This window comes from Malaya genurostris, chromosome 2 (genome assembly GCF_030247185.1).
Source record: "Malaya genurostris strain Urasoe2022 chromosome 2, Malgen_1.1, whole genome shotgun sequence".
Classification (NCBI taxonomy): Eukaryota; Metazoa; Arthropoda; class Insecta; order Diptera; family Culicidae; genus Malaya; species Malaya genurostris.
This window is the reverse complement of record NC_080571.1, coordinates 245,076,947-245,221,125: the sequence shown is the minus strand read 5'-3', so window position 1 is coordinate 245,221,125 and position 144,179 is coordinate 245,076,947. Positions and strand designations below refer to the sequence as shown.

The 144,179-nt window shown below is 36.3% G+C and overlaps 2 protein-coding genes across 2 annotated transcripts; both read left to right on the top strand.

The window, feature by feature from the left end:
* The first annotated feature begins 84,683 nt into the window (after positions 1-84,683).
* Positions 84,684-99,117, top strand: LOC131429169 (uncharacterized). The gene is made up of 5 exons (XM_058593216.1): positions 84,684-84,834; positions 84,892-85,206; positions 85,314-85,500; positions 98,768-99,025; positions 99,075-99,117. Exons 1-5 carry the CDS (start codon positions 84,684-84,686, stop codon positions 99,115-99,117), a joined length of 954 nt encoding a protein of 317 aa, XP_058449199.1.
* Positions 99,118-99,125: 8 nt separating this feature from the next.
* LOC131429168 (uncharacterized) lies at positions 99,126-141,655 on the top strand. Its single transcript, XM_058593215.1, has 10 exons — positions 99,126-99,455; positions 99,513-99,620; positions 99,681-100,081; positions 111,802-111,899; positions 111,957-112,271; positions 112,379-112,565; positions 117,495-118,182; positions 118,241-118,348; positions 118,409-118,751; positions 141,483-141,655. Exons 1-10 carry the CDS (start codon positions 99,156-99,158, stop codon positions 141,653-141,655), a joined length of 2,721 nt encoding a protein of 906 aa, XP_058449198.1. The 5' UTR covers positions 99,126-99,155.
* Positions 141,656-144,179: the final 2,524 nt, after the last annotated feature.

The following is a 144,179-nucleotide window of genomic DNA, read 5'->3' as shown; positions in this document are numbered from 1 at the left end:
TACAACAGTGGTGTATATATGTGAAAGAGAAGAGCTCTCGTTGAAGTTGTCAGTGCGAGGGGAGAAATTTTACTTGCTCTTCGTTACACAGAGGAGATGGACATCTCTGTATCACAGCATACAGCATACTGTTCGTTTGTTTACTTGTTTGTGCGATTGAAATTCTGTGTTTTCAAAATGTCGCGTACTGAAATGGATTTGAAAACTAAGCTTCTGGATACATGGCTAAGTGAGAAGGGTATGATTATGCGAAAATAGGCGAAGCGGTTTAGATTTCATCATGCCAGTGTTGAAACCATCATTAATAAGTTTGGGGATACTATTCTTTGGATGAGCTACCAGGAAGAATCAGGAAACCCGGTTCTTCCAACCCGAAACTGGACCAGAAAGTGGAATCGCTAATCATAAAGAACAAATCAATGTCAATAAGTGATTTGGCCAAAAAAGCAGGAACAAGGGTCGGAATGATCCAGTGTTTCAAGAGGCGAAATCACCTGAAGACCTACAGGAAGCAGAAAATGCGGGTAGAAGTATTCGCGTATTTTGCAGTGTCCGGATGCATGCGATGGACGACGAGACTTATGTAAAAGAGGACTCCAAAACCCTTCCAGGTCCACAATACTTTACTGTCGTCGTTGTGTAGGGTGTGAGCGATGCGGAGAGGTAGATTCAAGTGGAGAAATTCGGTCGAAAGGTACTGGTATGGCAAGCAGTATGTTCCTGTGGTTTGAAGACAACAATTTTTTACACTACCGGAACTATAAATGCAAAAATCTATCGATTTGAGTGTCTCTAGAAGAGATTGATGCCATCTGATAAACATATCTAATATACATCAAGTCATTGAACAAAAAACATCGTATTTTTTCATCATTTAAAAATTTTCGAATTTTGTACTAGAAAGTGATGATTTGGGGAAAGCATTAGTTGTGGTTCTAAAACGTAGTAAACTGTTAATACTTATCACTACAGACAACAAATTGAACCATAACTTAATCGAAAAATAATCAGCCAGAAAGCCAGAAGACACGGCAAAGTAATGTTGTTCCACGGCAATGCCCCTGCACACAGTGCAAAACCGGTTCAGGATACAATAAAAGCAAAGCTTCTCTCTAACCGTCGTATTCGCCAGACTTGACCATATCCGACTACAATTGGTGTCAAACGAAACTAAATCAGTGAAAACCAATAGATAGGAAATAAGAAACAAAACACTGTAACAAAGATGAAATATTTTATTACAGAATCACTTGAAACGTGAATCATACAGAGAAGTATATAGGAAGGAAAATAAATATGAATTTAAATGAAATGACTACCATTTGCTTTTATCAAATAGCCTTTGACTTAGCACCATTTTATTTCCCAAATTGCCAGAAAAATGGTCAAGCTATGTTAAAAACAAAAAAAATATTATTTTTTATTAACTCATTTAAAATAAGCGTATCATTTTAACAAAAACACACTTGCTTCATACTTCATACTTTTTAGATACATTGAAGAGCTTCGGTTTCATATTTAAAAAAATATATTCAATATTAAAAATACAGAGCAAATTCGTAAATGTGATATTATTTAAAAATTAGTTAACCTCCATTACAATGCATAGAACCTCCATAGCTCCGTCAAATGGCAGTGAAAGAGTTTAACATTTGGAAACAGTTTCTTACAGTTCCGGCCTTCCGAATGCTCATGCGTGCACAAATGCGACAGCTAGAGCGCACCGAAAATGTGTGTGTCGCATATTTATCCTGTGTTAATTGTCATAGAATATCAAATTTGCAGAAGTTCAGTCATTATAACTCGAATTATACACTTCAGATTTACCGTATAACTTGAAAATTACATAATGAATATTTTAAATCAATGTTTAATCAACAGATCAATCTCTAAAACTTACACAGTTTCTATGAAACAAAATGATAATTTTTTCTCATCTTTATAGTGAACTGATTTGAATCAAATGTCGATTTGGCTTAAAGATAACAGAAACAAGCTCATCTACAACCCAAAAGTGGAATCAGAACAAGTTGGCTCAAGTGGAACAATCTCCCGGGTGGCGGTTCAATACATAGTTCGCTGGTTTTAGCAGCCAGTTGTCATATGTTTGAGCCCCAACCTGGAAGGATCCATAGTGTCAGTAGGATCGTAGTACATGCAATTATCCTGTACGATAACAATCGGATGCGAAGTGTGTTGAAACAGAAATAACAAATTCCACAAAAGGAATGTAATACCACGACTTTGCTTTGACACGTTCACCTGGTTACTGTCATTACTGATTTGTGCCATACATTTGACAACAGTAGCACTCAAAACTGGGGTTTTGCTTCAAGCGAAAACGCAATAAAACTGTAAGGAAAGAAAACCCAGCCTATTTTTTGAAACAAGAATTCATTTGTTCCGAACATTAACCAATTAATTTGAAAAAGAATTTTGAGCGAAAAATTATTTAATTTTCAAATTCTAAGACAATATTGCGAACGAACCAGTGAATCTTCTGACACAAATTACTTCAGTATTATTATAGAAAAAATTCAAGATGTATTTGATAACAGATTTCAGCAACTCAAAATAAAAAAGCCGATCTAACATTTATAGTGCATCCTTTTAATTTAAATAGTAACAACATCCACTTTGAATCATTTGAAATAATTAGTTTATTAAAAAAAACCTTTTTTAATCTACCTACACGGAACCACCCGCGATCCCATTTCAACCAGAATATTAGTTGATTTTCTGAATTCGATTGGTTAAAATTTGGTACAACTAATCGATTGTTGTTTTAACTAAACTGTCATTTTTGTTTTTCGATTAGCAGAAACGATGGTTGAAACAACTAATTTAACTGTTTGAAAAAAAATGCTGTCAATTAGTGAGGACACATACCTTTCAATTTCAACAAATATTTTAGTTGAAAGAACTGGTGTTGTTATTGAAACAAAATTCTGTTAGTGGAAAAATAAATCGGTTTTATTTGTTTTGGACATGAGAATTGAAAGTGAAAAAAAATGAGTATTGAAAGATGATGCCTTCAAACGGTTGAACTAAAGTTATGCACTGATAATTTTAGTCAATTTATATGAGCTTGGGTGCATCAACCGTGGGAATTGGAATTTTGCGACGGCAATTCAAACGCGCCATTCAATCGCAGCGCCTCTGTGTGTTTGAAACCCTTCGCTCCTGTTACTTTTATAAATTAAATTCATGTTAAAAAGCGTTTTATTGCTAATGCATGAACATCATCATCGGTATCAAACAGCTGGAAGTAAAACAGTCTGCAGGAAGTAAATCAATGATAGAATTTGAAGCATAAAATTTTTGCGCATACCTGAAAGATTACGAGATGATCATTCATTAACATTTTCTAATTTGTCACCAAATCTTTTTCATCTTGAACAAGGTTAACTTTATCACAACACCGCTGTTAGATAAACACTTGTTATCATAAATTTCTCAAATCGAATGAACACAATTTCACAAAACGCTTTAACCATCGATGTTGTTTTCATTGACATTTTGAAGCGACGCGAACAGATTTCAACTAGAAAAGTTGTTGATTTTGCATTGCGATTATTGTTTTGCTTTCAACTGTCTCCAGTATTTGACAGCATTCAAAACAACATATTTTTCAACTACTTGAATATATGCAAATCAAAAACCATTTTGGTTGAATCAAAAAGAAATTAGTTAAATCAACTATCGCAAAAATCAAAAACTGCGATATCGCAATTTTATGATCGAAGGGTTCTCCGTGTAGTGATGTAATGATGCCTTTCTCATATTACTTATATCTTCAGAAACATCACTATAAGATTCTGTCAAGTTTCTTTTTAGAAACTTGAATAAAATTAAAATCTTTCTTTGGGTGCAAACTTCCATAACCATTTCAATTTGTAAACAGTTATGTTAAGTTAATAAAGATTTAAATATGGCAACCCTCCACGCAATACACAATTGAACAATTTACGCTGTGTACGTTTTCTTCTTCTTCCGTACCTGCACGTACCGATGCGTACCGGTTTTGCATCGTTTTGAATGACAGTTTATTTTATACTTATTGCCCAATAATTTCGGAACCGGAAGTCGGATCTGGATGAAATTACACAGTATCTTTTAAGAAACTAAGAGCTTCAATTCGAATCATGACTTGTGAAAATCGGTTTACCCGTTGCTGAGAAATCGAAGTGAGTTCCGTTTTTGGAGCTTTTCTTCACTATTATCGGTGCGTTCAGAAGTGGAAACCGGGCACTAGAAGCTCCGAAGTAGATTTTTATATCCACCAACTAACAAGGTTTGTTTACTAGAAGAATTTATCAGTAAATTTTATTAAAATGTGCACTTCGTTTCGCCATTGTTTGTGAAAAAATTATCATGAAATTGAAAATGTTTACTAATCTCACTGTAATACCTTCCATTTGCATCTTAGTTTGTGAAAATCGGTTGAGAAATTTCCGAGGAAATTGAATGCGCATTTTCTCATAGATTTGCACAATTGTCTTGTAATTCCGAATTCGGAAGTCGGATAAAGATAAAACTCAATATCGATCTATGGGTCTATAAGACCTTTCGTTTAATCTAAGTTTGTGAAAATCGGTCACGCTATCTCTGAGAAAAGTGATTGACATTTTTTTTTCTTTTTTTTGTGCATATCACCCTGCAATTCTGGAACCGGAAGTCGGATCGTGATATAATTCAATAGCGATCTATGCCATCTCTGAGAAAATCGAGAGACATTGGGCCGTATGAATAAAATGTAGTAAAGTCTGTTGTTTGTAGTATCTTCTCAAAAACAAAGTCCACAGAGTATAACGTGGTTTGGTATGAATAAAAAACAAGTTCGAACATGTAGTTAATGATACTTCCGAATTTAAGCATTTACTGCATACCGTATCGATACAGAGCCGGAAAAGCTGGCATAAGCATGCACAAAGCAAGAAACGTACTTACATCTGTAAAAATGCCACTTTTTTAAATTTCTGTACTTCACTTTATCAGAAAACACACGAGTAGCAACCTCTAGAGCTACCTACCGAAAACTTGTAGTAAATACTACAGTTTGTAGCATGTTTTGACAGCAACGTGATCCACACGTAGCATTTACTACCGAAATTCAAGCATGCTACGTTTTATTCATACGGCCCATTATTTATCACTTACATACACACACACACACACACAAACACAGACATTTGGTCAATTCGTCGAGCTGAGTCGAACGGTATACGACATTCGGCCCTCCGAGCCTCGGTTCAAAAGTCGGGTTTCACAGTGTTTTTACATTATTAATTTAGGTACGATTTACTATTGTTAAGAAAATTTTGCGTGACTCTTCAAAAAGTTGTTCAATTTTGGCTATTTCGACTTAAAAGGTTCCCGACCCCTGAAAAATAACTTTTTGACCATCTATTGACAACTGGAAACCATCACCATCCCGTTTTTTTTTTAATCGCAAACCCATGTGCATCTGGGTTTAGTAAGTCTTTCTCCGTTTTTAATTGATTCCAAAAACAACACACCAAGTAGCAACGCAACGACCACCTGATCGTTGATCGACATTTTATCATAATGCGATATTTCGTGAAAAGTTCTCTGCCCCATAAAACTGCCATAAACTGTGAAGAAAAACTACCATTAAAACAATCGTCCCTTTATTTTTGTCTGTAATCAGTTTCATCTGTGCAAATAGTGTCATCACAATACAGACATGCTCAAAACGTCTTTTACAGTCAATCATAATAACTGTCAAAATATTGACTGTCGACAGTCAAACTTGACTGTTACAGTCATTTAACTGTGAAGAATGATACGAACGATTATCTATATTCGGAAGCATGTCAGTTTTATTAGTATTCACGTCCTCCAGTTATGTCGTTGACACAACCCATCCGCTTTTTTTTCAAATACGAAAGAAAAGTGTTTTATTTTGATTAGGTTTTGTCCCAAGATAGATAATATATTATATTATATTACTTATCAAATTAATTCAACGGGAAACGTTTTTCTATTGTTTTCTAAATTTTTTTAATGAACACTTTTCACTCAAATCAAAAATTATGTATTTTGTAAATCAACACAATTTTTTTAAATCAATTTTTTCAGCGACAAATTCTACATGTTCAGAAAACTTCATTCAAATTTGGGGCGGTGCAACCAGACAATCAATGCAATCTGAATCATTACAAAAGAATATGAGAAGCATTTTCGATTTTTCAGTTTTTGGATCACCTAATCCATTTATCATCAGCAAATAATTAGGTTGTCAACATGAACAATAATTTTTATTTTTGATCGTCTCCAATCCAGTGCAAATGAGGTGAGTACGATCTCTTTCCCAGTAACCGTGAGTAAACGTAGCGGTGATAATTATATGCGCCCGAGTGGAAGCGAAACGGAAAAGAAAGTAGTCCTTCTCTAGCATTTTACAGAAAAGTACTTCTCTCTATTAATTAATCACGGGAAATCACGTAATGCTCTGGCTACGTGATTTCTGTCACCGTGACGGGACTAAAATGAGTTATGATGTTCGCCTGGTAGTTAGCAGCCACCCGTCCCTGTCGTGCTGATTAAGTCATCTGGCATGGAATGTGGTTTTCGACTTCCAGCGGAAATTAAAAATTGCATGTTGCTGGAATGATATGACTTGTGAAATTGCTCATAATACGGGGAAATTATGCGTCGGAAGGTGAATAATGTCAGTTTGTAAGAGTTTGCTACAGACCTCGGTAGCCCTTAAGTGAAACTGAATATATAAATGATGCTTATCGATAAAAATAGAGTGTAGGAATCTAAGAGGAATTCTAGAATTCATTAGGAATTCATTAGGAACTGCTCTGATAAGCTCGACTTTCTACTTTATTTGTAGGTTATTTCGACTTTCATTACTCCATCATTTATGTGCCACTTATCAGCTCATTGATCCATAACCAGCGGATCCAACAATAACAGCAGAAAAGGTCACTTTCGGCATATGTTGCATTTTTACCTTCAAAAAGCAAAAATAAACGTGATGGATGCTAGTAAAAAGGTACGTGATGTTTACGGCAAAGACTCAATTCGTGAACGCCAGTGTCATCGTAGGGCAATAAATTTCGTTCCAACGATTTTGTGGTTAAACATGAAGCACGCACTGGTCGACCGTGTTGGGGAACTTCGTAGACCAAATCAAATAATTTAAAATCGTTAAAATCGTTAGAAAAAGTTCGATTTTTGGGCTCCGCGGAAGAGAATTTACTTGACTAAAACCCATAAATATCAGCGAAAACGTAACGAATACTTTCAAAATTTTTAAGGCAATTTAGAACTTTCACAATAACATGTAGAAAGAAGGATGAACCGCATCAAACCACATTAAAGGCTGATTCATTTCAGGGGAAGGGAATTCAGTCTGTTTAGTGTTATTACAAAGGTAAAGTTCATTTTCAGTTACAATCACAATGAATCGCAAAGGTGAACTTCGTAAGCTATTTAAGCCAAATAGTACCATTTTATCCGAAATTTTGGTTAATTTGGAATAACGATAAATACTTTCCATTTCAAAATGCTTCACAAAAACAAACTGCTCTGCACTGATGAGTCAAAGACGAAACGTAGAAATAATGAAAACGGTTATGTGCCCTAGCACAAAATTTGGCTAACCCCTAAATGACCAAACCTGCATCGGCCAAAAATAGTCGAAAACACGTTTTCGTTCGGCACGTCAGAAAATACATAGCACTCCGTTGCAAAACAAAACTGTGTTCTGTAAATAGCAGAAACTTTGCGTCTGCTTAGCGGTTCAAATTGAACTGACGAGTTTAGCACTAAGCAGTTTAATTTGAACTGCTCTGCACTTATGAGTCAAAGACGAAACATAAAAATAATTTAAGAAAAATCGTTATTGACTGTTCTAACAACTTTAGCATGTGTTTATTTCTCTGAATAGCCGGTACAGAGAATACTTGAAAATTTTAAAATGTTATGTGTTAATAATGTGTCCAATTTGAAAAAATTTGGGTAAAAGGTACGGGTAAAAATTTGGGTTCTCTATGATCATGATATAACTAGAAACCGTCATCCAGGTCAAGTGACTGAAAACTGTTCCCAGCATAAACGAAATTCTGATCGAGAAAAACTTTTTTCTTAATCCACCTAGTGGTGTAATGATGCCTTCATCGTATTACTAATATTTTCAAAAATATCACTAGAAGATTTACACTACTTCCGGTACTTCCGATATCGGGAACAGGGAGCCGTTTTAGCCGATGTCGGTTTGTTTAGTATGTGACTAATAAAGTCTACAAATCGAATCAGTTTTGAACCAAATCTAGAAGAATTTTACTTTTTTTTGCATCGTCGCTCTAAATGACGGTGTACAATTAAAGCATGATGAAATTCAATAGACAAAGTTCGTAAAAATCGGTCAAGTCATCTGTGAGAAAAATGAATGACATTATTTGACACAAACTCACACATATACATTGCTCAGCTCGATGAACTGTGTCGAATGATATAGAACACTCTGGGCCAATTTTCAGTAGTCAATTTTTCAAGTGATTGCATAAATTTTCTATATGAAAAAGGCATTAAGTATACTTTTATAGAATAGAATCGTTATCATGAATTTGTGATTATTCTAACAAGATTATCAGGGAGGGTTCTATATTGACATTTCTTGCAATTATTTTAGCGCATTTCTTTTCTTTTTTTAGAATTTCTTCTGAAAAGATTGAAAGATCTTTATCGGCTTGATCGTAATATAAGATAGCAAAGAGAAATGATTTGCCATCACATTACATTCAACGTTATCTCTAAACAAAAAGTAGCTGTCATTTTCAGATTCGATTTAATTATTATTACGTTCCTTCGCACTTTAATTTCTTATTCATTTTATGTACAGATTTTCAAAACACAATTTTTATATCCCGATAAAGACTTAAGGTCTGACGACAAAGGGTTGCGTGTTGAGTTTTAAATCGACCACGTGGCTCGCTCAATTCCCTTTGCGCATCGTTTTTCTCTTGTACTCTCTTGTATATGAGCAAACTGTACCGGGTTGCCAGCATACATTTTATTATTTTAAGGAGAGGTTTTATCACATTAATCTATCCGATGATTTTATTTCTCCGATAATTGTATTTCTCTCTCTCCTTTTTCTGTATGCTTTTAGGAAACCAAAGCGAAAAAAATGGCGGATGCATTAAAACTGACTTTGTTTCACAGAAAAATACAAGACTTTATTTTTATCGCGATAACATATATGTTTTTATGTACTAATCGCATCTAAACTAAGATATTCGATGAACAAGTAGAGGTATGCATTTCCAAGCGTTCCAATTTTCTGCAGTTTTTCAGTCAGAAAAAAATACAACACGACCGCTAAACTCATTGAATCATTCTGAAAATTTCACAGAATATTCTCAACTAAATTTCGAAGACATTGTCAGGTGGGTTTTTCTACATTCTGCACCGTTTCCAAGAAAATTTAATTTGTAACGGGAAAATAGCAAAAAACCTACCACTTTACGGTACTGTCCTTAGCCCTTAAAGATTTTTCTCCTTAAAGCCATCGTCCAAATACCATGCGCGCGGGTGGTTTTAGGAAATTTTCGATCGAAATTTTGAAAAATATGCCAAAGTCATAAACAAACAAACCTTTGAAAAACTTGGCTGAAAATTCGGTGTTATCAAAAATAGCTCTGAAAAGTGAGTGTTTTTGTGAACTTTCACAATTATTACACACGTTAAAACTGAGGCAGATTTTCTTCAGTTCATTTCTAATTCTGTGGAAAACTTAGAAAACTTTACAAAACGAACATTATTCCGTTTATAAATTGAATTATCATCGTTGTGAAATAATTTGTATTTCAATTAGTACTTCCAAATCGTCAAAATACAACGAAATCGGTTATATGAAATTCGTTGATTTTCCATGAAAAGCGTGGAAAAATGGAAAGAAAAGTGGAAAGCGTCCAAAAATGTATCTGAATGTAATTCTTGCAACCAGAAAAAGGTTTTTGCCCTGCAAAACGATAAAAGTTTTTCAAGGGTCTGTATTCCTTTGGTTTTGGAATATTTTTCAAAATTTCCTTCGAAAATTTCCTGAACCCACCCGCACGCATGGTGCTTGGACGATGGCTTTAACAATACATCTTCAAATGTTGCAACCCTGCACGCTATACGAAATTGAACAAAGCACGTTGTTTGTTTCGTTCGAAGATCGGCGGTGTTTTCTTCTTCTGTACTAGCACATAGCGGTTTTGCATCGTCATTTTGTATGGCGGTTTGGAAGTTTTGACACTCATCGCTCTATAATTGCGGAACACAGTGAACAGTATCTATTAAGAAAATCAGGGCTTAAATTTTAATCATGAGTTGTGAAAATCGGTTTAACCGCTGCTGATAAATCAAAGTTAGTTCCGTTTTTGGAGCTTTTCTTCACTACTATCGGTGCTTTCGGAAGCGAAAACCGGAGACTAGTAGTCCCAAAGTAGTTTTATATATTCACTAGTAAACAAGATTTGCTAACAATATGTTTTCTAAAAATGTCAACAGTATGTTTGCATCCCGTTTCGCCATCGCTTGTGAAAAAATACTCGAGACATAATTTAATTTTTCACGTATCGCACTGTAATACCGGAATCTGAATAAACTTTCTGGGGACTTTCAAAAGAATTTCAAGACCTTAATTTATGAAAATCGGTTAGCAAATTTCCGAGAAAATTGAGTGAACATTTTCTCAAAGATTTGTATATATTACTTTGTAATTCCGCAACCGGAAGTCGGATAAAAATGAAATTCAATTGCAAGCTATGGATCCTTAAAATCTTTCGTTTGATTCTGAGTTTGAGAAAATTGGTTCAGCCATTTCTGAGAAAATTGAGTGACATTATTTGTCACATACACACATACATACTTACATACACACACATACATTTTGTGACCTCGACTAACTGAGTCGAATGGTACACGACACTCGGCTCTTCGTTAAAAAGGTCGATATATTTCCAAAACTCACTGTAAAGACACTATAATATGTAACTTTTCAACTTGAAGAAATAGGTTTTTGCAATCTTCTACAACATTTTAGATAAACTTTAGTCCAATAACTTTGCCGAATATATAAACTCTCACTCTCTCTTATACTTTAGAAGAAAATTTACATGACTTTTTGTGTCTTTACAGTAATATTTGGAGCATGGTCTGTTACTAAACCGTTATAGCAAAATAAAAAAAATCAAAATCATATTACCACCACTAATTATAATTGCAGCAAGGGGAACCTGAATCGATTATTTACATGATTCAAGATTCTGAGAAACAACCCTACGTTTGAACAAATAACGTTTTACTTATGTCGTTTTTGCATGAAGCTGAAACTAACGTAGTTCCTACCCTAATTGCTGTCAAATACAAACATTTGACAGCATTTAAGGTTGAAACTGGGCTGCGCTCAGCTTCAAGTTTCTTTATTTGAGTTGAATTTTTTACAGGCAAGTATTTTATTTTAGATCAGTGAAAAGCCGGTCACTGGGAGCAAGATTTGGACTATGCGGGGGATGAGGAAACAATTCGAAGTGTAATTCGTTCATTTCAACCATTGAGCTGTAAATTGGTGCATTGTCTTGGTGACACAGTGGCTTTTTCTTTGATATTTGTGATCGTTTTCCGATATTTTTGTGTTCAATGAATTTAAGAGGGGGTAGGGTCTAAATGATGAAAAAAATCATCATTTTTGCCAATTTTTTTCAGAACTATCGTTCAACAAAATAAATTCAAATATTTTGTATAATAAAAAGCATGATTCGAACAACATTTAGTTTTTTTTTTTCGTGGAAACATATTGAGAAATAAATCGGTGAAGAGGCATTTTTGAGGACACTTCTTAAAAATCATGATTTGCGGTAAAAAAAATTGGTTCAATAGTTTTTGAATTACGATGGACACGGACGTTCAAAACCTGCTTTCGAGAAAAACGCGTTTAAAGTTTATTGTCCATAAAATCGAAGGAAACAATTTACTACTCAAGGGAGAAAGTAGTCTCTAACATTCTCAAAAAGTCATATTTTTTTCTTTTGTATCTGTTTTAATGAAACATTTCGAGAATATTTTGTCCAGTTTTTAAGTCATTCGAAGCAGAAATCTTGGGCCTGTGTGCGCAGCTCTTATTTCTTCGTAGTTTGAGATCGGCAACGATAAAGGCCCATAACTTGCTGAGTTTTGTTCCGATAGGCTTCAAAATTTCACAGAATATTCTTGAAATGTTTTACTATCAGAAAATAGAAAGGAAATAAAAAATGATTTTTCAAAAGTGTTAAACCCTACCCGCCCCTTAATAACGCTGTGTAGTATTCGATATTGATTGTTTTTCCTTTCTCGAGACAATCGATAGATTTTATACCAGGTGCATCTCAAAATACTGAATCCATAACCGTCCCAGCTGACTGTTGTGCCTTTGGATGTTCAGGACGTATTTCGCCTGATCCACGATTCATCCATTGTCACATATCAACGCCAAAAACTTCGTTTATTACTTGTTAACATGACCAAACATTACTTTGAATCATCAACACGTGGTTGATTTTGGTCGATTGTAAGCACTCGCGGTATCCACTTTCAAAAGAGCTTTCTCATGGCAAAATGTTCATTTTTAATTGTAAGTACACTACCTTCTGATATATTTACGACATTCGCTTTTTTGTGCAGTTTCAATTTACGATTATATATTACAAACAATACATTTCGATGGAGCAGAGTCCGGATAACACTTTTAAAGTCATTACTGAGTTTGTTCAGTATTCTTTTTTATCAAGAAGCAATGATAAATTAACACACAAGATAGTTTTGTATCAATTATTTCGGAAACGACAAAAGTAGCTTCACTTGAATGACTGTCACTTTTTTCTGACTAATCAAAATGTAATGGATTTTCTTACATAGCACGTTTGTGTAGGGCAGATATTACACAGAAAGAAATAATGAAATTTACACGACATGTAAATCAATAGTGACATGGAATAGACATGGATTGAATCGAAATTTTGATTGAAAACTTTCATCGATGCAAAACTAAATCGGATTGCATTGAATTTTCAATGAATATAACCGCATCTTTAAATTAACACTTAGTTTGCGATTAAATTATATTGAAACCTACAGAATTGTAAAGTAACTTTATGTTTAATTACCTGCTCCAAATATGTGCATGAAAATAGATGTAAATTGACCAAATATTTTTATCTGTGTAGTTGAACGACTTTTTGAGTGAGAATTTTTTAAATTTTGACATCGCTCTATGGTGCAAACATTATCCCGAATACGGTAGGGATAATGCGAAACTAAGTTAATGCTTGCTCCTTATTTCTAATATCACAAACGAATTTCCTTATTATTTTGTTATGAAAACTTTTCCGTATAAGTGAAATAAATTAAGTTTTCGATAAACTTCCTAATGATTTTCAATGCTCTAATGCGTTTAATAAGGCAAGAAGTATATATGTTTACTCTTATGTAAAACAGTAGAAGCCCAAGGGTCCAATGGTAGATCGCTACGACGCATCCAGTGATCAGAATTACAGCTCGATAAGACGTATTAGAATGAGCATATCGGGAAAACGTCGTCAAACTTCGCAAATAGCATTGATTATAGAATATCAGTTTATCCGTTCAGTTCCATGCGTCTGACGACTTGGAAAAGTTTCACATTACCCTCACCCGCTCGATCGTCCCGTGCACTACCGAAGTTCAACCAGTAGCAGCCAACCATATTGGCAAGAAGCTGCTGCAGTGAAATTTTCCACTCACAGTCCCCTCCTCATATCCACTGTCGGCACGGTGTAGTTGGGCGAAATGGGATTCACTTGAAAAGTTGTTGTCGGTCGTAATGGAAAGATTGAACCCGTGCGTTTGAAGCGGGCTTGGCATAAGGAAGAAATCGAAAAACACGATATGAAATGACAAACTTGTGGGCAGGTGGTCTGAGGAAACGATTCGATAATGGCAGAAAGCATCAAGAATCGATAGATGGTGCATTTTAGGCATTGCTTCGCCACTGAACAGAGCTCCCTTTCTACAGTTGTGGAAAGTTTTAAATAGTTTTCAATAAGAAAGTTGACGACAAAGCAGCACACGACAAGGGTCGGTCGCCGTGTGGAAGTTTAACAAGTTTGACAATGAGTTGAGCATTCCGGCGTGAAACGATTGCCCATTTCCGAAATCCATTACCCGTTAGATGAGAGCAACACTCGAAATTCTTGGGGCAGTCAAGCTTCTGGTATAAATCGATTTTAGCTTTTTGACGAAACTTTTCATTCAATTCGATTATAATTCAGTTACCACGCAAAGCTTGAACGATACGCAACAAAAAAAATTGAAATTTGCAGGTGACGCAAATCTACATATGACACAATTCATTGAAAAAATCGAAATTTGTGTAATGATTAGATATTACATTAATTGCATAACAAACATACTCAATCAATTAGAATTCAAATACAAGTAGTTACAGATTTTTTTTTCGATTCGAAATTCAAGCTTTTGAATTATGCATCTGCTATGAATTCCAAATCAAATTTCCCAGCACTACAACTGTTTAACAATGTTGAATGCAAATTGAATTGATCAAACTTAGAGATCCAATCTTATGCAAAAGTCATAAAGTGAGAAAAATAAAGCCAGCTTAAGGAAAAGATGAGGCTTTATATCAATAGTTCACTTCAGCCAAGATTTGCAATTCGGATAACTTTTTCAAGTGTTAACATTCAATCCAGTTTAATTTCGAACCTGTACAATGGCAATGGTTGGAAGAAAATTTTGTTCAGAACCCCACAATGCTGGCAATGTTTTACTTTCAAACTATCAAATTAAAAACATAACATAGTATAAAATGAACCATTCCAAAAATTAGCAACCCAGTGGAGGACGGGTATAGCATGAGGGGTAAATCGGTGCCTCTCACTCAGCCCACCTGGGTTCGATTCCCAACCTCGCACCTAGGCTCAGAATTTTTTTCTGATACGAACAAGCCAATGATTTTAAGGTTACATCTATTAACGAAACAAAAAATAGCAGCCAAAACTGCAAAATTTAAATTTGTTTCACAGAAATGGAGAGACCATTTCGACTCAAAAGAGATTTTAGAAAAAAAACATTCTTTCCGAGAACACCGAATTTCTATATTACTGGGTTTTAAAGGTATATCATAATCTATTTTCCTTCGTGAACTTGCGAGCTCACTAGCGTTGTCCGGTAGATGAGTTCATAACTAATATTTTATTCATGTTATTCTCTTTACTGATGAAGTCCCGAACATAAACAAGTTTGCGACACATTTGTCGTTTTCAGCTAGTAGGTTTGATTACAAGTAACCGGTTTTTACCTATTTTTTACCTATTTTTATATATATAAAAAATAGGTATAGAATTCGCTCAAACTTTCGAAAATTTTTCCGAGGCCCGAAGGGCCGAATGACATATACCAATCGATTCAGCTCGACGAACTGAGCAAATGTCTGTGTGTGTGTGTGTATGTGTTTGTGTCCGTATGTGTGTTGTCAACTAAGAGGTCGAGATCTCAGAGATGGCTGGACCGATTTTCATCAAACTAGTCGCAAATGAAAGGTCTCCCCGTCACCCAAAACGCTATTGAATGGTTTTGAGATCGGATGTTTACTTTTTGAGTTATACAAAGTTTTATGTCAAAATTTTCAGTTTTTTGACAGTATCTGTCACAATTGACCTTGAAAACAGAATATGTTTTCAGACTTAGATTCCGCACGGTAATACCTATCCAACAAGCCATAGATTGTTAAAATCCGTCCATTTTTAACGGAGATATCGAAATTTTTCTGTAAGCGACTTTTCCCCCTATTCCAGCAGTAGGAGTTTTGAGCGCTGTATGACAAAGAAATGCTTGGGAGCAACGGAAAACACGATTTTTTATACTGTTACATACAATTGTTTCTAAGAACCAAAAGGATTGTGTACAGCATTCTTTTTCATGACATTTTGCCTCGGACCGATTTTGGCACGGCTCGTTTTTGGCAACATAATCGTTCGAATATGACATATATAAACCAGATGATGGCAGAATTTTTTTTAATTATTTTGTTTTAAACTACTTACAGCAATAAATGCTGGAACAACATAACATCCATATACCATTCGAATCAGTTCGTCGAGATCAGCAAATGCGTGTGTGACAAATAACTTCAATTAATTTTCTCGGAAAATTTCTTTTCTACAAATTCAGATTCATACGAAAAGTCGTATGCTCCCAAACAAAGTTCCTGCATTATGTTTGGTTCCGACCTCTGGTTTCGGAACTACAGGATGATATGTAAAACGAAATCAAAATTGTGTAACTCATTTTTCTTGAAGATGGCTGAACCGATCTAAGATGCAAATGAAATCTAAGAATCATCTAAGATTCAAATGAAAAGTTTCAAAGTTCTATAAAACATCTTGCTTTTCAGTCAGATCCAACTTCCGGTTTCGGGGATTGTATAAAAATGTCTATTCCACATAATTTAATCAGGTTTATCGGGTTAGCAGATTTGGATAGTCGATAAAAAAATTAACTTTTTTCAGTTTTAGTGGTATTCAGTTGTCGATCAGAAGGCACCTAAAAATTTAATTCGTGCTATGATCTCTCAAAGATGTCTTAACTGATTTTCAAATGTTTTGAAACAAATGTAAAGTGTACAGCTACTCAGGTGAATTTATCTGACTTCGGCCATACCGCTTTTAGAATTCCGGTTCCAGTATAAAATCGTTTCTCAAAGCTCAATCGTTTTCTCAAAAAAAGCCTAATCAAATTTCAGAAACAAAAATTTTAATTAAAACAAACTTATATACAAAAATTAATTATTTTATCCAATTATGACTTCCGGTTCTCGAATTACATGATGATGAATTTTTAAAATTCAAACCGATAAAGAAGATGACAATCCCGAAAAGCTTTAAAGTTGAACTCAAAACTGTTGTAATTTATTCGTCATATGGCCATACGAATCGGTTTGGGTTATGCTGGTTCCTGAATACCGGCTCTGGAAGTAGCTTAAATTACCGTAAACTCTAGAGTGGAACTTACATATCATGGCATGTTTAATCGATTATCACACTTCTAGATTCAAATTCGATCCGATTTGCAGTTTCGACATTACAGAGTAATGAGTGATTAAAATCTCAAATTGTCGCTTAAAACGAGGGTCATTAAAATAATGTCATGAAAACTTAAACACCGAAGAATATTCATGCAAAAAACACATGCGGATTGATAAAAATAGGTATCATCACACTGCTAGGTGGATTAAACACGTTTTACTAATAATAATGACTGTTTTCAATTTTTATTGCCTTACTCTATAGAAAGGTAATAGAATTTCTGAAGACACCGACTTTTGATCCGAGATCCGAAGGTCTATAGTGTTATATACCATTCAACTCAGCTCGACCAGATCGGTACATATTTGTGTGTGTGTGTGTGCACCTTTCAAAGTTTTGTTTACCGCTCCATTTTCTTGGAGATGACTGAACCGATTTCAACAAGCTTAGCTTCTTTTGAAAGCCCCTATTTAATTATTAATCAAATTCGATGATCAAGTTGCTGTCATTTCTGGTTCCGGAGTTAGAATGGTGTAAGTGTGGTAACTGAACCGATTTTAGCAAGACTGGTTTATTTGAAATCTACTATTGAATCAAGTTCCCAGATCAAATGGCTGCCACTTCTGGTCCCGGAGATATAATGGTATAAGTGACATAACCGACAAAACGCGTTGTTATACCTTTATGCATTTCTCTATGTAACGGCAATAGAATTAATGGAAAACCAACTTTTAACCGGAGCTCCGGAGACCCCTAGTATTATATACTATATACCATTCGACTCAGCTCAACGAGATTGAAGATTCGAAGATTTATTCTATAGGCTCAATTTTCACGAAAATGCCTTAACCGATTATAACAGACTTAGGCTCGTTTGAAAGCTACTATTGGGTTGTAAATCAAGATCGAATATCCATTGGTTGTCACTTCCGAAGATATAATGGTATAAATGACGTAACCGACAAAACACGTTTTTTCTAATCGCACTATTTTCATGAAGTAACTTACTATCAAGAAATGTACTCAAATGTATTATTGCTGATACTTTTGGTTTCGAGATAATTATCGAATATACGACGTAAGCGCTGAGCCACGCTTATCTGAACTAACCGGAACAATTCGATTAGAATGACAAGCGAAAGGTACAATTACACCACTAAACACTGTCCCAGAAAGTATGAACGCAACCAAAAACCGCTGCCATTTCGCAATGGTTCAGAATCTGTCAATTTTTATGACTGCGTTCTGTTGTTTACACTCTTACTCTAACCACTTGTGCAGTTGTTTATTCGTTTTCATTAGTTTGTTTCGAAATGCGTGGACTTTCAGCAGAACAACGTCGAAAAATTGTGTACAAATGGTGCACAGAACGCAGACTGTCACTGAGAAAGATAGCAAAAATGGAAGGAGTAAGTGAAAAAGCCGTGCGAAATGCAATCAGGAAGTTCGGTGAGGATAACACCTTTGAGGATAAACCGAAAACGGGTCGAAAAAAAGGTCCTGCTAACCCTTAGTTGGATAAACGTATACTGAAGGCGTTCGAGCAAAAGAAAGAGGTTTCAGTTCGGGATGTGGCAAAAAAGTGGGCACTTCGAAGTCAAATGTTCTATGTGCTAAAGAACGTTTGAATCTTCGTACCTATAAAAAGCAGAAACAACCAGAACGTAGTCCGGAACAAGAAGCATCGATCAAGCCGAGGCACAGTGGTTCAAATCAATAAAAACGTGGACATAAATCAGTAGCTGCCAAACCGTTCTTTTAATGCATATAGTTGCTTTGAAGAAATTATTTACAAATATATACCGCGTAATTTGATCCTATAATTAATTGTTCATGGCCTACTTTGACAAAAAGGTAACCATAACTTTTTTTCTGAAGAGATAGAAATTTTTTTTCTTCTACAAAGTTTTAGAACTATTAAAAATAATTTACTTTGTCAAATATACCAAAAGTCTAGGTCGCACCGTTTCGGATATACAAAGCGTTTTTATGGCAACCCCCTTAAAATCAGTTTTTTATTCATAAATTGTTTCGAGTTATTTTGTTATGCATACTTTGTTTGGAATAATTGTAGAATTTATAAAATCGCATATTTTTGTTGAAGATAGTGCATAGGTTTGTTCTTTCCTGGCAAAGTTATGCAACATTTTACCTAGGATAAAACCTTGCACCGAAGCGAAATATGCAACTTTATGCAGCTGATTTTTACAAAATTTGTAGGCAAAGATGTGCCCAATATCATAAAAAGGCTGTTGAAAAAAGGCTTTGTGAGAAATACCCCATGGATTATTACTATATATGCTACGCACGTAAGCAAATATATGAAAGATATTTCTATACTATTTCCGACTACCAGTCTGGACGCGCGTAAACACGCATAAACAAGTTCATGCTTGCACGCGCAACTTAAGCAAATTGTTGCGATTTTTATTTTGTTACTTTTTACAAATGACAATATTAGAATAAATCTAAGTGGAACTAGATGCAATTTTAGGCCTTTTCAAATTTTGTTTTAATTATTGAAAATCCGAAAAATATCAAAACTTCAACACATATTTAAAAAATGGAAAAATGTTTTCTAGACAAAATATGATAAAGTATTGTTATAGTACAAACCTTTACGAAGAGATTTCATGTTTAAACGTGTAAATAAATTGACTTATCGCGAAGCAACACGATTTTTAATACGAGATGTTGATCGGGCGACGCTCACTGCAAAAGTGAGGTACAGAAATAGCAGACGCGTGACGCCCTCTGTTTCTTAACCATTCATGGTTTCAGCATGGCCATAGTGAAAATGAGTCACACGAAGAGTACTCAAGATATTCTCATTGGAAAATAAATTGGATAAGCTACATGTTCTCCTATAAGTATTATTAAAGTTTGCTGCATTAAGTTGCATATTTCGCTTCGGTACAAGGTTTCCTAGGTAAAAAAAGGTGAAATTATGCATAAATTTTCCAGAAAAGAATAAACTTATGCATTAGCTTCTACAATTATGAAATATTATATTTTCTACAATTATTCCAAACGAAGTATGCATAAAAAATAATACGAAACAAGTTATGACCAGAAAACTAGTTTTAAGGGGGTTGCCATAATTCAGTAATTAAAACTAACTTTGAAAAGACCTAAAAAAAAAGTTCCACCGAGTTCCACTTAGATTTGTTTTCATGATATTGGGCACATCTTTGCCTACAAATTTTGTAAAAATCAGCTGCATAAAGTTGCATATTTCGCTTCGGTGCAAGGTTTTATCCTAGGTAAAAAAAAAGGTAAAATGTTGCATAACTTTGCCAGGAAAGAACAAACCTATGCACTATCTTCAACAAAAATATGCGATTTTATAAATTCTACAATTATTCCAAACAAAGTATGCATAACAAAATAACTCGAAACAATTTATGAATAAAAAACTGATTTTAAGGGGGTTGCCATAAAAACGCTTTGTATATCCGAAACGGTGCGACCTAGACTTTTGGTATATTTGTCAAAGTAAATTATTTTTAATAGTTCTAAAACTTTGTAGAAGAAAAAAAAATTCTATCTCTTCAGAAAAAAAAGTTATGGTTACATTTTTTGTCAAAATAGGCCATGAACAATTAATGATATGATCAAATTACGCGGTATATATTTGTAAATAATTTCTTCAAAGCAACTATATGCATTAAAAGAACGGTTTGGCAGCTACTGATTTATGTCCACGTTTTTATTGATTCGAACCACTGTGCGAGGGTTCGAAAGTTGTACAATATTATTCTTGCTGGAAATTTGAACTGCATTATCATGGACGACAAAACCCACGTGAAACTCAATTACAAATCCTTGCCGGGACCACAATATTATACGGTGCAATAAGGGCAAGTGTTAAATCAGTCCGAGACATAGATTGAGTCAAAAAATTTCGTAGAAAGCTATGATCTGGCAAGCAATTAGTAGCTGCGGTAAGATTTCGAAACCCTTCATCACCACTGCTTCAACGAACAGCGAAATATACATCAAGGAAAGTTTACAAAAACGACTTCTACCTGTGATTCGAAGTCACAAGGATCCTGTTGTCTTCTGGCCAGATCTTGCTTCTTGTCACTACTCGAAATCAACGGTAGAATGGTATACTACCAAAAATGTCACTTTCGTCCCAAAAGACATGAATCCACCAAATTGCCCACAACTTTGACCGATTGAGGAATTTTTGGCACACCAGGCACACCTTAGGAAACATGTCTCCATTCAATAGTTCGAAAAAGATTGGAAAAAAAGTGTCAAAACTTGTCGCCAAGAAGTCTGTACGGAATTTAATGAGGAACGTTCGCAAGAAGGTGCGCCAGTTAGTCTACTATGGCTAAGTAGCAAATGTTGAGAATAATATTCTGTTGTTGTAGTCTAATATTATCCGTATATTGACTAAAATTTGGATATCTAACACTTGTGAATTATTTACAGCGAAATCAAAGTGCGTCCATACTTTCTGGGACAGTCTTTACATAAATTAAGAAAGAGGACGTTCGGTACAACTTAAGTGTCTCAAATAGAGAAAACTTTACGTCTGCTTAGCGGTTCAGCACTCAGCAGTTAAACATGAACTGCTATGAACTGATGAGTCGAAGACGAAACATAAAATAAAAAAACCTCACTTTCCTCTGAATATTGAAAAAAAAAAAACAAGAAAGTTTTATTTGGCGCAAAATAATTTTTTATAACCAAATTTAGAAGAATTTCTCCCGATTTCTTCGTCGTCGCTCAAAATGATAGCATGAAATTTTGAACACACTTTACCATGTAGTTCCGGAGCCGGAAGTAGGATCCGGATGAAATTCAGCAGTAGCACATAGAGCCAAACATTTGAAATTTCATTCGGTCATCACTTTAAAAATGAAGTTTTTGAACTGGTGCATCTGGAAGCACGAACTGGTATAACTTTCAAATAGGAAAAATTTTGAGGCAAATGTAGAAGAAATTTTCACCTCTTTGCTTTATTTTTTTTTGTTGCTCTAAATGACGGAGGTTTTAGACTACTATTTCCGGCACTTCCGAAACCGGGCACTAGTAACCAATATTTTCTAAATCAATTTTTATGGCCAATAACTAACAAGGCATATGTACTGCATGGAATGAGAAATTCCGATCCTAAAATAGAAAAAGTCGATTTTTTACTGTGAAAACTTTTTTAATTCTTCAACATAATCTCCATCTAGAGCGATACACTTTACCCATGGTCCTCCAACAAGGGCATCTGCCCTTTGAAAAAAAAATAGATTTGTCAAAGCCTTCAAAATAGGCTTCCGTTTCTGCAATGACCTTAGCATTCGACAAAAATCTAAGTTTGTGAATCCAGTTCCAGGATTCAGTTCTACTATAGATAAATAAATGATGATGAAAAAGAGAAAACAGCTGTAAACATTAGATAAACTCCGCAAATCGGTACTTTCAGGAACCGTTAAAATTTTCGCAAATGATTATGCGAAATTTTCTTCTACTATCTAAATCTACAACGAGAACTACATTTGTTTTATTTTGTATAATTCTATGGTTGGATATGTTTTTCGTCATTAAGTCGTACTTTGGTAGAGATACACCGCTACAATTCTGGCAGCGAAGTAAAATTCACACAATCTACTAAAACGAAGGATTATCTATATTCGAAAGTTTGAAAAAGCTTGTCAGGTTTCTTCGTATTCACGTCCTCCAGTTATGTCTGTGACATTACCCAACCGCCTTTTAAAAATCAGCCTAGAGTCAAATTGCTTGATTGTTTCCCATTTCTGGTATTGCTCCCAGTTGAAGGTGAACTAATTTACAGCTTGTTTTATTTTTATATTAAGTTTAATCATCAATCATCAATTTAATTTGAATAAATAATACTTCAGCGAACGACCGAAAAAATGGAAACTGAAGCAAACTGAACGAATGAAATAATAACATCTGATTGAAACGGGTTGGTTGAAAATTTGGAATGTTTGAACCCCTTTTTTCGGCGTTATTTTTATAGAGCCTTGGAATAATGAAAGTGACCAATAGAAATGTCGCTTCAAAAATGGTGCACCCTAGTCAATTTTCGGAGCGTCCTCATACAATTAATTAAGTTAACTTTTAGTTCCAGGAAAGTAAGAACTGTCCTTCGGCGTAGCAAATGATGCAATTAAATAATATCCCATTACAACATGGTCGAACTGCGAGAAGCTTCTCGGCGGAAGTGGCAATGTTCTGGTGCTGATGTGATTATGGTGAAACGTCGTAAAATATGTCATCATTTTATGGTACTTTTATCGCTTCTTTCAATGTAGCAAGAAAGCAATAAAAACACGCCCTATATCAACTCTAATGTGTCGCCCGAAGTGGAAGTGAGCAGATCAGTCTTAGGATTTAATTTTAGCAAACGAGACTTTTTATGGAGCAAACAATTTGTAAAGTAGATCTGCTCTCGAACAAACAAAAATATGTTTTACTTTGGTATAAATTATCAGTCAGTTGATGAGAAAAAAAAGTAAGATAAAATCGTTATGTGGGAAACTGGTTCGACAGAATTCAGAGCTATTTCAGCTTCACAACCTTAATTACAGTAGTTAATTAATATTCGACACCTTGTCCAGAACAGGAAATCAGAAACAACAGTCAGTCGTTTAGTGTATTCATCCAATCCTTCAGAAAAGGTGCGTTTGCGTTCCTTTAGTAGTTGAAGTTGAACAGTAGCTGAACTGTTTACTGTACCCAAGTCATTAGCAACAATATTCAGTAGGTCACTGACAACTCCACGAGAGTGGAATATAACGCTATTCATAATGATAAATCCATTCAGTTAAATATCACATCACACCTTGTAAAAAGCTTTGTAGCATAGCCACATGTCACCGATAACAGTCAAATGACACTCTCCGTAACAATAGGAACCCAGTTGCAACAGAGAACCCACCGCTTCCGGTACTAGACCGCGATTTGCCTTGCCGGTTGGCCATTTTAATCGCACCCTCGCTTCCGTTAATGACTTGTTTACGGTGCGGAATCCGATCCCCAAACCGATCGGCTAATTATCTCGTCACCGAATAATTAAATCGCAAAATAAATTGCACGGTCAGTATTGCACGATGGCTGAGGGGTTGCTATAGTGATTTATACCAGGCGAAAACTGACTGCCCATACACCGACGGTTATGCAACATGCTTTATTTACGCTCGTTGTGTGACCCCTTTCAATCTAGGTATGGTTAATTTATGGTTAAGCACTTGCTGCGGTTAACCGCCGGTTGTGCCGGTTGATGACATAAGGAGATACAATTTTAAACCATGGTGATGAAAATTTTTAAATCTCAACGTGATAGAATCGATTTGCAATCGAAACGAATCAGTTGTGATCTGGGTTTTTAAAAGATTTAAAACAGTCGCTTTTGATTTAGGAAGACACTAGCTTCAGTTAAGCGAGTTTAGCGGAGGAGCTTGAAACTTGCAGCTTGCCTCAATTAAATTAATCAAATATACGAAATAATTTGATAATTTGATAATAATTAATCGATTTGGTTTGTTTTTTGTTGTACAAAGAACACATGCATAGTTTCAGAAAAATTCCAACATTTTCATGCAAAATTTGATGTTAAAATACATGATAAAATTTCATGGCGGTTTTCTAAAAAGAGTATGGCTATTGTTGGAAATATGAACGGTCAGTTAGTATAAACCTAACAAACAACCATGCGTTCCCGATCAGATGCACATAACAAAATCATAATACAAGTATATCAACAGTTAATATGTATAACAGTTTGTGTTATTTTGAGATATTTCACAAATGAAAACAGTTGAAAGCTAAAACTTATGATAACAATATAATAACAAAATCAGTTATGATGTTTTATTTTCATTTGCGAGACTCATGATGAAGTTCAATTATTGGAAAAATTAGTTCTTCCATTGCTTTATATCGAGATATAATGATCAGAGTTTCAAAAAAACTAAAAGAAGAAACCAGATCACTAAATAAATTATTCATTTAATAAAAAAATCATTCAAAAATTTTGTATTGAAACGATGCTAAAAGTTAGTTATGATATAGTTTTTCTGTGTTAAATTTGCTATCTAATTTATTACAACTATTGTTATAAATTTCTGCTTTCGGACTTCTGTAGTTATTTCAAATTCAATAATAATTGTGATACAAACGTTTCAAATTCTGTTACGATTTTGTTCCCGCTAGAGTCTTTTTTGTTATGATTTTTGTTATTTTAACAGCTTACCAGCCAAAAATATTTCAAAATTTATTACACAATATTTCTGAAATAAATTACTCCAGTTGTTAAAATTCTGTTATTACCATCTGATCGGGTTTACATTAAATCCCTATTTCAAGGAAACGCGTGGTAGCTTGTTCTATATTTTGTTTGGAACGCGGTCGACCCCTTTGCTTGCTTAGAATTAAATTACAGGGGAGAGAAGTTTGTTAGTTAATTTTCTTTATTCAAGAGACTTTCAACCGGAGGCTTGTTCGTCTCTACATAGGAAAAAGTATTATTCAACGCCCCTGCCGATTAAAATGCACTTTTTCTTTTTTCAAGCATTCAAGACTTTTATAACACAAAATTTTTTTCAAGAAAATTATTTTTTCGTTAGATTTTTCTGCTATAAAATATTATTGCATAGTTTTTTAACGAGTATTCAAATAAAATGTAGCATTGAGTGGATCGAAATTGTTTGTTCCCATTTGTCATTAGTTGATTACGCATATAACTTGCACTTCACGCTAGCTTCTGAGTAAATTTATGGAATGTACTAATTTAACGTTACGTGTAGGATTAATTCCACAGACCTACAGTTTGTGCAACTCGAGCGCAGAATCTAAAATACGAAAATACGAAAATACGAAAATACGAAAATACGAAAATACGAAAATACGAAAATACGAAAATACGAAAATACGAAAATACGAAAATACGAAAATACGAAAATACGAAAATACGAAAATACGAAAATACGAAAATGCCGACAAGGCTTATAAGGCCACGATAGTTTTTTACGATTCTATGATTGGCAATTGTACAAACCGTAAACGTAAACGACTGACTGTTAAAAAGACACTTCACTTCAGGACAGTTTCGAAATTGACTTTTAAATTATACGAATGATTTTGAAGAATCAACGAAAACGTGGTAAATTACTTATAAAATATAGAACTTGAGCCGATGGTTGGTCAACCATTAGAAATTCTTACATAGACGACACAGGGAAAATAAATGTCAAATCGTGTTAAATTCAATCATTCGGAATATTTCGATACGAAAGAATTTGCATAACAATTGGAATTACGTCCGCCGAAAGTAATCTCATGCTTACTCAACAATGAAACCACCTTACGCGAGCTTTCTAGCTAACCGAAAACCTTGTCAGATAAATGGAATACAACTACAACATTTTGATGATGAATTAGAGTACCATCCACGGAGATAACGATCCTATTCTCACTAAAGTGCTTACACAAGATATTGCAATCTGGAATTTATTTATTTTTACTGCCGGCAAATAAGTTAATTGAATTCAACCAGCCACTGAGCTGCTTGGAACCTCGAGCATGCTCGAAAATAGTTGGAAACCCGAGGACTAAACTTACAGAAACGGGGCTTACCCGTAATCCATTCAGTTGTTGGAGTGTATGCACGTTGGAAGATAAATAAAACGAAAATTTACCGACTTGGTGCATCCCAGCTGTGCTCGTAAACCATCTCATGGAAGTTCATACATTGATGAGACATGCTGTTAAGCTTAATTTCATCTACTAGCCAGTGTGTTTGTGGCATGATGAATTCATATCTTCAGACTAGCATTCATCGTTTGTCACAGAGCACTCCGGTCGACTGCACGTTTTATTTCATGCTTTCCGTCATTAATGTTGACGGCAATAAAGTAAGCTATTTTATTCTCAATTGTTTTCAAGCAAGCTTGCCATTGGATTAGGAAACATCCAACGAGAGTATCATCAAATGCCAAACAAAATGAATTTAGCGGTCGAAGAGCAATTCCAACAAATACCGATTGTTGGTTCTCAATCAAGGTATTTTCCGTTTCTGTTGCTCGCCTGCCAAGCTTTAACATCCTCCTACTGGTGAAGGCTACTGCAGAACCGGATAATGAAAGCAAAATGGCGGTAGCCGTTGAGAGCACTCCATCGAAAGCGGCGGAAATAACTCGTTTTCTACGTGCTTTTAATTAATGGCATTTTTGTTTCACTCGCAATACATCAGTGCCAGTGTAGTATAGTGAGAGAAAAAGATATTCTCCTTACAGCCAAATTCTAGTGAAATGATTCAATTTCATGGTGTAAAAAATATATATAGTTAAAAGCAAAAGAAAATAAGATTATCCGGTTTAGTTTAGCTAAGAGTGTAATTGTGTATATATCAAAAAACATGAATTAGATATCCATCATGTCTAATTGCATTTGCAACATTTGTGCAATGCTGGGTTCAACATTTCACATACAAAAATAATCACTATAAGTTATTGAACAATCATCTGCAACAAACTTACAATAATAACACAATTAATATCGTTCCCAGCACCCGGAAAACGCATTCAAGACACTCCCGAACACAATGCCATTAAACATTAAACAACAATTGTCAGGTTCACTCTTGGGAGCATACAAATTTATGATAATGGTGGATGTACCGAATTGGGTGAAACACATTGCCTTCTCAAATGCAAAAACTCTCTAATGAATTTGCAGCAAAATAAACTCGTGTCTTTCGTTACAAATTGACCATACAAAGGTATTTGTCACCTAGGTTACAGGTCGGAGACAGGGTTGACAAAAGAGGAGGGGGAAGGAATCTCCCCGGGCCCCGAATTTCTTAGTGGGGCCCGGAAATACGAAGATTCAATATAGTTTTTCATTCAAACAAAACAAAATACCAAAAATCGAAACAAATTTTGCTTTCGAATTATAAGTAAGTATATATGTACAGGGTCCGCCATCTAACATTTTTTTTGAACTAGCGCTTATTTCGACATTGGTAACCTCAATGTCACTTCTGATTTGACAGAAACTTAGTTTTATCCTTCCGCTGAACGAAAATGGTTGTGTATACGCTTGAGGAACGCGTGAAAATAGTGCAGTTTTACTTTGAAAATCAGCTTGAAGAAGACGCCGATTTTTGCCAAAAAATCATCTTCTCGGATGAGGCACATTTTCATTTCGGCGGGTATGTTAATAAACAAAATTGTCACATCTGGGGGACGGAAAACCCGCACGCTATCATGGAGAAGCCGGTGCATCCTCAGAGAGTGACGATTTGGTGCGGATTATGGTCTGGCGGCATCATTGGGTCATTTTTCTTCGCTACCGCGCCATGCTTAGCGATTCGTTCTTCACGTTACTTAAAAAGGAAGACTTGGGCACCATTTGGTTCCAACAAGACGGCACTCCGTGCCACACTACCAACGGTAGGATCGATCTTCTGTCGTTTGGCCGCCTCGGAGCTGTGATTTGACGCCGTTAGACTTTTATCTTTGGGGGGCTGTCAAAGATAAGTGTTATGTGGACAAGCCAGAGACAATTCAAGCCTTGAAGGACAACCATAGCTGAAATAAAGCTGCATACAATCGAAAATGTACTAAAAAACTGGACCGACCGTATGGCGTACCGCAAGGCCAGCCGAGGCAGCCATTTGAATGAAATTATGTTTCACAATTAACCGGAAGGATTGTTCTTTAATATGAAAAAATAAATTTTGAAATCGGATGAACCGTTTGTGTTTTATTGCATGATTAAAAAAAAGTTACATGGCGGACCCTGTATGTCTGTGTGTATGCGACAATTAATGTAACTCACTTTTCTCAGATATAGCTGAGCCGATTTTCACAAACTCAGATTAAAATCGAAGGTTTTATGGTCCCATAGAGTGCTACTGAATTTTATCCCGGTCTGATTTCCGGTTCCGAACTAACTAAGATACAAATGAAAGGTCTTGAAATCATCAAAAAGTCCTCGAAAAGTTGATCCAGATCAGAATCCGGTATTACAATGCGATAAATGAAAAATTTTATATTTCATGAATATATTCTCCCTAGTGATGGCGAAAAGAGGTTCAAATTTTTATAAAACTTAGTTGTCAGAACTTGTTTGTTAATGGATATATAAACCCACTTTGGGACTACTAGTCCCCGGTTTCCGATTTCGAAAGCACCTATTATAGTGAAGAACAGCTCCAAAAACGAAACTCACTTCGATTTCTCAGCAACCATTAAACCGACAATTAGACCGATAACCGACAAATCGTGATTTAAATTAAATTGTCTCTCATTGTCTTAAAAGATATTGTGCAATTTAATCCAGATCCGACTTCCGGTTCCGAAATTATAGAGCGATAAGTGTCAAAATTTTCAAACTGTCATACAAAATTATGCAAAACCGGTACGCATCGGTACATGCTGGTACGGAAGAAGAAAACACCACAGCGTACTTTACACAATTTTGTATAGCTTTTGGTCAATTGGTTTCTCGTCAGTTTTCGTTAATGATCAACATTTCGAAGGTTATACCTTCCTCTTCAGGGCAACTATAATTTCATACATTACTTGGTAACAGAAATTTTCACAAAATACAATGTACAGAATGTACTCACAACGACTACAAATATTTTTCGTCAAGAATGGTGTAACATTTGAAATATTAGGTTGAAAAACGGCTACTCTACACTGAAATCACTAAACGAAGCAAACACAATTTGTTTAGGCATTTTAATTTAAATTATTTATCTTACCAAATAAACTACGGAAGTATGGAAGAAAGTAGAGCAAAAATTAAAAAGAAAAAGATGAATAGTAATAGACAGCAAAAACGGAGGAAACAAGAAGAAAGCGAGATTGATAGTGTGTGTGTGTGTGTGTGTGTGTGTGTGTGTGTGTGTGTGTGTGTGTGTGTGTGTGTGTGTGTAAGTGCATATATATATATATATATATATATATATATATATATATATATATATATATATATATATATGTATATATATATATATATATATATATATATATATATATATATATATATATATATATGTGTATGTGTGTGTGTGTGTGTGTGTGTGTGTGTGTGTGTGTGTGTGTGTGTGTGTGTGTGTGTGTGTGTGTGTGTGTGTGTGTGTGTGTCTGTGTGTGTCTGTGTGTGTGTCTGTGTGTGTCTGTGTGTGTGTGTGTGTGTGTGTGTGTCTGTGTGTCTGTGAGAGTGTGTGTGTATGTGTGTGGGGGGGATGCCAGAGAGAGAGAGAAATAAATAAATTAATAATAAAGGTTATAGCAGGATAAGCATGTGAAATCTGCCCCCCCCAGGGAATTCATATTGTTATACCACATTCGAAAGGTCATAGACTGGAAACAATTTTCTCAAAGGTTCAACCCTTTAACTGCCATATTGACGGAGCTAGGGTGGTTATGGTGATATTTATTTTATTTGATTTTTGAAGAAACCGCTTATCCGATGAATTTGAAAAAAAATCAGGTTTATTTAAGAGATTATGGGGAAGGTTTACAATTTTTTTCAAAATTTTTGAAGATGTATGTAAATAATTGATGTATGTAAATACTTGATGTATGTAAATACTTGAACATTTTGAAACATATTTTATCCTTCTTCCAATTTTTGCACCACCCCAGATTTTTTAGTGACGAATAAAAAAATTTTAGACATGTTAAAGTGGTATGTTTTCATATTTTTAAAAAATGTGGACGACCACAATATTTGATTTTTCTAAAAAATAAATAACAGTCGACCAAGCGTCCCCATAAAGTTCTGTTAAAAGGAAACGCATGGTGCTTTGTTCTAGTTCTAGATATGTTATCGAGGGATGTCTATAGCTATCTGGAAAAATGTGTGATAAAGATAAAGTAGGAGTTTTGTGTTTGAAAACGTCAATCGAATCTTTAGTATGGTTTTCATGGTTTGAAACAATAACATATATAAAAAATAGTGATGCGTTATTTTTCGTTTTTGAGTTATAACCTCTTGCATAATTTCAAGTCATGCATTTTTTGACTATGTCCATTTAAAAACTTGATTTGCTGAATCGATTTCTTTAATTTTTGAGTACAGTGAAGTCTTTTTTTATGCGAATTTACGTACCGCATAAAAAAAAACCGCATAAAAAAAAACCGTATAACTCTGAAAATTCGCATAAAAAAAACCGCATAACTCTGAAAATTTGCATAAAAAAAAACCGCATAACTCTGAAACTTCGCATAAAAAAAGACCGCAGAAGGGCAAACCGCATAACTCTGAAAATTCGCATAAAAAAAAACCGCGTAACTCTGAAACTTCGCATAAAAAAAACCGCATAACTCTGAAAATTCGCATAAAAAAAGTCGCGTAAAAAAAAACCGCATAAAAAAAGACCGCATAAAAAAAGGCCTCAGTGTATATTGTGTAGAATGATGCGTATTTTCCAGAATATATTTGAGAATACATAATGACGTCTCATGTACCAATCAACTCAGTAAGTGATTATTCACTCTCAGAGGAACGCCTCCAGGTTTTTACTGGTTTAACATGGCCAAATATTATTGAGCTTCGTGATATGCTGGTGTCAATGAGAAAGATTTGGTCGTATTTTTGTTCAAATCGCGAATGGGAAGTTCTAATAAGTCAATATCATCAATCCTTGGATTGGAACGAGAGCAGCAGAATTTGAGAAGGATGTTCTGCCAAGCAATTTTGAATTTAAAGCTTTATCACGAGATGACCTAATCAGGCCTTCCGAATGCTCATGCGTGCGAAAATGCGACAGCGAGAGCGCACCGAAAATGTGTGTGTCGCATATTTATCCTGTGAGCGTGAGCACCGACTCAAAGAGCAAACCAAAAGCAAGTAAGAGACGCGTAGCGGGCACATAGAAACGGGATGTGCTGCTTGAAATTTCAGAGCATCGCATTTTCTTCTGCGCGCGACTCGTGCGCTTTGGTCTCAAGAGACAGCGCACGAGATTTTTTATGAGCGCAGCTTGTGTGCTATGTGAGCCACAGTAAAAGCTGCTGTTATTATTATTTGTTCGTGCCTAGAGCGGTTCGTGCGACTTGTGTCCTATCCTAAAGGAAGAGATGAAGAGGATGAAAATAACGTACAAACCACTCGTAGATCGCATGAAGCGAGCGCGCCGCGCTATCTCATGCGACGAAAGCGCTTGAGCCTCGCTCTTGGCAGAATGCGATGAGACTTTACAACGAAGCGTGCATCAGTTTCTGGTGCGGTACGTAAATGTGCCAAAGAGTTCTCTTGAGAGCGGCAAAAGTACGTCGCATGCGCGTGGTTGTCTTATGAGAATGAGAATTTATTTGTCTCAGCGCAAAATAAAGAGCGCGCGTGCATAAGGCCTGGACCTAATTGACACACATATCACAAAAAAGCTATTCGAGCCCGTTGTATCTCATTTTTCGAAGCTTAAAAATGCTATGTCGAGTACACTCCAAATTCAACTGGATATTTGGGAATCCAGCGCCGTTGCTCTGAATGCGCTGTTCGAAATAGAACTGTTGGTTGATGTTCCAACGTGGCCGCCATTATTTACTACTTATCTCATGTTCGGTTTTTATCAAGAATAGTGAGACCGGCGGAAAGATTGTCATAAATGCTTAAATCAGAACATCTACAAACGACGATCAATGCAAGAAGTGACGATAATAAGTCTATAGAATAAACGAAAATAATTAGAGACAAAATGTGTGCTTTCAAATAGCTATGTATTTTTATAACATTTTTTATCCCATTTCCTATTTAAATGAAATATACAGTCAATAATTCTAAGTAAACGATTCCAACCTTCATCAATGGCCACTTCTGTTTGACACCAATATAAAAAAGAAAAATTCAATTCGCTGTTGTTTCAACTCGATATGCATTTAGTGAAATGTACAGAGTATGCAAAAGGAAACCGCGTTGTACGAGACCCATCACCCCCCACAGTGCAAAAACGATTTGACCATTTCAAGAAACACTATCAAATTATTGAATTGTATACAGTCACTTTTGAAACTGTAACAAAATTTTCATTCTTTCTTTCATTATTGTTTCATTGCATCCATCAGCAACACGTAAAAACTGACACCCGCTCTAGTTCTTGACTGCCGTAACCGAATTTCATATGTGTGATACTCGCGAAGTTCATATATTACTACCATTCATATATGAACCACATACCAGTAAATTCTTGCTTTGTAGCTTTCTAGGTTGTACCCGAAGTATGATCGTGTATGTATTATGCAAAGGTTGAAACTCATTTCCTCCTTTTCGTTACTTTGATTCCTAAGCCCTGCGCCTGAGTTGCATGAACTACTACTACAAAGCACCATGCGTTTCCTTTTTACAGAACTTGATGGGGACGTTTGGTCGACTGTTATTTATTTTTTTAGAAAAAATCAAATATTATGGTCGTCCACATTTTTTAAAAATATGAAAACATACCACTTTAACATGTCCAAAAATTTGTTATTTATTGCTAAAAAATCTGAGGTGGTGCAAATTTTGGAAGAGGGATAAAATATGTTTCAAAACTTTCAAGTATTTTTTAATGAAAGAAATACATCTTCAGAAATTTCGAAAAAAAATTGTAAAACTTCCCCATAATGTCTTAAATATACCTGATTTTGTTTCAAATTTTTCTGATAAGCGGTTACTTCAGAAATCAAATAAAATAAAAATTAATAGAACCACCCTAGCTCCGTCAATGTGGCAGTTAAAGGGTTGAAACTTAGAGAAAATTGTTTCCAGTCTATGACCTTTCGAATGTGGTATAACAATATGAATTCCCTTTGGGGGCAGATTTCACATGCTTATCCTGCTATAGCCTTTACTGGGAAATACGAGCATGTCATATTATTAATTTTATTTACCCATAACTGGTTAAAAAGTATCTCAATAATTTACCTTGATTCTGAGTTTGTGCACTTTTAATGGATCCTGGATGCATTCTTCTAAGAATCCAAATAAAGTGTACAAATTCAGAGTTTAGGCAAATTTTTGAGATACTTTTTAACCAGATATGGGTAGAACAGATTCACAAGAAATGTATTTGCTGTTATTTTCCTGTAAACTTTGCCAAATTCTAGATAAATTTTCTATTAACTTTCTGAATACTACAGAAGTATTTATTTGTAGGTGCATCTAGATTTCCGTGTAGTATCTATATCATGAATTTCGTCCCAGCACTCTTAAGTTGAGTTCCTAAATCAGAGCTCTGGATACGAATTCCGAACTTAAATTAGGGGAATACATTTAGTTCCAAAATCTAGGTAAGGGACCAGTTCCAAAGTCTAAAATTAGGCCTCAATTTCAGACGCGGGGGAAAATCGGAAATCGAACTTCGGAAATCCACGTAAATAATAATTCAGTAGTGTTGTTGTATTGTTATTGATTATTCGTCGAACAAATTCAAATCAAAGAGAGAGCGTCAAAATTTCTAAAGAGAACATAACATCGATTCCTTAGAAATCGCAAAACCGATTTGAACAAACTTATATTCAAATAAATTGGACTGGGGCAATCATTGTTATTAGGTAGTAAATCGAGAACAAAGAGCCCCTGAATAAATACTCGTCCATTTTTTCAGAATATGTTGATTCATGAGAGTAATTGTAACTGATGTATATTGAAATCACCATTCATTACTTCAAATGATGACAATTTACTGCACAGATCATTCACGAGTAGCTCCTTCTCAGTGGTAGTAAGTGGCTCCCTTGTATCGACTCGTGGAGAACAGAAACAGTCACGTTAAGATTATTCCAATTTGGTGGTCATATCATTTACTTTGGCGGTTTCAGGTTCCGGAAATAGTGTTCAAAAACTACAAATTGAAACTTTCGTGATGCTCTTGTGTACCGATGTATTATCTACTTTCTGTCGATAATGATTTTTTTTACTTTTTACCTGTTTTTATAAATAGGTATAAAATAGGTATAGAATTCGCTCAAACTTTAGAAGGAAGGAAGGCCGAGTGTCATATGCCAATCGATTTAGCTCGAAGAACTCAGCAAATGCCCGTGTGCTGGGCCGTACCCAGGATTAAGTTTCGGGAGGGGCCGAAAGATAAAAAATAATGTTACTGAAGATTGCTTATGTACCTAATTTTCGGGGTGCCTTTTACGGGTGGTTTTAACAGACACTCTAAACTTTTCCACTGGAACTGTTACTGTATTACATTTCTTTACGTTTACTTTCTTGTTATTCCTGTAACACATGTCTGAAATTTTCCTAATAATTATATATCTGTTTTTGATTTCGGGAGGAGCCAGGGCACCTCGGGCCCCCCTCTGGGTACGTGACTGCCCGTGTGTGTGTCTGTATGTGTTTTGTTAATAAATAGCTCGAGATCTCAGAGCTGACTGGACCGATTTAGACTAAATTATTCGGAAATGAAATATCTCTTCTTCACCCTGAACGCTATTGAATGGTTTTGAGATCGGATGTGTCATACGAAATTTTATATCAAAACTTTCAGTTTTTTGACAATATCTGTCACAATTGATCTTGAAAACAGAATATGTTTTTAGACTTTGATTTTGCATAGTGATATCTGTCCAACAAGCCATAGATTGTTAACGGAGATATCGATATTTTTGTGTAAGCGACTTTTCGCCTTATTCCAGTTGTAGGAGTCTTACGCGCTTGATGATAAAACGAAGTTTCGGACCCACGTGAAACACGATTTTCAATACGGTTTTATGCAATTGGTTCTTAGCACATAAAAAAAACTATGCACAGAATCCTTTCTCATAACGTTTCAATTTTAGCACGGTTCGTTTTTTGGCAACATGATCGTTTGAACAAGACATATGTATTGGAAAGATGGCAGTATTTTCAAAACTATTCGATATGTATATTGATTTATAATGCTTGCCTCAATAATTCCTGGAAGCACACAACTTTTTACACTCTTATACCATTCGAAGACGTTCGTCGAAATAAGAAAATTTGTGTGTGAAAAATGATTTCATGAATATTTTAGAAGACGGCTTTACTGATTTTTACTCATGATTACTTAGACTGATATAAACAGTTTTATGCTTCCATTTAAAATTTCTAAATTTCATTTGGATCCGACTTCTGATTCCGGAACTGCAGGAATATGTAATGAAATTGAAGTAATGTCACTCATTTTGCTGGTAGATGACTGAACCGATTTTGTCCATCTAACATTCAAATAAAAGGTCTTGGGGTCCCATAAAAACTTCTTGTTTGTTTGCTGGGCTCTGAATATCGTTTCTGAAAGTATCATAAATAATGATAAAAATATTAAAAAGAAACTCACTACTACTTCTCATAGAATGCTTAATCGATTGTCACACGTTTAGATTGAAAGGATTAAATTTAAGTTTTCATACAATTTCTATATTCTATTCGTCTTGCAGTTCCAAAATTTTGATAATTTAATCATTAAAAAAAATTCATAAAAACTAAACATAACAAAGAATATTCACGCCAAAACACATGCTGATTGATAAAAAAAAGTATCTTCTCACTGCTAAAGCCTGTCCCAGAAGGTATGTACGCAACAAAAAACCGCTGCTATTTCGCAATGGTTCAGAATCTGTCAATTTTCATGGCTGCGTCCTGTTGTTTACACTCTTCTCTAACCACTTGTGTAGTTGTTTATTCGTTTTCATTAGTTTGTTTCGAAATGCGTGGACTTTCAGCAGAACAACGTTGAAAAATTGTGTACAAATGGTGCACAGAACGGGGATTGTCACTGAGAAAGATAGCAAAAATGGAAGAAGTAAGTGAAAAAGCCGTGCGAAATGCAATCAGGAAGTTCGGTGAGGATAACACCTTTGCGGATAAACCAAAAACGGGTCGAAAAAAGGTCCTGCTAACCCTCAGTTGGATAAACGTATACTGAAGGCTTTCGAGCAAAAGAAGGAGGTTTCAGTTCGGGATGTGGCTAAAAAAGTGGGCACTTCGAAGTCAAATGTTCTTCGTGCTAAAGAACGTTTGAATCTTCGAACCTATAAGAAGCAGAAACAACCAAAACGTAGTCCGAAACAAGAAGCATCGATCAGGCCGAGGGTTTGAAAGCTGTACAATACGATTCTTGCTGGAAATTTGAACTGCATAATCATGGACGACGAAACCTACGTGAAACTCGATTACAAATTCTTGCCGGGACCACAATATTATACGGTGCAAGAAGGGCAAGTGTTAAACCAGTCCGAGACATCGATTGAAGTCGAAAAATTTGGTAAGAAAGCTATGGTCTGGCAAGCAATTTGTAGCTGCGGTAAAATTTCGAAACCCTTCATCACCACTGCTTCAATGAACAGAGAAATATACATCAAGAAATGTTTACAAAAACGACTTCCACCCATGATTCGAAGCCACAAGGATCCTGTTGTCTTCTGGGTGGATCTTGCTTCTTGCCACTACTCGAAATCAACGGTAGAATGGTATACTACCAAAAATGTCACTTTCATCCCAAAAGACATGAATCCACCAAATTGCCCACAACTTCAACCAATTGAGGAGTTTTGGGCATTAACGAAGGCATATCTTAGGGAATGTCTCGGCAGCCGAAACCATCCAACAGTTCGAAAATGATTGGAAAAAAATATCGAAACTTGTCGCCAAAAAGTCTGTACGGAATTTAATGAGGGACGTTCGCAAGAAGGGGCGCCAGCTAGTCTTCAATGGCTAAATAGCAAATGTTGAGAATAATATTCAGTTGTTTTAGTCTAATATTATTAGTATATCGAAAAAAATTTGAATATCTAACACTTGTGAATTATTTACACCGAATCAAAATGCGTTCATACTTTCTGGGACAGTCTTTAGATGGATTAAGAACGTTTTCACTCGTTCAATTGAACATCGGGACTGATATGTTCCTGACTACTTTAAAACCGGCGTCGCGGGTACGAGAAAGGCAAGCAAGCGTGATGAGTTTTCCTTATTGTTTAAAAAAAATGAGAAAAACAATTTTTTGAGTTATTTACGGTTACCTCACATTGTTGGAAATTCAATCTTAAATTGCTGATCATATTTCTAATGGCATGGAGAAAGAATTATGTTGTTGCATACAATAAACTATTAAAGACTTGATAAAAACAAGAAAGCTTATTTGGAAATAAACTAACGTAAACTTTTTAGTTTGTAAACAGTTATGAGGCAAATTTAGAAGATTTTTTCCGGATTTTGCATCGTCTCTCTAAATGCCGTTTTTCAATTTTGAACACTTCATCACACTAAATGTGTGTGTGTGTGTGTGTGTGTGTGTGTGTGTGTGTGTGTGTGTGTGTGTGTGTGTGTGTGTGTGTGTGTGTGTGTGTGTGTGTGTGTGTGTGTGTGTGTGTGTTTGTTCCGAATGGAAGATAAAGAGCAGATTCCGCAGCGCAGATGTTTTCTGATATATTCTCTAAATGGAAACAGTTTTGTTAACAAAAAACCACAAAACGATTCAATTATTACACAATCAGTAAAAATATCACAGTAGAGCAGGAAGTCTTCGTTGAACATTGCATGTCTTGTTGTCGGTTTATTCATGACTAGTTGTTACATCTGTAGCATTGGTTCCTTTTAAAGTTTCAAATTATTTCACAATCACTATTTTTTCTAAAGAGAACACATTTCCTTACACCGTCATACCAGCTAGTTTAATTTAATTGGCTGTTTATGCATCGTTCACATATTTAAAATTACCGTAACCAGAGAGAATTCGATTTGCAACATGATATCAGCATCATTATGGATGTGTACCCGCTAGTAGCGCCATAAGCAAATGAGCAAAATATGCCAACACACATGCATATACGGGCTGCCTAGTTCGATCGCATGAGTTGCGGTTGATTGCATTATAACTATGAGGCATTTCCGTTCACGTAAATTTATCGATTTCACGAGTTCAAATCGAAGCTATTGTTATGAGTTTTTTCCACACCAGATTTCTATCCACTTATTCATACGATTGTTTTTTGTTTATTGTTGATTATTGGGGTAGAGTAACTTTGCTATCAAGGAGGACTCTTTGAGCTCTATGAGGTAGTTAAATATAAAGCCAAGACACAAATAGTTAATTAGTTTCCTTTTGGTACTGACTGTATGAGAACTTTTAACAATTTAAAAAGAGATTAATGCCATTCATAAATATCATGAACAGAAGAGGTTCAAGGTAACTTCCTTGTGGCACAACAAAACTAATAGTCAACAAGTAGTGTCGTTAATTTTTAGCAAGCTTTCTTGGCTAGCGAGATAGGACTTCATTCAGTCGTGATATATGTCACCCATTTCTGGAAATATTCACACGATATGGTGATGGAAACTGATCGTTTCATGATCAAGTCCCTGGCTGTCAAAACGTGACACAAGTTATGGTAATTGCCATCGACTCTCCCCTAGCGCTCCAATTTCACCCTCCCTCGCTGAAGTCAGTAAACCGCACTCCACCCAAGAGGCGTACTAATAATACAACTTTGTATTTCAATTTAACTAAAGTTCATTCCGCAACCTTTAATCGTGTCCGAGCTGCTTGTCTTAAACAGTCCACCAGATCAAAGCCCACGAATGCAGCAGGAGTTTGACTTCCGAGGAAGCCAATCCTCGGTGTCGGTTATTTATTCATGCAATCATGCTCAGGTGTACGACGGTGGCTGTGTAGACTCCGGTGCTCGGTGGGAACCGAATAATTACTCTTCCGGGCATTCGGATTCGTCAAGCTTAAAAAACCGGGGGGAAACTTTTTTCCGCATCAGTAGCCTTGGAGATGATCACTGTTGGATGATTAAAATTGTCCTGACCTAGTTATGATTTATTTACCTAAGCCTCGCACAAGTGCTGGCTGTTTCAAAAAGTTATCTTGATCAACTGCGATTTTAATTAGGCAATCAAGCAATGATTCAATCGTAACAGTAAGACGTGCGATGAGAGGAAGATGACTTAGATTCAGAAGTCTACACAAATGGACATTTTTGCCAACCAACGTCATCTTTTTAATGAGAATCGTTTTTGCTGGCTAACATCGGTTTGCAGTTGTGCTAAATTTCTTTCCTTTGGAAGTATATTTCCCATGTTAACAATACTTATAAGCACACTCAGGTTAGTTTATGAAGCAAAGTGACGGAAAAGGGAGACCCAACAATTTTCGGTGCCATTGAACTAGTAAATATGAGGGGGAATTTTTCAAAGGAAACAAATTTAAACTTTTTATTGCATGGTTCAGGGACCCAGGTCCATTGAGGTACAGTATTGATTGGTTTCACAGACTGCTTCGTACTGTATAGACTTCTGTACAGTAACATATGGATTACATCACGGTCTGTAAGTTTGCAATTTTTCTATAATGAGGTGACGAAAATTTTTGATGTTAGGGGTCTTTGGTTAGTTTTAATCGCCTTGTACATTGGTACACCTAGTCATTTACGTTTCTTCTCCGACTCATCAACGCGTTGGCTGTTCGCAATGAACTGCTGGAGCAGCTTAATATGAACCACTAAGCAGACGCTTAACTACACAGTTGAGTGATAGCTCAAGTCGAAGCCGTATCATTTTAAACTCATACCCAAGCAGGGCTGCATTCCAAAAATATGGCCAGTAACTTACATAACTTGTCAAATTGCGGAAATTAAATCGGAAAAAAGTAATGGTTTGGCAAGAAATTTGTGAGTGTGGAATGCATTTTGGGATAACAGGTGTGATGACAGAGGATGTTTACGTTTCGGAATACTTGCAGCAGCGTCTACTCTTCATGGTCCGAAAACATTTTATTTCAGTACTGACATCAGTGCGTTACGCAAAAGGCATGGTTACCTGCTACAAAGCCAATGAAGTCGAACTCGTGTTCAAGAAAATGCATCTTCCAACATATCCCCAGACCAGACCAACTCAAACTTTTCAAGCCATGACAAGGAAATATTTGCGGAAACATGTCAAGACTGCGGATTCCTGGAAAAACTGGAAAAAAGTATCCAAAATAGTTGGTAAATACTTTCTGCTGAAGCTACAATTTAATGGTTCTCGCAAAATTGTTGTAGAATATAAAAGAGCAACTTCAGAAATGATTAGCAAACCTTCAGACTTCACATAATCCGATTCGGATGAAACTTAACATATGTCAAACATCTGTTTAACACGGATCCAGAAATCAATTGGATGCAAGACTCATTAATGAACAGTGCACTTTCTTCAAATCTTAATTAAGTTGTTGAAAATGAATTAGGTACTCTAGAAAAATACTCACTGAAAAATAATTGAGCACTCCTTTAAAATTTTTATTGAATTTGTAACTTAATGTCCAAGTTCGCTGCAAAATTTGATAAGTGTAAATTGAAAAATGAAGAAGGTGCAGCTAAAACGCTTTTGGTTTCAAAAATTATTTTTTCAGCTGTAAGTGGAATGAAAAAACTGCAGAACAAAAGGTTTGCACGTTTTTAAAAACGTGTGCTAAGTTTCGTTCAAATTGAAGAAAGTCGATCCTGATTTTGCCACTTTTTTCTGTTGGTTTTTGAAATATCCACTGAATGAAATAGCACTTCAATAAAAAAAAATACGGAAACAAATTGAACAAAACTATCACGAAAATTAAACATAATTTTTACAAAGTAACGATATTTTCATAAAAATCAGACACAGAACTAAACGAAACAAAAAAAGGAAATAGTTGGGTAAATGTTATACCAGCATTCAAAAGATAGTTCCAGAGTTATGGCAAGATATTCAAAGAATAGTAGAAATCGCAACACATACAAAAAATAATTATTCAATAATAATAATAATAATAAACTAGGTTAAAATTTTAAAAACTTGACAAAAATATGCCAAAAACGAAATTGTCACAATTGTGTTTTGTTCACACACGTAAACAACTTTAGTGCAGGACTCAGGGTGGTGTTGGCTCAATCGAATTCCGATGACCTATTTCGCATACAGAGAAAATCGTGTTCCGAGGTCACCGTTCCATCGACCAGCTCCGCCTAAACGAAATGTGTGCATCAAATGGATTCAAACATTACAGAAATACTTCCGATACCTTGCATTTGGCAAGCAATCGGCGCGTATTCGAATATCCTCTATTTGAGTGAAAATAAGCTCAAGTAAGACTAATTCGTAACCAAATTGTTACGCAAATATGCAAAAATAAGAGCAAAATGTTTCAAATTATGGATGAAAAAGTGTAACCGAAAATGGTATTGAAATGTGTTTGACGATCATCGAAGATTTCCAAAACCTATGAGATAAATACACCAAAACTGACTTATCAACTATTCACCTGACTGACACATCGTCATCCAAGAGATTGTTATGCATAATCATCTGACCTGCTGTAGTTTTTTACCAATCCGATGCTCATATTGACATCAAGTTTATCCAAGTAATTACTTTTGTCTCTGAAATGACATCCATAATGACGACCTACATTCACTTTATTGGATTTTCACCGCGAAGTGATACAGATAATTAGGCTCACAATCACTTCACTTGGTTTTCACCGTACCGGTAATAAGGGTAAATGCTTCATCTGGAGAAGATGGTCGGAATTCGATCATACACCAGAAAAAAAGCCCCGGTAATGCAGTTTTACAGGGTCCGCCAAGTAACTTTTTTTTAACATGCAAAAAAACACAAACGGTTCATCCGATTTCAAAATTTATTTTTTCATATTAAAGTACAATCCTTTCGGTTAATTGTGGAATATAATTTCATTCAAATGGCTGCCTCGGCTGGCCTTACAGTACGCCATACGATCGGTCCAGTTTTTTAGTACATTTTCAATTGTAGGCAGCTTTATTTCAGCTATGGATGCACGAATGTTGTCCTTCAAGGCTTGAATTGTCTCTGGCTTGTCCATATAACACTTATCTTTGACGGACCCTCAAAGATAATAGTCTAACGGCGTCAAATCACTTCACCGAGGCGGCCAAACGACATCCGAATTTCGACTGATAATTCGATCTTCGAAGACTGTGCGTAGAAGATCGATCGTATCGATGGCTGTGTGGCACGGAGCGCCGTCTTGTTGTAACCAAATGGTGTCCAAGTCTTCCTCTTCAAGTAAGAAGAGGAAGAACCAATCGCTAATCATGGCGCGGTAGCGCTCGCCATTGACCGTGGCGGTGGCTCCTGCTCCTGCTCCTCACTTTTGAAGAAAAATGGCCCCATGATGCCGCCAGACCAAAATCCGCACCGAACCGTCACTCTCTGAGGATGCATCGGAGGATGTGCCTCATCCGAGAAGATGATTTTTTGGGAAAATACAAGCCAGGTTCGAAACTGACTCGATTTTCAGTTCAACAACGTTGAAACTAGGTTCGAAACTGACTTCAAACAAACGGTTTGACAGCAGTTAGAGCGGAAACTGGGTTAGGTTTGGAATCAAGCGAAAACGACATAAGAAACGTTTGAATATATGATACCTGATTTATTACACCAATGTCCTAACTTTTAATCCATGAACTTGTACCCATACAGCAAAAATATTCCATGTATTGTCTAGGAGAACCATGTGCAAATAAAGACTGACTAGAGGTAAACCAACATAACGATATGTCGTTCATGTTTCAATAAGTTTTAAAAGTTCATCGAGCTGTACCACAACCAGAGTTCTAGGAACGGGATTTATAGTGTTTGCAAGATTCATCAGCGCGTGATTGGGTGCCAGCCAATCAGTGATAGGATTGAAGATCAAGGGCCGTTTCTTGAACTATAGCATCATCAACGTGCACTGCTCGCATGAGACGAGACCCGATGACGAGAAAGAAGCATTTTATGCGCAGCTGGAACGAATTTACGACAGATGACAACGGTGGGATGTAAAACTCGTCATCAGTAACTTGAATACTCAGGTAGGCCGGGAGGCAATGTACAGGCCAGTGATCGGGCCGGAGAGCTTGCACGCGGTAACAAATGACAACGGTCAACGGTGCGTAAACTTTGCAGCCTCCCGCGGAATGGTAGTTCCAAGAACCTTCTTTCCCCGCAAAGATATCCACAAAGCCATCTGGAGATCCCCTGATCAACATACGGAAAATCAAATCGACCACGTTTTCATCGACGGGCGATTCTTATCCGACGTCATCAATGTCCGCGCTTACCGCAGTGGCAACATTGGTTCTCACCACTACCTTGTCGCGGTTTGTATGCGCTCAAAACTATCGACGGCGCACAACACTCGTCGCACAGGAACGCCGGTACTCAATCTCGAGCAGCTAGGTAGCGTTCGTACTGCTGAGGACTACGCGCAACAACTGGAGCTAGTGCTACCAACGGAAGAGCAGCTTGGTGCGGCGACTTTTGAAAACGGCTGAAGGAACATAAGGTCCGCCGTTAGTAGCACTGCTTCAACCGTACTAGGTACGAGGTTATCGAATCGAGGAAATGACTAGTTTGACGGCGAATGTCAGCAGTTGGTCGAAGAGAATAATGCAGCAAGGGCGAGGATGCTGCAACACCGCACGAGATCGAATGAGGAACGATACAGACAGGCGTGGAACAGACAGAACACGGTTTTCCAGAGGAAAAAGCGCCAGCAGCAAGACCAAGATCGCGAAGCGATGGAACAGCTGTACCGCGCAAATGACACACGGAAGTTCTATGAGAAGGTGAAGTGTTCACGTAGAGGCTACACGCCACAATCCGAAATGTGCAGAGATATCAGTGGTAACCTTATCACGAACGAACGTGAGGTGATCTACAGGTGGAAGCAGTGCTATGACGAGCATATAAACGGCGAAGCATAAGATACAGAGAACGGTACAGGAATCAATCTGGGTGCACGCTCAGCCGACGATAGATTCCCAGCCCCTGATCTGTCGGAGATAAGTGAGGAGATCGGCAAGCTGAGGAACAACAAAGCCGCGGGCAATGACCAGTTACCAGGCGAGCTGCTCAAACATGGAGGAGAGGCACTGGCTAGAGCGCTGTACTGCATGATTTCTAGGATTTGGGAGAAGGAGATTCTACCGCAGGAATGGATGGATGGAGTGGTATGTCTCGTCTACAAAAAGGGCAATAAGCTAGATTGTTGCAATTACCGTGCAATCATATTGCTCAACGCCGCCTACAAGGTTCTCTCCCAAATCGTTTGCCGTCGTCTATCACCAATAGCTAAGGAATTCGTAGGGCCGTACCAAGCGGGATTTACTGGAGCCCGCGCCACTACGGATCACATATTCGCGATAAGACAAGTACTCCAGAAGTGTCGTGAATACAACGTACCCACGCATCACCTATTCATTGACTTCAAAGCGGCATACGACACAATCGATCGAGAACAGCTATGGCAGATAATGCACGAATACGGTTTCCCGGATAAACTGACGCGATTGGTCAAAGCAACGACGGATAGAGTGATGTGCTACGTCCGAGTATCTGGGACACTCTCGAATCCCTTCGAATCTCGGAGAGGGCCACGTCAAGGTGATGGACTTTCTTGTATCTTGTTCAATATTGCCCTGGAAGCCCTGGAAAGCTGAAGCTAGGCGTATCAGACTGCCCATAAATACGTCGAAACCAAAATACATGAGAGGAAGAGGCTCTAGAGAAGAAACACTACGCCTCCCACCACGAATATTGATAGACGGTGACGATATCGAGGTGGTTGACGAGTTCGTGTATTTGGGCTCACTGGTGACCGCCGATAATGACACCAGCAGAGAAATTCAGAGACGTATTTTGGCAGGGAATCGTACGTACTTTGGACTCAGAAAAACCATTCGATCGAGAAAAGTACGCCACCGCAAGAAATTGACCATCTACAAAACGCTCATTAGACCGGTTGTTTTCTATGGCCACGAGACCTGGACTATGTTGGCAGAGGACCAACGCGCCCACAGTTTTTTCGAAAGAAAGGTACTGAGGACCATCTATGGCGGAGTGCAGATGGAAGACGGAACGTGGAGACGGCGTATGAATCACGAATTGCAACAGCTGCAAGGAGAACCACCAATCGTACGGACCGCTAAAATCGGACGTCTACGATGGGCTGGGCATGTCATAAGGATGTCGGACGACAGCCCAGTGAAAATGGTTCTTGAATCTAATCCGACTGGTACAAGAAGAAGAGGAGCGCAGTGACTAAGCTGGATCGATCAAGTGAAGGGTGATCTCAGAAGCATCCGTGCCTCGATTTTATTAATGCAATTACAGTATAGAGATATAAAGCAGTAAACATCTGTAAAATGCTTAGCTATTCTCATCACGAATCCGAAGCAGCGAGAAGCTTTCGCCACAATGTAGTCGGTGTTTTGCTCGAATGTTAACTGTTCGTCAAGAAAAACGTCAAGGTCCTTGATACACGTCGAACTACCAATCATGAATCCCCCAATATAGTATTCGAATTTTAAAGGCACTTTTTTTCTCTTAAACGTAATGATAGAGCGTTTCGTGCTGATGAAACGTCACATTCCATGAGCTGCGAGTAACATGGTAGATCTTAAGGTTATCTGAAATAGATATCCGCGGTCCTTCCAGAGAAAAACTAACGTCGTTAAAGTACAGCAAGAAGATCAACGGGCCGAGATGACTCTCCTGCGGAATTCTAGATGTTGCAAAAAATTCGACCGAAACACAATTGTCAATTTTAACCACAAGATGACGATTCCTGAGATATCCATCCATCGAAGGATGTTTGTGTCAAAATCAATTCGATTCAATTTTGCTTTTCTGATGTGTTGCAAACCTTTCCGAACTGGCAAATTTCTTGAATAGACGAACCAATACGATTCCCGAATTGCATTGACGAATGGCAAACCAAATTCTTTTCTTTGCTCTAAATTGAGTATCAGGAGGCATTTCGAACAATATTCGGACTACTTCCATTGAAGAAAAGCTCCAGCACTGCCAGTTTTCAACAACTTCTCTATAATATATCAGCACAAATTGTGTTGACAGAATTAGAACACTACTGTATTGTTGAAAAAAAAAAGAGCGAAGCACAAAAACAATCAATTGAAGCACTCCGAAATCGCTTTTTTCCTTTCAAAAAAGCTAGGTTATCATTAATCAGTGCCCTGCGCAAAATAAAATACGAACAACTAACATCCATCATCATGCGTCGAAAGGAAGGGGAAGTTATTGGCAGCGTCAATGCTTTTTCCGATTTTGTTGAAAAACGATTTTAAGGTCAACCAGTACAAGAACAGCGTACTGAGATGTCATCCGCAGAATTCACATTGAGTTGAAGTGAGAATGAAATGTTCTGCTAGTAGGAACAGTCGTCATTAAATTGTTTCAATGTTTCACAGTGTACTGACATGTACGATATTGACTCAGTAAAACATGACCTGTTCTATTCGATTGATCTCTACCCACTTAAAACTTCAAACCAGCTCTGAAAGCATTTACAGACACCAAAAGCAGACCAAACTTACCGTGTAAAGCAAGTTTTTGAAGCAACACTGCTTTCCCGATGCATTTAGCCTTACTTCTTCTACCCGCAGGTATAAAACCAAGGTTAAGTTGAACTACGAACGAATGAATAATGCAGAAGTAGCTTCCTTGGATTGCATTTCGAATTCGCAATCGCTTTCGATATGCCGGCAGGCCAACTAAGCTCGCTCTTTTTTTCATTTTTTTTTTGAATCGATAGAGTTAAGAAACAGTTTCAAAAGCACCTGCCAACGCCCGGATGCTGCTCCACAAATCCAGCTAATGGGATGGAAATGTTTTCGGATTCCTTTTTCATTTCTTTTCAAACAGTCGGCATTGCTGCGGATAACTGCTCTGGACTGGAGCACAGACGGATCGAATTATGGGCCCCGAACGGATGGTCGACCTGAACCTAGTAGTTTCAGGCTCTGATGCCAACCACAATTGAATAAAAGTTTGCGTGACTTCCCATATTTAAATTTTTCCAAGTTTTTCATCCCGCCTGGGGAAATGAAATGACCGCCTAGTTGTACAGCACTTTCGAACAACCTAATTAATAGGAAGCAATCATAAATTGTGCAATCAGCGAGAGTTCGCTGAGTTTCACTTCCAACCAAGGAAATCGGAATCACTCTAAAGACTCGGGGCTTTTTCACGATCGACAGTAACAAATGCACTATTTCCCTTGATCACGGAACTATCAAAGCAGCAAGCAAGCACCTTTCATATTTCACTCGGCCAACAAACACCAACACAGTGGAGATTTCTACGATCTCGTTCGTTTGCTCGTTATCACAAAACTTTCCTCATTTAAAATTTCAATTTCATTGTAAAAACATAATTCCGTTTTCTCCTACCGACTGGAAGATTCTCCAATAGGTCCATTGAACGAGCTGGCAAAGCTTACTCTGATACTGCCACTCTTCCGTCCACGCAGTGGGGGGGGGGGCTCACTTTCTGAAACGTTGTCTGCATATTTGTAGCCGGTGAAAACTCAAATCAGAGTCCTGCTAGTATTGAAGAGAAATTTTCTGTTTTTTCCTAACAACCAACCGATACTTGGATAAACGATGTTAATCTTTGCTGAAAGGTATGAGAAATGTTTGTAAAATTCATCGTTTGTTTCGTATAGAGCCAAGTAAATTTTCGGTTGGTTTTTAGTGCCGCCACATCACGTAGCCGTCAAGGCCACCGCAAGATTAAACACGCCTCTGGTTTCAGGAAAAGTTGACAACGTGTCGAAAATATTTTCTAACCTCCGCCGCTAGTTTTGTTTGCATGTACCGATGTTCATCAATGGTTCGGAGGCTGTGTTCATGACAAGGGGATATTCGACTTTCCATTTCAGCAGATTACTAAAGCTGCGAACAATTTCGCTAATAATTTCAGCATTTGGTTGAAATCGAACCGTGAAGTAGTTATTCAATCCGTTGTCGAAACTAGCCGTTATTTTTTATAGTTCGGTAGTTATTTATTACTACTGAAAAATATCTTGCAAATAAATGCAAGTTTCTGTAGTAAAAATTATTTCAGTGTAATTTCCTTTTAAAATTTTAAGACAAAATATATACAAAACCTATTCTTAATCCACAGTGGTCCTTTCTCTTACCATTTAAATAGTCTCATCAAACATTTGCAAGATTCTATCCTATGCCATTAGTATTAGGAGCTTATCAAAAAACCTAATAGTAGCTTTCAAACAAAACTAAGTCGTTCGAAATCGATTCTTGAATGACATCTTCTAGAAAAGCATCGATAGAATGCATCTAGCACTGCGGCTTCCAAACTTTTCTGGTCGATTGCCCATTTTGAATATAATATTCGTTCTACTGCCCACCAAGTAGAAAAAAATTATTAAAATTCTCCGGCAATCGAATCATCATTTTACAGTTAACTCAAGATTAAAATAGAAAATAGATAGAAATGGTACAAAAAATTATTTTGTTCCCAATCCCAACGCGGTGGAAATTAATTGTTAATTCATGATCCTATCGATCAAGCATTGGGATAACGAAATAGAAGTCAATAGAGACAAAAAAAATCAGGAATCAGAACTTATTGGCTCAAGTGGCACAAGGAAATGTAAAATAAGTTTTTGTGTGCAAAATTCTACCACAGGGGATCGACTAAAATGTGAACCACACCGGCCGTGAACAGTCAGATCAAATTCCAAGTTCCTTTGCTACCGGGAAGTCTTCTGAGTTGTGTATCATCACACCCACAGTAGTTCAGTTGGCAGAACGATTTCCCAGAACGATTCGATTTGTAACTGTTTCTGAGAGCTTGTAACGTTGGTTTTAGGATTTCGTTTTCTTCTTTTTTTTTTATTTCATCAGTCCTAATTTCAGTCTGTCTTTTCTTTGGGTAATAGATAAAAGTTCTGCCTACGGTGGCAGTTCAATGCATAGGACACTGGTCTTACAAACCAGTTGTCGTATGTTCGAGGCCCGATCTGGAAGGATTCGTAGTGTCAGTAGGATCGTAACATCCATGTTACCAGCCATGCAATGGTTCTGTACACTCTGAATCGGCTGCGAAGTCTGTTGAAACAGAAAGTCAAATTCCACCACAGGAATGTAATACCAAGGCTTTGTTAAGGTGTGTTTTCTTGTGGCGTATGTACGACAAAACTATGGTTTTTTTTTCAGGTGCTCGTCCAAAAGCAATTTTTCGAGTCATTTATGGTTTTGGTTTTACTTGTGAAAAAGACGAAAACAAAAAACAAACAGTTTATTTGCAACCTACAAGGTTCCACGTAGAAAACAAAGAAAAAAATTAAGTTTTAGGAATAAAGATATGAATGATTGTGTGTATTTGTTTTTGTTAGTATTTGGTTCTATGATTGTTAGGAAAACTCGCAAGTCCTCTAACTCAATTAATAACTAAGGAATACCTAAATCTGTATTCTGGTCCTGAACACTGGATCTGATTATCGAACAAGGATTCTGGATCAGAAAACTGAATCTGAACATGGATTCTGGACTGAGATTCTATACCCGGATGGATGAACTTGAAGCAGAATTCAGTACTTTGATTCGGAACATGGATGTGAATTGTAGACCTGGACCGAGATTGTGAACCTGAGCTCCTGACAGAGACCTTAACCTAGATTCTGAACCTAAACCCAAATTCGAAACATAGACTTGAACTTTGATCTTTTGACAGAGTTTCTGAAACTCAACTTAGAACCTAGACTGGGAACGAGAGTTCTGTGCCCGGATTCTTGACCAGTATTTTGCCCTTGGACTGTGAATTTGGACTGGATTCTAGGATTCCTCAATTCTAAACTTGAAATTGACTTATCAACAGAGATTCTAAACATAGACCAGGATTCTGAGCCGCAAAGCCCGACAAATTTTCTGGATCCTAATACTGAATCTGGACATGGATTTTGAACCAGAATTCTCCGACGAACGACCGCGACTAGGTTAAAGCCGGGTATAAATAAACAATATAAAAAACAGAATTCTGACATAAAAAATATGAATCTGAACATTTAGGCGTTTTTGGTTTGTACGTGAAGTACATATTTAGTTTCGATTTCTTCGCCTTTCGCCTTTCGCCTTTGGCTCATCAGTGCTTAAAGCAGTTCAAATTTAACCGCCATCTCCGCCTAACAGTTCAATTTGAACCGCTAAGCAGACGCAAAGTCCACACTATTTATGTGACCCTTTAAGGATATGACACTAAGTGCCATATCCTATCTGACGTCTCTGATGAAAACGAGTGACGACTGACTACTGGTCGTCGCAGAATTTGAACATTTAGACTTTGTTTCAGTATTTCAATAGTACACCATTTTTCAATGATTCGAATTGACCTATGCCATAATGATCTTACCCTTGATTCCTCTAACACGGCCGCCGGTCAGTGTTCGTGTCAAACGTGAAAGATTAGGCTAATCGAGGTTAACTTAAAGGAAAAGCATTATATTATCAAGATATCCAGCTTTAATGACTGTCCCAGAAAGTTTGGACGCACTTTGTTTTCGCTGTAAATAATTCACAAGTGTTAGATATTCAAATTTTATTCGATATACTGGTAATACAACAACTACAACTACAACAACAGAATATTATTCTCAACATTTACTACTTAGCCATTGTAGACTAGCTGGCGCACTTTCTTGCGAACGTTCCTCATTAAATTCCGTACAGACTTCTTGGCGACAAGTTTTGACACTTTATTCCAATCTTTTTCGAACTGTTGAATGGTTTCGGCTTCTGCGACATTTTCCCTAAGATGTCCCTCCGTTAATGCCCAAACTTCCTCAATTGGTCGAAGTTGTGGACAATTCATGTCTTTTGGGACGAAAATGACATTTTTGGTAGTATACCATTCTACCGTTGATTTCGAGTAGTGCCAAGAAGCAAGATCTAGCCAGAAGACAACAGAATCCTTGTGGCTTCGAATCATGGGTAGAAGTCGTTTTTGTAAACATTCCATGATGTATATTTCGCTGTTCATTGAAGCAGTGGTGATGAAGGGTTTCGAAATCTTACCGCAGCTACAAATTGCTTGCCAGACCATAGCTTTCTTACCAAATTTTTCGACTTGAATCGATGTCTCGGACTGGTTTAACACTTGCCGTCCTCGCACCGTGTAATATTGTGGTCCCGGTAAGGATTTGTAATCAAGTTTCACGAAGGTTTCGTCGTCCATGATTATGCAGTTCAAATTTCCAGCAAGAATCGTATTGTACAACTTTCGAATCCTCGGCCTGATCGATGTTTCTTATTTCGGACTACGTTTTGGGTGTTTCTGCCTCTTATAGGTTCGAAGATTCAAACGTTCTTTAGCACGAAGAACATTTGACTTCGAAGTGCCCACTTTTTTGGCAACATCCCGAACTGAAACCTCCTTCTTCTGCTCGAACACCTTCAGTATACGTTTATCCAACTGAGGGTTAGCAGGACCTTTGTTTCGACCCGTTTTCCTTTTATCCTCAACGGTGTTATCCTCACCGAACTTCCTGATTGCATTTCGCACGGCTTTTTCACTTACTCCTTCCATTTTTGCTATCTTTCTCAGTGACAGTCCGCGTTCTGTGCATCATTCGTACACAATTTTTCAACGTTGTTCTGCTGAAAGTCCACGCATTTCGAAACAAACTAATGAAAACGAATAAACAACTGCACAAGTGGTTAGAGAAGAGTGTAAACATCAGGACGCAGTCAAAAAAATGGACAGGTTCCGAACCATTGCGAGATGACAGCGGTTTTTGGTTGCGTCCATACTTTCTGGGACGGTCTTTAGGTGGATTAAGACTAGATTTTTGATTCTACTGTTTAGAGGCCCGTTATATTGCAATCCCCCCGAGCCCGAATTTTCTCTCGGTTGCCCTGTTAACAATTATCTACAACTGAGGACTAATGAATTTCTGGTAATAGTTAAGATAAGTATATTTATCGAGTCTAAGGAAATGGATTGCCAGTAGGTTTTTCTAGAAAAACATTTCTATAGAGAAAGTCAAACAAAATATAAATATTATACTATTTAACTAATCATTATACTAATTGATATCATTTTATTTTGAGTGCTGAATAATTCCATATAATTTTCCACCTATCGAATTTTGAATTCGGTCGTGGTTTTTATTTTTGGTCCTACGCATCGATTCGAATCTATATAACTCAGGTTTTCATTACTATGATTTCCAATAACCGAGGTGACAGTTTAGGATAAGCTATCAGTTTTCATAAGAATTTCGCGCTTTAATTTGTGTGTTTGCAATCGAGAGACAGGTAGGGTCGAACAATTTGCATTTTCTAATGGTAAATTGTTTTAAGAATATTTTATCAAATTTTCAAGTCAATCGAAGCAAAACTCTGGAACTTGTGGGCCTTTATATTGTAGCCCACCCTTACCGATCTCTAAATAAGCACGCAGTTTAAAGCGCCACTTCCACTTGGGAAGACTGCACGCCGCGATGTGTTTGCCCAGATGAGACTCTCCTAAGGGCGAGTTCCCGAAGAAGGTCGACTCAAAGATAATTCAAGATCGGTCAAGATAGGCATATCAAGAACCAGTCTCCAAAAGACGGGTAGATGACCCTATTATCAACCAGCAGCAATCGTCAATACCTAATCACCTTCCGAGAAATAGCGGTAAGAGATTTACCCGTACCCAAAGTCATCATCATGGGCAACGCAGCTACTCGCCCCCAGATGGCGTAAACCTCATCGAAGCTGAACTTTGAACAAGTTCAAATCCCACGAAGTGGAAGACGGCTAACAACGCAAACTTGACGAAGCGACACAAACGTACGAGAATGGACTAAATGATTTCCTAGCTACATCGGTAATATAAACATACATCTTGGGAAAGCAAACAACATTTATTTAAGTGAAGCCTCCTTCTTGCGAAGCTTGTCCGGAACATTTAGGCTCTCTTTGAACGGTTTTACCATACTGGACACAGTCGAATTATTGATTCACACGTTTCACAATCTGCCTATGGAACCTGTGGCCTGGATTTTTCACAACCGCGCTCACGATTGTTGTCGAGGCAGTTCTTGCTTGATGACCACACGATGGATTAAAATAAATATTAGACTCTAAACTTGTTTAACCTCAAATTTTATCAACTTTTACCCATACAAGTTTTATACAGAAGAAAACTATTGCAAATTTGTCTAAATGAGAGATTGATATGTTCAATTATTTCAGAGAAATTACCAAAACCAAAAACCATGAATAAATTGATGTTGTTATCACTTCTTACCACAGGAAAGCTAATACCGAAGAAAATAAATGTACTCATAACCAAAAAAACATATCCGAAAAACTTAGCATTGAAATCGCCATTTTAGTACTCAAACTCAAAAAGTGACTTGTAAATAAATAGGAACTCACTTGAATATGAAAACTATTATTCTACATTCACCGCAAACAAAATAACAGCATGACTGTTCACAATGAAAATTCAATGAGAATCATTTCTAAATAGGATAGAGAATTCAAACATAAAAGTACCAGTAGAGACCAGTACCGTGAACTACCTCTACCAATTCGCGTACAATTTTTTTCCAGTTACTATTTTATCAACTGAAATACTCTGAGAGGCACATAGATTTAAAACCAGTCTAAAGTACAAAAAAAAGCGTTATAGCATTAGACACCGGTTATGAACCAAACAACAGGAACCCGATGGCACACCATCCTCGGTAGCTAGAAAGTCATCGCCTCCGCCTCTGGAGAAAGCTAGGTGTTGCCTGCTGACGGGGGCTGCTGAATCTCCCCCGGGTGGGATAAAGAATGAGATTCCGTGCCAAAGCGAACCTAGAGCAGTGAATTTTGCACCTGGACGGGTATGCACAGCCCGGATGAGGTATAAGAAATACTATTATTCTGAGTAGCCTGTAAGCCAAAATCTTTTTTATGACCGGGAGCTGGCCGGCACTGTGAACCAACAGAAGGAGAAACTCGGGCTTCCGTGCGATAGCAAGACTAGGAGTGCGGGATAAAAAAAAGTATGATACGGGACTGTCAGCAGGGAGAATCCGGGAAAATTCAATGCTTGGCACCCAATCCTGGTAGATTGTTCGTTGAAAGTTGGTTTTATCGTGCAGTTCTAAATTTAACAGGGAATGAAACCGACACAATGAACGATTCTAGTGGCAGGAATTATAGTTGGTAGATGGAGAGACCGCAAATAAATATGTTTGGCAGAAATGAATCAGCATAAAATCCTAGTCACCGAATCGATCAGACTTTTGTCGTAATCTCAGAATATTGTTATGTGTACTGTTTTGAGATAACATTATTAAATTATTGAATCAACTTCAGATCGTACTTCACATTCACATTTCGAATAAAGAACTGCTGTATGTTTCAAAAAAAAAAATGATTTGCGAAGAAACCGATGAGCTCCGGACTGTGCGTCAATATCAAACAAATTATTTGTCAAACTGTTCAGAGGTATTACGAGTATGAGACACTGATGTACTTCTGAGAAGTTTGGTAATAAACCTACGACTTCAGTTTAAGTTTTACGAAAAGTACTTCAGTTGTCGTCAGGATTACAATGAAGGTATGTTAAACTTTCCCCTGATTCTGTTTTCTTTGAGCTCAAAATGAAACTGAGTCTTAAATTTGAAGGTTTGAAGGTCTTTGACTCATCACAGTGCGTAGCAGTTTAGTTGAACTGCTAGTGCGATCTGACGGCTCAACATAAACTGCTAGGCAGACGTAAAGTTAATAATTGTGTGATGTCTAAACTGATGTCTCGGATGAACGGGTATGTACACCTAGCATAAATTTAGGTGTAAACAAACAAAAAAAAAACATTTTCTTTCCTACCAAGCCGAAACTTGTTTTGTACGAGACGTCAGTTTAAACATTACACAATTATTTTGCAAGTATTATTAACTTTACGTCTGCCTAGCAGTTTATGTTGAGCCGTCAGGTCGCGCTAACAGTTCAACTAAACTGCTACGCACTAATGAGTCAAAGACGAAATGTACATTTAAAGTCAATAAAATACTGCAAATGTCTCCACTTAAAAATCTGTGATGAGTCAAAGACGAAATGTAAAATTAAACTCAATAAAATACTGCAAATGTCTTCACTTAAAAATCTAAGACTCAGTTTCTTTGCCTAGCGGTTTATGTTGAACCGTCAGGTCGCGCTAGCAGTTCAACATAAACTGCTACGCACTGCTGAGTCAAAGGCGAAACATAAAATAAATGACAAAATGGGTATGTGCCCCTAACCTAGATTTAGGTTTGAGCAAAAATAAATTGTTTTTCTTTCCCCTATAGCTATATTGTCATTGTAAGTTGCATGTAAAAAAATAAAGGGTTATATGCAAGACACGACCGAGCACAATTACGTTAAAAATGAAACGTTTCTAGGGTTCCCAATAATAAATACAAATTAAAGATGATAATGATGATGATACACTAAACTAAAAATTTATTTAATTGACAAATTACAAGCTTGCTCTAGTTTAAGCGCTTAGATTGTTAGCGAATGATAAAATGGACAATTAGATTCATTCATGATAATTGATTCTATCAAAGACATCATGTTAACTAGATATCCAGCTCTCACATTTTCCGAACAAATAATTGACAACATCCTTTTTTACGAGCATGGTGCCCTCAGGCGAGTCCGCAGCGAATCTCGTTCATAGAAGAAGGGGAGAAAAATGTCTAACTCGTGCGCGCTAAATTAGCTTTGGAACTAATTTACACTACTAAACCAAGGAGGCCACTTTAAGATCAGTTTCAGAATTTAATTTTGAATCTATTGAAGCGTTTTATTCCTGATGGGACAACAACTTCTTCAAATTGATACTATATAACGATTCGCATTGAATTGCATTGTTTTTGTTGCACTTAGTCTGGATTTTGTCTACGTCGCTCTTAGAAGCAGTATTAGACCAGAATATTATGCTTCGTAAGACTATAACATTTTCTAACCATTCAATTAGGTTACACGATTATTGTTTGGTTCAATAATAGTATCTGAGGGCTTATGCTGAGATAATTTATTGTGTTTAACCACATTTAATGAAAAAGAAGTATATATGATTATCATCATAACACAACTTTATAATGAATCCATTTGTGCGCCCCCAGTTCGCTTTCACATGTCATCCAAGTCAGTCGATAAAACAAAACCGCTTACGTTAGGGACGAAAGTAACCAAGTACAGTATTGTGTAGTGAACAATAACGACCTCGAGAATGAGTGAACCAAACGAACAAAAGGTACCGCCGACACGAAAAAATACAATTGTTGTTGACTTTACACAGTGAAAAATTCGACCTTCGATACGAGAATTTGAAGGTTTGCTTAAGGAGCAAATGCTTCTTCACATTAAACGTGTGCATTCACTTTAATGCAATAAGACAAATAATGTTGTTTACATCCAGTTCCATAAAGAGTTAGATGCAATTCAATTCGCAAAAAACAATAATAATGTGCATTATGTGGAGCACGAGAACATTAAGTACAACATTCCAGTATATATGGAAGATAGTGCTATGGAAGTGCGTGTGCATGATTTTTCCTCAAGCGTCATCGATCCTTATATTCGCAAAACTATGTCCCAATACGGAGAGATTCTCTCTATCGAAAAAGAAACGTGGAAGAATTTTTTCCCCGGTATTCTAAATGGCGTACGTTTGTTACGCATGCGCTTGAGGAGGCCTATACCTTCTTATGTGACATTCGGTCAGGATACAAGAATCCCGTGCAAATCATTTGTTACCTACGACAATCAGATGGCCACATGTCAATATTGCCAAAAAGCTGTTCACTACGGCAAGCCATGTGATAAACTGAACAAGGAGACAACTACACCAAAAGACAACGGTGCTTCCTCCACACCAACCCCAAGCAACCCCAGTACACCTGTGACAGTCACCAACAACAATGAAGCATCCCCTTCAACGAATCCATCAGTATCCTCTATAGAACAAAGTACACCAGCTGCAGTTAACAACTTACTATCCAACCAACCAGCAATTGCAACCAGTGTACAACAAGGTGCATCTACAGCAACTAACAACGAAAAGAAGACGGAAATCGACAACAATACCATCGATGCGGCAATGGATGACGAGATGAACCACGAACGAAGTGCCCCTCAATCCTCGCAGGAGGTAAATGGAAGGTCCTCTCCCCCTAGAAAAGGGTGACAACGAGATCCAACTCAAAAAAAAATTTATTTAAAAAATCGGCTCAATCGGTCACGTAAAGCTTGTCTATCGTTTAAATAATTTGCGCCCCACAGTTTTGTTCGTATGGGAATGGAGATTTTAGTATGCAACCGATCCGTTGACAAATTAAAACATTTTTAAGTATACAATATTGAAGCTTTCGAATCAATTAAATGAGGAAAATCCATCAACAAATCATCGAGATTTCTAAATTGGCCTGATAGAAACGTATTCGGACATATATTTATAGATTCTCTTTTGTGCGATAGTTCATACTTCGCAAATCGGACGAGAGGATTACATCATTCACACGCTGCTACTGTGATTGGCTAGTAAAAAACATAGGTCAATTTTAACCACATTTTCAATGGCATGCAATTGAAATACCTAAACGACGTTACCTCATAAGTTCAAGTTAAATGTTTCCGAAACGATTGGTAGTTGAGTTAAATAAATCCATCAACAAATTACTGAGTTATAATCGTTCAAAATTATGACAGAAAAGGGCTACGCGATTAGTTTTGCATTTTTAAATTCACACCCAGCCTCGTATACCGAAGTGTAAGCAAAAGCGACAATCCAACGAGTGAACGCATATACAATCTTGTCATTACCTCACTGGACGAGATACTGATTTCATTCACAGTCCAGCATCAACTTAAACCAAGAAATGATTTGCAGCATATATTTATGTCGTTTTCGCTTGAGAAAACTGAAACTGACCTAGGGTTGCATACATATTTAAATTAAAAGTTTCCGAATCGATTGATTGTTAAATTATGATAGAACGCGGCAACTTTTTAAACTTTTAATTGACACCCGGCACCGTATATCGAAGAGTAAGGCATTTTTAATGCCAAAAAAGCAGTATTGCTTCCGATTGTTGGTATTGACTTGGAGCTTTTAAAGAAGAATTATCATTGGCTGTAATAATACCTGTTTTAGTAGCTTCCGTTCCAAATTGTCATAATTTAATGATAAAATAGACATAAACTACATTGCCAAGATTGGTTAAATACATGTTTCTGTTGTCTAGCATTGTACAGTGAAGAAAAATGGACCAACCATTTTTTTGGAAGCATGATACAGCTGACCACAAAGCACTTTTTTTGGTGTAAAATGGTCAGTACAATCGATTCCACGCATTTACATGGACGTGGAATTTTTACCCTAAGATCGTTTTTGTACTGTATTCAAGCTTAACTATATAATATAGAACAGAATTACTTGCAGAAGAGCGAATAGAGTGTTTCCGATGTCAAAAAATCCAGCATTTCGATTCTTATTGATTTAATGAGAGCAGCAAACTCGTTGTACCGTTTTACCTCATTTCTTTTCTAATTATAATATTCACTATAAACAACAATCCAAAAGCAGATCCAATACGATCTATCAATAAGGGTGCAAATTAAGTGCAAAACATCTGTGATCCATTCAAAAACAATGAGAGTGACAGTAGTAGTCTGTTTAACTAGTTTTACCCCACTTTATTTCATAAATCGTATCATTGGTTAAATGTTCTTCCGCGTTCCGAAAGGAGGCTGATTACGGTTGATGAAAATCGATTGATATTACGAAGAAAGACCTAAAATAATATTACAAAAAGATTCACTGTCCGCACTAATCTTGTTATACTGTTTCAGACCAATTTTTTTTTTTTCATAGGTCGTATTTCTGGTAACATTTTCTTTCGCATACCGAAAGGAGGTTGTTTGCGGTTAATTGAAATCGATTGGTACTACGAAGAAAGCCCTAAAAAGTAGATAATCCTATGGTAATTTTTCAAAATTTATTGAACTTATACAGGGTCCGGCACTCGAAGTGTAACCAACTTCAGACCTTCGAGCCTGGCGTCAAGGTAAATGCGACATATTATCGGGAAAGTATTCTGGAGGTTGCTTTGAAGCCGTGGGCAGACAAACATTTCGGTGGCAGACCATGGACGTTTCACCAGGACTCGGGTCCGTCTCACAAAGCTCGAGTGAACCAAGAATGGCTGAAAAACAACGTTCCGAACTTCATCACGTCCACACAATGGCTCTCGAATTCACCAGATGGGAATCCAATGGATTATTCTCTTTGGGCCATTTTGGAGAGCAAAGTCCGAACTAAAAGATACACCAGTCTCGAGGCGAGTGGGCCAAAATACCTGCAAGCAGGCATGTCCAAACACTGCACTGCACTGCGTGCTTCATATAACCACCGCCACCGCGTGTATTGAGAATGCCATTGCGTGCCAGTGCACAAAGAGAAACACGAAACGCAATATCCGAAGCCACGGTGCTCGTGGCGCTGTTTTGTTTTCGGCACTGGTGTTTCAAGCTTCGGCATACACCGAAACTGCGTGTTTTCGGTTTCGTTAAACACCGGAGCCGAGTGTTTTCAATTTCGCGAAGGCACCGAAGAGCACCCATGCGTTGGTTATATTGTCAATCAATTGAATTCAATCAGAAGCGTATTGATGAAAAAAGAATTAATCATTCAAACGCATTTTTCGTCATACCGTGGCGCTATAGGTGCTTATAGTACAAGCAACGTATGTGGCAAAATCGGAAACACTCGGCTTCGGTGTTTGCCGAAGTCAGGAACACTCGACTTCAGTGCTGCCCGAAAATCCAAGCACCGGTGTTTGACAATTACACGACCACCGCTACGAGTGCTTTTTCTACTGCGTTCGGTGTGTGTTTTTCAACACGGGCACGAAGCGTAGCATTCAATACTCCTGGTGGTGTGCTCACGAGTGAAGGTGAGTACCGTGCAGAACGGATCCGTGTTTTTGCCATGCCTGCCTGCAAGTCACATTCGGGCAGCTAGCGATTCGTTTTTTTACCGTCTCAAGGCCATAGTCAAGGCAAAAGGTGGTCATATCGAGCAAAAGTGAATTGATACTGAATTTTGTATTATTTTTACACATTTTGTACTTTGAATTAAGTAAAAGTAATTTTCCAAACTGAATTTATGGCCTTTTTAATTGGTTACACTTCGAGTGCCGGACCCTGTACTTAGTAGATTAAGAAGGGACTAGCATTAGAAATGGGAATCGGTATGGCCAAAGTCGGTTGGTTCAGTAAATTACTAATATAGCCGACAAATTAAATCCATTTTGAGCGAAATCTAGAAGAACTTTTTGCAAACAATAAACAAATTAAATAAAAGAGAATATCAAGGATGGTTAACACCAGTGCGGTAAAATTTCATCTTCAATCGAATAATATAAGACGAAAATGAAATTTATGGCCGCTGACAGTCAGCATATCCCTACTAATTCATTTGACTTTTGCTGCCATTTTCAAGTGAAGCTCCCGGAATTCATCGTCAGTTGATTAATCGTACCTAGTCATTTGAAGTTTTGCTTGCTCAGTTTCGAGTGCCAAGTAGTCTACCTGCTTCAATGTCTTCGCTCTTGGTAGTAAGCAAATTCGAACGAATAGAATTATAAATGGAGTAAAGTATTAAAAATGAAAACTAAAGGAGTAAACAATTATTTTTTTGTATTTTGTGATTGATATTTCCATTTATTGAACCAATTCGAATGTTTACATGAACTTCATTAGAAGGCCGCTCTCACACTATTGAAAGAGATATTTTGTTACTTCAAGAGATCAACTGACGGTGGTTAAACTGAGCCTCGATTAAAGAGAAACGAGTGATGAATTGAATGCTGCCCGTTCGGGCCGTCAGCAAACATTGTGTGTGTCAAAGAGTGAAGTTTACTGCATTAGAGAGATCGTCAATGTGTTCCACATTCAGTTTCAGTTGAATTGAATGAAGTTTTACAGCACTGGTTAACACTACAAATGGTCCTATCTGCTAATGACGGTTTATCTATATTAACAATTCTTGAAATTATTTTATCGTAAGAGCAATTCCAGGAATTAGTAGCATTAGCATTAGCATTAGCATTAGAGACCGCCCGTGTGTTGCTACTCCGTTATTGATCTGGACCAATTGAGATTGCAAAATGATTTTTTGAAGCAACATGTTTGGAAATAACACATTGTTTCACACTGTGCAAACTATATTGATGCATGCATGCTGATCAATACCGACGCCGGCCACGTCCGAATGCAGATCTACTTGGGAGGGGAAGGATTGTTAGTTCGATGCATGTTGCTACTAGGAACCGAGGAATCCTCTGCATTCCCACATGCATCACAGGAGAGGATACTTTGTTAGTAAATGTTTTAATAATGTTATCATGTGTTTATTGCTCTGGGTAGCCGGCTACCAAGAATGTTTTAAAGTGTTATCATTTTAAGTGTTACTTTGTGCTGGCAATATAATGCACGAAACAGTCAATCTCCGAAATTGACAAAACTCCGGACAGACGGCTGTCGAGTATGCAGTCACTCGTTTATGCATCTACCTTTCGCGAATTTTTTAGAAATAAGTGTAACATGTAGACATCGCACATTTAGACGAGCGCCCATTCCAAACGCGATCCTGAACCACGTCGAGTCTGCTTTCCCAAACGAATATTTCAAACGCTAAATATTACCTATTGTTCGAACATAATTCACGTGCTTTATGTTAGGTTATGAATCCCTAGGACAGAGCCTGAAAACTGGCCTGTCCAGAAAGAAATGCATCTTCCTACTTTTTACCTGTGATGAATTTGAAGAATCGGCCAATGTTTCAGGAATGAAAGGGAGTATTAAAATATTCAACGCAATTTGAATTACAACTCATATGAAAGATTCAATCTGTAGAACTTGTTTTATGAATTTTTGATTTTTTAAATTTTCTAACTGTTTCGGTAGATTTTGTATCTTTTACCGAAAAATTATCTTCTTGTTTGCCTACGTCAGTAAATTCGTTAAAAACGCGAACCGTAGAATAACAAAGCTAAAAATAAAAACGGAGAGTAACAAAGAAGATTAGAAAATACCAAATGAGGTGATGGGGGCATATCCGACAACGCATTAGTTCTCATCCCCTTCGAGTATCAACACGTTTGCGTCCATCACGACTACGTGCTTGTTGTCCGGAATATGCATGATTGGACAACACACGGCAGAATAAATGTCGTTTTAATCTAAGCTATAACAAGTGGAAAATATTGACTACAAATAAAAAATAATTCCACAAAAAAAACTGCTGGAAATAGCACAAAGACAAATTGATATTACTGGCAGCACTGTTTGAGAGAGATCTGGCATGACAGCCCTTTAGGGATACATTTCGTAGCCCTTTAGAAATATATCACTAGAAAAAATACTCCCTTGTATGGCGGCAGTCATTCCTGTGTGGTAAAATATATCCTTCCAACCACGCCAGTCGCACTCTCAACTTTATTCAGCACGACTTCACCATCACTGAAAATCAACAATTAAACTACTTATTTCACTAGAACTTTCCACAATCACTGAAAAAAACACTTTTTATTAGAGCAACACAGAAGCACACCATCGTTGTAACTCGGAAACCGTTAATTGTACAAAAATGGCGTTCAAGAAGAAGTTGAAGTGAATCGATTGAACACTCTAAAAAAAATATATACTGAAACAAATTTTTTTTCTCAAAAATTAAAAATAATCCAAAAAAGTGAAATAAAATATAAACATGATTTTATTTTTTTTTATTTTTATTTTAAAGTTGTTATTAAAACCTACAGATTGATGGCTATCCCATCCGTGCCTTTTGAAAAATGAAGAAGATACAGCTAAAACAGTTTACGGGTCTCGTTGTAATTCGGAAACCGTTCATCGTACAAAAATGGCGTCCAAGAAGAAGTTGTAGGGATAGGGCATTCTAAAAAAATATACCCTGAAAAAAAAATTTGAGTTTTTCTCTCAATAATTTCAAAATGATTAAAAAAAATTAAAATTAAAAATCAGGGTTTCTATATGTTTTTGATTATTTTTATTTTAAAGCTCTTATTAAAACCTACAGATTGATGGCTATCCCATCCGTGCCTTTTGAAAAATAAAGAAGCTGCAGCTAAAACAATTTACAGATATATATTCGAAATTTCAAGTTCTTGTTGAAAGTTAATCATTTAAACAGTAGAATATTATTCTACAGGTTAAAGGCAACAAATTTGTTCATGATATCCTTTTCTTCTAAAAGTAGCTGTTCCTGAAAATTTTATGAGTACTACGTCATTCGAATACAGTCTTGTGACGATTGTGGTTTCTGAAATCGGAACGAAAGAACGAGAACTAGAAATTTCGAATATATCTTCATTTTTCAAAAGCACGGATGGAATAGCCATCAATCTGTAGGTTTTAATAACAGCTTTAAAATAAAAATTATCAAAATAAATCGAAACCTTGATTTTTTTAAAATTTTTTTGATTCATTTTGAAATTATTCTGAAAAAAACCATTATTTTTTCAGTGTATATTTTTTTAGAGTGCCCAATCGATTCCCTACAACTTCATCCTGAACGCCGTTTATGTACAATTAACGGTTTCCGAGTTACAACGATTTGAACAAGGCAATTTTTGTGAAATTCAAAAATACATACGCCCTTTTTAAAAATCAGTCGTGAGTCGGATTGACCTCTCCATCGGTTCAAAACTTATGGTTTGCCATACTGAAGTCATGTGCAAAGTTTCATCCAAATCGGAGAAGATCGAGTCTGATGATCCGCTAAGAATTTCTGGAATTGCTCGTAATTCTTTATGTTTTATAAAACTAATTCTGATAAGATGATTTTTTTTATTGTCTCGAATGGCACGTTCCCCTTGATATTTGGAGATTTGTGCTTTGTCATCAATCTGTTTTAAGCATCATTTTCCCGATATATAAGAGGGAAGGATTGAAAGGAAATGGTAAGGGTTGGACTAGGAGGATCGGAAAAATTGACGACACAAAAACACATAAAAGCAGAAGTAAATTCTGCACCCCTAAGGGATGCTGAACAATCAGCTGAGGATCACATTTAGTGGAAGCAGAAGTAAATGCTGAACCTCTACGAGGTCCCGAACAGTCTGCTGTAAAACCTATTTAGGTTTGTTACTATGTGCGTTCTTTCTGATGAATGATGCACAGTTAATAAAACCTCCAACCCCCGAGAGGATCTAGAGATTTTACAAAAGCGACACCACTCTGCACTCCCGGAAGAATGCAGAACGATTCGCAGTACGTACGAGCAGAAGCAAATTCGGCACCCCCTAAAGGATGCCAAACAATCTGCTAAACCCTATTTAAGGTGAATACAGAAAGGATTCATTCACTCCAGGAAGAACGATGAACCCCGCTGATTAAAGCTCCTTATCACATTGGGTGAGAAACGAGAGAATATACTTTTGCTGGCATGTTTGGATGCAGCCCAAGAACGAATCTTGTGCTTTATCCAACTAGTTGAAAGTGGTAAAGCTGGTTCAGGACCAACGAAATCATTCGTTGCACCAGCTCTAGCCAACTCATCAGCCCATTCATTTCCAGTAATATTAGAATGGCCGGGTACCCATAAGAAGTAAACAGCATTTGAGATGCTAAGGTCTTCAATTTGAGTTCGACATACGATCACCAGATTCGACCATGAATCATTCGAACTGAGTGCTTTTCAAGTGCTATTGTTTTCCACACGGGATCGCGTAGATTTCTGCTTCGAACGCAGTACACTATCTACCAAGTGAATGAGACTGCTCTAGCCTCATTTCACGATAGTAGACACCAGCACCAGCACAACCATTCAACAGAGAACCGTCCGTATAACAAACTATGTGTTCATCAAGTTGTCGTTCCAGACAACCAGACAATCATTCCTCACGAAGAGGATAGCTCACATTGAATGTTTTGAAAGGAAAACTGCATGTCAGAGTTAGGTCACTAGGAGCGAGTAAATACTCATCCCATGTAACCATTTGAGACCACAGGCAAGGGTGGCTAGTAGCATTGTCTATAGGGTTAATGTTCCAAAGCCATGTAACCTTAAGACGATATGCACAAGATAATGCCTATTGTTTTAGGAACACATGTAGTGGTTTAATGCACAGTAGAGCCTCTAGAGCAGCAGTAAGAGTTGTCGTGAATGCTCCTGTCATCGTCATTAGGACCATCCTTTGGAGATGATTTAGCTTTGACTGAACTATCGCAACTTCTTTTTTCTGCCACCATACAAGACATCCGTATGCTAAAATTGGTCTAACAATAGTTGTGTAGATCCAATGAATGTATCTGGGTTTGAGTCCCCATGATTTTCCAAAAGCTCGTCTGCACATTTTCTATACATAATTTTGATCCTCCGATACAGATTTACATATTCCTCTTCTAAGAAATAAAGATTTAAATGTGGCAACCCTGCACGCTATACGATATTGATGAAAGCACGCTGCGAAAGACACTAAGGCATTGGTGTTTTCTTCTTCCACACCAACACGTACCGATGCGTACCGGTTTTACATCGTCATTTTTTATGACAGTTTGATTTCTTAACCGGAAGTCGGATCAGTATGAAATTGCACAGTATCTTTTAAGACCGTTGCTGAGAAATCGAAGTGAATTCCGTTTTTGAAACTTTTCTTGAATATTATCGGTACTTTCGGGATCGGAAACCGGGGGCTAGTAGTATCAAAATAGGTTTATATACCCACTAATCGCCACAAGATCAGCAAACTAAATGAATTTACCAGCAAGTTTTATAAAAGTAGCATCCCGTTTCACTTGTGAAAAAATACTCATGAAATTGAAAAATTTTCATATATCGCGCTGTAATACCGGAACCAGAAGTAGGACCTGGATTTTTTGGGTTTTTTGATGAATTTCAAGATCTTTTATTTGCATCTTAGTTTGTGTAAATCGGTTAAGACATTTCCGAGAAACTTCAGTGTGCATTTTCTCATAGATTTGCACATATTACCTTGTAATTCCGGAACTGGAAGTTGGATCGTGACCATCGGATAAGACATTCCATTTGAATTAGAGTTTGTGAAAATCAGTTCAGCCATCTCTGATAAAAGACATCCATACATACACACACATCCAAACATACACACACAGACATTTTGTGATATCGACGAACTGATTTGAACGGTATATGACACTCGGCTCTCCGGGCTTCCGTTCAAAAGTCGGTTTTGCACAATGATTGCATAACCTTTCTGTATTAGAAAGGCAAAAATCGGTTGAATAGCTTTTAACATATCACGTTCTGCCGTCCCGGTCGTTATGTAGCCGCACTTATAAGTTCCATTTTACCAGCATATTAAACTATTTCATGCATAATCCAAACCATTACCGTTTGACAATTGCTAGCAGAGTGAGTTTATGGTACTCGTTTATGTGGGCATTTTCTGATAAATAATTCCCACTTTTCCCGAACAAAACCGCATCAGAAAAATGAACAAACTGTAAGAATCAGTGTATTCAAATTCGGACTGAAATCGACGACATTTCAATTGTTTTTAGCAAACCACACAGTTAGAAAGCAACCCGTAAAATTCCATTAAATCAGATTCAACAAAAGCATACATCAGAAATAACAGAAATAAATGTGCGATTTGAAAATAACACGGCTAGAAATTAAATGAAATAAAAAATAAAAATGACAGTTAACAACGAGTATTTGAACCAATAATAATATGATCACAGAGCGTCCCCTGTATCCATTGAGCCACAGAAGCACATATCAGATAGTCAGATAAGTGAAAATTACCTGTAAATCTCAATCAGTCATGCCGGAAAATAGCATCGATAGACAGCAAAATGAATTTACGTTTGGAAAACTGATAAGAAACAAACTTAATATTCATAAGTGAACAAACTTTTTAAAATCGACCAACAAACTCATGTGGCATGTGGCGGTACAGCGTCCATTGTTGTCCATTGTTGGAACCAAAATAGAAAACAGCTCAGCAACTCAGCCACCATTTTCGATCGTGGCCAAAAAAAAGTGTTGAATCGTTAAATGGATTGAGTTATTTCATTTGGTAAACGATTTAGTACCGCATCAGTTTCGTCCTCGCAGAGCAGACTTGTACGTTTCGGTTCGAACCAAAACGAAATACAAGCCAGCTTTGGCGGCATTGAAAAACTGCAAGTTCGGGAAGTTTTTGCCTATTTCGACGATTGAACTGGAGCACACCTACAATAGCATGCTTCTTGAAAACGAAACAGCAAGAGCATTCTATTCAGACCTGCTGTTTGGAACCGGACCTCGAATGCTTTGTTGCGAATCCAGTTCAAACAGCCGCGATTTGTCAAGGTTGTTTTTTTTTGTTCGTTCGTTTTGAAACACTCGATACCTTTTACGGTTAGGCCAGTGGGTGAAAGCCTGTTATTCAAGCTTTACGGATTTCATGCCCACGCTTCAGACTACCTTTGCTAGTGGGAAAAGATGTTTGCTACAAATTCCATGAAATATTGCCATTTTCATTTAGGCACAACACATTCGTTCATTTTAGAAACCCCTTAACTTTACGATTTTGAAGGCTACCGAAAGCTAGCTTACATTTTTTGATGAATTATATGAGAAGGAATGTAGGCGTTTGGACTTTTCGGGTGAGTATTTTTATACTGCTGCTCATCGTGAGTGTGGAAATCCAATACTTAAAAATAATCATTAATATTAATCTTTGAACAATTTAATGACTTTTGGTAACCCAGTAATGTAATTAGCCTAGATTTATTTCTACTGGCTTGAAAAATCGACTAGTAAATATTGAACCGGAAAGCAAAGTGTCATATACCATTCAACTCGGTTCGTCGAGCTGATCAATGTCTGTGTGTGTATGTTTCAAATTATCTCACTGATTTTGACAAACTAAGATTCAAATACAAGGTCTCGTGGTCGCATACGGTATTTCTGAATTTCATCCGGATCCGACTGCCGGCTCCAAAGTTATAGGGTAAAGTCTGTTGTATATTGTACACCGTCACTTGAAGCGGCGCACAGTGATGTCAAGGTGGCAGAAATCCAAAAAATAAATTTATTTTTTTCCTGCACTATATTTTTTTTCTGAATTCTCAGATAAGCGAAGGATTACAGTTTAAAGTATAAAGGTTTTTGAATAAGAAATAATCTCTCCATATCCTCTCAAAGATAGGGTAGTACAAACTTTCTTTCCATCCTTCCATATAAAATATATGGCGCAATGAAGATGTTTTGCGATAAGAGTTCTATATAGGTAGGGAAAGGGGTGCCACTGTTCAATAGTATTTGATTTTATAGCATTTTTTCTCTACTTTTCTAAAACCACTATGCGATCCTGCACATCTCTGCACTTTGAAGGTTATTTTCGTCTATATGATAAACAAAATCAGGACATTTATAACATACATAACATAGAACACCTATATAAATGTCGTAATACAAATCTATTTATATTATCAGGCGTTGGAATAAATTAGTAGCGTTTTTTCTGCTAAGTTTCATGATTTTTAGTTAGAGTATCATTGCAGTACTGTTTTTCAAAGTATAGTCCATCGTTATGTACCACTTTCTGTCATCTTTCTGGTAAGACTCGGATACCACGTTTGAAAAATTCCTTTTTCTCAGATTCGACAATTGAATCGATCCAATTTTTGGTGGTGTCGTAGTTTTTGAAACTAAGCTGAATTTTGTGAAAAACAAAAAAAACTTTTTTGATTGTTACTCTCCCATATTTAATCATAGTGCAATAAACTACAGGGTCCGGCACTCGAAGTGTAACCAATTAAAAAGGCCATAAATTCAGTTTGGAAAATTACTTTTACTTAATTCAAAGTACAAAATGTGTAAAAATAATACAAAATTCAGTATCAATTCACTTTTGCTCGATATGACCACCTTTTGCCTTGACTTGATGACTTGAGAGAGCGAAGGAGTTGCTTCGTTTGGCCGAAAGCGGTCATTTTCCGAACATTGTATTTTCTGACGTGAAAATTTTTCCAATTGAGCAATTCGTAAACTCTCAAAACTATAGAGTTTACTAGACCGACCGTTCATACGAGAATTTGAGTCATCGATTGGCCACCAGGAGGCAGCACTCGCAACAGATAATGGTTTGGGCCGCTGTAACCGCAGATGGGGGCTCTCCAATCGTTTTCATCGAGCCTGGCGTCAAGGTAAATGCGACATATTATCGGGAAAGTATTCTGGAGGTTGCTTTGAAGCCGTGGCCAGACAAACATTTCGGTGGCAGACCAGGGACGTTTCGGCAGGACTCGGCACCGTCTCACAAAGCTCGAGTGAACCAAGAATGGCTGAAAAACAACGTTCCGAACTTCATCACGTCCACAGAATGGCTCTCGAATTCACCAGATGCGACGTTTTCCATTTTTTCTCATATTTTATAAAAAAGTACAAGCAGTCAAATGCAATCAAAAAAAAATTTCGGATTGCCCCATTTTTAGAAACCGTTGTTTAAAAATAGCGTATTTTATTGTTAAAATTTTACATAACTCTTGAACCACCATTGACAATATATATATATATATATATATATATATACATATATATATATATATATATATATATATATATATATATATATATATATATATATATATATATATATATATATATATATATATATATATATATATATATATATATATATATATATATATATATATATATATATATATATATATATATATATATATATATCTTTGCCAGCATGAAACAGAAAGCCTTACTGCTGAAAACATTAATTTGCGTAGTAGCGAACAAGGGAAACTCTATATACACTATTACACAAATCTCCAATGAACGTAGGAACAAGCTCTGTTTAACTTTTAGGATCTTGGGACGTGTCAAATGAACGAATATGTTTTCACCGTAATTTATAGCATATCATAGTAATAAAACAATCTTTCGGTTAGTGACCGGTTCACTTCCGTTCGCAGGAGAATTGAAAAAACATATATGGAAAATCTACATTTTATCATGACGTTGTCAGATGCGTCACCTTTGAATCAAATAAAGGCTAACGTGAGAAGCGGTATTTAAACCACAGTTTATAATATCTCTTCATTTACCGACGCGCTAAACTTTGATCGCAACCTTTCAGTTTTTGAACCACGCAACATAATACTTCGCTCATCCGAATGCTTTCTATTCATACGCAGTTTAGCCCACTAAAGCACTGAAAACTAATCTACTAGCAAAGTCACGTTTGTGAATTGTAATCCTGCCTAATCATCATTGCTTTTGTGCTAGTCATAATCTGCATTCTCTCGTCATAAGCCCCTACGTGAAAGCGTCGGACTCGATGCAGCCCCCCAAAGTTGTTAACGGCAACGAATTGCAAGAGATTTGGATTTTCCGAAAGCATAAACGAACCGATTAGCAAACTGCAGGAGTGAGCCCTAAAGTGTCTGCAAATTGTGTTACATCCAAATGGGATGTCAGATTTTATCTGCACACTGCGATATTAGATTTGACTTCGGAACGTGTCGCACGAAGACGGCAGCAGATTGGTAGCGACCTAAATTCGATTTCTTCTAACCCAGCGCCACCCACCGCAGCCGATGTTCAACATCGGGGCAGTACCGCTTTAAAAGCATACACGAAGCTTTAATCCTTGGCAGCGAGCGAAGAAGTGGGAAGAGAACAAGTTGCGAAAATGAAAACATTAGCCTTGGAGCGTTGATAATAAAGATCAACTATTCAGTGTTTTCTTCTTTTTTTTCTCTTTCTCTGTTGGTTGCTGTCAGCACTCTTTCTGCGCCTCCTATAAAGCTTCTTCTAATTGAATACAAGAGCCAATGCAGAGCAACTTTGATAATCCCTGATTAAAAGCTTCTCACTTACAACTTTTTATCCCCGTCATTAGACCGCTTTTCACCTGCAGTCGTTTCGTGGAACGACTTGCGTGTGATAAACCACTTCAATTAGCGTTGCCTGACTCTTTTTCTCATGGCATGACAAGTCACAGCTGCCGCAGGGAAAGCAAAGTAGATCGACATCGAGCAAAGAATCCGGTGTGGATAGCGTGTGTGGGTGTGGGTGTGAAAGTATCGTTGTTGCGCATTTCTAACAAACGCATCTGTGACTTTCATCTTGAAGCTCAACCACATCGTAGACCACTGTTAACTCAATCGCCTGGTTTGCTCTTGGGCAAAAATCTAGGGGGTGATGAAACCATTTCAACCACATTCGCATTGTAAATAGTTTTTTTTTAAACTCACGTAACTTCGTATCGTCATACAGGCCATACCACCCTGATTACGGTCGAACAAATGCAAGCGAGATTCGAGTGAAGCAGCGATGGGTTGAGACTATGTATGAATAATTCTGTGCAATGGAAGTGCAAAAAGTATGGCAGTCTTCTACATCCATTTCGCCGAAGTGTAGTGTTGTTTTAGACTGAATAGCAGGAAGTTTGAGTGGCACAGCCGTAGATGATATTTCAAAACCGTCCGACCAAAATAAAAAAGGGCTAAAAACATGAAACGATTAGATGTATTACTCAACCAAAGCAAAAAAAAAAAAAAAAACATTGTATTCGCAAAGAAAAATGACCCAATTATAGAGTTTCAATAAAGGCTTGGCTTGTTGCCAATTTTTATTATATAAAGGAAACTCTTCTCATTTTGGCATGCCATCTTCGGAATATCTTCAGTTTTTGTTTAGAAATCATTAAATAAGATGAGATCTTTTCATTGAATGGTTGCTAAAACAAAGAGGCTTCAGATTTCTATAAAGAAGAAGCTTATCACATTGAGCAATATGTTAAAATGGTGGGTAATGTCAGAGACATAACTGGATGACGTGAATACTACAGTCTGTGTTCCAAAATGCGTACCGCGTGCGCTTCGCGCTTCGATGCCATTTTTTGTGCTCGCACCCGAAAGATCCCAAAATGACTCAAGCTGTTGCGGCGAAACACGTGCAATAGTCGAAACAGTTTGTGAGTAGGTCGTTTTAAATTAATGAAAAATGTCGACGACTTTCTAAATCGCGGTTCTGTCGGTGTATTGTTTGAAGAAGATAAAAAAGTGATTTGAAGAATCCGACACCAACTTTGCGCGAAGGTGCTTCAAAATTAACCAAAAAAGGTTTAAATACATATATCGTACGGAACTGTTCGCAGACATTTGATAGTAAATAATTTAAAATTTCGAAGTACTTTGCGAAAACCGATGTTGAGTGAAAAAACGTGATTAACGTGAGATGATACCTTTTTTTATCAATCCGCATGTGTTTTTGCATGGATATTCTTCGGTGTTTTAATTCTCATGACACTATTTTAACTATCTGTAATGTCGAAACTGCAAATCGTATCGAATTTCAATCTTAACGTGTGACAATCGATTGAACATTCCATGAGATGTCGAAGTAAGTGCCACTTTAGAGTTTTTCGTCATTATTTATGATGCTTCCAGAGTCGGTATTCAGGAACTAGTATAACCCAAAATGATTCGAATGGCCACAAATTAATACACCAAACAATTTACATCTTCTATATCGGTATGATTCTAAAAACTCATCATCTTTTCCAGAATCGAATAAAAGTCACCAAATTTTTATGGGACCTTAAATCCTTTAATTTGAATTTATGTTTTTAAAGTTCGATTTGGCCTTTTTGAGAAAATGATTGGGCTTTGAGAAACCAGTCAAATTCACCTGAGGAGTATGTAGACATCTTTGAGAAATTGTAGTGCGAATTAAAAATTGGGGGTACATTCCGAATCCAAAAACGAATACCTCTTAAACTGAAATAAATTTATTTGGTAATCGACTATCCAAATCTGCAAACCCTATTAACCTGATTAATTTATGTGAAATGGACATTTTTATACTAATCACCATGTATCTCCTAAGCCGGCAGTCGATTCTAACTAAAAAGTAAGATATTTTATAGTATTTTAGGATCACTCATATGAATCGTAGATGATTCTTATATTTCATTTGAATCTTAGATCTGTTCAGCCATCTACGAGAAAAATGAATTGCATTATTTTATTTTCGTTTCACATATCATCCTGTGCTGCCGCAATCAGAAGTCGGATCCAAACGTAATTCAGGAACTTTTTTTGGAAGTATATTACTTTTCATATGAATCTGAGTTTGTAGAGAACGGTTTACCCATCTCCGAGAAAATTGAGTGAAATTATTTGTTACACACGCATTTGCTGATCTCGACGAACTGAGTCGTATGGTATATGGAAGTTATTTTTTATTCAATAATGTAATATAATTTAAGGCACACTGCTTAAGCTCTAAGATGCCAAGGGTATTTTATAATCTTAATTAACGACTAACTTAAAACTATAATAGTATCATTAGACTATGTCATCTCGGGTTCTCGTAAATCGTAATGGCGATCGGCAGTGGTCGATGAATTGAGTGTTGCATGAGTCTTCCAGATGGCGTTGGTCCGTGTGGGTCCGCGGGAAACACCCCCAGGCTACGAGGGCCCGGCGGGTGGCCCGCATGCTGGTTTTCGACTGAAGCGGTCTTCCGTGGGTGGTGATAATGATATTGCCGAAGAAAATAAAAGAGAAGTAAATATTGTGGAAAACGTGGTAAAAAGGGGATGTGGAAACAAAATATCTGAAAACGACAGAGACCTAATTAGTTGCCATCGAGATGGTGAAGAGACAGGGAAGGGGGAACGAAAAAGTTAGTGACAAAAAAAAAGATCTTGTTAGTTCCAATGAAGATGGTGGACAGGGACGGGGATCGAGAGAAACGGGCGGATGTTAGTGTCGAACCTGTAGGTGGAGATTATACTTTCTGAGCGAGGAATAACACATTATACTTGTATGTCAATGTGTTTAAGGTACTGGTATATGAGAAGCATATAAAAACTATCCCGACTCGCCAACACATCCCGAGCCGGAACCTCAGGCGGTCTACCTCGGGCCCTAAGGGATACCAGTAGCTTCGACCTGGCGTCGCGATACTCTACGCACGACCACACGACATGCTCGATGTCCTGATAACCGTCGCCACAGGTGCAGAGCCCGCTCTCCGCAAGCCCAACACGCCGGAGATGTGCGTTGAAGGTGTAGTGATTTGACATGAGCCGCGACATAACACGAATGAAATCGCGACTCACGTTCATCCCCCTGAACCAAGGTTTCGTCGATACCCTAGGGATAATGGAATGTAGCCATCGTCCCAGTTCGCCATTGCTCCATGAAGTTTGCCAACTTTCGAGAGTTTTCTGACGAGAGATACTGAAAAATTCATTGAAGCAGATTGGTCTTTCATAAATATCACCTTCTAATGCGCCCACCTTAGCCAATGAGTCTGCCTTTTCATTGCCTGGAATGGAACAATGCGAAGGGACCCAGACTAACGATATTAAATAAGACCGTTCAGATAAAGTTCGCAAGTGTTCCCGTATTTTCCCCAGGAAATATGGGGGATACTTTCCTGGCTTCATTTCCCGGAGAGCTTCTATTGAGCTTAGACTGTCCGTGACAACGAAGTAATGGTCTTTGGGCAAGGTTTCAATGATCTCGAGGGTGTACTGAATAGCAGCTAATTCTGCGACGTAAACTGAAGCCGGATCACTGAGTTTGTAAGAAGCGGTGATGTTTTGATTGAAGATGCCGAAGCCTGTGGACTTGTTGATGTTTGATCCGTCAGTGTAAAACACCTTTTCACAGTTGACTGTTCTGAATTTATTATAAAAAATATTTGGGGCCACTTGAGGGCGCACGTGATCCGGAATTCCACTAATCTCTTCTCTCATGGAAGTGTCGAAAAACACAGTAGAATCAGAAGCATCCAAGAAATGAGCACGGTTGGAAACAAACGAAGAAGGATTAATATTCTGAGCCATGTAATCAAAATACAAGGACATAAAACGGGTCTGAGAATTGAGCTCGACAAGCCTTTCGAAGTTTTCAATCACCATCGGATTCAAGATATCGCATCGGATTAGCAATCGATATGAGAGATCCCAGAATCGATTTTTCAATGGTAAGACGCCCGCGAGCACTTCGAGACTCATCGTATGAGTCGACTGCATGCAACCTAAGGCAATACGCAAACAACGATACTGAATTCTTTCCAGTTTAATGAAATGGGTGTTCGCGGCGGATCGGAAGCAGAAGCATCCATATTCCATTACGGACAATATCGTTGTTTGGTACAGCCTGATCAGATCTCCTGGGTGGGCACCCCACCAAGTTCCGGTTATTGTGCGAAGAAAATTGATTCTCTGCTGGCATTTTTGTTTCAGATACCTAATGTGACATCCCCAGGTGCCTTTGGAGTCGAACCAGACCCCGAGATATTTGAATGTGAAGACCTGAGCTATGGTTTCACCCCCTAGTTGAAGCTGTAATTGTGCTGGTTCTCGCTTCCTTGAAAATACAACCAGCTCAGTTTTCTCCGTAGAGAACTCGATACCCATTTGAAGAGCCCATGTCGACAAGTTGTCGAGGGTATTTTGCAGTGGTCCTTGGAGATCGGCAGCTTTTCCTATAATAGACACAACGCTGTCGTCGGCTAGTTGTCTTAGCGTGCAAGATGTGTTGATACATTCATCAATGTTGTTTACGTAAAAGTTGTATAAAAGGGGGCTTAAGCATGAGCCCTGAGGAAGACCCATGTAGCTGAATCGTATTGTCGACATTTCACCATGCGCGAAATACATGTATTTCTCGGACAACAGATTATACAAAAAGTTATTCGAAATTGGTGAAAGACCATGCTGATGCAACTTCTCACACAGCATGTTTATGGAAACTGAATCAAAAGCCCCCTTGATGTCTAGAAAAACTGACGCCATTTGTTCTTTACGAGCAAATGCCATTTGAATTTCGGTTGAGAGCAACGCAAGACAACCGTTCGTTCCTTTGCCCCTGCGGAAGCCGAATTGTGTATCTGAAAGTAAGCCATTAGTCTCGACCAAATTGTCTAGACGAAACAGAATCATTTTTTCGAACAATTCCCGGATACAGGAAAGCATAGCAATCGGCCGATACGAATTGTGATCGGAGGCTGGTTTCCCTGGTTTTTGAATGGCAATAACTCTTACTTGTCTCCAGTCATGTGGGACAATATTATCCTCAAGAAGCCTATTAAATAAATTTAATAAGCGCCTTTTGGCAGAGTCAGGCAAATTTTTCAACAAGTTGAATTTGATTTTGTCTAACCCTGGAGCTTTATTGTTACACGATAAAAGCGCAAGTGAGAACTCGAGCATCGAAAAAGGTGTTTCGTTTCTGTTAGATGAGGCGACGCGCATGATCGTCTGTTCCGGGACAGAGTCAGGACATACTTTTTTAGCGAACTCGAATATCCAGCGGTTAGAATATTCCTCGCTTTCGTTTGTGGTGTTTTTGTTGCGCATCCGTCGGGCTGTGTTCCAAAGAGTGCTCATTGATGTTTCTCTCGATAATCCGTCTACGAATCGACGCCAATAACCGCTTTTCTTCGCTTTAATCAAGCTTTTCATTTTAGCGTCTAATGCCGCGTAGTTTCTAAAAATATCAGGTGTTCCGTTTTTCCTAAATTCGATAAAAGATGAAGCCCTCTTCGCGTTTAATTCTGAGCATTCTTTGTCCCACCACGGGTTGGGGGGACGGATGTTAGTTTTCGCGCCGGGTACAGGTTTCGTCTGAGCTTGAGTCGCGGTGTCGAGAATCAAGCCAGCCAAAAACGTGTACTCTTCCTCCGGAGGAAGTCCTTGTGTTGTTTCTAGTTTCTCAGATATCGAATTTGTGTAGCCTTTCCAATCAATGTTTCGTGTGAGGTCATACGAAACATTGATTGTCTCCGATGGTCTTAATCCGTAGGCGATTGAAATCACGATAGGTAGATGATCGCTACCGTGGGGATCAGGGAATATGGAAGTTATGTTCTTCCTGCATTTATTGATGATGTTTAAATCAATTTAATTATGGAATTACTTTCAACTCGAAAATGCTGATATCATCTGATTTACATATGCCATATTCGTACGATTATGTTGCCAAAAACGAACCGTGCTAAAATCGGTCCGAGGCAAATTGTCATGAAAAATGATACTGTACACAGTCTTTTTGGTACTTGGGAAAAATTGTATGTAACAGTATAAAAAAACGTGTTTCACGTTGCTCCCAAGCATTGCTTTGTCATCAAAAGCGTAAAACTTCTACTACTGGAATAAGGCGAAGAATCGTTTACACAAAAATATCGATATCTCCGTTAAAAATGGACGGATTTTACCAATCTATGGGTTGTTGCATAGCAATTACCGTGCGAAATCTAAGTATAGAAACATATTCTGTTTTCAAGGTCAAGTGTGACAGATACTGCCAAAAAACCTGTTTTAATCCACCTAGTGATGTAATGATGCCTTTCTCATGTACATATAATATTGTGGTATTCTATTCAAAATTTTTATCTTCGATTTTTGAAAGAAACCAAGAGATTGTAGAGACTCTACTAGTACGCACTCTAAATTACGATTTAAATGTTTGTTGCATCCGAAAATATTTTAAGTGACGGTGTACAATATTGAACACACTTTACCCTATAAATCCGGAACCGGAAGTCGGATCCAGATGAAATTCAGAAATTCCGTATGGGACCGGGAGACCTTTATGTAACAGACTGTGAATACTAAAACTAAACATGCTTTTTTCACGGCTCCGAATATCGATAATCATACACATATCAGTTGAATGATTGTGTGAATCTTGCATACTTTCAATGCTTCACTTGTAGAATTGTAACGATATGAAACAGAAAGCACGGAAGCAAAAATCTAAGGATTGTGTAGGGGACAAGACCGATTACGATGACAATAAAAATGCATTGTTCAAATTTATTCATAAGCTCATTTGAAATGGAAAAATCGAAAACAAATTATTTGCGGCCATCTAGTCCATCCTAAATTTAAGTTATAAATTAATATTCCAAAAAAAAAACAACACATTTTTGGGAAAACTCAATTTTTAATTGATACAGTGACAACAAAAAAATCTAGTTTGTTTCTGCCAATAATTTGTTGAAACACCCAAAAAACAGTTATCAGATTAGGAGTTCAATCTATGATTTCTCGGTTTAAAACAACTAACATATGGGTTGGAAAGTCCCAGGACTAACAAAGGGAACACGACTTTTTACTTTTTTTATAAATATAAAAAATAGGTATAGAATTCGCTCAAACTTTCGAAAAATTTCCGAGGCGCCGAGTGTCATATACCAATCGATTCAGCTCGACGAACTGAGCAAATGTCCGTGTGTGTATGTGTGTGTGTGTCTGTATGTGTGTTGTCAACAAAGAGATCGAGATCTCATAGATGGCTCGACCGATTTGATTCAAACTAGTCGCAAATGAAAGGTCTTCCCTTCACCCCTTCCCCTTCAGATTCAGATTCCGCACGGTAATAGCTATCCAACAAGCCATAGATTGTCAAAATCCGTCAAGTTTTAACGGAGATATCGATATTTTTGTGTAAACGACTTTTCGCCTTATTCCAGTAGTAGGAGTTTTACGCGTTTGATGATAAAGCGCTGCTTCGGAGCCAAATGAAACACGATTTTTTATACTGTTACATACAATTGTTTGTAAGTACCAAAAAGAATGTGTAAGTTACCAACCGACTAGCGAAGATAGAGCAGCAAACCCAACAGTTTGAATAAGCGCTGTCGCGTCTGGAAACTCAATCTAAGTAACCGAAAACGCATGGCACCAACCTTGGATCGTCGTGGGAACCGTCGATAGAAGAACCATTGGAGACATGGAAACTGCTGAGTAGAGATTAAGTTGAATGGCTAGGCCTCTGTAACACAATTAAAATGAAATAAAGCTAGTTCAGCTAGAACCGCAGAACAAGACAGTTGAATTTTTGTGTCGAAATAATTTTTTAAAAACTCTTAAAGTAAACGTGAAAACGTATCTTTTTTCATGACACTTTGGCTCGGACCGATTTTAGCACGGTTCATTTTTTAGCAACATAATCGTTCGAACATGACATGTAAACTAGATGATGGCAGCATTTTCAAGTTGAAAGTAATTCCATAATTATTTTGATTTAAACTACTTACAGTAATAAATGCTGAAAGAACACAACACTCATATACCATTCGAATCAGTTCGTCGAGATCAGAAAATGCGTGTGTGACAAATAATTTCACTCAATTTTCTCGGAGATGGTTCAACCGTTTTCTACAAAGTCAGATTCATATGAAAAGTAGTATACTCCCAAACAAGGTTACTGAATTACGTTTGAATCCTACTTCTGATTACAGAACCACAGGATGATATGTGAAACGTAGAGATGGTCGAGTATAGAAATTCTTGTACCCGAACCCGACCCGTACCCAAGTGATCAGCAAAAAAATTTACCCGTACCCGAACAAAAATTTAAAAAAATACCCGTACCCGACCCGTACCCGAGAAAAAGTAAAAAAAATTACCCGTACCCGATTAAAAATTACCCGTACCCGTACCCGACCCGAATGAGTAGTAAAAATTTTACCAAAATTCAGGATGAAAAAAAATAAAGTGTTTTAGATAGCAAGCCGTATCAGGCTCTAGTTGGTAAGTAAAATACATTAAAATGCTTGTTTACATTTAAACATATAAATACACTGTGAAGCATGAATAGATTTCCAATGTCTTTGGTACTTTATCCTTATTTACAAATGTCAACAAAAGCGAGTAATATCTACTCAAATTTTCGAGAAGCATATTTACCCAAAATGTCGTAATACTCGTTGTATTCAATTTTGGGTAGGAATGGTTTTTACGAAACAGTGCGAATTTTGATCCAATTCTTTAGAACCACAAGTAAGCGTGCTCATTATTTTGACACACAAAAAAAATTCACATTCCAATCACTTGAAAATTCACGTAAAATGGTTCCAAATGTCAAATTGAATATTATACGTGACGAAAATGAATGTTATGCGAACATCCCCTGAAACGAATAGAGTATCATCAGTTCGTTTACGTGAATTGACCAAACATCAAATAATGTGTTACAATTTTTTACTACAAAGCAAAATGAATTATGATTTTGATTTAAATTAATCTGTCAAATAGGCCCGTTTTGTAAGCCTCACAAACCCACAAACCATTTTTTACAGCCATTGAACTTCTGTGCCACCTCCGGTGAAACCCTCAACAAGTGAACACGGTGAAAATTTGAGTATTTCGCGAGAAAAGATTTTCACCCGTACTTTGCGACTCCACGTTGTCACGCATCGAGATTTTCACTTGTATTCCAGTGAAAAGAAACGAAAATTATCTGGCAATATAGCCCAATCTGCTGTACCATCAATCGGTGTCATTTCAGATGTCAGATTTTCTGAAATTAATGTTTATATTTTTATGGTTAGAATCCTAATGATTTATATGAAAAGTTTGAAAATCTCCAACCAATATTTAAAATAATAGTTTTCTGGTGAATGTGATATGTAGTACTCATATCTACATTTTATATATGAATCAAATAATTTTTACTGGATTGTGCATGAAACAGCTTTAAAATGGAAGTCCATTAAAACCTACGTGAAAAGTAAGGTCTGACCGCAACATCTTAGAGCTAAGGCACACTGAGCTAAATTCTCATTTTCACATGTTATGATATTCTAATGATTTTTCACTATTAGCATTTCCATTGATTCATAAGATATATCCAATGAATATAAATTATGTAACGAGTTAGGTTTCATCGGATTTTTATATACATTATATGGGATATTCTTATAACTTTCATTATAAGTTATACATATTATACACTTTAAATAAAGATTATAAGTTTGCATATAACTTCTTTAAATTATATTCTGCATATGTTTCATATGACAAATCTAATGATTATAAATAAGATTTTCATTTCAGTGCAGTGTGTCTTATTAAATATGTTATAAAAAAGTAGGGTGGAAAATATTCACATTACTTTTCACGTAACTATGATTGATCGTTTTTTTAAATGAAGAAATGTATTTTCTGGAAAAAAATGCCAGTTGTCAAGCCTGGTCCTAGGCGCGAATGTCAATCAAATTGTTTATTTTTCGGAAGAGCTGTTTTGCAATAAAAAATTCTCGTCAACGTGTAAACATATTTATGTGAAGTATAAATGGTCGGGTAATCGATCAGAAAAAAAAAATTACCCGTACCCGACCCGTACCCGAGTGAGCAGTAAATTTTTTTACCTGCACCCGACACGTATTCGAGTGAGCAGTAAAATTTTTTACCCGTACCCGACTGAAAATAAAAATATTTACCCGTACCCGACAAAAAACCCGTCGGGTACGGGTCGGGTTTCGGGTAAAATACCCGAGACCCGACCATCTCTAATGGATAGCCATAACTTATCAATCACTCGATTCGGAAACATTTGTCTTGAATATATATGGCAACGTTGTTACAGTATTAGAATAGCATACTTTTGTTTTCAAGATCAATTGTGACGGATATTGTCAAAAAAATGCAATTTTTGACTTACAACTTTGTATAACTAAAAACAACGGACCAAAGAAAAAAACGGATCAGGGTCATTTCGCCGAAAACCATTTCACCGAAAGGGTTATTTCGCCGAATGGCATTTCGCTGAAAGCCATTTCGCTGAAAGGGTCATTTCGCCGAATCCTGAAATCATTTTAAGGTCATCATTGATTTAAAATAAAGACAAATGAATGATGATAGCGCTAACGCCCGTTTTGTTGAACTACAATTGTACTTCATGAATAAAGATTGATTCATGAACCTCAGAACGGAGTTCCCAAAGAAAAACTTGTTGACTATTAGCTACTAAGCATCAAAGCAATTGCATAGGTGTATCTCCCAGGCAAATGTATGTTGTATTTTCCGTTTATTAAGTGAAAATAAAAGAATATCTAATGTTTTTTACTGAAATTTTATTTTGGAATTTTTTTGGGTAAACGGGCTGAACAAGTAATTATTGAGTGCTTTCAATAAAGGGTTAAACAAAATAAAATTATTACTTCGTTTCGAAAACGAATTGCCTGTGCGGGGCTAAACCGATTAAAAAGAGGTGGGCTCAATCGGACATATAATTATCGACTTGAAATTCTCAACAGATTCATGAAACATACCTTAAGATTGATATCTTTACTTCTTTTCTACCTCTCATCACTCTTTAAAAACTAGATTTTTTTAAAAATTCAATCAAAACGTTCATTATGTATAGTGAAACAATCAAATAGTCTTCAATAAAGACTCTAAAGTCAGTTTCAACATCAATTATTTGGTACTGCAGTTTTGAGATTAAACCTACACTTTTTTATGTCTCACGCAAGATTGAAACCAACAGATAATCCCTCATTTGCCCTCATTAAGTTATCTTAGGATTTGGCCCGTTCTTCATTTTGAGTGAAACTTTATAGTCCGGTATAACCCGACCGTCTCTGAAATTTGGGATTTTCGGTTGGTCACTTCATCGCGACTTTTTACAGAAACTAATACATATTTGTTATTGTAGCTGAATGTTGAAGAAAACGTATGTTGTTTAGATCCAGTAGTTATGCGTCATGCGTCTCCTTTAAATAGAACTGTACAGGAGACGCATGGTTGATTGTTATTTTGTCCAGAAAAAAAAATATTTTGAAGGTATATGAAACCGAAGCACTTTATTTTTGATTTATTTTATTATTTTGGTGCTAAAATAGGAAGTGTGAAAAAAAATTGTTTCCAAATTAATAAGTATTTTTGATGCCACAAATACAATTTCAACAAATCTAAAACTTAAAACAAAACTATTACCATTTTTTTAAAAACTAGATTGTGTTTTCAAACTTTTCGGCGGTTGTTTAAAAAATCAAACAAAATAAAATCGATAGAACCACTCCAGCTCCGTCAATATGGCTGAAAAAGGCTTGAAAGTCATTGCTTTATCATTAATGCTTTTTTTTCGGAGGCAGATTTCACATGCGCAGCCGGCTATAGCCTTTATACAGAAACGACACTCAAAGAACACCATTCTTCGGTGATCCAATCATGTATTTCGTTCGGCTGCATCACACATACAATTTTGAGCTTCCGTTTTGAAGTCTAAACATTAGTTTCGTTTACCTGTGGGATGAATTCAAGTAGTCTATAATTGCAGATAACCTTGCTGAGTGTTTGAATTGTAAATGCCACATTGGATTTGATTGTACACAACAAATTACGATAAGGGTAATAGGACCCGTATTCACCTCAGCTCAGTTATTCATATAATATACTAAGACTACCGATCTATTGACTCTACGGGTAAAACAATAACAGGTTAAAAAAAGTGGTATTGCATAATCGTTCAAATATTTTTGCTGCCTTATTGCTTCTAAGAGCAGAATCAAAGATATTGTATTCTGTTTTATCATAACTTGTTAACTGAGAGTCGAGTAATCCGTAACATAATATGGCGACCCTACTAATGAGATGACAATTGGTACAATAACTCTACCTCTTAGAAAATACTGCTTCCTGAACAAAAAGCTATTGCAAAAGACCTCTGATTGAAAACGAGCTGTTATCAAGGGCGACTTAGTACTAGTTTATCGTTCTGTTGGAAAACCATCAATTTAGGCTTATGATGATATGTGTGACTAACCAATTGAGGCATCATTTCCTATCAAATCAAATTGATAACAGTTTATTAGTTTAACGAACAGTTCGAGTTAAGTGACACCGTGTTTACTCAAACAAATCGCTCAATTGCATCGCACAAGCATAAATTTACCAATGATGCAACCGTTTAATTATATATGAACTTATGAATAATAGAAACGATTCGAATTGTGTTTAAGAGCCGATTGAGAGACAGGTAGCAAACCATAATTCGTAGAAACATGGAACCAATTTGGTGGTTTTTCATTCTGTTAACGTTTCCACTGTATTCAAGCTGTGTATCGACGCCGGATTCGGCAACATTGATTTCAGATCTGATTTTGTTTCTAAAAGTTCCACTCAAGTTAGCGGTGTTTGTATGCTGGAATGAAGGTAATCGTTAAAAATAGAATATTAACAATACTGAAATATGCGTTCTTTTCGTTGCAGAAAAATCGTTTCAATTTATTCGGAAGCTTCTCAAACCGGACGGGTCGCGATCATTTTTACTTCAGCTCAAATCGACATCAGTTGAGAATCTGCCAATTCTGGATACGTTGGAGCCCCACCAGCATCTGTCCATTGTCGATGCAGCATGCCCCGAAACGGGAAACTTTCTGGCTGCCGCTGGTTATAGAATATACGACAAAATTCGTTGGGTTATCCTAAACGGTAATCAAACCTATGGCCCTGATCCAGATCCGGTGGAAGCCCAGGAGAATGTCGTGCTTCGAACGCTGGCGGACCTACCCGTGACCGGGAGATGTGAGATGTATTATTTTCTCAATTATCATTCGGGTGACATCCTTGTGAAAGATGGTAATAGTGAAATTTTATGATTTTTGTCGGTGTTATTGTGACCATCTTTCCAGTGTATCGGAAATCAATGAGAACGGATTTGATTACAAGCGTGATTGGAATCTGGAGGAATGGAACAATCCGGGATTTGAGGAAGGAAAACGCTGTTGTCGTCAGACGAAGAAATTTGGAGAATATTCCAATCAGGATTTCGTCTGTGTACTACAAAAATTACTCATTGAATCACTTTATCGACACTGAGTAAGTGAAATCATCAGCGTAAGCTAATTATTCGACTTCAACAGTAGAATCGTTTGTGAGCTTCAGGGTTATAAAAATATCATCATATACTTTTTGATTCGCAATAAGGTTCAATAGAAAACACGCTAAGCGGATTACACTTTTGTCATGAGAACGACGGATAAGTTTTTGATAGTGAATATCTCTTGTTGCATCTAATGAATTAACGCATAATTTTTGCTACATGCCGTCGGAAAGATGATCACAATTTTATGATAATATTTTCAGTTGTCTGACATTATCTCAAATAATTCAAAACTAAACTTTTCTGAAATGTTTGGTATCAACGAGTATCGAAGAGGAAAACACATGACGCGTGTTTGCCTTTATCGTATTTTGAAAGCTCATAGCTTAGTGATCTGTAGAAGGATTTTTATTATCTAGCTACCAATAGATGAAAAATTGTTTAACTTGAACGTGTATTGCAACAACATTGAAGTGGTAATTTGAAGGGGAAAAGGTTTGCTTTAACCCTCAAATTTATGCTAGGTGCACATAACCATTTTTACTTAAGTTTACGTTTCGTCTTCGACTCATCAGTGCGTCCGCAGATTATGTTGAACTGCTGACGCAAACCCCCGGATCAACATAATCCGCTGAGCAGAGGTAAAGCTAATGCTATTTGCAAGGCACTTTTTTGTACACAAGAAGTGTAACGTCTAAACTGACGTCTCGAACGAATGTCTCGATGAATCGAAGACGAAACGTAAACTTAAGTAAAAATGGTTATGTGCACCTAGCATAAATTTGGGGGTAAAAGCAAACTTTTTCCCCTTTAAATTACCACAATCTGTACGGCCAGTAAGCCGAAACTTGTTTCGTTCGAGACGTCAGTTTAGACGTTACACTTCTTGTGTACAAAAAAAGTGTCTTGCAAATAGCATTAACTTTACGTCTGCTCAGCGGATTATGTTGATCCGGGGGTTTGCGTCAGCAGTTCAACATAATCTGCTGACGCACTGATGAGTCGAATACGAAACGTAAACTTAAGTAAACATTGAAGTGTTTCAATAGTACACTAATGAAAAACCTGTCTGATTTGACCCATTTCAGTACCTGCCAATCAGAACGCGTTCTAAGGAAGAGAACAAAATATCTGCTGCTCCATCGATATAAAAGATGTAGATTTCACTTTTTCCATCGTTTTCTGAACAAATGTTGTCATTTTATTATTTTATTTAGTTAAATGTCAAGAAGACACTATATATTTGCAGTTACAGTTAGACTTATTCACAAACTGGTGTCAGGATAATAGAATAGTTTTGAATGCCTCGAAGTGTTCCGTTTTGTCGTTTACTCGTAAACTTTCGCTGATTACCTATGACTATAGCATCTCGAACAATATACTGAAATGTGAATCTTCCGTGAAAGATTTGGGTATCATTTTTGATTCCAAGCTGGACTTCAAAAGTCACATCGATTATGTGATTTCGAAGGCCTCCAAGCTCTTGGGTTTAGTCTTTCGTGTTACCAAGAGCTTTACTAATGTATACTGTCTTAAGGCATTACATATATTGTGCTCTTATCCGTTCGACGCTAGAATATGCAGCTGTTGTCTGGGCACCTCACTACCAAATCGATATGTTAGATTCGCTCTGCGAAATTTACCTTGGAGGGATCCCACTAATCTTCCTAGCTACAAAGATCGTTGTAAGCTTATTGACCTGGATCTGCTATCTGTTCGTAGGAATGTCTCCAAAGCCGTTTTTGTTGCTGATTTATTACAATCACGTATCGATTGTCCCGAACTTCTGCAATTGATTAATCTTCACGAACAAATTATGGTTACAATGAACCATTTTCCAGTATGTGCAGGACATTCGATAGCTGTTCCAATGTTTTCGACTTTCATCTATCCCGAAATATGATCAAACGATTGTTTCATTCATTCAGGGGTTAGCCAAATTTTGTTCTAGGGCACATAACTGATTTTGATATGTTTACGTTTCGTCTTTGACTCATCAGTGCATAGCAGTTCCAATTGAACTGCTCTTTGCAAAACTCGGCAGTTCAATTTGAACCGCGATTGTTTCATTGCCACTTGTCAGATCAACTTTGGATCAGGATTTGTCTGTAACCGTTTGTATTTTTGTTGAACCTAGTGATGGTTGAACAAAAATACAAAAATTTCTCCCATCACCGTTGGAAACTAATCAGATTCGCTCGATGATACTAACCCTTTCGCTTCCCTTCTCATTTCCTTCGTCTTCTTTATTTCTATTGGAAACTAATCAGATTCGCTTGCAAATACTAACCCGCTCGCACTTTCTTCTTTTCTCCGTCTTTCACCATCTTTTCGATTACTAATTAGATCTACTTACTTAAGTTTACGTTTCGTCTTCGACTCATCAGTGCGTCAGCAGATTATGTTGAACTGCTGACGCAAACCCCCGGATCAACATAATCCGCTGAGCAGACGTAAAGTTAATGTTATTTGCAAGACATTTTTTTTGTACACAAGAAGTGTAACGTCTAAACTGACGTCTCGAACGAAACAAGTTTCGGCTTACTGGCCGTACAGATCTACTTGCCAATTATAACCCCGTTGTTCGACCACGCTTACTTTCCACCCCCCCCATCAACCTTCATCCTCCATTTACCTATCCCTTTTTCTCCGCAAGTTGAAGCAAGAACACTATAGCTGCCCTGTAGTGCTTGGTGTCATCAACTAGATATAGGGTTATAGGTTTAGTTTTAATTATTAGTTTTTATTGTTAGTGTTAAGTCTTATTGTGTCTGTTGGATCATTGTAATCTGTTGATACGAAAGTTGAGGAGGTTTTATGCCTGCTGGAGAGAGAGATTGCCAAATTTCATCTCCATCGGGCTTTTCCCTGCTCCCAAAATATAAACAAAATAAACTAAAAGTAAGACACACACGAGAGTAACATCGGGCCGGGTATACAGCGAAACCACACCAGAAGCCTGCCAGTTAAAGTCTTCAGTGTACACAGCAAAAATCATACCAGCTCTAAATGCAGATCCAGTTTGTTCGTAACAATTCAAGGCACTTTTAGTGCCTTAATTATTGAATTTTCTCTATTTCTTACCAAAAGTATCAGATTCATCAAAATGGAAGTTTAAAAGTTTGCGCCGTCACTAACACATTAATTTGCGACGGCAAGGCTCTCTCGCAATGCAAAAATGAAGGTGTTGATGTAGAACACATTTTTATACTAGTATGGGTGTCGTTTCGAAATATACCGTGCGAAACAGGGTTGTCACATATACAGATTAATCTATGTTTTATTTCTTCTGAAAATACAGATTTAAATGATGGGAAAGAAAAAAATCTCCTAACACCGCTAAAAATCTACATTTGTTTAAAAAGTGTTTGAAGTGAGCGTTTATGCTAATTTTTTCTATCATGTCTCTCATATATTTTTTAAAATTGTTATTGATTATAATGGTTTGTTTACTTATCTTGAACATACTTTTTATGTTATTTGTTTTTCAGAAAAGTTTTAATAACAATAATACTAACAATCATAAGATATTATTGTTATTATCATTGTTGGTTTTCCTATATTTGGAACTCATGCCAGATTTTTCAAGTGCTAGTGATAATATTACGGATAGCGGAGTTAAAGTTTTTGATTAGCTTGAATCCGCGGTAAATGATTGAATTTATTATTTCAAAATTCTTAATGAAATTTGGCCATTTGTCCGTTGTTATTAGTATTATGACCATAATAATAATAAAAATAATAATAGTTATTATTATTATGATTATTATTATTATTATTATTATTATTATTATTATTATTATTATTATTAAAATTACTATTGCATTACCAAGATCGTCGATACATTTTAGAACAGGCCATCGCAATTGTCTCTCACTGAAATTTCATGAGGAATCAAATATCTTGGAACTTCATAGTTTTCAAAAAAACAATATGTTATTCACTAAACGCGACTAGCCGTGAAACTTTCTTCGAACCGGGAACATTTTTTTCTCGCACAGAAAAACGTGTGTAATTAGGCTTTTCGGAGAACGGATTATCGAACAACCGTTCGTCTCGAGATTCTGATATAAAACTGATGTATTTTAACTGCATGATCGAATGACAATAGAAATTTAACTTCTACCAGTACTTTGGTGTTCGATAGATATAAATTTAATTTGTACGAATTTCATTGCATGATATTAAATTAAGGTAGAATTATAAATTGTAGCGCAGGAAATTTGTTTAAATTTACATTTTGTATGCATTCGTGTACAGAAAATTCGATAGTGTTTAAAGTAACAATTTAGATAAGAAGAAATGAATTTTAAATTCAATAAAGACAGATTGTTCATAAGTGTACGTTTCCAACTAAATAAACTACAAATTGGTTGTATCTAGCCTATATTAACAAATTAAAAAGGAATTGTTTCAAGTTTAGAATAAACTGCTTTGGAATAGTAGTTGTTTAATGTAACTAATCTGTACTTTAGTGTAGGTGCATCATTTCAAATTCTAGTAGTGAAAAAGTGGAAAGCTTGCACAATTCACACAACCGATCAACTAACTGATATTCGGAAATGTGAAGGAAGCGTGCTAGTTTTTTTTCGTATTCACGACACGCAGTTATGTCTCTGACATTACCCACCCGCATTTTTCATCCGCGGTTGAAGAAGCTGATACACTAGGCATTTTATTACGTCATTTCAAATTGTCGTGATGCGATATTTGAAAATTGATTTGGTGAAAAGATAACTTAAATATATGTTTTAGATACAAGCACAGAGAACAAATAGAGCTATTGTACCAATAGGCATCTCATAAGTAGAGTCGCCATGTTATCTTGCAAATAATACGGCTATCAGTCAACGAATTATGACAGAACCGGTTACAATATCTTTGTTTCGGCTCTAAAAAGCAATACTGCAAAACAAAATAGTTCGAAAATTGTTTAATGCTGCTAGTCATGGTAGTAAAAACTGCACGGGTAGCGCATCGTTGGTGAAAAATATAATCCGCGAGTGGTGTTTTATTGCTAGGATCAGGCAATTACTGATGGGGAACGTTTTCCATACGTCACACATTGGTCCAAAACTGATTTTTAAGAAGTAAAGTATCTTCGAATATGTTTTACAAGATTATATAACGCTTCTTTGGAAAGTGGCACCTTAATGTTTGTTATGGGGGTAGTACCAATTTCGAATTAAATTTTTTTTCTATCTATAATATTCGAAGTATTTTTGCTAAAGATATAAATAATGTTAAAAAAATATTTTTTAAGATATACTCGCTTTATTTAAAAATAAATTCTTTTGGATTTATCTATGTAGAATCTACCTCTTTTACCTAAGTATCTACTACAAAGTTTTAGATAGCATTTAAATAAGTAACTTTACCTAGTACTAATCAATCAATTAGGTAATCAATGTTACCTAATGAATCATTACAATATGTCACTTAGTCGCATTGCATTCGATCAATCAGTATCAGTCACACTACCGTCCGAGTTTTCGGTGTCGCTAATTTCTTGCTCTGTATTTTCTTGTTCTGTTGTGAGTGCTAGCATATTATCAATTGCTTCCAGTGACAATTCCTTTCTAGCTTTCAAATTAATATAGTGTAGAACAATAATGTATGTATGCAAATATATGTAAGATATTTCTATCCGACTTCCGAGGAAGAGTGAAACCAGCGACTACCGGTCTGGACTCGCGTAAACACGCATAAACAAGCTCATGCTTGCACGCGTAACTTAAGCAAATTGTGGCGATTTTTATTTGGTTTAGTTTTTGACAATTAACAATATTAGAAAAAATCTAAGTGGAACTCGATGCAATTTTTTAGGCCTTTTCAAAATTAGTTCTAATTATGAAAAATCCGAAAAATTATCAGAAGTTAAACACATATTTAAAAAATGTTTTCTAAACAAAATATGATAAAGTATTGTAAAAAAAATAAAACTTCACGAAGATATTCCATGTTAAAATGTGTAAATTGTCGTAACCGAACCTAAGCACCTAGAAAAGACACGTCTGTTAGGAGTAAGCTTCGATCGCAGAATGCAAAGAATTCTCGTTTTTATCGTATCAACAAATCCTTAACATGTTCGTATCCATATCAACGAAGTGCAATTGTTTAACGGTTTCCATAGTTACGCAACTTTGATTTTCAGTGGTGCTAGTTTCATCAGAATAAACTATCACTTTGGTAGTATAGAATTCATAAAATATATTTTATTATTACAACTATCCAACCTTTACAGCATTCAAGCCTTTTTGCCTTTCTCTATAGAAAGGTATTAGAATTGCTGGAAAAACCGACTTTCGAACGGAGCCTCGGAGACCCATAGTGTTATATACCATTCGACTCAGCTCGACGAGATCGGAAAATGTCTGTATGTGTGTGTGTGTGTATGTGTGTGTATGTGTGTGTGTGTGTATGTGTGTGTGTATGTGTGTGCACTTTTCGAAGATATTTGAACGCGCTCAATTTTCTCAGAGATGGCTCAACCGATTTTAACAAACTTGGGCTCGTTTGAAAGCTACTATCGGGGCATTGATCAAGTTCGAAGATCAAATGGCTGTGACTTTTGGTTCCGGAGATATGATTGTATAAGTGACGTAACCGACAAAAAGCGTTGTATTTGAACGCGCTCAATTTTCTCAGAGATGGCTGATCCGATTTTAACAAACTTGGACTCGTTTGAAAGCTACTGTCGGGCCGTTGATCAAGTTCTAAGATCAAATGGTTGTGACTTTTGGTTCCAGATATATGATGGTATAAGTGACGTAACCGACAAAACACGTTGATTTTTACCGCTCTTGTATATATAAGGGTGCCAAAATTTTGGGATCAACTCTATTTTCGTAAAGTTCTAGTGCTCAAAAGTTTAAGCACCTCGAAAAAAGCCTTCATGCAAAATTTGACCTAAATCGGACATGCTTAAGGGGTGCTGCCCGGTGGTAAAGGTTTGACAATTATCGATCTTGAAAAAGCACCATAGGGGGGAGTACATGAAATTTCCAAAATCGAAAATTTTTTTTGATGCCAAAACTCTTAAAACTGCATAAAACATCGAAATTTAGTGTCATCTCAAAAAAAAATTTTTTTGAAAAAATCAACTTTCTGGGACTTAGACAAATTTTCATATTTTTTCTAAGTCCCAAAAAGTCGATTTTTTCAAAAAAATTTTTTTTCGAGATGACACTAAATCTCGACGTTTCATGCAATTCTAAGCCTTTTGGCATCAAAAATTTTTTTTCGATTTCGAAAATTTCATGTACTCCCCCCTATGGTGATTTTTAAAGATATATGAAAATTCCACTAAGTGGACTAAGAAGGGTTTTTAGATTAGCATCACTGATTTCAAATAGGCAACGCAAATGTCAAGCACTAATTTGGAAAAATGACATAAACACTGAAGCATGCTTTTGTGAACTACTCGAATCAATCTGAATCAATTAGTTTCGAAATTAGTATCCGAAATTATTTAATAAAATTATGAAATACATTTTCATGAGACTGTTATGAGAGAAGAGAAAGGCATTATCACACCACTAGGTGGATTAAGAAGGGTTTTTTAATTATCATTATTCATTCATCCTATTCCCCACATAAATAAATTGAGTTATCGTGAAGCAACACGATAAGACGAGATGTTGATTTAAGACGAGATGTTGGTCGTACGACGTTCACTGCAAAAGTGAGTTATAGAAACAGCAGACGCGTGACGCCCTCCGTTTCTTAACCATATATGGTTTCAACATGGCCATAGTAAAAATGAGTCACACGAATAGTACTCAAGATATTCTCATTGGAGAATAAAATTGGATTAGGAATATGTTTTCCTATAAGTATTATAAAAGTTTGCTGAATTAAGTTGCATATTTCACTTCGGCACAAGGTTTCCTAGGTAAAAAAAGGTAAAATGATGTATAACTTTTCCAGAATAATAAACCTAAACATTACCTTCTACAAAGTTATAGGGTTTTTATTTTTCCTAGTTATTCCAAACAAAGTATTCATAAAAAAATAACTCGAAACAAGTTATCATTAGTAAACTAGTTTTAAGGGGGTTGCCTAAAATTAATAACTAAAACTAGCTTTGAAAACGCCTAAAACAAAGTTTCATCGAGTTCCACTTAGATTTTTGCCTTTCTCATACAGAAAGGCTATGCAATCGCTGTGAAAACCGACTTTTCAACCGAGGCCTGGAGGGCCGAGTGACATATACCATTCAACTCAGTTCGTCGAGATCACAAAATGTCTGTGTGTGTGTGTGCATGTATGTATGTGTGTATGTGACAAAAAAATGTCACTCAATTTTCTCCGAGATGGCTGAACCGATTTTCACAAACTTAGATTCAAATAGAAGGCCTTGAGGTCTTATTCAAAGTTCCTGAGTTTCATTTGGATCCGACTTTAAGTTCCGGAATTACAGGGTGATATGCACCAAAAATAGGAAAAAATAGTAAAATAAGTCAAACACGTTTCTAAGAGATGGCGTGACCGATTTTCACAAACTTAGATTCAAATTATAAGACTTTTAATTTGAATCTAAGTTTGTGAAAATCGGTCACGCCATCTCTTAGAAACGTGTTTGACTTATTTTACTATTTTTTCCTATTTTTGGTGCATATCACCCTGTAATTCCGGAACTTAAAGTCGGATCCAAATGAAACTCAGGAACTTTGAATAAGACCTCAAGGCCTTCTATTTGAATCTAAGTTTGTGAAAATCGGTTCAGCCATCTCGGAGAAAATTGAGTGACATTTTTTTGTCACATACACACATACATACATGCAACTTTCTTGAATTTTATTTGAAAATTTATTAAAAAATGCGCGGTTAATTTTCTCGGAAATTTCTTAACCGATTTTCACAAACTAAGAAGCAAATAAAAGGCAAATAAATTCTTAAAAAAGTACCCAAAAAGTTGATCCAGATACAACTTCCGCGTCCGGTATTACAGTGCGATTAGAGAAAATTTACGATTTCATGAGTATTTTTCCATTTTTTTATTGTGTTGTGTGTGTGTGTGTGTGTGGGTCTGTATGTGTGTTTTCAACTAAGAGGTCGAGATCTCAGAGATGGCAGGATCGATTTTGATCAAACTAGTCGCAACTCAAAGATCTCCCCGTCACCCAGAACTCTATTCAATGGTATTGAGATCGGATGTTTACTTTTTGAGTTATTCGAAGTTTTATATTAAAAAATGTTTAACAGTATCTGTCACAATTGACCTTGACATGTTTTCAGACTTACGTTTCGCACGGCAATAACTATTCAACAAACCATATAACTGTTGCATACAATTGTTTCTAAGTACCAGAAAGACTGTGTACAGCATACTTTTTCATGACATTTTGCCTCGGACCAATTTTAGCACAGTTCGTTTTTGGCAACATAATCGTTCGGATATGACATGCAAACTAGATAATGGCAGCATTTTCAAGTTGAAAGTGATTCCATAATTATTTTGATTTAAACTACTTACAGTAATAAATGCTGGAAGAACATAACACTCATATACCATTCGAATCAGTTCGTCGAGATCAGCAAATGCGTGTGTGACAAATAATACCTTTTTTTCGAAGATGACTCAACCGTTTTCTACAAAATCATATTCATATGAAACGTCGTATGCTCCCAAACAAGGTTCCTGACTTATGTTTGGTTCCGACCTCTGGTTCCGGAACTACAGGATGATATGTGAAACGAAATTAAAATTGTGTAACTCATTTTTCTCGTAGTTGGCTGAACCGATCAAAGAATCAAATGAAATCTAAGAATCATCTAATATTCAAATGAAAAGTTTTAAGATTCTATAAAACACCTTGCTTTTCAGTTAGATCCAACTTCCGGTTTCGGATATACAGGGGGATTAGTATGAAAGTGTCTATTTCACATAAATTAATTAGGTTTATCGGGTTAGCAGATTTAGATAGTCGAAAACCAAATAAACTTATTTCAGTTTCAGTGGTATTCAATTCTCGATTAAAAAGGCACCCAAAAATTTAATTCGTACTACGATTTCTCAAAGATGTCTACACTGATTTTCGAACATTTTGAAACAAATGTAAACTATACAGCTACTTAAGTGAATTTATCTGACTTCGGCCATACCGATTTTTGAATTCCTGTTCCAGCATCGAATCGTTTCTCAAAGTTCAATCGTTTTCTGAAAAAAGCCGAATTTCAGAAACGTAAATTCAAATTAAAATAAACTAATCCCATAAAAAATTAATTAATTTTATCCAATTCTGACTTCCGATTCTGGAATTGTAGGATGATAAATTTTAAAAATTCAAACCGATATAGAAGATGACAATCCCGAAAAGCTTTAATGTTGGACTCGAAACTATTGCAATTTATTCGTCATATGGCCATACCAATCGGTTTCAGTTATGCTAGTTCCTGAATACCGGCTCTGAAAGTACCTTAAATAACCCTAAACTCTAAAGTGGAACTTACTTCGACATATCATGGAATGTTCAATCGATTGTACCACTTTTAGATTCAAATTCAATGAGTGATTAAAATCTTAAATTGTCGCCTAAAACGACGGTTAATAAAATAATGTCAAAACTGAAACACCGAAGAATATTCATGCAAAAAACACATGCGGATTGATAAAAAAAAGGTATCATCTCACTGCTAGGGGGTTTAAGCACATTTTTCACAAGCGATGCGAAACAAAATACACAATTTTATAAAACTTACGGCTAAATTCATCTGCTTGGCAGATCTTATTAGTTAGTGAATATATGAAACTACTTTGGGACTACTAGTCCCCGGTTTCGCTTCCAAAAGCACCGATAATAGTGAAGAAAATCTCTAAAAACGGAACTCATTTCGATTTCTCAGCAACGGTTAAGCCGATTTTCACGAATAATCATTCAAATTAAAGCTCTCATTGTCTTTAAATATACTGTGCAATATCATCCTGATCCGACTTTCGGTTCCGATGTTATAGGGCGATGAGTGTCAAAACATTCAAATCGTCATTCCAAATGACGGGATTCTTGTATCCTGACCGAAAGTTACATACGCCATTTATAATACCGGAGAAAAAGTTCTTCCACTTTTCTTTTTCGATAGAGAGAATCTCTCCGTATTGGGACATAGTTTTACGAATATAAGGATCGATGACGTTTGAGGGAAGATCATGCACACGCACTTCTATAGCACTATCATCCATATATACTGAAATGTTGTACCTAATGTTCTCGTGTTCCACATAGTGCACATTGTTATTGTCTTTTGCGAATTGAATTGCATCCAACTCTTAATAAAACTGGATGTAAACGACATTATTTGTCTCATTGCATTGAAGTGAATGCACACGTTTAATGTCAAGATGCATTTGCTCCTTAAGCAAATTTTCAAATTCTCATATCGAAGGTCGAATTTTGCACTGTCTGAAGTCAACAATAATTGTATTCTTTCGTACCGGCGGTAGCTTTTGTTCGTTTGGTTCACTCATTTTCGAGGTCGTTCTATTGTTCACTACACAATACTGTACTTGGTTTCTTCTGTCCCGAACGTAAGCGGTTTTATTTTATCGACTGACTTGGATGAGATATGAAAGTGAACTGGTTTTTTTATTTTTGTTTTATTTTTTTTATAGTATTAGGCATATCTTTTCCTACGAATTTTGTAAAAATTAGCTGCATAAAGTTGCATATTTCGTTTCGGTGCAAGGTTTTATAACTTTGCTAGGAAAGAACAGACCTATGCACTACATTCAACAAGAATGTGGGATTTTTTATTTTTTTCAATTATTCCAAACAAAGTATGCATAAAAAAATAACTCGAAACAAGTTATGAATAAAAACATGATTTTAGTGAGGTTGCCATGAAAACGCTTTGTATATCCGAAACGGTGCGACCTAGACTTTTGGTATATTTGACAAAGTAAATTATTTTCAATAGTTATAAAACTTTGTAGAAAAAAAATTCTATCTCTTCAGAATAAAAAGTTATGGTTATATTTTTTGTCAAAGTAGGCCATGAACAATTAGGAATAGAATCAAATTACGCGGTATATATTTGTAAATAATTTTTCGAAAGCAATTATATGCATTAAGGTCTGAGGACAGAGGGTCACGTGTTGAGTTTTAAATCGACCGCTTAACTCCCTTTGCGCATTGTATTTCTCTTGTACTCTCTCGTATATGAGCAAACTGTACCGGGTTGCCAGCATACATTTTATTATTTTGATGAGAAGTTTTATCATATTAATCTATCGTATGGGTTGGACATTACATGGATTCCAATGAACAATGAAAAAATATTCAACTTTCACAAAGATTGAATGTCTGTGTGTTTGGCAGCCTCGTCGAGCCAATTTTATTTCTCTCTCCTTTTTTAGAATGCTATCAGGAAACCAAAGCGAAACAAAATGGCGGATGCATTGAAACTGACTTTGTTTCACAGAAAAATACAAGACTTTATTTTTATCGCGATAACATATAAGTTTTTATGTACTAATCGCATCTAAACTAAATTATCTAGACTTTGTCACGGTAGATTTAAGATACAAGCCTTCAAAGCCGAGATATTCGATGAACAAGTAGAGGTAGAGCGTTCCAATTTTCAGCAGTTCTTCAGTCAGAAAAAATACAACACGACCGCTAAACTCAATGAATCATTCTGAAAATTTCACAGAATATTCCAAACTAAATTTCGAAGACATTGTTAGGTGGGTTTTTCTATATTCTGCACCGTTTCCAAGAAAATTTAATTTGAAACGGAAAAATTGCAAAAAAAAACTACCACTTTACGGTACTGTCCTCAGCCCTTAAAAGAACGGTTTGGTAGCTACTGATTTTTGTTCACGTTTTTATTGATTCGAACCACTGGACATAAGTCTCTATATATGAAAAAATGAAATTATTCTTTCGGTGATAAAGCCCGGACCTGGAATTCCGGGTTCAAAAATTCAAGTCGTCTTGAGCCTCATCAGTCATACGAACCCTTATGATCTTTCGTGAAATTATCAAATAAATTCTGGATGTTTGCAAATCAGAACCGCTTCTCGAGCTTCGTCAATAGATGAATAGGTAATAGTTTCGATACGAAAACAAATTGAATACATACGAATTATCTTAAATCTGAAATCTTGCTTAAAATATATCTGGTTTTCAGTCTTTTCTGGGAAGAAAATATAAATTTGGTGTAAAATTACTACAACATTCTAATCTTATTAATTACTTTCTATCAAAAAGATTTTCAAATGTTTCTTTTAGTAACTTCGTTTACTTCTACTTTTTGAAACAGAAACAAACACGTTGATACTGTTCCTCGTCTGTCCTACCAAGTCCTGCACACATTGCTCGTGTACTACCTGAATGCCACTCCGGAAAACACAGTGACCACCAACACAGGATATCTGGATCCGAAAACCGGCAACTGGACGGGAATGGTTAGCGATTTGATGAACCACCGTGCGGAGGTCGGCGGATCGATTGCGCTGCTGATCAAGAGTCGCCTATTCCTAATAGACTACCTGAAAACGAATTTCCCAGCGGATATGAAGTACGTCTTCAAGGCTCCCAATCTATCGATTACGAACAACATATTTGAGCTGCCGTTCGCTTTCAGCGTGTGGCTGTGCTTGCTGGGTTTGATGGTTGTAGCTGCCGGTGTTTCTGCTGTGGTCCATGTCATGTCACCTCGTGAAAACAAATCCACCAGGAACAGGCAGTATGAAGCAATCAACGCAGCATTTGACGTCGTTGCAGTTGCCACCAACCAGGGATCGATGATCAATTCCGAGTCCTCATCTCAGCGACTGTTGGTGATAGTGTGCCTATTTGGACTCATGTTTCTGGGAGTAGGTTATTCGGCGAAAATAGTATCACTAATTCAGGCACCCTCTGAAAAAATCAGTAGCTTAAAAGATCTACTGGATTCCCGTTTGGAGATCGGTATCAATGATGCATTATACAACAGGAAGTTTCTTGCGGTAGCAAAACGAACCTTCTGCTGTAAATTCGTTGCAATGAAATTCATTTATTTTCAGGCAGCGACTGATCCCGTTCGGAGGGCTTTGTACGACCAGAAAATAGTGGGAAAAAATGGATCCCTAAATATTTACGAACTGAACGAAGGAGTTGCCAGAATTCGAGAAGTGATCTTGTTACAAATTATCCTTAATGTTGACGCAGTAACTTTCCGTTTTCATTTGTAGGGACTATTCGCTTACCACGGGGATCTGTCACCAATCTATTATACTGTTAGCGAAACTTTCACCGACGTGGAAAAGTGTTATCTGAGGGAGATTCGGTCGGAGTTCATTGGTCGTAACGGCTACCATATTGTAAAACGAAACTACACCATGCGGGAACAGTTCATCGTTGGTTTTATGAGAATGCGGGAAGTAGGAGTCTCGGTAAGGCACTACAGCAGGATGAACAGTGACAAACCTGGCTGTGAAAAAGGAACAGAGTTCAGACCACTAAGCGTGATTGATTTAATATTTGCGATCCAGATCGTCATTGGCGGCATAACTTTAGCTGTCATTGTCATGTTCGCAGAACGCGCTTGGATCAGCTACCAACGCTGGAAAGTGCCAATGTTCGAATTTACAATGTAATCATTTATGAATATGAATATTAATGTTGCAATTAGCGTAAAACCAAAACTAATACACACAAATATCAAAATCAGCATTTTACCAAAAAACATTAGATGATTTGTTGATTTAAGTTAGGTAATTTTTAGGACATCTTAAAAAATCTCACTATTGCTAATTTTGATCTATTATTTCTCATATCTTTAATAAGGCTAAAATATTCTTCAAAATGGCTATTGTTTTTAGTTGAATATACCAATTATACGTGCTGTCATAACTTAGCTAAGACACATTTCATTTTCATTCAACTAATTTTTTGTTGAATTAACAAAATAAAATGTTGTTTTCAACAGAAGATGCTCGTGAATTCAATAATATTGTTGATGATTTCAATTGATATTAATAGTAGTTTTAACAATAGTATTTGTTGATTTTGATGTTAGTTTTAATGATTGAAATCAATCAAACATGTTGACAGTAGATTTTAGAAATAATCAAGTAGTGGTTGTGCTCAATTCAACTATTGATCTTAACCAGGAAACATCTATTTCACTTTTTTATTCAGTAATATGTTTAATAAGTCACACTTTCTAGACATGTCGGATAGCAAAATTGTAATAGTTTTCAGTAATTCAAGTTATTTATTCACGAGTAATACTTACGTCTTACATAACAACAAAAGTTCAAATTATTTGTTAAACGTTCTCAGAGGAGTGTACGATGGGGAGTCGAAATCAAGCGCAGAATCAACAAACGGCACGGTTATAATCTATTCATCTCTTTTGATGAATCTCAAACTGATACATTTAACTTACCAAAATTAGGTTCTGAAATCTGCAGCTATAGGGACCGTGCACGAGGGCGTGGTTTAGTGGCCGGCGACGACAGCGCACGAGGCGGTGAGTGGATAAAATAATGCGACCATAGCGAAACTTGTAAACTGAGTTTGAAAATACTTTCTAGCGTATTTTCTCTGCGGATTTTTTTCCGAACCCTATGGAATTATTCGCGTGTGGTGCGAACGATTGTTCAACATCGACTGACTATTAAATTTTGAATCGAGTTATTCATTCTGTATCTAAATACGGCCACGTCATTTTCTGTCATTGCAGTTGGATTTGTGTCTAATATTTGTCATATTCACTCAAATTCAAACACTCGAACGATATTCTCAGCACATTAAATGATTTTTCAATCGACTTGACTGGAAACACTGAAAAATATCTTGCTAAAACATTCTAATTTCAGACCATTAATCAAAATTGTTTCTGTGTAATTTCTTTTTATACTTTCACTCAAAATAAATACCCCAATAAAAAGCTTAAATATTTTTTAAATGAAGTACGTTTATCTCGAAGTTGTTCTTACTTTCGCTGAATTGCAATCATTACACCACTTGCTATTACTTTATTTTCAGAGCAAAATAGACCCGAATAATTTTCCATCCGTCAAACTTTGAAATGGGCCACAGTTTTAGATAAATTTAGCTACTCGATAAAAAATAACTGCCCGACCGTCAAATTTTAACTAAAAGTTCAAATAATTCACAGGATGGTCCATAGCAAGAAAATAAATTGTAATCGTAAAAATGCTAGCAATCTCACGAGTAGCCAGTTTGACGTATATTGAAAATACGAGTCACGAAGCTAACAACAAATAATAATTTTATTGAAACGCTGAACTGTTTTGCCTTTCTCATATAGAAAGTTTATACAATCACTTGAAAATCGACTAGTAAAAATTGGCCAAGTGTCATATGCCATTTCACTCAGTTCGTCGAGCTGAGCAATCTATCTTTGTGTGTGTGTAAAAATGACTTAATCGATGTTGACCAACTTAGATTCAAATGAAAGGTCTATGAATGGTTCTACACGGAATTCCTAAATTTCATCCGGATCCGACTTTCGGTTCCGGAATGATAGGGAAAAGTGTGTTAAAAATTGTGTACGTAAAAGTAAAAAGTTTTCTAAATTGGTCTCGAAAGTATTCCCGGTTTTCGAAAAACGACGGCAGATAATAGTCATACACTCAAAAAAGGATCTCACTTACTTTTACACTTAGTCCGGTATTCCTAATCTTAGGTTCAAATGAATGATCCTATGCTCCTACCGAAAATCAGCATATTTTCGGTTGCAATTAAAATCATGTTAGTTGATGGCCATACGAACCAACTTCGACTATACGTTCTCGAGTTCTAGTGCCCGAAATACCTACAATAGTGGAACTCACTTCGTTTTATCTCATCGATGTCAGAGAACTGTTTCATTCTGTAGGTCATACTAGTTAATGCACAAACAATCTCTTTGGTTTATTTTAAGAATCGGAGAGAAATATTTTTAATAGTATACCACAGTATTATATATGAGAATATGATTGATGTGAGAAAAGGATCATAACACCACTATGTTGTGTTAAAACAGGTTTTTGACTATTTTATTCAGCGTGAACATATGGTAACAGTGTAAAGCTATGGTAGAGTTTTTTCGCCTATTCGCCACCAATGGCGCTACTTGTTATCGTGCACGGTCCCTATATGGCGCATTGTCACCGAAAAAACGCTGTAATGGCTACTAGCCACTAGATGGCACACTACTACCGAAAATAATTCTGCAATTGCGATTATCTTTTCGATAGCGACTTCCCGAGCTGTATTTACGGAAAAGACATAAACGAAACAGAAAGTTAAATAATCGGCTATCAGCGTAACTATTTTCCTTCTAGATCACTATTTTCTTCATTCAACTCAGCGAAAAAGACTTTGAGCACTAGGAATGTAAAAACCGACTATAAATATAAGTAAAACAAAAAATTATCTTATCAAAAATCATTCGTTCTAAAATTCATCATAATATCTACCATAAATATGTGATATGAAAAGATAATACTATTATTATTTAATGTGAATCAAAAAATTTGCTTATATCTACCCCTGGTTTTTTTTTATTTTTTTTAAATAACTATTTATTGGAATATGAGTTAAATTTAAATTACTAAGATTGGAATTGGGTGTTCAGCCACAAGTGGTGACTTTTCAGCCCTATTATAAACATGATTTGGTTATTACCATGACGACATCATTTGCTTCCGCAATTCTGTGATTTTTGTGTAGGGAAAATTGTAAACCTACTTGTATTGTGTAATGAGGAAAAGTAACTTATATACTAATATGATATAAAATCAGACAGACCCTTCAAGGCTGTCTTGAAAGGATTATCAAATGATCAAAGTATTGATGAAATTAAAAATGAACTAAAAGAATTGCTTGGTTTTGCCCCTTCCCAAGTAATACTTATGAAAAAAAGAGCGAATGGTACTTCTAAACCACGCTCTGGAATTTCCCATGAACTTTACCTAATACACTTCAATCGAAGTGATGTAAACAATTTGAAAACTTTAGAAAAAGTACGTTTCATTTCCCACATTAAAATTCATTGGGAACATTATAAACGGCATAATCGTATTGCAAACTTAACGCAATGTCGTCGTTGCCAAGGCTTCGGTCATGGAACCAAAAATTGTCATATGGATATACGGTGTTTGAATTGTGGTAAATCGCATTCGAAAGACGTTTGTCCAATGAATGAAACCACTGATAAATTTTCATGTTCAAATTGCAATGGAAATCATAAATCCAATTATTTGAAATGTCCTGTCAGGGAAAAAATTTTAAACGCTCGTTCGCTTAGACAACAAGTCAAATCAACGACCTTAAATTTACAGAATATACCTGAAAATTCTTCTAAGGCACCTGCCAATTCGTCTTCTAACGAAAACAATTTATTGACAGGTAGATCGACCTCGTCATCATCTTCTTCTAATGTCAGTTATGCTGGTATATTAGGTAGAAATCTATCTCCTATTTCTTCTAATGTAAATAATCAAAACACAGGACCGCCTTGCAGTTCTTCTTCTAACGAAAACAATTTATTAATAGGTAGACCGGCCAAATCATCTTCTTCTAATGGCAGTCTACCTACAAATATTCCTTCAATGCCATTCGCTTCTTTAAATGAAGTCGATTTAGGCGATATAACTGAAAATAAAATGATCTACCTACAAGATCAACTTTTTCAAATGATCATCCAAATGAATTCGACTTCATCACTTTTTGAAGCATTTCAAATCGGATGGAAATTTGCAAATAATATTATAATGAATTTAAAATTTAACAGTGATGTTAAATAATTATTTGAATATTTTAAATTGGAATGCTCGATCTTTGAAATCGAGTGAAGATGAATTTTATAATTTTCTCAAAGTTCACAAAATTCATATTGCCATTGTGACAGAAACTTTTCTTAAACCAAATGTAAAATTGAAAAGTAATCCACATTATGTGGTTCATCGATTTGACAGGTTTACTGGAATTGGTGGTGGAGTTGCCATTTTTGTCCAACGGCAAATTAAACATCGAATTTTACCTTCTTTCAATACTAAAGTTATTGAAAGCTTGGGAATCGAAGTTGAAACCATTCATGGAATTTATTTCATCGCTGGAGCATATTTGCCATTCCAATGCACCGGCGAACAATTAAATTTCTTTAAAGGCGATTTGCAAAAATTCACAAGATATCGACCGAAATTTTTCGTATTAGGGGACTTAAATGCTAAGCATGTCCAGTGGAATTGTAGGCAAAATAACAGTAATGGTAAAATACTTCATAATCAACTCTCAGCTGGTTACTTTACAGTTCTTCATCCCAGTAATCCTACTTGTTTCTCTTCCGTGAAAAACCCGTCTACAATTGATCTGGTTCTAACAGATCAAAGTCACATTTGTAGTGAACCGATTACTCATGCTGATTTTGACTCAGATCATCTTCCTGTAACATTCAGACTTTCCAACGAAGCTATAATTAATCCAATTAGTTCTATTTTCAACTATCATAGAGCTAATTGGTTGGATTACAGATCTCACATTGAAAATCATGTGGATCATGAAACTATTTTAGAAAATTCTGCGGACATCGACACAGCAATTGATAATTTGAATCATTATATTATCGAAGCTAGAAATCTTTCAGTTCCCAAAGCTCTAACTAAATTAAATTCTCCTATCATCGATGACAATCTTCAACTGCTCATTCGGTTGAAGAATGTTCGTCGACGACAATACCAACGTTCTCGTGATCCTGCTATGAAAAACATAGTTAAGGATTTACAAAAAGAAATTAAACATAGATTTACTCTTTTGCGAAATGAAAATTTCGCTAAAGAAGTTGAACAAATTAAACCATATTCTAAACCTTTCTGGAAACTTTCTAAGGTTCTTAAGAAACCTCAGAAACCAATTCCTGCTCTCAAGGAAGGAAATCAAATACTTCTTACAAATGGTGAAAAAGCTCAAAAACTTGCTCAGCAGTTCGAGAGTGTCCACAATTTTAATTTAAACGTTGTGAGTCCTATTGAAAATGAAGTCTCACTGAAGTATGATCATATTTCAACCCAAGTGTTATCACACGATGACATTATTGAGACGAATTTTGATGAAATTAAATCAATTATTAGGAAACTCAAAAACATGAAGGCTCCTGGTAATGATGGAATTTTTAATATTCTTATTAAAAATCTTCCCGATGTTGCCTTGAGACTCCTGGTTAAAATTTTCAACAAGTGTTTTTCATTAGCTTACTTCCCAAAAAGATGGAAAAACGCTAAAGTAATTCCTATTCTAAAACCTGATAAAAACCCAGCAGAAACATCAAGTTATCGCCCAATTAGTTTACTTTCTTCTATCAGTAAACTTTTTGAAAAAATTATCTTGTTAAGAATGATGACTCATATAAATGAGAATTCAATTTTTTTACCAGAGCAGTTTGGATTTCGTCATGAATATTCAACTACTCATCAACTTGTCAGAGTAACGAACATGATAAAATCAAATAAATCTTCTGGGTTATCCACTGGAGTTGCTTTTCTAGACATAGAAAAAGCATTCGATAGTGTTTGGCACAAAGGTTTAATAGCAAAAATGTCTGATTTCCAGTTTCCTATTTATTTGATCAAAATGATTCAAAATTATTTAACTGATCGTACTCTTCAGGTTAGCTATCAGAATTGGAAATCTGAATTGCTACCCGTACGAGCCGGTGTTCCGCAGGGTTCGAGTGTAGCTCCAATCTTGTATAATATTTTCACTTCTGATCTTCCAAATCTACCCGTTGGTTGTCAGAAATCGCTATTCTGTGACGACACAAGTCTGTTAGCCACAGGTAGAAATCTAAGAGTGATCTGCAGTCGCCTACAAAGAAGTTTAAATATTTTCAGTGATTATCTGTCAAAATGGAAAATTAAACCAAATGCAGCAAAAACGCAATTAATTATCTTTCCTCACAAGCCAAGAGCTTCTTTTCTAAAACCAAACAATAATCACATTCTCAAATTGAATGGCTTGGAATTGACATGGTCTGATCAAGCTAAATACTTAGGTTTAACGTATGACAAAAAACTCACTTTCAAGGATCACATTGAAGGAATCCAGGCAAAGTGTAATAAATATATTAAATGTTTATATCCTCTTATAAACAGAAATTCTAAGCTCTGTCTAAAAAACAAATTGTTAATTTATAAACAAATTTTCAGACCAGCCATGCTTTATGCGGTACCAATTTGGTCAAGCTGTTGTTCCACCAGGAAGAAAACGCTTCAAAGGATTCAGAATAAAATTATGAAAATGATTCTGAAGCGTCCTCCCTGGTTTAGTACAAATGAGTTACACAGACTCACAAATATAGAACCATTAGATGTAATGTCACATAATATTATAAGCAAATTCCGACAAAAATCGATGCAATCTTCAATTGAATCGATTCGCTCTCTGTATTAGTTAGTAAGTTAGTATATAAGTTCCTTTTCCCCATTACACAATACAAGTAGGTTTAGAATTTTCCCTACACAAAAATCTCAGAATTGCGGAAGCAAATGATGTCTTCATGGTAATAACCAAATCATATATATATATATAACAGGGCTGAAAAGTCACCACTTGTGGCTGAACACCCAATTTAAATCTTAATAATTTAATTTTAACTCATATTCCAATAAATAGTTATTAAAAAAAAAAAAAAAAAAAAAAAACTTATATACTAACTTACTAACTAATACAAAGAGCGAATGGATTCAATTGAAGATTGCAGATTTGACCAGGGAGGACGCTTCGATATCATTTTCAGAATTTTATTCTGAATCCTTTGAAGCGTTTTCTTCCTGGTGGAACAACAACTTGACCAAATTGGTACTGCATAAAGCATGGCTGGTCTGAAAATTTGTTTATAAATTAACAATTTGTTTTTTAGACAGAGCTTAGATTTTCTGTTTATAAGAGGATATAAACATTTATTACACTTTGCCTGGATTCCTTCAATGTGATCCTTGAAAGTGAATTTTTTGTCATAAGTTAAACCTAAGTGTTTTGCTTGATCAGACCATGTCAATTCCAAGCCATTCAATTTGAGAATGTGATTATTGTTTGGTTTAAGGGGGGGGGGGGGGGGGGGTGTAGGGTGTGACACTTTTGAAAAATCATTCATTATTCTCTTTGTATTTTCTCATAATAAAACATTTCAGGAATCTTCTGTGAAATTTTCAAGCCTATCGGAGAAAAACTCGACAAGTTATGGCACTTTATCTTTGCTTATTTATACTGCGAAGAGATAAGAGCTCGGCACACAGGTCCAAGATTTCTGCTTCGATTTGCTTGAAAACTTGACAAAACATTCTCGAAATGTTTTATTATAATAAATTATAATAAAAAAGTATGATTTTTTGAAAATGTTAGACCCTATGGGCTCCCTTGAGTAATAAATTGTTTCCAAAAAACTTTGAACGCATTTTTCTCGGAAGCAGGTTTTGAAAGTCCGTGTCCATCGTCATTCAAAAACTATTGAACCAATTTTTTTCAAGTTTTGCACACTCTTTTTAGATATAAAAAACCAGACCCCAACGTTTTCCTTTTCCTTGTTTATTACTTTGGGGAGGTTTTACAGCTACAAAATAGCGAATTTTTTTCGTGAAAAATCGTTGTTTTCACTTTGAACAACCACCAAAAATATAAAAAAATTTAAAAAAAATAAACAAAAACGTTGGGGTCTAGAAAAATACCTACTCTATCTATGCTGCTTTGATTCGTTGACTTCTTATCAGTCTGCGTTGAGATACAGTGAACACCGAAAATCATGATTTTTAAGAAGCGTTCTCAAAAATACCTCTTCACCGACTTATTTCTCAATATTTTTTCACGAAAAAATTTCAAAATGTTGTTCGAATGATGCTTTTTATCTTGCAAAAAATTTGAATTTATTTTGTTGCACGATAGCTCTGAGAAAAATTCTCAAAAATGATGATATTTTTCATCATTTAGATCCTACCCTCCAGTGGATAACCCAGAAAATTTATTTGCTTTTATCATGTTCGTTACTCTGACAAGTTGATGAGTAGTTGAATGTTCATGACGAAATTCAAACTGCTCTGGTAAAAAAATTGAATTCTCATTTATATGAGACATCATTCTCAACAAGATAATGTTTTGAAAAAGTTTACTGATAGAAGAAAGTAAGCTAATTGGTCGATAACTTGATGTTTCTGCTGGGTTTTTATCAGGTTTGAGGATAGGAATTACTTTAGCGTTTTTCTATCTTTTTGGGAAGTAAGCTAATGAAAAACACTTGTTGAAATTTTCAAGGCAACATCGGGAAGATTTTTAATAAGAATATTAAAAATTCCATCATTACCAGGAGCCTTCATGTTTTTAAGTTTCCTAATAATTGATTAATTTCATCAAAATTCGTCTCAATAATGTCATCTTTTGATAACACTTGGGTTGAAATATGCTCATATTTCAGTGAGACTTCATTTTCAATAGGACTCACAACGTTCAAAATAAAATTGTATACACTCTCGAACTGCTGAGCAAGTTTTTGAGCTTTTTCGCCATTTGTAAGAAGTATTTGATTTCCTTCCTTGAGAGCAGGAATTGGTTTCTGAGGTTTCTTAAGAACCTTAGAAAGAGGGGTTAAGAATATGGTTTAATTTGTTCAACTTCTTTAGCGAAATTTTCATTTCGCAAAAGAGTAAATCTATGTTTAATTTCTTTTTGTAAATCCTTATCTATGTTTTTCATAGCAGGATCACGAGAACCTTGATATTGTCGTCGTAGAACATTCTTCAACCGAATGAGCAGTTGAAGATTGTCTTCGATGATAGGAGAATTTAATTTAGTTTGAGCTTTGGGAACTGAAAGATTTTTAGCTTCGATAATATAATGATTCAAATTATCAATTGCTGTGTCGATGTCCGCAGAATTTTCTAAAATAGTTTCATGATCCACATGATTTTCAATGTGAGATCTGTAATCCAACCAATTTGCTCTATGATAGTTGAATGTAGAACTAATTGGATTAATTATAGCTTCGTTTGAAAGTCTGAATGTTACATGAAGATGATCTGAGTCAAAGTCAGCATGTGTAATCGGTTCACTACACTACAAATGTGACTTTGATCTGTTAGAACCAGATCAATTGTAGACGGGTTTTTCACGGAAGAGAAACAAGTCGGATTACTGGAATGAAGAACTGTGAAGTAACCAGCTGAGAGTTGATTATGAAGTATTTTACCATTACTGTTAATTTGCCTACAATTCCACTGGACATGCTTAGCATTTAAGTCCCCTATTACGAAAAATTTCGGTCGATATCTTGTTTTCAAATTGTTTACGTCACTTCGATTGAAGTGTATTAGGTAAAGTTCATGGGAAATTCCAGAGCGTGGTTTAGAAGTACCATATTGGTATTACTTGGGAAGGGGCAAAACCAAGCAATTCTTTTAGTTCATTTTTAATTTCATCAGTACTTAGACCATTTGATAAGCCTTTCAAGACAGCCTTGAAGGGTCTGTCTGATTTTATATCATATGAATAAAATTTATGAAGTTTCTCTGATAAATTTCGGATAGACGTTCGTAATCTTCCAATCCATCAACCAAGACTCGACATTCTCCTCTTCGTCCGATTTAAAATGAGACTTTTACTTCCGGGAGAAAAGTGAAAAGCTCAGTATGGAATGCTTTGAAATCGGAAATCATCACCGTCACTGGTGGCATAGATTGATGTTTCTTCCCAGAACGACAAGCGTCCATTTTGGGAATTTTTGAAGAATTTTCTTCTATGTCGCTACAATCAGATTCAGGAAGAATCTTGTAAATATTGTTAGACGGCATAGAATCAACGGAAGGGAAATCCGTCCGTTGTCTTTTATTTTTACATTCAGATTCTATAAGATCGTGAATGTTATTAGAAAAATGTTGAATAACGGATTATGATTTATTCCGTATTGAATTATTTTTAGCCTTAGGCTTGTTGCCTTTCCGGTTGGACGCAGGCATTTTTGAAATGAATGAAATTTGAAATTAAATTAACGAGGCTAAATTAGTCTTCGATTAGACTCCTAGTTTGGAATAGTCTTGATAAAGACTGATTTTGTGGAAGTCTTAATAAAGACTGATTAGTTCGAAGAATAGTTCTTCGAATAGCTAGCCTTAAAAAGGCTGAATAATTTCTTAGTCTTGAAATGGACTGACTATATTAGAATATTACTCTTGAGAAAGGCTGACTAATTGTTAGTCTTTAAAAGGACTGTTGGTGATTCAGGTAGCCTTGAAAATGACTGAAGCCTTGAATCAATGAAACTCTAGGTAACCAGAAAAAAATTCCAGGAGCCAAGAGCTATACGCGTTCGGTGCGAACGACTGTTCGACCCCTAGTTTAACCACTGCTCAGTGATGTGTTTCCTTACTAAAGTTAGCAAAAACCCTGAATATGTTTATAAACGTCTGCTGGATGATTTTTTTATTCATAATTTGAGGTCACTGAATATATATATTTATCGGTTATGTTCCGACTGGGGTGATAATTGACGAAAATCAGGAAAAAACAGCTGTCTCAGTGTTATAATACGAACGAATGTTGTTTACTTTCCGACGTTTCGCTCTTTGGTGTAGTATTTTTACAACAAAACATTAACAAAAAAACATAAAGCGTTGAACAAATTATGCAATGTATAACTTGCTAGAGTCCATCGTTCATAGTCAAAATGTTGATTTCTGATGTCTCGAATTTCAATCTTGATATTATATGCAATAAGAATTACGCGATCTACCCAAAAGTGACACCGGAAAATAACGATATTTTTGATAAATTATTTTTGGTTTTTCTTTCTTTTTGATTTCACGATTTATTCGGTGTTTTCAGTAATGTTTCAGATGTGAAGAATACGTGCTCAACAGGTTATCTTGCAGAATTTTAGAACCGGGAATGTAATATTGCAGCGATTAGCTACTTTTAAATGACGATAACTGTAAAAACTGGCTTATGAACAACAGATCAAGGAAACCTCGAATTGAAAACGAAAGCTTAGTTGGAAGCCACACACATACAATTATATGTATGAGTAACAAATTGAGGCATCATTTCCTAGCAAATCACGTCGATAACAGTTTATTAGTTTAACGAACAGTTCGAGTTAAGTGGCGCCGTGTTTACTCGAACAAATCGCTCAATTGCATAGCACGAGCATAAATTTACCAATGATGCAACCGTTCAATTATATATGAACTTATGAATAATAGAAACGATTCGAATTGTGTTTAAGAGCCGATTGAGAGACAGGTAGCAAACCATAATTCGTAGAAACATGGAACCAATTTGGTGGTTTTTCATTCTGTTAACGTTTCCACTGTATTCAAGCTGTGTATCGACGCCGGATTCGGCAACATTGATTTCGGATCTGATTTTGTTTCTAAAAGTTCCACTCAAGTTAGCGGTGTTTGTATGCTGGAACGAAGGTAGTCGTTTGTTAAGAAATATTTACACTACTAAAATATGCGTTCTTTTCGTTGCAGAAAAATCGTTTCAATTTATTCGGAAGCTTCTCAAATCGGACGGGTCGCGATCATTTTTACTTCAGCTCAAATCACCATCAGTTGAGAATCTGCCAATCCTGGATACGTTGGAGCCCCACCAGCATCTGGCCATTGTCGATGCAGCATGTCCCGAAACGGGAAACTTTCTGGCTGCCGCTGGTTATAGAATATACGACAAGATTCGTTGGGTTATCCTGAACGGTAATCAAACCTATGGCCCTGATCCAGATCCGGTGGATGCCCAGGAGAATATCGTGCTTCGAACGCTGGCGGACCTACCCGTGACCGGGAGATGTGAGATGTATTATTTTCTCAATTATCATTCGGGTGACATCCTTGTGAAAGATGGTAATGGTGAAATTTGATGGCTTTTGCCGGTGTTATTGTGACCATCTTTCCAGTGTATCGGAGATCGATGAGAACGGATTTGATTACAAGCGTGATTGGAATCTGGAGGAATGGAACAATCCGGGATTTAAGAAAGGAAAATACTGTTGTTGTCAGACGAAGAAATTTGGAAAAAGTATCGGTCAATATTACATCAGTGTACTACAAAAATTACACCTTGAATCATTTTAACGACAACGAGTAAGTAAAATCATTAATGAAAGGAAACCATTCGACTTAAACTCTTCCATGGTTGATAAGTTTAAGGAAATTGCAAACATTTTTACAGCCATATTTTTAGTATCAACATTAAGCATAAACATGCATTGTAACTGTCCATTTGCAATTAGATTTATATGCTAGAATAGTGGTTATTGAGTACGGATATGAGCGCTATAATTAGCAATTATGATTAAAGACGAATTACTTCGGCCATGGTAAGGGCCACCATAACTAATCAAGCAAATAATCAATTCGATATTCTCACAATTTTATTATTCGGTTACCATGTGTTGTTGAGAGCAAGCGTCGTCACTAACACATTCAACCCCTTGTTATAGTATGGGTGTCGTTTCAATATGTGTTGGGCAAGTGAATATTCCACTACTATTTTTCCCAAATGTTTCCTACTTTTAGCAAAAGGCATACCGAAGAATCTGATGTTTTTATAACTGCTCAATTAGTGAGAGAAAGTTCAAATGATTAACTCTCTCTACGGGATACGGGATATTTTTGAGTGACATTTTTCTGTTGTACTTTTGTTGTCGTATTGTTTAGATCATCATGAATAATTTAGTTTTCTGATTGTTCAATCGACAAGTATCAACGAGAAAAGCGTATTTGAATTTATTCGGAATGATTTTGTTTGAATTTGGATATCAACTGAGTTTTTGTTTTCCAATGTCAGTTTGAGCTAATCAGGAAATTACAGAACACTTTTAATAACAAATAGGGTGAGGGCTCCCTATTTCATCTCATTTGTAAGGATGTCGCCTTCAAACCCCGATTTAACCACTAAAATCACTTTAACTTTCATATCACTACTTCATTCGCCTTGCTCCACGTTGAGAATTGATTCACATTTCTTGAAAATTCAACTAATATTTATAAAACAGCTAAAAACACCAATGATGTTTTCACTACCCTGCTCCTAATTTCATCTCAATGGATTTTTATCCATCCTATCGTTGATCTTTTATTCATCCTATTAATTAGCAATGGCAACAGCAATCAAAACAAAATATTCCACTATTACACTCTCACCCGCATACGCATGGCTGTCAGATGGCTGACTAAACTGCCAGCTGAAAAAATGTGGCTGGCAGACATTCTGGTGACCGGCTGCCTCACCGCTGCCAGATATACAACTCAAACGATACAACCGTATCCACCAGGATTTTTCCACATTATTATTGGTAAAAAATTTACTCGTTGAGTTATCTAATTAATGGGGCAATGACTTACGGAGATCTAAAGAACTATCTTCTAACATCATTTTATTAGTGAAAACAGATAGAACAGATATAGACTTTCTATGCAACGTAATACATACTTTCTATGAAAATATCTGGCATCTCTGTGCACAGCCGATGAAACACACACACTTCACAACGTTATGTTGGCGTATAGCGGAATAAAACCAGTGCTACTAGATTTGCCACAATGGTTATTTCATTAGCATTTAACATGCTCTTCCTGGTAATATTCGAAGCCAAAACAGTTTTATTGAAATATTAATATCAATAATATAATTAAACTAATGTCACGGATACCAAAAAACATACTTTTTGATGATAATTTGAAGAAGATAAACAATTTTTGTTTTGTAACATTATGAGATAACTTGGCAACTTAGCGAAATCAAATGAGATGAAAACAAAGCGCAATCAAGTGAACGAAGTGAAAAAATTTCATCTCATATTTTTGAAGACTTTTATTGCTTGTCAGGTAATTTTTGAAGTTTTTAATCGTTAACTAAACAAGTGGCAAGTGAACATAACTAATTATGGAGTCATCCAACATTCAATGGTAGTGTAATTGTGCGAAATAGTGATCATGTTTTGAGACGAATCGATTAGTAGATATTCAGAAACATGACGAACTGTAAATCTTGAGACGAAAATGTGTCCTAAATCAAAAAGTGAGTTTATTTTATATTAAAAAAACTGATCACCGAAGAATTTAAAACCATTTCTTTCAATAGGAAAGTGTGACAATAGCTTTTCAAATCATTTTAAAACATTTCACAGTTTGCTTCCGGTAGGTTGTAAAATATTATTCATGTTCAAATTTATGAGGTGAAGGGATGAGATGGAAATAGGAGCTCAGATGAAATAGGGAGCCGTTGTCCTAGTTTCTCATAAGATACGATAGAGGAGAGGCTACTTATCTCCTCCGGAGGCAAGTGCTTCTTTATTTAATTGTTCAAAGGTGCTTTGTTAAGATTATGCGTTTAATTTTATTTAGCTTGCATATCTAAGTTCTAATCTGTTCACGAGCACTAATTATTAACGGTAGCTTACTAAGTTAACGAATATCTTCTACAAAACAAATCAATAGAACGATTGCAAATTGTTGTCATAGACTTCCCTAACATTTTTTTTAGTTACTTCGATTTTTTTCGGTGAATTAAACGTTCTCCTCTGATTATTATAGCTTTTGGTTCCTGTAAAATAACAGTGAAATGGATAATAGACGGGTGGGAATGTCAGGAACATAACCGGATTTACGTGAATACGAATAACATTAGCATGCTGGAATTGAAAGTGTGCCCTTATAAAACACGATATAAACTTCTAAAGCAATGCCTTAGTATTACATTCCTGTAGTGGAATTGGACTTTCTGTTTCAACAGACTTCGCAGCCAATTCAGAGTGTACAGAACCAGTACATGATTGGTGCTACGATTCTACTGACACTACGAATCATTCCAGGTCGGGGCTCTAACATATGACAACTGGTTTGTTAGACCAGTTCCCTATGCATTGAACCGCCAACCTGGGATCAACTCCTGCGAATGTCAAATACAGGTTAAAATTAGGGCTACGCGATCAGAAGAAAGTAGTTTAAGCATATCTTGTTATGCTCTTGTCTCTAACTAGCAACATGACATTCGTGAGGTTGAATTAAGAGCTACAATAACTAAACAGAATACTTAAAATTGCCACCCACTTGAGCAGAGTAATATTTAATTGAGGTATTTTCAATACCAAACCAACGCTACGCTCTTTTTAAAAATCAGTCGTGAGTCGGATTGACCTCTCAATCGGTTCAAAACTTATGTTTTTGTCATACTGAAGCCATGTGCAAAGTTTCATCCAAATCGAAGAAGGTCGAGTCTGATGATCTGCTAAGCATTTCTGGAATTGCTCTATACTAAGTGAAAGTGAATCTTAATTCATTTTTCGTATGAAGACGGGTTATTCGGAGGTAAAATTGGCAATGCAATCACTGTGAAAACCGAGTTTTGAATCGAGGCCCGGAGGGCCGAGTTTCATATACCATTCGACTCAGTTCGTCGAGTACGCAAAATGTTTGTGTGTGTATGTCTGTGTATGGCTGTGTATGTGCGTATGAGTTTGTAAAGTTTTTTTGCAATAATTTTTCTCGGAAATGGCTGAACCGATTTTCACGAACTTCAATTCAAATGAAAATGCTTGAGGTCCCATACAAAATTCCGGAATATTATTTGGATCCGACTTACGGTTCCGGAGTTATATGGTAAAATGTGCAAAAAATGAGAATATGTTTTTCATAGATATCGCGACCGATTCTCACAAACTTATGTTCATATGAAAGGTCCTTTTGTCCCACACATAAGTCCTGAATTTCATCCGGATTCGGAAATATAGGGTGAAGTGTGTTAAAAGTTTTATACCATCACTGAAGAGGGCAAAAAACCGTAAAAAATGTCTAAATCGATCTCAAATCATCTGCAATTGATAGTTTTTATCAGTAGACGGTCAAACAAATCGATTTCGGTTATTCTTTTGAGAATCGAAGAAAATTTGTTTCAAGAATACCACAGTATTATATATGGCAGTATGATTGATATGAGAAAGGCATCATTACACCACTAGGTGGATTAAAACAGGTTTTCCGATTCAAAGCAAAATTATGAAATGTAAATATTTTGAGGTAATGTTTTTGTGAAAGCCAAAAGATCATAAACTAAAACTTGACGATAAGCTCATTTAGGATCATGTACTTCCTAAGCAATTGCTATTAGTCAGTCTACCCATCTGGCCGTTGATCCTTCCAATCTGTTAAGGCGATACCCAATTTGTTGTTGTCTCCGTCGGTTTTCTATATGGTGGTCCCAGTCTTGCAGATAATTTTCTAAAGCGCTACAAATATCTATGTTTCAGAGTTTCAATTCGTTCGCTAGAGCGAAGCCTTCGAAGCGAGTTCCTTGTTCCACGATCCAATTTTTGTTTCCATGGGCAACCTAATTGAGGCATCGTTTACAAGTCTCGGAGTGTTACTGCTACCTAGAAACTACCAAGACCCAGCCTCGACTTTCATTTGACACCAGGAAGCGGGCCTGTTTTGTGTGACCCAGTAGACTACCTAACATTTTCCTTAGAATAGAGCATACGATCAATGATCCGACCGGGGCTTATTACCCGAGCTTCACTAAGGTTACTCGAGTCGCAGGATGAGGTTCTGTGTTGAGGTGAATGGTCGCTTAATGGGATCTCAAGTTAAACTGCAGCTTCGTCATCCTTAGAATCCCGGAGAGAAGTATATGGTGAAACGAAAGGCACTGGCTGTCACTTCCCGATGTACGTACCTGTTGAAAATGTAAAGTCTCTTGTAGCTCTCTCGTTCCGTGCTCGATAGAAAAATGTAATATTTTTCCTTTGACGATTAGAATAATTGATATTGGATTAGTAACAGACTTATGGTTTATAGAATGCCATGAAATGGGGAAGTTATTTTCAGATTTAGCTAGTTTCTTTTAATGGTTTCATTCGGATGAAATTCAATGAACAAAAGTTTTATCACCACGAAAAACTGGATCCTTTTTATTGTAATTTGGAGTACAAATTTGGAACTTATCTTCTCCATTCAATATTGATGCAACTGTTTATAGAAGACACTAATTTCATTCAATCACTTTCTGAACAGGAACAAACACATTGATACTATGCCACGTCTGTCGTACCAAGTTTTGCACACCCTGCTTGTGTACTACCTGAACGCCACTCCTGCCAACAAAGTGACCAACAACACGGGATATTTGGATCCTAAGACCGGTAAGATGACGGGAATGATACTCGATTTGATGAACCACGATGCAGAGGTCGGTGGATCGATTGCACTGATGGTCAGAAGTCGCCTGCCTCAGGTGGATTTTATGAAAATAAATTTCCCAGCGGATATGAAGTACGTCTTCAAGACGCCCAATCTATCGATTACGAACAACATATTTGAGCTGCCGTTCGCTTCCAGCGTGTGGCTGTGCTTGCTGGGTTTGTTGATTGTAGCTGCCGGTGCTTTTGCTACGATCAATATCATATCACCTCGTGAAAACAAATCCACCAGAAACAGGCAACATGAAGCAATCGATGCAGCATTTGACGTCGTTGCAGTTGCCACCAACCAGGGATCGATGATCAATTCCGAGTCCTTATCTCAGCGACTGTTGGTGATAGTGTGCCTATTTGGACTCATGTTTCTGGGAGTAGGCTATTCGGCGAAAATAGTATCACTAATTCAGGCGCCCTCTGAGAAAATAAGCAGCCTGAAAGACTTGTTGGATTCACGCTTAGAGCTTGGTATAAATTACGCATTTTACAACAGAATATATCTGGCGGTAATTAAACTTACGTTCTAGTGCTCATTCGTTGAAATTAGAAATTATTTACTTTCAGGCAGCGAAAGATCCGGTTCGGAGGGCCTTGTACGAGCAGAAAATTGTTGGAAAGAATGGATCCCTAAATATTTACGAGCTAAACGATGGAGTTTCCAGGCTGCGAGAAGTTAACTCGTTACAAATTATGCTTAGCTTTGTTTAAGCAACTATACTCTTCTATTCGTAGGGATTATTCGCTTACCATGGGGACCTGTCACCAATCTATTACAGAATTAGCGAAACTTTCAACGATGTGGAAAAGTGTTATCTGAGGGAGATTCGATCGGAGATCTGTAATGGGTACTATATTGTACAACTGAACTACACAATGCGGGAACACTTCAACGTAGGCTTTGCGAGGATGTGGGAAGTAGGAGTCTCTGCCAGGAAATACAGCATGATGAACAGTGAGAAACCTCGCTGTGTAGAAGGAACGGAGTTCAGACCACTGAAGGTGATTGATTTGATATTTGCGATGGAGATCGTCACAGGAGGAGTAGCGATGGCTGTCATAATCATGATCGTCGAATGTGCATGGAGCGCTTACCAACGCTGGAAATCACCTTTGTTTGAATTTACATTGTGAATTTAATGCACTTCAACTCACTTGTCTAGAAAATTTTGGAGCCAATTTCCACAAACTTATCATTCCGATTCCGGAAATACAGTGTAGTATGCACAAAATAAATTAAAATAATATGCACTCACTTTTCTCAGCGATAGCTGAAACGATTTTTACGAATGTGTATTCAAATATAAAGTGTTACAGTCCCATAGCTTGCTATTGTATTTGATTTGGATCCGACTTCCGGTTCCGGAGTGACAGGGTAATGTGTACAAATCAAAGAAAAATGTTCACTCAGTTTTCTCGGAAATGGTTCAACTAAGATTCAAATGACTTCCTGTTTCGGAACTAAAGCGTGATATTCTATTCTCTATTCAATTTCTCAGCGATGGTTGAACCGATTTCCACGAGTCTTGATTTAAAATAAAGCTCTCATTGTCTACTGTTCAATTTCATCCGGGTCCGACTTCCGGTTTCGTAATTACAGGGCGATGTGACGATGCAGTGGGCTTACACCACTTTTATTTTGCTAGTAAAACAAGCACTAAGCACTGTTTGCTTAAAAACCATGAGTGATTTTAATTGGAAAATATGAGGGAGACACATTTGTGCATGTTGTGTAAGACAATGTCATTCAATTTATAACCAAAATGTTCTTAAAATGTACTTTCTGGCATATAGTGAAATTGTGCAGACCAAAATATTTGGCATGATGACAAAACTTTGCCTAGCTGATTCCAACTATGCATCGTTTTATAAAAGAACTGGATTATATTCAAGTTTTCATTATACATTAAGCAATTAATTCATTAAGCAATAAAAATCTCGAAACTATAAGATAAAAATTTGCATTTAATGCACTTGATTGCGCTTTGTTTTCATCTCATTTCGTATTGCAAGGATGCTAAGTTTTCTCATAATGTTATGAAAAAATAAAACCTTTTTCGAATGTTATTAGATTAAAATGAAACTTATGGCCATTAACTGTCGGCATATCCATTTGACTTTTGTTTCCATGCTCAAATGAAACTCCCAGAATGCATCGTCAATTGAACAACCGTACCTAGTCACTTGAAGTTTTGCTCTCTCAGTTTCAAATGCTAAGTAGTCTACCTGCTGCACTGTCTTCATTGTTAGTAGTAAGCAAGTTGGAATGAAGAGACACGGACATCAACTCGATAACCAAAACACTCTCTCCGGCCAGAATTATAAATAGGGGGTGGGGTGGTGGTTCTCATTTGAGTTTTCGATTATCACCAGCAAGTTTAAATCGATAATTTTCGACTATTTCAAATGTATTGAGATGTGTTCCAAAGCATTATAAATGAAAACTGAAAGAAGGAACAATTAATTTATGTTTTCGTTGTAATTGATATATATATATATATATATATATATATATATATATATATATATATATATATATATATATATATATATATATATATATATATATATCTATATATATATATATATATATATATATATATATATATATATATATATATATATATATATATATATATATATATATATATATATATATATATATATATATATATATATATATATATATATATATATATATATATATATATATATATACACACTGAAGTCTTTTTTTATGCGAATTTACGTACCGCATAAAAAAAAACCGCATAAAAAAAAACCGCATAACTCTGAAAATTCGCATAAAAAAAACCGCATAACTCTGAAAATTCGCATAAAAAAAACCGCATAACTCTGAAACTTCGCATAAAAAAAAACCGCATAACTCTGAAAATTCGCATAAAAAAAGTCGCGTAAAAAAAAACCGCATAAAAAAAGGCCGCATAAAAAAAGACCTCAGTGTATATATATATATTGAACCAATTCGAATGCCCAAGTAGCAAATGAAACTTATTGAAATTTCAAGAGGTTCTACAATTGTTTTAGAATTGTTTTTTTTTATGTTAGATAAGTTCAGAAAGATTTTCAAATATATTGAAATCGGTTGTGCAACTTATCACTGTTAAGTTTTACAATACCACCCAAAAATCACTATAAAACAATTTAAGGTACATCTGAAAAAATTGTGCAGCACATCACCAACTTGCCCACATTGCACTAGCAGTTATAGAAGCTCAGCAAAAAATTTCACATCGTAATGTAAAAAACGAAGTAACTAAAACAATTGTTCAACTTATCAAAATTTTTCAAAATGAATGTCATGATTGTATCCGACTCAATATATGCCGAAATGGCTGTTTATCTCTTGTGAAAAAAAAATAGTGAAACTATGCTATCCGTAAGGCAAAAAATGGTAAGCCGAATTGAAACTTGCAAATAAGTTGTACCAGATTTATCTGCTTGAAATGAACAGATCTGTCACCACTTTTTAAAGATATTGAAAGAAAAGTTAAGTTCATCATAGTTACTCTCCTAGTTATATATTACCGCTTGAGCAACTTGTTTTTGCAACTAAAGCATACCTACAGTGCGTATCATAAAAGTCGGGTTCACTAAGATGAATGACTTAATTATATTGTTGTTTAAGTCAACTAGTTTGATAAATATAAAAACAACTATTTTGATAAAAAAAACAAAATTTTTCTTTTCAATATTTACACGTTTGTATTTTCTTTTATTTAGGTGAACCAAATCATTACGTCGGGTGAACCATTTTTTTTTCAACACACTGTTATCCTCGATGCCATATTAAAAATATTGAAGAAAAATTCATTTCAAGATTTTTCAGATTAATTGAAACATCAACATGATTAAAATCGTCTGAAAAGGTGTATGAATGTTCGATAGCTTTCTTACACATATTTTGAACACTGTTCCGATCATATTCATTGAAAAGAATATATTGTTATTTTCATAGAAATTGATGTGCAATCATCAAAACACGTACATTCAAAGGCGCTTGAAAATTTCAGGCATACGAAGACATGTTTCACCATAAAAATGCAGTTCGTTGCCGATTTTCTATTTACTAAAACATGAAAGATTAATTCTACAATATGTAGTATTACCATTTATTTATGTGCAGAATATTTATAAAGTTCCATGTTTGTGTTACGAGCAGTTGTTTTGAAAATCAAATGTGAAACTTATTCATTAGAGATTACGTTTGCTATTTTTTGTAAACATCGATTCAATTCTTGTTTACATTACGTAGTAGTTTCCATGATTTTCACAATCGTTTTTTCACTGATTTAATTGCAGCCTTTGTGATGGGATCGACGCATGAGTTTTTGTATCAGTTGCACAATAATTGTGAATAAATGTTCGTAACAACGGAAGAACATAAAGATATGTTGCACAACAAAGAAAAATTGCGCTTTTTCCATAACACAACAGTTACAGTTACTAGTAATATAAACTAATTTGATAAATCGCACAATCAGTAGAAAAATACAGGACAGCAACTTAACGTGCTACTTGGGTGTTTACATGAACCTCATTTGAAGGCCGATTTCTCATGCAATTGAAAGAGATATTCAATTCAAGAGTTCAACTGACAGTGGTGGTTAAATTGAACATCAATTGGAAGAGAACTGAATGCTACCCGTTCTGTACGTGTGAGCGAGGGTTGTGTGATAGAATGTGAAGTTTACTGCAGTAGTGTGATCGTCAATGTGTACCACATTCGGTTTTAATTGAATTGAATGAAGTTTTACAGCACTGAATTCACAACAGATTTCTGGAACGCGTTTTGATATATATAGTTGAAAGTCCAAGAATCTCACAGATTGAGAATAGTGTATCAAGAATTGACATGTGCAATGATGTATTAGAATTAATGTCATCATTAACCAGAAGTAAACCGCAAACGTTACTTTAATACGAATGAAAACTACAAAAACAACATATCATTCAATCCAAGCATTCATTACTTTGCGAGAACTGCTGTTAATTTGATTTTCTTGTTCAGCGGGTACTGAAAAACAACGGGTAAATTGCTCTGTTACCTTTTCCCGGTATTCATATTTTGCTAACTAACCTTCAATTTGGAACCCACCATCAGATGTTGTGAAATCCCACACCTACCGGTTGACCAGAACTGGATGGAACATTCTTCCACGGACGGACATTTTTTACGAACTGAGCGGCTCTGTCAGGATATGTGATGTAGTTGGATCGCAGCCCAGAGATTAGACCAATTCTGGAAGAACGAAGAAAAATTCAATTTACCTACCTCTACGTTGGTCGTTTTCTGATGTGTGATGACATCGTTCCGGTTTAGGCTTAGCAGGTATGAGGGATGATACTACAACCGAGTGACAAAATGTGCCATTCGTGCAGGCATTTGGTAGATACCCGAAAAACACAACGTATCGGGATGATCCAGCGAGTATGCTTCGAATGAATATGAGTTGGCCGGAAACGTGTCACTCAATTTTTTGTTTCTCTTCGCTGCTTGCAAGCCTAGCACAATATGAAGTAATGGCGATCTGCTACACCACGTGGCAACGGTCAGAAAAGTGTCAGCTATGAAACAAAAAGTGCACGTCTTGTTAGAGCAGGCAATGGATTTTTTGTTGCTGGGAGTACCCGAGATGAGAAACTATTCGTAGAAAGGATTATTTTTTTTTGCTTCAGCCATTAATTAATCTCTACCTCACCAAAAATATAGCTGCAACTATATGTGCTGAGATTGTTTTTTCATATAAAAGTAAGCAGTGAAATTTCATCAAACACCAAACAAATGTTTAATTTTAAAAGTATTCTATTCTATGTTGAAAATATTTCAATAGTTTAAATCTGCCCCATCATTTTGAATATCGTAGAATAAGAAGAACATAGACATTCTTATACATATTGAACTCAAAACATTTCATCATCTAATATTTTCCGTTCACTGTTTCACAGGCTATTGAATATTCTTTGTTTTCTGTCAATGGGATCTTTCATCTTCAAGACTTATAAAACCGATACACTGAAGAAGGATGTAAATAACATTCCGAAATACGCGTATCTGTATTGTAACGTTTGTTATGCTTCATTAAAGTATAGTGATTTTGTGAAAGTGTAATAACATGACAGTGAAATAGTGGAATTAAATGGTACATAAATAGTGCAACTATTGAATATATTCCGCTAACAGCTCCAGTTAAAAAAAGAAAAAAAAGATATTCTTTTACTTTTGAAATCGTCATCTTCAATTTTAACAACTCATCACCTTGTTACTCCAGAATCGGGAGTCGGATTCGGATAAAGTTCACCAACTTTTGAATTTTTGTTTATGAAATTCGTTTTTGGTCTTCTTTGAGAAAACGATTGAGCTTCCCTATTCCCGATACTATCGGAACCCTAATTGGGAAATCGGTGTAGCCAAAGGCAGGTCAATTCACCTAAGAGATTGTAAACCATTTCATTTGATTCGAAGTTTTTAAAAATCATTGTTGCCATCTTTGAGAAATCGTAGTGCGCTCCAAATCAAATTTTTGGGTAGCATTCGGAATCCGAAGCCGAATACCGGTATAAATTAAGTTGACATTCTTACACTAATCACCCTCTGTCTCCGGAAATGAAAACCGTTTGAGTCATCTCCGAGAAAATTGAGTGACATTATTTGTCATAAACATACACACATTTGCTAAAATTGAAATGAGGCCAAAAGTCATGAAAAGAATAGTATACAAAGACATTTTGGGGTGCTTAGAAACAATTGCATACTACAGGATTAAAAATAGCATCACTTTATCTTACAGCGCTCGAAATTCCTACTGCTAGAATAGAATGAAAAGTCGCTCACACAAAAATATCGATATCTCCGCTGATTTTGACAATCTATGGCTTGTTGGATAGTTATCACCGTGTGGAATCTAACTCTCAAAACATATTTTGTTCACAAGCTTAATTATGACAGCTGTATCGATAAGTAGTGAGCAACATTCAAACAGTTATTAATCTGAAATAGCTTAATTTTTTGCAGCGTGTTTTGCGGTGACAAGTTTGTTTACATGTCAATAACAGCTGCGCAATCGATTGGTTTCGGTACGGTTTATCGTTTCAATGATGAGTCGAATTGATCCGGAAACGCGAAAGAAAATTCTGCACACTTAGTGCTCAGAAGGTGATGTCACGTACAACGAAATTGCAAAACGGGTGAAAGTGCACCACACCAGTGTCAAAAATATTATCGAGAAGTTCGGTAAGACCCTTTCCATGAAGGATTAGCCCCGATCCGGTAGCAAAACGGGTCCCAGCCAGCCCGGCCGGGACTTAAAAGTGGTTGAGTACATCAGGAAAAACCCATCGGCGTCGACGCGGGATTTAGCCAAGCAGTTCAACACCAGCATCGGGATGATTCAACGGGTCAAAGTTCGGAGCTCCCTGAAATCGTACAAGAAACAGAAGGTGCCGAAAAAATCCCTGGTACAGCAAGTTTAGGCCAAAACAAGAGCGCGAAAACTGTATAACCGGATTCTACAGAATAAAGACGGATGCATCCTGATCGACGACGAAACCTACGCCAAGGAAGACTCTTGAGCGCTGCCCGGGCCGCAATATTATACGAAATCAAAGTTTGAGCAGAAGGTGTTGGTCTGGCAAACAATTTGTACCTGTGGTTTGCGGTCGTCGACTTTCTTCACGAAGGGCACAATTAACGCCAAGGTGTACGAGGAAGAATGTTTGAAGACGAGAATGCTGCCACTGTACAGAAAGCATAAGGCTCCTCCTCTCTTCTGGCGGGATTTGGCTTCAGCCCACTACGCCAACTCCGTTTTACAGTGGTTGTCAAAAAATAATGTACAATTCGTGGAGAAGGACATCAACCCACCGAACTGCCCGGATCTTCGGCCAATTGAAAGGTATTGGGCAATTGTCAAGCGGCACTTTCGGAAGGAAGGTACAGTGTCCCAAAACGTGCAGGAGTTACAAAAAAACTGAAGTAACTGTGCAGAGTTAAATGAAGAATGTCAAGTCCAAAGTGCGAGCGTTTTACAGAAACTAGGATTTTCTTCAATATAATTAGTGAAATACATAAAAATGTAATTTTTCTACAATATATCGAAAACTGATCAAAATATGTTTTTTTTTTATTATTAAAAACCTGTTTTAATCCACCTAGTGGTGTAATGATGCCTTTCTTATATCTCACATATTCTCATATATATAAATGTGTTGTATTCTTCAAAAAAAATTTCTTTGATTCTTGAAAAACAAAGCTAGTATAACCTATAGAGTGAAAAGGTACTCAGGTCGGTTAAGCCATCTCGAGGAAACGAAAAGAGGTACTTCCGAAACCGGAATTTGGGAACCGGTATAATTGAAGTTGGTTCAAGAAAAGTTACAGGAATTTTGAGCCTATGGTTACAATCTTCGGTCGTTCATCAAAAGCCAATTTGGAAGTTTTGTATGGGACTATGATACCTTTCATTTGAATCTAAGCTTGTTGAAATCGGTTACGCCATCTCTAAGAAAAGTGAGGAAGTAAGTTGAAATTAACTTTTTTTCACTAATCACCCTCTAACTTCAGAACTGGAAGTTGGATTAAAATAAAGCTCAGGAATTTGGTATAGGACAATTGTACCTTTGATTTGAAGCTAAGTTTGTGAGAATCGGCTAAGCCGTCTCTGAAAAAAGTAAGTGCACTTATTTTCATTTTTTTTGCACATATCACCCTATAACTCCGGAAGCGGAAGTCGGATTCGTATAAAATTCAGGAAGTTTGTGTGAGGTTACAAGCCATCTCCGAGAAAAGTGAATGCACAAAAATGTTACATACATATATACACACACACACACATTTTTGCGTACTCGTCGAACTGAGTCGAAAAGTATATGACATTCGGCCCTCCGGGCCTCGGTTCAAAAGTCAGTTTTCACAGGGATTGAATAACCTTTCTATATGAGAAAGGCAAAAACTGAAAATTTTAACAATGTATAACGTTATAGCCGAAAGCCATTTCGCCGAAAGTCGTCTCGCCGAAAAGGTAATTTCGAATACATACATTATTTTTTAATGTCTCCTGGATAATTGATGTGGCGCAGCCACATAACCGAAGCGACACAAGCTGATTTGGCCGCCGTCGGAAGCGGCGACCCCTCGCATACAAACATGTATCCGACTATTTTCCCTGGTCTTCTCAAAGCTAGATTTCTTTGCTCTAGTTAGTTCCGAACGAGCGGTAGCGATGTCGGATAGCACACGAACCAAAGCGATGTGGCGATTTTTTTCATTTGCACTCAGTTAACGAGAAATACGAAAAATAATCATTTGCCTGGTAGTTACACCTAAGCAAATGCTTTGATGTTTAGTGGCTGATAAAGTCAGCACGTTTTCTTGGGAACTCCGTTCTGAGGATCATTAACCAATATTTATTCAAAAGAGTAGTCTTTCTGGATTGAAAACGATGAAATTAATTTATCAATTTATCGATATTGAGACAATTGAAGGATCCGGCGAAATGGCTTTTGGCAAAACGACGAAATATTTAAAAAAAACCCTGTTATAATCCACCTAGTGGTGTAATGATGCCTTTCTCATGTACATATAATATTGTGGTATTCTATTCAAAAAAATTCTCTTCGAGTTTTGAAAGAAACCACGAGATTGTTTATGCATAATATACAGAATAAAAGAGCGCTTCGATTGCGTAAGCCATCCTTAAGAAAACGAAATGGGATCACTATTATATGCACTTTCCGGAATCCGGAACCGGATACCGGAAACCAGGATAGCCGGAAACAGTTTGTTTAGTTGCCTACTGATAATGACTATCGATTTGTGTAGTTTTGAGACCAGTTTAGATATTTTTTTACGTTTTTTGTTTCGCCGGTTTAAGTGACGGTGTGCAATATTTAACACACTTTACCCTATAACTCCGGAACCAGAAGTCGGATCCGGATGCAATTCAGGAATTCCGTATAGGACCGGAAGACCTTTCATTTGAATCTAAGTTTGTGGAAATCGGTCAAACCATCGCTGAGAAAAGTGAGTGAGATCCATTTTTATATATATATGACCACTATTTCCGCTACTTCCGGAACCGGATACCGGGAACCAGGATAGCCGGAATCGGTTTGTTTAGTTGCCTACTGATAATGACTATCGATTTGTGTAGTTTTGAGACCAGTTTAGAAAATTTTTTACGTTTTTTGTTTCGCCGGTTTAAGTGACGGTGTACAATATTGAACACACTTTACCCTATAATTCCGGAACCGGAAGTCGGATCCGGATGAAATTCAGGAATTCCGTATGGGACCGCGAGACCTTTCATTTGAATCCTAGTTTGTCAAAATCGGTTCAGCCATCTCCGAGAAAACCTTGTGAGATTATTTGACACATACACACACACACACAGACATTGCTCAGCTCGATGAACTGAGTCGAATGGTATATGACACTTGGCCCTCCGGGCCAATTTTCACTGGTCGATTTTTCAAGTGATTGCATAACCTTTCTATATGAGAAAGGCAAAAACATTCATGTATTTGGAAATTGTACTGATTATTTGAATAAATATTTATTTTAATAAAGCAATTAACGATCAGCCTTTTTTTGTCAAAATTTTTGAAAAAGGAAGGATTATTGATGCGGAAAACATGTGGATCGATAAAAAAGTGAGAGGGTAATGCCAAAGACATAACTGGATCACGTGTTAACTTATAAAATTGCTATAAATAACACATCTGAATATGGATAATTTTGCAAACTTTCAATATGTCACTTGCATAATTTCAACAGTACAATTATAAGGCGAAACACACGAGAGCTAAAAATTACGGGGACCGAATAAAAAAACAAATTCACGAAAAATCATTCTCAGCTATCTAGGATTTCTAAATTAAGGTATTACATTAATTTCAATAACGTACTTACCAAACCCGTATCGAATTAGAAGAATGTGATGTGATGATGTGATGTGAAGTGAAGCCACCATCAGTTCAAGGACTTGCCAGTGGATGCGGGTAGACTTACAGTAGCCCCGATATGACTCATCCATTCACCTTCTTACTGTAGCTGTTACCGAAAAGCGAACAAAAAGGGTTGGGCGGATATGTAAGTAAAGTCACTTACTCGTATTCCGCGGGAATAAAAGATGCTCTTCCAACCATAATATCCAGTGCATGGATGAAGCATATCGCTATACATGCTTGAACCCGCCTGATGGTTTGTTTGAGAAGGGCGCGTCAGACTCATTTCAAACCTTCAGAAGGAAACAAGTTTCCTTCAAGTGACTTGGGCTGGCTATCCACAATCCCTCGTTCAGTCATCAATTCGTCCGATGCCCTGATGCTCCCTCCTCTTTACGCCCCCGTGCAAAATGTTTTATATTGATAAATACAATGAAACATAGTGTAATGAAATTAATATAACATAAAATGATATAATAGATTACAAAATAATATAATAAAACATAATATAATATAATATATTTTAATTTAATATAATATAATACAATGTCATACAATATAATATAATATATTACAAAACATGATATAAAATAACAGTTAATGTAGAGTGTCAGTTATGCTCTTCTATCTTCGCAATACTGCAGGAAGTAGAATATTTCTGTTCTAATAAAAATAATAATATCCACATCTATAAAAATAATATATGTTATTATTATTGATGACAAATTAATAATAATAACAATAAATATAATAATGAAAATAATAATAAAAAACAACATAATACAGTACAATGAATTATATAATAAATAATAGAATAAATAAAATGATATGTTGCGATATGCTATGATATTATATAACTTCAATTTATATGTCATTTCTCATCCTCTCATTCTGCCATCAACGCATTCCATCGACCAATTGTCACCACAGATACACGTGTAGGCATGAAACAGGAACCAGTGAGGACCAAGCTCACCTTGTGACGACCTTGATATTTAGTTAAAATTTACTTTGAAAATGATAACTTATAAGGAAAACAAATTTATATTTTGCGCAGAGGTACGTGTAGTACTACTCATAATAAACCCTATAATAAAGGGTGATTTTTTAAGAGCTTGAGAACTTTTTTAAACAATAAAACGCATAAAATTTGCAAAATCTCATCGGTTCTTTATTTTAAACGTTAGATTGGTACATGACATTTACTTTTTGAAGATAATTTCATTTAAATGTTGACCGCGGCTGCGTCTTAGGTGGTCCATTCGGAAAATCCGCTTTTTTATCGACAAATTTTGTTCAGCGATGAGGCTCATTTCTGGTTGAATGGCTACGTAAATAAGCAAAATTGCCGCATTTGGAGTGAAGAGCAACCAGAAGCCGTTCAAGAACTGCCCATGCATCCCGAAAAATGCACTGTTTGGTGTGGTTTGTACGCTGGTGGAATCATTGGACCGTATTTTTTCAAAGATGCTGTTGGACGCAACGTTACAGTGAATGGCGATCGCTATCGTTCGATGCTAACAAACTTTTTGTTGCCAAAAATGGAAGAACTGAACTTGGTTGACATGTGGTTTCAACAAGATGGCGCTACATGCCACACAGCTCGCGATTCTATGGCCATTTTGAGGGAAAACTTCGGAGAACAATTCATCTCAAGAAATGGACCGGTAAGTTGGCCACCAAGATCATGCGATTTGACGCCTTTAGACTATTTTTTGTGGGGCTACGTCAAGTCTAAAGTCTACAGAAATAAGCCAGTAACTATTCCAGCTTTGGAAGACAACATTTCCGAAGAAATTCGGGCTATACCGACCGAAATGCTCGAAAAAGTTGCCCAAAATTGGACTTTCCGAATGGACCACTTAAGACGCAGCCGCGGTCAACATTTAAATGAAATTATCTTCAAAAAGTAAATGTCATGTACCAATCTAACGTTTAAAATAAAGAACCGATGAGATTTTGCATATTTTATGCGTTTTATTGTTTAAAAAAGTTCTCAAGCTCTTAAAAAACACCCTTTATAATATAATATAATACAAAATAATGCAATACAATATAACATAATATAATAGAATACAATATAATATAATATAATATAATATAATATAATATAATAAAATATATTATAATATAATACAATATAATGTGATATAATTCAATGCAGTATAATACCATACAACATAGTATATAATAACATAAAATAGTGTAAGACGATAATATATGAAATAATATGATATGATACAATATAACAGGTAATGTCGCAGTGTAAGTTACGCTCTTCTAATAATAATAATAATAATAATAATAATAATAATTAAAATAATAATAATAATAATAATAATAATAATACATGATGTAATAAACAACAGAATTATATGTTGTAATATACTATGATAAACACTGCATTTTAGGATGGGCTTCAAACCTGTTAAAGCCATTTTGCACCCTCTCATTCTGCTACTAACGCAGAAGGCGATAGCACCCAGTCGACGCCGTTCTATTGACCAAATGTCATCATAGACGCTCGGGGAGGCATGAGATAGGGACTTGTGAGGACTTAGTTATCTCACCATTTGACGACCGTATCGAATTAGAAGAATATCCACAAACCGAATACAAGAATTTTAATATATAAATTGTTGATACTCACCAATCATGAGCAATAAGTACCTATTTTTCTTCGATTATAGAGGTTTCAACCATAAGGTCATTTGCATATTCGGACCAGAAAACCTTTCTGACCCTACGTGCAGGGTTGGGAATCGAACCCAGGTGGGTTGCGTGAAAACCATCGACCATTTCGTCCGAACCGTCAGTTTAGCCATTTCACTTCATGTGAAATAGCAAAGTATTTTGCCAATAGCATTAACTTTACGTCTGCTTGTCGGTTCAAATTGAACTGTTGAATTTTGCATTAAGCATAATTTAAACTGTTATAGACTGATCAGTCAAAGATGAAGCTTAAACATATAAAAAATAGTTTTGTGCATCTAGACTCAGTTCGACGAGATCAGAAAATGTCTGTGTGTGTGTATGTGTGTGTGTGTGTATGTGTGTGTGTGCTCAATTTTATCAGAGATGGCTGAATTGATTTTAACAAACTTATGCTCGTTTGAAAGCTACTGTCGGGCTATTGATCAAGTTCAAAGATCAAATGGCTGTGACTATTGGTTCCGGAGATATAATGGTATAAGTAACGTAACCGACAAAGATTTGGTGTTGTCTAAAAAAAATTTTATTGAAAAAATCGACTTTCTGGGACTTTGAAGTCCCAGAAAGTCGATATTTAAAAAAAATTTTTTTTTCGAGATGACACTAAATCTCGACGTTTCATGCAATTCTAAGACTTTTGGCATCAAATATTTTTTTCGATTTTCGAAAATTTCCCTCCTATGGTGCTTTTTTAAGATATATGAAAATTCCACTAAGTGGACTAAGAAGGGTTTTTTTTAGATTAGCATCACTGTTCTCATACAAATAGGCAACGCAAATGTCAAGCACTAGTTTGGAAAAATGATGCTGACTGTGTGACATAAACACTGAAGCATGCTTTTGTGAACTACTCGAATCAATCTGAATCAATTGGTGTCAAAATTAGTATCCGAAATTATTAAATAAAAGTATGAAATATATTTTCATGAGACTGTTATGAAAGAAGAGAAAGGCATTATCACACCACTAAGTGGATAAAGAAGGGTTTTTCCCTTCAAATTACCACAATCTATAATCTCTTCAAAAGCCATAATACATAAGAGCGTAGTCACTGTTGTGAGAAAATGAAAAGACTCAACACGAAAATACTGTTGAATATTATTTTATTAGATCAAATACATGCAAATACATTAATAACAACTCCAATCCCCTTCTGCGTTAATAATGGCTTGACACCTTCGAGACATACTTTGAGGGAGATTTTGAGCGTGTTCTTCTGAAAACGACCTCCAAATTCTGTTAATTCGACGAATAAGCTGCTTCAAAACGTGTGGTCGGTTCTTCCCAAGCTTCATCTTCATTTGAGCCCAAACGTTCTCAATTTGATTGGCATCAGGTGACTGAGAGGGCCAATCCAAGGTCACAGCACCATGGCCCATTCAAGACGTTCTTGCACATGTTTTTCACTCATCATCGGATTTTGCAAAGTGCTTCGAAATTTCAAATTATTTGCGATCAAATGACTGTAAACAGTTCCGTACGATATATTTAGACGTTTTTTGGTCAATTTTGAAGGACCTTCGCGCAAAGTTGATGTCGGATTCTTCGAAAATAGGTCACAAATCACATTTTCGTCTTTTTCCTACAATACACCGACAAAGCCGCGATTTGAAAAGTCGTCGACATATTTTACCTCTTTAGAACGATCCACCCACTTACTCACAAACTGTTTCGACTTTTGCATATATTTCGCCTCCCCAGCTTGGGGTTTTTTTGGAACCTTTCGGGTGCGAGCACAAAAAACGGCTTCGAAGCGCGAAGCGTACTAAACTAAACAATAGTCGGCTGATTTATTCTCGCATTGTATGAAGGACACTACTGCCCTCTCTGTTAAAAAAAATTACACAATTCCACTTTACCGATCGCGAGTAATCGTGACTACGCTCTTATGTAACAGACTGTATATGGTAAAATGTTTTTCACTAATAAACTGATATGATATGCACTTCAGCAACTAGATATTCATAGTGAGCATCTTGCAGACCAGACTTAAGTCCTTATGAAAAAGATCTTGCTAGAATATTTTTCAGTTCTTCGATAAAGCGATGCATATTTCAAATCAGCTAGGTGAAATATTGTCATCATACCGAAGGTTTTGAACGATTTCCCAATAAGCGAGAAAATCAATTATAAGAGCATTTTAGTTATAAATTGAATGACTAAATTGTTCGCCTTAAACAACATGCACCAATATGCCTCCCTCATATTAGTCAATTATAAATTCTCATGGTTTATGACCATCCACAGTCCACTACACTTAACCATTGAAAATGCTCCGTATTTTGTCGTGAATACGACGTACTTTACTATGGGGTGCCTTTTCAAAATAAGCCATATGGAAGAATGGGCAGAACTTAATCGTGAATATCTCGACTTGTATTAATGGCAGTAACATAATTCTTCCACAATTTCATCAAAAATATGATCAGGAATTTAGGATAATATTTTGAACATTGTGAGATAACCACAAGTAACTCAAAAATTAAGTTTGCTAAAACTTTGAAAACAACGCGGAAAACTCTACTTTTGCTTGGCTTATTCGCGCAAGGACGACTATTTTGAGGTAGTCAGGCACATATCTTCATCTGAATGCGTAGAAAAGGGGAACCGTGGTCAAAAATCGATCACTTCTTCTCATGCGTTGGATGGAAGCAGACGTCGTGGGAATGATTTAATCAACCAGCAGCGACGGAGAGTGCACCATCTGCGTAATTAAAACCTCAAACGCTCAGGTTGCAACTCTCATTCGCTTTCCGGTCGTCGAGAGAGTGAAGTCATTAACAGAGTTGCCATTTTAAAATCTGTGTTTCAACTTGAAAAATCTGTGTATCATCTGTGTTGCAAATTTTTGATCATAATCTTTTAAAATCTGTAAAAAATGTTTTGAAAATCTGTAATTTTAATGAAATGTTCATAAAAATCTGTAGAAATCTGTGAATTTTGATAAAATATGTGGTTTTACAGAAAAATCTGTGAATATGGTAACTCTGGTCTTTAACCAGCACCGACGAAGAGTGCACCTTCCAACTGAATTCTGAGTCTGTTCTAAGTTCTGAATTTAGTTCTTGGGCTCAGGTCCAATTCCTAATTCCAGAATTCTTCAAATCGGTTCTTTTTAGAACCATAATAATACTCCCAAAGAATTATGCGAAATTTTACTTTACTTTCCTCTATACGGCCTCTTTTTAAACTAGTTGAAGTTTGTAGAACTTCCTGCTGATTTGCTATTTAAAATGCATAGCACCAACTCAGAAGCCATTCATTTCGAATTTGGCTGTTGTTGTCATCGTGTTGATTATGGTGCGATCGAGGAATCTCCAAGCAAAATACAAAACACTTGTTAGCGCAGGCGGAAGAAGCAAGAGACTGAAGCAGAACACATATCAGTATCGCACCTACGGACAACAGGTCAGCCTGGAAATAGATGACGGAATTCAGCGGTATCCATCGGAAGTCAATGGTATCCATCGGATTTTGAACTCAACTCGTCACTCTCCATCACGAACGCCTTCATAGAAGGTTCTTTTCAGAACCACCAATATTTTATCATAAACTATACTGGTTATTTCGTAATATTTGTGTGTCAGAATGTTGAATGTAACTAATCTGTACTGTAGTTTTGGTGTATCGTTTCAAATTCTAGTAGTGTAAAAGGGTTAAACTTGCACAATTTACACAATCGGTCATCTAATTGATACTCGGAAGTATAAAAAAAGAGTGTCAGTTTTATTCGTATTCGCGACATCCAGTTATGTCTCTGACATTACACACCTGTACTTTTTATGTGTCGGTTTTGCACGATATGCTTTGTGCGATGATTCGTTTAATTCATGCGGTTGAAATTTTGAGCGAGATTTTCTTTAGAAAACTTCAATTTTGAGTTATTTGTGGTTATCTCATACTACTGAAAACTTTGTCATAAATTCCAAACCATATTTCCGATGATATGGAGGAAAAATTATGTTGTTGATTTAAATACATCAAGAGATATTCGCAGTTCAGTTCTATGCATTCTTGTACAGGGTAAATTTTATAACAATGCAAATAATAGATAAGTTGAAAAGTTCAAATAATATCATTTGCAATTGTAAATTGATGCGATGCACCAATTTTACAACAAACTTCAAATAATCGAGCGAAATTCGATTCGACTTTGTATATAGCGATATTAAAAACCATTCACGAAATCATAACAAATCATATGTTTAAATCAGGTTACATTTATGTTACCGTTATAACTATTCACAGTAACGATTCTCGCATATGCTTACGTCTTCATTAGGGGTTCACAACTTATTTTTAACTAGTAACTAAGGGCTTAGCTGCGATCAAATATATGTTTTAATTAAGTGTCTGTTACTTTTCATCCCGGTGGCGGAAACTCAGCACAAACAGGAGTCCGGTTTGTGCAATACGAGTGAAGCATAGAGATGGAACACAGATCTTCGCAGGACTAATTAATAGTTAGTCTATTGCATTCTACTCTCCGACTGCATCAGACGCAAGTTCAACTGGTATGTAGAGAATAATCTACTACTGCTAACAGATACCACACGGAACCACCCGCGATCCCATTTCAACCAGAATATAAGTTGATTTTCTGAATTCGGTTGGTTAAAATTTGGTACAACTAATCGATTGTTGTTTTAACTAAACTGTCATTTTTGTTTTTCGATTAGCAGAAACGATGGTTGAAACAACTAATTTAACTGTTTAAAAAAATGCTGTCAATTAGTGAGGACACATACCTTTCAATTCCAACAAATATTTTAGTTGAAATAACTGGTGTTGTTATGGAAACGAAATGTTGTAAGTTGAAAAATAAATCGGTTTTTTACCTTTTTTATATATATAAAAATAGGTATAGAATTCGCTCGAATTTTAGAAAATTTTTCCGAAGCCCGGAGGGCCGAATGACATATATCAATCGATTCAGCTCGACGAACTGAGCAAATGTCTGTGTGTATGTGTGTGTGTGTCTGTATGTGTGTTGTCAACTAAGAGGTCGAGATCTCAGAGATGGCTGGACCGATTTTGATCAAACTAGTCGCAAATGAAAGGTGTCCCCGTCACCCAAAACGCTATTGAATGGTTTTGAGATCGGATGTTTACTTTTTGAGTTATACGAAGTTTTATTTCAAAATTTTCGGTTTTTTGACAGTATCTGTCAAAATTGACCTTGAAAACAGAATATGTTTTCAGACTTAGATTCCGCACGGTAATACCTATCCAACAAGCCATAGATTGTTAAAATCCGTCCATGTTTAACGGAGATATCGAAATTTTTGTGTAAACGACTTTTCCCCCTATTCCAGCAGTAGGAGTTTTGAGCGCTGTATGACAAAGAAATGCTTGGGAGCAACGGAAAACACGATTTTTTATACTGTTACATACAATTGTTTCTAAGTACCAAAAAGACTGTGTACAGCATCCTTTTTCATGACATTTAGCTTCGGACCGATTTTAGCACGGCTCGTTTTTGGCAACATAATCGTTCGAATATGACATATGTAAACCAGATGATGGCATCATTTTCGAGTTTAAAGCAATTCCATAATTATATTGATTTAAACTACTCACAGCAATAAATACTGGAATAACATATCTTCCATATACCATACGACTCAGTTCGTCGAGATCAGCAAATGCGTATGTGACAAATAATGTCACTCAATTTTCTCGGAAAATTTCTTTTCTACAAATTCAGATTCATACGAAAAGTCGTATGCTCCCAAACAAAGTTCCTGAATTATGTTTGGTTCTGACCTCTGGTTCCGGAACTACAGGATGATATGTGAAACGAAATCAAAATTGTGTAACTCATTCTTCTCGTAGATGGCTGAACCGATCTAAGATTCAAATGAAATCTAAGAATCATCTAAGATGTAAATGAAAAGTTTCAAGATTCTTTGAAACATCTTGCTCTTCAGTCAGATCCAACTTCCGGTTTCAGGGATACAGGGTGATTAGTATAAAAATGTCTATTCCACATAAATTAATCAGGTTTATCGGGTTAGCAGATTTGGATAGTCGATAAAAAAAATTAACTTTTTTCAGTTTTAGTGGTATTCAGTTGTCGATTCAGAAGGCACCTAAAAATTTAATTCGTGCTATGATTTCTCAAAGATGTCTTCACTGATTTTCAAATATTTTGAAACAAATGTAAACTATACAGCTACTCAGGTGAATTTATCTGACTTCGGCCATACCGATTTTAGAATTCCGGTTCCAGTATAAAATCGTTTCTCAAAGCTCAATCGTTTTCTCAAAAAAAGTCTAATCAAATTTCAGAAACGACGGTCATTAAAATAATGTCATGAAAACTTAAACACCGAAGCATATTCATGCAAAAAACACATGCGGATTGATAAAAAAAGGTATCATCTCACTGCTAGGTGGATTAAACACGTTTTTGTTTTAGACATTGCAATTAGTTGAATGAACTCGAACAATGTTATTGATTTGCGAAAATAATCAACATATACTTACTGATCTATTTGAAAAAAGTTCGGTATGTTGAGATACATGAAATAAATATCGTTTTTAAAATATAAACAGTATTTTTTATTGACATATAATATCATTAGTTTTTAACAGGGTTGGGAAAATCACCGATCACTGCTGATTTTATGTGATCCTAACGAAGAAATAAATTATCATTACGAAATCAGAATTGATCTGATCTCTAAGTGATTTTGATTTTTGTATGATCATGATAATGTCAAGTCGAGTAAAGATCTAAATTCTAAAAAACGCTTCTGATTCGATCAGAAATGATTGATGTAGAAAAACGTTTTTAATCAGCCCGGAGGGGCGAGTAAATTAGCGAAATTATCAAATTTACCTAAAATGAGTATTGAAAGATGATGCCTTCAAACGGTTGAACTAAAGTTATGCACTGATCATTTTAGTCAATTTATATGAGCTTGGGTGCAGCAACCGCCGGGAATTGGAATTTTGCGATGGCAATTCAAACGCGCCATTCAATCGCGTTCTGTGTGTTTGAAACCCTTCGCTCCTGCTACTTTTGTAAATTAAATTAATGTCAAAAAACGTTTTATTACATGAACATCATCATCGGTATCAAGCAGCTGGAAGTAAATCAATGATCGAATTTGATGCATAAAATTTTTGCGCATACCTGGAAGATTACGGGATGATCATTCATTAACATTTTCTAATTTGTAACCAAATCTTTTTCATCTTAAACAAGGTTAACTTTATCACAACACCGCTGTTAGATAAACACTTGTTATGGAATCATAAATTTCTCAAATCGAATGGACACAATTTCACCAAACGCTTCAATCATCGGTGTTGTTTTCATTGACATTTTGAAGCGACGCGAACAGATTTCAACTAAAAAAGCTGTTGACTTTGCATTGCGATTATTGTTTTGCTTTCAACTGTCTCCGGTATTTGACAGCATTCAAAGCAACATATTTTTCAACTACTTGAATATATGCAAATCAAAACCATATTGGTTGAATCAAAAATAATTTAGTTAAATCAACTATCGCAAAAATCAAAAACTGCGATATCGCAATTTTATGATCGAAGCGTTCTCCGTGCAACAGCTCAAGAGACGGATGTGAAAAATCTAACTTCGGTATTAGAACACCAGGCCAATATTTAAAAAAAATCTCATTTAAAAAAACAAACAACTTATCTTGAGAATGCTTATGATACAAATTTCCTATTGGCTCATAGTATCAGTTTTACTGCTCTAAAATCTCTAATTATCATTATGGAAGAGCGTGCAATCCTTCCTGCAGGCTATTATTTTGAGTATGAGCAAAAATTCCATCCATACCTTCCAAAATGATCGTTCCGTGTCGCGTAAGGTCTAAAAAAAAGTTCAATGAAAATCTTGTTTCAAAAATAATGGTTTAGTTGAGGGAACATAATGATGCTAACGAACAGGGAAAAGGTCTAGAAAGGATCAAATGGTACTGTATTATTGCCAATAACAGATTTCACCGCCGATGGTAGAGGCTGATGAACAGCCCAATTTTCCATAATGACATTTTAACGATCAATGTAAGGAAGCTGGATTTGTGTTTAATGATAGCACACACCTTTCCGCAAAAAAACTGTTTTCAAACCGAAGTAGCAAGAACAAAAACTGTCTTTAGTTCTTTTAGTATAAAAAAACGATTGTATTGATACGGCAGGGATCTTGATAAATGTGTCCTAAATTGTTTGACCTCATAAAATGATTGAGGGTAGGCACATAAAAACGAAGTATAAATTTCGATACTTTTAATACTTAGTGTACTCTGTGGATAAACATCAATCATAGCTTAAAGGGTCTAGGAATCAAATTGCATCACTTTCAAATGGCTGTAACTTTTTACTCATTGGTGTTTTAGATGATGATGATGATGATGGTTCCGCCTCATACCCCTACAAAGGTGTGAGCTGGACGATTTATCTAAATGATAATAAATATTGCATCACATATTTTAACCAGTTAACTAAATATAAAACGATCTGATTAATCCAGCAGGTATAGATTCTCCTTCTAAAGTACAACTGAGAACAAGAAAACATTCAAATATTTCCGATTTACTATCCAGGGTCATTCAAGAAAATTTCCAACCCGGGAAGATCCTTGAACAAATCAGGAATCGAACCCGATATCTTTGTCAGTATCAAACAGTAATTCACCTGGCCCTTCCCGCCGGACCAGTTCATCGCTACACACATCAGCTACGATGGAGTAACGAGACTGCGGATGAGCAGAGCCAAGCCCAATTCCATCAACAACTTCCGATCCCTATTATTTACGAAATATAATCAATAAATAACACGACACGTAGAATGCTAAAGCTCTCAAAAATAGAAGAGAACATATCCAGTTTCAGTCATATTCAATTTCCAGATTGCCTCTACCTGCTTTGCGCGCGCGAGGCTCATACTTTTGTAGACAACTCTTTCATGTTTTCAATTATTATTTTGGGGAAACTAGTTCAACGTGTAAATTTTACATTGTGTAAGTGACAGTAGTAATTTTGAAGTGCGCCAACCTTTAAAAGTCCGATCTCTCTCATCGTGTTATCTACAGGAAGCAAGGAATTGTACTATCTACGGAATCTCGCTCTATAAATTGGTACAACAAACGTTAATCGTAAAGAAAAAAAAGGGGTCAAAGTGGATCTCCGTATAGTGAAAAGGATCACAAGCGTTTCAAGCCTACAAGCACTGATGAGCCGAAGGCGGAAGAGGAATCCTCGTATAGTTTGATTTTCCAGAAGACATTAGAAAGCAGAAGACGTTAAAGTTTATCAAAATTACGTAATTTAGTAACCAATTTGTTCAAATAGGAAATAAGTCATTCCATTCATGACAACCAGGATGATGAACAAAGTAAAATCAAAGCAAAGTCTTGGCATCACATTCCTTTTGTGGAATTTGACCTTTCTGTACTACTGCTTAAAAAATGTTTTGGAGAGGTACAAGTATAATCAACTTTGTGCCACAAGAAACTCCGAATGCATTGGAACTACTGTCAATTGATTTTTTAGTTTTTAATTGGTAATTTAAAACGGTGGAAAATATTTTCTACCCCCCAATTTAGGCTAGGTGCACATACCCATTTTGATAAGGTTTTACGTTTCATCTTTGACTCACCAGTGCGTAGCAGTTTATGCTGAACTGCTCGCGTGATCTGACTGCTCAATATAAACCGTTAAGCAGACGTAAAGTTAATGCTTCTTGCAAAACACTTTTCGCTATTACCCCTAACTGTAATGTTTAAACTGACGTCTCAGACTAAACTAGTTTCGGTTTGCTAACCGTACAGATTGTGGTAATTTGTGGTCATAAAGCCGTTAATTAGTTTACGTTTGAGACCGCAGGATAGACATTGAAATTCAGTGCAAAACAAGTGCGTTGCTAATAGCAATGACTATACGTCTGCTTAGCGGATTATGTTGATCCGCGAGGTGGCATTAGCAGCCCAATGTAATCTGCTATTACATTGATTAGCTGAAGGCAAAACGTAAAACAATCATCCACAGTTACCAACCGTTAACAAAAACTAATTTCGGTATTTTGGTCCATTTCTGTACATTTTTTTAATTGTCCATCATACTCGATCATCATTTAATTGTCCATCATACTCGATCAGATAACCTGCCGCTGCGGACTTTGTCGCCGGGGAACTATGACGAAACTTTCGAAACCATTAGTCCACTTCCGGAATTCGCACAGAACGGCCGATGGCTACTGCCCGGTGGTGAATATGACGTAACGGTCAATGGTTCACCAGTTCCTCCATCATCCACTTTGGGATCACTTTAGACTGGTGTAGACGAAGCTTGATTGTCCTTAGATACAGATACTGTCTTTCGCCGAGCTTACCATAGTGAACAGTTTTCTATAAATGTTGGCATGTAGTCAGCTGGTATTCGTAGGTGACAAAAGATTTACATGGGCTCCTTGTATTCTAGCCGAAGATAACATGAGAAGGTATAGTCTTCTTGAAGCGCACGCGAAACAAACGTATGCCGAGTATCTCCGTATTGCAGCATTGTTCTCATTATTCATGGATGAATTCTTCGGTAGTGTCTCTCACTCAGACAATTTCTCAAACTTAGATTTTAATGAAAGGTTATAAAATGCCAAACAAAATTTCCAAATTATTACTTTGGTGCGGTTTACGGCTCTTGATTTCAAAAGTATTGGAACAGGGGAGGGGCTTTGCTGGGACACCAGATATGAAGATTTTTTTCACTATTCAAATGAGATATTCATTGCGTATAAAAATTTGCACTGTCTCAAATAACCAGTCCAAAACCACCAACTGAGCTTCAGTGGTCCGGGGCTTCAGATAAAAACCGACTAGAAACTATTTTTTTCTCAATTATTTGTTACTAAATCGTCGTTTACAAAGTTCACAAGAATGCTTCGTTTTCTTTTGCAATTCCGCAATAAATTTTCGGTATACATTTCAAACCCAATTCATCCAGTTATTCAGGAATCGGAAGTAGCATTAAAAACAAATCGACTCAGCCGTATATGAGAAAGTTAAGAGTTTCGTTTTGGATTTTTTAGCCACTACTTCCGGGATTTCCGGGATTTCTGGAACCAGAAACTGGAAACCGAAATCCCGGAGCTACAATCGGTTAGTTTCACCAGCTACTAACACAACCTACGAATAGAAACAATTTTGAGCCAAATGCAGAAAAAAAATTCCTTATTTTGCATTATCTCTCTAAATGACGAGATGCAATTTCATACACACTCAACCTTATATTTCCATAATCGGAAGTCGGATCTGAATAAAATCCTACATTTACTTATGGAAACTTTATGCATTTCATTTGAATCTAAGTTTGTAAAAATCGATCCAGTCGGTTTTGAGAAATTGAATTGATTTCCGGTTTGGAGAACACGGTCATATTTTTCGGTACTTGCGGAACCGGGAACAAAAATCCGGTTTACCCAAAATCAACAAATTTTGTCATCAACTAACCAAACCAGTTAAATTGGAAAACTAGACGGTGGAGGCATTTGCTCGATTTTTCAGCGTCGTGTATAAAAGCACGCTATTGAAAATGAGATTTTTATGTTCATCAGTCTATAATTCTGATACCGGAAGACGTACCCAGCAAAAAAAATTAAAGGGTTTTATAGGATTGTAAAAATTTCATTCGAACCTAAGCTTGTGAAAATTGGATGAACGGTCTTTGAGAAAATCAAGTGAACGTTTTGTATATTTTTGCACATTTAACTTCGTTACTCCGGAAACGGAAGTTGGCTCAGGATGAAATTCAACAGCAAGCTATGAGAATACAAGGCCTTTCATTTGAATCTGTGTTGCAGAAAACCGGTTATGCGGTCGCTAAGAAAATTGATCGCATTTTTTTCATTGTTTTGCAACATTTTCCCCGTTACTCTCGAACCGGAAGACCTTTCATTTGAATCTAAGTTGGTGGAAATCGGTTCAGCCATCGCCGAGAAAATCGAGCGCACATTTTTGTTACATACACACACACACAGAGAGACATTTTGCGTACTCGACGAACTGAGTCGAATGGTATATGACACTTGGCCTTCCGGGTATCGGTTGAAAAGTTGGTTTTCACAGTGATTGCGTAGACTTTTTTCATGTAAAAGGCAAAAAAACAGTTTAAAAATTACTTGTTGTAGAAAATTGAGTTTTGCGTGCAATTCATGCAAGACACGACCGATCACGATAATTAAATAATTCTAATACAAAAATACAGATGATAGTGGATGCACTAAACAGTGACAATTTTTAGATTTCAAGGTTACTTAAAAGATCAATTTTGGATACGAACAACTTCAAGATATAAATCTGGACAAATGAAACGATTTTAAGTCATAATAATTTCAAGTGATTAGAGAAGATTTTATATATTTTGATCGAAAAATGTGAATATGAAAAATATGAACAACCGTGAACCGATAAACTCAGTAATAGTGTAATTTTAATGATTCGTCGTTAAAAAGCGTCGAAAATCTTCGGAAAGTGCCTAAAAATACTATGACAGCAATACAAGGAAGAAAACATGTGAAACACTCCGCGAAAAATATTTTGTAACTTTCATTGATTTTGACTTTTGTATATTAGGAACCAATGCATTCCTTAATTTTGTTCATACTGTAGCTTGATTTCATTAATACATGAACGAACATTGTCATAGTTACAACGCGTGTATTGATAAGATGCCTGTTGTCCTATTCAAATGATACATGTATAATCTCAGATCAGCGTATTTTGAGTTTATCTTTGATACTATATGATATTGCTTCTAATAATTCTATATATGTGAGTCTGTGCAACTCATTTGTACTAAGT

Bases quoted from the DNA above. Each gene is read 5' to 3' on its own strand.
- LOC131429169 (XM_058593216.1), top strand. From the start codon at position 84,684: ATGGAACCAATTTGGTGGTTTTTCATTCTGTTAACGTTTCCACTGTAT. The intron at 85,207-85,313 runs GTGAGATGTATT...CCATCTTTCCAG, and splicing joins CCTACCCGTGACCGGGAGAT to TGTATCGGAAATCAATGAGA. The intron at 99,026-99,074 runs GTACGTCTTCAA...AACATATTTGAG, and splicing joins AATTTCCCAGCGGATATGAA to CTGCCGTTCGCTTTCAGCGT.
- LOC131429168 (XM_058593215.1), top strand. From the start codon at position 99,156: ATGTCACCTCGTGAAAACAAATCCACCAGGAACAGGCAGTATGAAGCA. The intron at 99,621-99,680 runs GTGATCTTGTTA...TTTCATTTGTAG, and splicing joins GAGTTGCCAGAATTCGAGAA to GGACTATTCGCTTACCACGG. The intron at 112,566-117,494 runs GTAAGTAAAATC...CTTTCTGAACAG, and splicing joins AATCATTTTAACGACAACGA to GAACAAACACATTGATACTA.